A 112058-nucleotide genomic window follows, 5' to 3' on the forward strand; every position below is an offset into this window, starting at 1 on the left:
CCATCAGCCAGAATTTTTTTTCCTTATGTATGTAGAAAGTGAATGGGGTCATTCAATGTTCAGGGACTTTTTTTCTTATGTGCTTTGCCACACACAGCAATTACTAATCTACATTTAGACCACGCTCACAGAAGATTTAGTAATTTAATATTAAAGTGGCACTTCAGTTTAAAGGGGCACAAATACTATTTAAATGTGGTAAATACTGATCACATAATTACACGGTAATTAATTTTCATGTGGTATCTGTGTGATTATGAGATGATTATATGACTTTTCTGTCTTCTGAACAGAATTGCAGTTTACTAGTTAATTACTTTTAGATCTGCTTAGTGTAATTAAACTGCAATCCACAAAAGTCTGTATATATTCTGCCATTACCTGATGTTTACTACTAAAATCACCAAATTACCTTAGATCAAATCTTTTCCATTCCTCTTTAGGATCCTGACACTTTGGCATAGGTGCGTTTCTGTTACAGAGGAAAAGGAGCGTAGGAATTTAGGGGGATTCCTCAGAGGCTCCACATCGCATATGAAATGTACAAGGTACTTCTGTTCTACTGAGATTTATTGCGCGACAATGTGATAAGATCTCCAAGCTCATTGTCAGAATTTGAATTCCCTAACTTTGAATGTAAGATGAGGAGAGAGGCTGAATAGTTTTGCACCCATCCAAATATGGTTTTTGTCTGAGTAGCTTATATTTAAAAAGAGCAATATTTAACTTTCTTTGTACTTCCTCCAGTCTTTACGTATCCCCAGTTCATGAAAGTATCTCAGTGACTCAGACAAAGAAGTAGTTAAGTTGAAGAAATAGAATAGACATCTCATCAGGCAACATCTCAGTATCCAAGAGAAAGATCCTCCCACCTGCAGCTGGAGGAAGAGGAGTGAGGGAAGGGCAAGAATGTGCATTTGGTTGTTCTCTGTTCTCTCTGGCGTTTAAATTTAGCAGGCCGCTGTTCTAGTAGGAGATGTGACAATGACGGGCATTATTCCACATATGATCTAAATGAAGAAAAGACATAATAAAACCATAGTAACTGCATATAACTCTTGTGCCCTGTGGTTTGAATAGTTGCTTTGGACTCTCTCAGTGTGTATTGTTCTGATCCTGTAAATGTAACTTTTGGAGGGGAAAATACTGCAAGGCATTTACATTTGTATTTGTTTACTGGATCCTCTACTTAGCATTCCTGGTTAGATATACAACTTAAGCTTCTCTCAGTTATCTAAGTGTTTTTGTGTGCCCATATTTTGCTAAGATTCCTTAAGCATAGTGTGAAAAAAAATGGGCCAAAAGAAAGCATACTTAACCCCTTTATGTTTACATCAACAGCAAAACAAAAACTTTTTATTAAATCAAGGCAGGAGGATTTAGGAAGTTCTAGATCAAAACTTTGAAGGCCACTGAGATACCCTTTCTGATGAAAGCAAACATTGAGGAATCTGACTTACAGCAAGCTGTGTGAGAGAAATGATTTCCTCTAGAATCATGGTTCATAAATCATCTTCAAGGCAAATTATTGTGACTTGTCTGTGATGGCAGTTTCAGCATCATAAACCATACATCATTCTAAAACAAATGGCAGTTTGCGATGCCATTGTTAATGGAGGACTAATACTAGATTTTTTTCTGAGATAATGAATTTTCAGCTTATCCAAACTTATGGCATCAGATTTCAGCAAATCCTTGTTATTATGTTTCACTTGCTCAAGTCAACAGTGTTTTTAAAATCCTTTTAAAATGTTAATTTATGCACTGGAAGTAAGGTATGATTCACCACCTGTCACAGAAGGTCACTGACTATATTTGGATCCATTAATAAATTCACAGGTTGCAAATGAGTGGAGGTGAGCCACCACTGTAACAGAAGAACCTGACCCAAATCTTTGCCTTGTGTCTGGGCCAAACTCATAAAGTTCATTCTGACTCAGATAAAATATACAAGGATGGTAAAGATAAGTTAGTCACTTTGCCTGCAAAACAACCCACCAGGATGGGTCATTGTCTCATTTCACGTCAGATAGAGACATGCCAAGTAAGCACGAATAACACCTGACCTCAGTCTGCAAAGTTTATCATGATTTTCAGAAGTACTGCAGAATTTAAAACCCTCTGAGGGCCATTGTGTGTGTCTCTTTGCTTTCTAAGTTTTAAGTCTCAGCTAAAAGGTTCAAAGATGATAGCAGTTCCAATCTTTAGGAAGGAACAGAGACCATTTACGTCTCTCCTTGCTATTACTTGATTGCACAGTTGCTGAGAAGTTGTTTCCTTCTGTGATTTCTAATTGGTTTGCCTGGTGGAGATACTTGCACTGAAGGGAACTGCTTTTCAGCCTGGCTTTGTCTGGGCAGTACAAGTTGTTTCCGAGATTGCATTAGTATTTTTTAAGCATCAGCCTTCTTATGCTTTCTATGGCATTTCTGAGGTTGAAGAATGGAGGCAATCTGGAGATAACAGAAACTACAGAAACTGCTAAAAGCCTTATCAGTTCCTTTCAATGAGAAAATTGTCACAGATAAAACTCTTGTGGGGGAAGGTTAAAGACAAGCTTTTGGTTGTCTACATTTGCATTTTAGTTTATATCAGTACCTTTTTGAAGCACGTCTCTAGATTGCCCCCATTTAACCACTGCGAACCCTCTAGTTCATATCACAAAGTAGACTTAAAATACAGGAGCTGGACTTCTTTGAGATGAAATTAAACCAGAAGATGAGCTCCATGAGTGCGGAAAACGTGCTCTAGCCAGTTATGGAGCATCAGTCTACATCATCAGACTACAGTTAGTTTGATGTGCAGTCCCTACTACACAAACAGTTTGGACATTGGGTCCTTTACAGATCTGGTCCTGAAGGCTACACAGTCTTCTAATATAGACTCAGAGGAAGTATATGCTTATTCCTCACAGCCAGAAGCAATGGGTGCAAGTGAGCTCTGCACTGCCTTTACCTTTGAACTATCACGAAAGTGTTGCCAGAGGGAGCTTTGTCCGCACAAACCGCTTTACCAAACCGCTAGGATGATGCTTAAGAAACACAACAATAGGAATACTGTTTTTAGGAGTAATGAGATCCCAGATGGAGAAAGAGGTTTTATTACTGCGCAGAGCTCCTTTTCAAACAGATTCTGTTCAAGACTTCTACAGACTCCCATTTCAGCCCAGCCCGAGTCTGTCAGTCCCTGCCCTACAACGCTGCAGCAGTGCCAGGCACCAGCCCTGTCTCTGGCCCTGCCTTCTGGATGGATCTTAGACCCACACTGTAGCCACATCTCCAGCTCTGTCTCTGGCCCCATCTCCTCTCATTCCTGAGACTCCTGAGAGGATTTAGATTTCAAGTAATGTTTTTTCCCTCTTGGAACAGAAAGTTCACAATTCAGTGCAATCAGGAATAGACCCTCAGCTTTGGAGTTGTGTATCATTTGGGAAGAATCATGCTCCAAAGCTCAGGAGCCTGGGAGACAGAGTCCATTAGGGAACCCCTCGTTGTGCCAGGCCAGCAAACTGGAAAAACTTTGGCAAATTTCCAGCAGAAAGCTATCCATCAAAAAGGATTCATTAGGTCTATACCTCAGTTTCATCAGAACTTCAACCAAAAGAAAAAACCTATTTCTGAGAAACATTTAGATTTCACCGAACCAGGATGTATTGTCAAAAAAAATTTCCATCTGGTCCATATATTGAATCAGCTCTTTTTTCTTTTACTGTTTACCACAAAGAGAAGAGGCCAGCATCACAGTAAAGCCATCCTCTGGCAGTAAAGCACAGTTTCTGGATCAGAATTGGAAAGAAGAGAGACAGAGTTAGATGCCAAAGAGGAATGAGCTATTTGGTTGAGGCATAAAGGAAAGAAGAACACGGAGAAAGGAGGAGCGAGACAGCCTCCAGATAATGCTAACATTTCCATATGAAGCACATCATGAACTAAGCTTTTATGAAAGACATGTTAAGTGCAACTTTCTAGTTTATACTAAACTACCACATTACAAAGCCTATAAAACTTGACTTTTCTGTCCCTGAAGTTACAGATACTCATCTGTTTAAACATCTGGAAAGCTGTTTTCAAAAAAACTTAAACAGAAACCAGATGAAGACATATAACTTGAGATGAATATATTAGGAATAAAGATTCATCTCACTGTTCACAATTCTGCTTCTTCTGATCATGAATGGCAAATCAAATTTGCTTCTTCAAAGCTGATTTCTCATGGCTAGATGTAGATTACAAAATCATAATCTTTAGTTCATACCATGCTTGATACTTTAGTGAGAATATCACTAGAATATATTATTAAATATCTACCTTAATGCTATACAGAATTTAGTGTTATTTGCAACGACAAATTCAATAAAAGATTAACTGAAAATCTGCAAAACATCAAACACTTTAGCTTCAAAGAGAATGAGACAACATGTTCTTTGTTGCTGTTAATCATCATTTTGCCTTGTCAATCTCTAATGGCAATCTGTCACTGGCAATATTTGGCATAGAAAAGCACACCACACGTTTGCATGCAAGTCTGACTGTGCATATGCATGTATCAGCATGTGGGCCTGTGCCCCTTCCCTCCACCCCAACACACACACATATCATACACATACACAGTAAATCTGAAGTGGTCTGAGAAGGCTGTAAATCAAGAAAAAAGCATTTTCACCTTCTTCCCAGGAAAAAGAGAGTCAATCTCAACAGAGTCTCTCCCGCTGTGTTTTCACTCAGCTGTGAAAATATTCCGGGGAATGAGGGGAATTACACTTTCACATACCTCTCATTTGCCTTTATCTCAGAACATGCTTTGAAACCTGGACTAGCCCATCCTCATATTTCTTCTCTTTAGGCAGGTACTATCAGTTCCTTCCTGTCCAAGTTATCCTGTTAATCATTAAATTGCTATTAGGATTATACTAGTCCTAATGATCAGCCTCACAGAGTGGCTTTTCCTTTGAACCAAGACACATTCATTTTTAGCTTGGTTTCCTGATGAAAAAAGGCTCATGTGATCTTGTCTATGTGTTTGTTGCTGTATATTTGTGCTGATCTATATGTCTGTCCTTGAAAGTATTAGAAGTCAGAGGCCAGTTTCTACCAAACTCGATATAAAGGTAAAAGCCCAAAGATACTCACTTCTGACACGATGAGGCCGGGGGTGGGGGAGAAGCCAGGTAGAGGACACATCTCCCATTTGTGTCTTCACTGCAATGAAGTTCATCCCTTATTAGACACCAAAAGACCCTTATGAATTCTTAAGAAACATCCATAGGAAATCATGACTCTGCTCTCATGAGTGATGCTTCTGTCAGTAGCAGAACAGAATTAATTTTCTTCACTACAGAGCAGGGCCCGGGACAATTTAGCACTGAGTACATAACAAAAGTATTTTTTCTCTTCATGGTAATAAAATATTTGTTTACATTTGCCAGTCTATGCAACAGGAACCTCTTGTATCACAGAATTCAGAACATGTACTCTGCAAAAAATGAGGGCCCTGCAATAAAATTCAAGGCGAGCTTGCTGCAGAGTAGGCAGGGCTTTGTTTTGTGAAGGTACAGAAGACAAAATAAAGAAGTGGCTAGAAGATTTACAAGCGAGGTCACTGCTGATGCCTTTGAGAGCTAACTTATTTCCTGGCTACCTGTTAGTACTAGTTAAACAATGCAAAAAAAGCATATTTGTGAGTAATATAAAAAAGCAATAAAATTGTATATTGTATTGTATTACAATTTGTTTCTGTACGTAGACAAGGTCAAGGTCAGCTGGACGCAGAAAGGTCAGAGGCAGCTGGAGAAATAGGAGACCTATTCCATTCTCTGTACCAGAGTCTACAATGACAGTTTGTAAGAAATACTATGACAGGCTTTACATTATGTGCCAGCTTCCCTGTCTGCTTAATATTTACTGGTGGCAAAATCTTATTGTTCAGACTGACATACAACTGAATTTGACTTTAAAGTATTAGGGCATTGTATCTGAGTGCAGTTCTAGCCAATTTAAGTCAGGGAGTTGCAGCACCCCTCATTCCCCTAACCGTGTTGTTTCCCCCACGCTTACACTGACATTTATGAAACCAAGCAGCCAGATCAGGGAACAGATCTGGCTAGGAACTCAGGCTATATTTATATCTGTATATATTGTGGAGGCAAACCAGCTATATAGTCAGTTTTCTGTACAGTTCCCCAAGCATAAGTGGCACAGGACGGGGAAGTGGGAACTACATGACTGGCAGGAGAAGATGGGACTATGGCATCCTTACTATGACTAGTTTAAATCATGGTGGGAGCACGTCCTGAAAGCATGTTCCAGCATAGCTAGACTGAACAGAGGAAAAGAATTTAGCACACAAGGGCAATATTCAGGTACACAGGCAAGTATGATAAACAGAGTTCATGTCCACACATCATGCTTAGAGAATAATTGCTTTCCATCACAGGCTTCTTTGAAGGGTATCTTATCCTTTGTTGTCATTAACATCAGCCATGTTCCTGGTTGTGCTACTGAGCTCCTTCCCTAAGAAGAAAGCCCATGCAATAGACATGCTTGCTCTTTTGTGCTTTCTTTGCATAGTGAAAATGTCTGCAGAAGAGAAAAACAGTGGTGCTCTCTGAATGCCAGTAACACTCAAAAGTCTGAGAAAAAAAGTTTTTTCTTATGTTTAAATAAGATTTCTTGTATTTCAGCTTGTGCCTATTGCCTTTTGTCCTGTCACCGGGCACCACTGAGAAAAGTTTGTCCTGTCTTCTTTATATGCCCACCTGTTAGGTATTTATACACATTAATAAGTATGTCTCCCTGAGCCTTTTCTTCTTCCACCTAAACAGTCCCACCTCTCTCACCCTCTCCTGTTATGAGAGATGCTCCAGTCCTTTAGTCATCTTCATGGTCCTTCACTGGACTCGCTCCAGTATGTCCTTCTCTCTCTTGTGCTAAGGCATCCAGAATTGGACCCAGGACTCCAAATGTGGCCTCACCAGTGCTGAGTAAAGGGGAAGGATCACCTTCCCCTACCTACTGGCAGTTCTCGCTGCCCACCATTGGCCCAAGGGCACGTGGCTGACTCGTGGTCACGTTGTCCGCCAGGAACACCAGGTCCTTTTCTGCCAAGCTGCTTTCCAGATGGTTGGCCCCCAGCATGTACTCATGCGTGGGGTTATTCCTCCACAGGTGCAGGACTTTGCATTTCCCTTTAAGGTATTAACATGTAAAAGGATATTAGACATGAAAATCACTCATAAAGCTGCATCATACAGAATCTTAGGTGCTTGAGAGGTCTGACCATATGGATAGAGTTTTCTGACTAAATAAACATAGAGTTAAGCCTCTTTATGTGTCAGGACCTCATTGGCAAGAGCAAAGAACTGGTAGACTCTGCAAATATCTTCTCTCCTCTTGTCTTGCATAAAAGGAAGGAACTCTAGGACTATAAATAAAGCCAAGAAGTAGAAGAAGTCAGAAGAAAATTGTAAAAAAAGTGGTAAAATATTGCCTGTCCAGACTGTAAACAAATTCAGAGCGCTATCGCTACCTCAATGCAAACCTGAAGTGGGGAAAAAAAATAAGAAGAATGTGCTGTGTGCCAAAATCCCAGTGTAATTTCACAGCAGAAAAATGTGAGAATAGTTGAAAATTAAGGAAAAAATCAAATTCTATTGATTGAGAATTTCACTTTTCAGGGTTTCCCTTTTAATGGAGCTAAATGAAAGGATGAAATCATTTTCCTTCCTCGGGGAAAATGCAGAAGGAGAATCAAACACCTATTCACTGAGACGGTGCGAGTTCTCAACCCTCCCTAAAATGAGTTTCTTACTGCATAGTGCCCTAACTGTTTTACATAAAATACCAGAGAGCGAAGCTTAATGCACTTGCTTTCCATATGGGAAGGCACAGATGGGACACAGGAAGAATGTGATATGCAAGAATTCATGTACTTTTGTTAGAAAAAAGGATATGCTCTATCACTCTCTGTGGCTAGGATCTGCAGACAGTTGCATTTGCTGGAGCGGGACTTTAGTTTCATCTCTGTTTGCATTTATGGTGCTTGATACAGAAACGATAGACCCACATCTCAATTCCATAGAGATATGTGGTACATAAAGACAAAAGATAAGAGAAAATAGATGGGATAAAACACCATGAAGGCTTTTCACTTCTATTTTGATGCTTTTATGTTAAGCCTCAAAAACTCTTAACTCTCGGAGGCTGGTGCAGGCACAGGGAGTGCCAGAGACACCAGTTGCTGAGCAACCACCATCCTCTCGGGCAGCTGGTGTAAAAGAAATCAACTGGTGCCAAATAGACTTTCACCTCCCTCTTTACAGTAGAATTAATGTGAAAGAATCACCAAGAAGAGGTTAAAAGTCACTGAGCTTAATCAATCTTTTCAAATGACAAGCATGAGAAATTTTTTTATAATCATGGGGGCCCTTTACAGAGTGGTGTTATTGCTGCAATGACTCATTCCTCTTTCCCTCTCTGCTTCCCAAGGTAATGTCCAGTCACTGGTCAGGACACACTGGGAAATACTTCCTGCCTCCCTGCTCAGCTTTGCAGCACAGTGGAAAAGAAAATAGGATAGCTTTATACATCAAGTTTCTAGTTCTGTCCTGGAAGTCTGAGTCTGACTTCTCCTGAGTAGAGTCTGTTCCCTAGCTCTTTTCATGTGATGGATCTATTTAATGGCACAATGAGTAGATCTGAGTAAGGTTAAAATCATGGCACCTAGTCTCCCGCAACTCTGCGCCCTGTTCTTGAATGAGCCAACGTTTACTGAAAATGTGAATTTTGGTAAAAGCTTTTCCTGTAGTTAATTTCTACATCCTTCTCCCATGTAGACCTTTGGTGCCTTTAATGTAGTTCACCTTTGGCTAGTTCACCTTTCCTTCAGTGGAGAACTACCCTGGTTTAGTTTCTTCTTAGCTTTCTATTTCATGACATTTGTAGGAAATTAATATCTTTCAGACCTTTACCAGTCTGTCAAATTTACTTAAAATTGACCACAGGAATTACAAAGCTTTTGCTGGAGATGCTGTATAGCATCTGGAGAAAACCTTTAAAAAATACATAATACTCTCAGGAACTCTAAAGCACTACATATGCAAGATGATGGAATCAGCTAATGTCTGATATTTTAAATGACATAAGGAAAAAACCCTGCTCCAAATTCCTTAAGAAAATATCATTTCATTTATTTGATGCCTGAAACTTTGGAGTGAAACCACAATGGCAGGTTCATTTTTTCCCTTTCTTAACCCAAATCATAAAAAACCTGTCAGGAACCTTTATTCTTTTAATTTTTGACTGGCAGTCATAACTGAGAATTGCAGTTTGGGTGCAAAAAATAGAACTGTAGTCTGTACATCTTCTGGTGCAAGTGTTAAGCATTTTAATCTTTGTAGTGCATTATTCTAGTTCTTGTTACTATTCATTAAACAGGAGCTGTTAATGTTATTTGTTGACAGCAATAGTTATCACTTTTTGACAGTCATTATCCTGAAGCAAGGCTCCTCAGACCTTTTTTGGACCCTTTCTCTGTGATTATGCTGTACTAAATTTTTTCCACTACAGTAGCTGATTTTTCATTTCAGTTGGGAATTACCAAAGAGGCCCAATTTCCCAATAACAGTTGTTGGTTATGAAGCAAAGGGGAAGTAGCAGTTTTGAACGAAGTTTAGTCCTTCATATCTTGCAAATAGGAAAAATATGATAGTCTCCATCCAGACTGGTAACTTCCCTTAACAGTGTTTCAGCGGTGGCTGCATTGCTTTCAAGGTGTGCCAATCAAATGTTTTTTGGCATGGGGGGAGAAGGAAAGAAAGACAGGCATGACTCCTGACACCTGCAAAATTAATCACCTGAGTAGCAGGGCAAAGACAACACAGGAATGATTTACTGAGATGATGGAGAAGGAGGGAATAAGGTGAACTAAGAATCTATAAGTCAGGCTGCCCTTTGAGTAGGATTTTGTAACCCTTAGGGTATCACATTATACTGCCAAAATACTTTGAGAATTTCTAATCCATGGAAATGCATCTTTTCATTTCAAATCATTGTCATAATATTGAGTATTTTGCTCATCAGAAAGTTCAGAAAAAGCTCTGATTCAGAAATAGCTAAATATTTTGTTATGAGTCAGTCTGACATTAAATTGGATTATCTGCCATCCCACATAGTCTCACAGGAGCTGTAGCATCACCAGCTCGTAATCTACTTCTTCATAAGCAGCGCTCAGTGTCAGAACTTCATCTATCACAATGCACTGACATTTATGAATCTTCACATGTTTCAGTCAAATGGCTACTCTATGGCATCATGAGAGTTATAATCCAGCTGGGGAACATAGATTTTAGGCAGAGTGGAGGCAGGAGGCACCTAATCTACAGATGTTATGAGACTTCAGTCACAGAAGGAGATTCAGGTTAATCCTGAACTGAAGCTAGCATTTCAAGTTTGGGAAAAGAAGCATTTATGTATTTATTCCTAATGGAATTTTTTTTTTAAATCAGCAAGAAATAAAACATGTTGTTATAGAAAATTTCTATAGCTTAGAAGTTGGTCTTCTCTATTAAAAATAAATAAAACAAAAATGTCCTGTCCAGCTCTAGGTGTGATGCCAGTTGATGATTTTATAATATGCAGGAAAATGAGTGATAGTCATGAAGAATGAAATAACTTTATTCCCTTTGATTCTGGCAGCAAATAATTGTGCAGAGCCTCTATCTGAGGATCTGCCTCAGAAAGGTAATACAAAGTTGGAGTTAGTAGCTGGAGCATTAGTAAGTCCTGGTGGCAGGATGTAAAGCAACATGGCTAAAGTATTCTGATACTTGATAACTTTGTGTAACCGGCATTACCAATTTCATGTTGGATTGTTGGCTGACTTAAAGCAGCCTACCTCAGTCAATTTATCTGAGCTACATTGAATCACATCTAGCAAAGAATTTTATGCATCAAAGCACAATAAAACTGAGTGTATGTTGAGAACGAAGAGTCACTAAGGTGTTGCTTTACACTTTGTCCTCGGTTAACAAAAAAAAAGGCTAGGAAAGATAATCTTCTAATCAGTCCAATGTGAAAATTGGAGATGAGAGCTCTTCTTATGCTCTTTGATACATCTCCTGTGTATTTTCTTTTTCAACAGAAATCAAGATGATTCCTGGAAAACTTTCATCAATGCTCTGATTATAAAAGGTATACTTAACACAATAATTTTCTTGCTTATGTTTTTTTATTTGTGTTTTGGAAAACATTTGGAAGACAGAACATGAAAGAGTCATGTCTCTTTTGTCACAGTACATTTTCTTCTAAAGAATGTCATCCTCTCCTGCATCGTGTTTCCAATCTGATGTAAAAAAGTAACTCAGCATTTCTTAATCATCACCCTTGCCTCTGCTGTTATGGAAAGGTCAGAATAAGATGCAGCTAATAAAGAATTAAAGGATAAGAGTACAATTAACATTGGTCGGTGTCGTTTGAAGGAAAATAGGTCTTGTGAAACACATAAGATTTCATTTTGGCTGAGACTACAGTTGATAAAGGTAACTGCAGAGGTGTTACAGAATTTTGGTAAGTATTGACTTATAGAGCTCTGATTTAAAAATTAAGAGTATGCATGATTAATGAATTAAGAATCTACGAACTGACAGACCCCAGAAAGTCTTCATCAGTGGAGGCATTCACTTAATGTTTCCTTTGGCATGGAGTAGAAAATGGCCCTCCTGTCCCTGAAAATTGAGATGTTAAAATGTTCTCATTCTGTATCAGAAACTGTTACAAAAGTAGAGAGAACTTCCCACAGAGAGGACTTTCTGCTTCTTACCCAATGAATATTTAACTAGATATATAAAGCAAACAAAAGGTATTTAGACTCATATGAAAATAACTGAAGTATGTAACCGATTTCATTTGGGATGTAGGCAATCCAAATTCAAGTCCAATCCTTAGGCTGAATGAAGAAAAACAGTAAACTGAACTTGGACTTCTCAGATCCCTAAGACCGGGAATTTTGATTATTCTAGAAAAGAGTTCTGTTGTCTTTATTTTCCATTAGACATTCCTGGATCTGAGAAATCTCTTGTGGTAAAATTCTCATCAAAACTGGCACAATCCTATGAAAAAATATTAATTCCAACATATTGATATATTGCAGTGGAAAAGACCTTTAAAAATTGCTGCCTGGCCCTTCTTTCTTTGGAAATTCTGCAAGGGTTGACAATGCAGCTGACACTAACCAAGATCTTCTTCAGTGATATGGAAATAATACAAAACTACTGCTGATAAGATCACATAAGTGAAATGCTAAGTAACGATGAAGAAAGACCACTGCAGCTGGTAAATGGCTCAGTAAACTGAGTTCATTCAGGCAGGTTACATTTTAATACACAAAAATTATTAGAAATTGCAATATATATAATACAGAAGGAAGGACTGTCTCCTGGACAGACCTGCTCTGAACAGGACTTAGGATTCTCACTGTGAGTCAACTACTAAGTTCTGTCTGAATATAAGAAAAGATGTTTTTACTGTGAATCACAGAATGGTTTAGGTTGGAAGGGACCTCTGGAGATCATCTAGTCCAACCTCCCTGCTCAAGCAGGGTCACCTGGAGCATATTGCCCAGGATCACATCCAGACGGGTTTTGAATATCTCCAGCGAAAGAGACTCCACTACCTCTCTGGGCGAAACAGGCTGCTCAGATAGGTTGTAGAGACTTCATCCTTGGCAATATTTAAAAGCTGTCTGGACAGGGTCCTGGGCAACATGCTCTTGGTGACTCTGCTTGAGCAGGAGGGTTGGACTAGATGATCTGCAGAGGTCCCTTCCAACCTGAACCATTCTGTGATTCTGTGATACTACAGTAGAAGGTAGACATAGACCCTATCCAGAGGGCCATCCAAGGAGTGGCAGTCACACATTATCCTGGGCTGGCGATAATAGGGATGCACATTTTTTTTCACCTATCACACTCCCTCAGATAAATCTTTTCTTAAAGGCAGCAAAGAAGAAACGTGATCTTGGATACACAGGGTGATAACAAGGTTAACAAGTAGGATTTTACCTCACTGTACAACCTCTGTGTACACAGACATTATTATACCACTCATGTTCTGGTATCTACAATTTAAACAGAATAGTGAAAAATTGGACAGATCGCCAAGAAAAATCACCAATGACCCTTGCGTTGAGAGATTTACAGAGCTCAGTCTAGTTTTTGCTTTCTACATTTTTTTATTCAAATAGACAACTATCAGGCTATATGTATGTTTCTGAATAATATTGATTACTAAACATCTCTGAAATCTAACAGAAAAAGCTATTCAAATTCAAATTGAGAAAAAAAGTTTTACATTTAGTAACCTTTTAAACATCAGGGAAATGGCAAATTTATCTTCCCTCACTGTCTTCAAGTAAAGACTGGATGTCTTCATGGGAAATAATGTTTCATTCCAACAGTTCCAGAAGTTTTCTTAGGTAACCTTGTTTTTGTATTTATGATCTCATCTTGGATTGCAGTCCCATAGCATGGGAACCACTGATATAGCTATTAGTTATTAGCCTTCAACATATCTGTCAAGATTAAATGTACTGATTTGTAAAATACAAAAGGTTTGATGAGGTTAAATTCTTTGAAGTGTATCAGACATTTCAGGTATATTATGTAGTTGAACAGACAGTTGAAGTGACATATGTAGCAGCTCAAATTGCTACAAAGGCTATATACTTTCAGATTACTGACCTGCGTAATATGTCTGTGGTAACTACGTGATGGGTCATAGACCTACAATGAAGTGAAAAGTCACCCCAAAACAAGCATGCAGTGCCAAAGGTCCCAAGATTAAGGAAGGATTGATTTCCCATGGATTTTTGCCTGCTTCATAGACTTTGGCATGTAAAAAAATGCTAACTCCAGCCAAAAATCTAGTCTTCTTCCTACATGGATTGTCCAGGGGTTCTATTCGGTGAGCTCCCAAAGATGCTTTTTCCTCAAGCATTGCATATGCAAGGTACTTTCCCTTTATTCATTCACCTATTTTCATGAAACTCGAGGAGTCTTAGCATATGGTTTATTCAACCTAACTCAAGTCTGTAATCTGGCCCTCAGTTTTAGGCACCTCGTGATTCTGTTCTCTCAGAGCCTTAGCACAATATGCAGTGAATGGAAAGAGGTACCTGTCTATCAAGACTTCTAGAATTATTTTTTGTCCATCTAATTTTCATGCCTAAACGAAGGTCATTAAGATCTCCCCTTGCAGAGATCTTTAAAGGCACCTACTCCTCCGCCTTAACACTATTGGGTATTTACCCATTTGCTTTAAGATCACTTGTTTATCAGGAGTCAAAAAGATAAAAACATTAGCTGGTTTTATTTGAGGAGACTTGGATCTGAATGCTAATCACCATCAATTGTATAAAAAATTAAGAGGGAAGCACAGACCGCCAAAGCCATACCAACACACAGATCTATGTGTAAATCTCATGCCTTTTTTTCTCTAAAAAAAGCTCCACTTATTTTAAGGCAGCTAACACTTTTTGAAGACTTAAATTTTTTGAAAATTTTTTGTTTTGAGATATCAGAAATATCTCTTGGAAAATTTTTGAATAAAAACTTTTTCCCAGACTCTAGCAGATTTTTTACATGAGCTTCTTATTGATATCTTTCTTTGTCCATGGCATGCTGTTTTATAAATAGCAGCACCACTGTATCATATTTTTCTAAGCTGACATTACCACTTGTCATCATTGCTGAGATGATGTTACAGCTGGCTGAACCATCTAAAAAATCTAAGTGATTACTAGGCTTATGGTCCAATCTTAAATATGTCAGTAGAATTGCTAGCAGCAAAGTCTGTGCACTGAGAACCTATAGATCTGCTAGACACACACTTTTGTTTATCATAAAGCTCTGCATTTTCAGTTAGTGTACATTGCTACTTATTTATCCTTGGGCTACCTGCAGTTTGAGATCGAATTTGGATTTGCTTACTACACCCCCTATACGATAGCCCAAAGGATAATCCTTTTTTTCCTGAATTTTTGTTGCTCTTTCCAACACAGTAGCCTATGAGGTTTATTTTCTCCGTTATTCTTTCTTGGTCTTATTTCCTGTCTTCCTTTAGCCTAATATACTCCTTCTAAACTGACGGCTGTTCTATTTTAACAGAGTCCCTGAAAAATTCAATAGGAGACATCTTTATAGAGATACAGCTGCTCATCTCATAATCTCCCTAGTAAGCTGGATTTACACTCCACAAAAGATTCAGCCTTTGACTAGGGATTCCTTTCTCCAAAACTATATGGGAATGAAAAACTTCTTAACTAGGTAAGTAAGTTTTTAGAATGTTTTTTGATCTGCAGTATTTGTCTGAAGTCATAGAAGTTCACCAGATTACTCTTTCCTGTGTTCAGACACCGTTTCTAACAACAGGGTCCCATTTATTTGGGTTTTTTTTTCCTCTTGCATCAAAACAGTTAAAAGGTATTTTCTACTTTTTTTTTCGTCTTCATTTCTCGTGAGAAGCTCCGTTTACAGACTCATCTCTTGCATCCGTTACTTTCATGCACAGATCTTTGGTGGTTCGCCCTGAAGCTGTTTGATCTGTTTCTCAGGACTGTAGCATTCACCTGTTCATCACAGTCTTCCTTGACGTGAGTCTCACCAAATTGACTACTGCTACCGCATTTCTTGCACCATATGCTAAGCACCATACAAGAAAACTCACTTTTTTTGGATGGCTCACCGTCTGTTTATTAAGACTTAGATTCTACAGCTGTAGCTAGTAATCTAGCCACAGGCTGGCTTAGTCTCCCTTTCAAAAGCATGCTTCTACAAGGTGGATAATTTCTCTATGAATTTTCCAGACTGATAACTCTTCATTCATGCAAAATTTTACCAAAGGGTAAAAGCAAAGAATAAACAAATTGGAAAATTCCTTTCAAATAAATCAATTTTTCAAGGTTTTCTCGTTGGGGAGCAGAGTTGGCGACTTTTACTGGCTATGGTTACCCTGATGGACCAACAATTTAGTATATGTCATCTTCTACATAACTACTACACAATCTTCCCTCTGCAATAGCAACTGAATAACAGCTGAAAGGGAAAATGTCTGTTGAACTTTCCTAGAAATGCCACAAACCTGTCTGGAACTGTGAATCTCTGTACTAAGATGTCCACAAAATTTATGAACGTGAGGGCCTACCAAAAAAATCAGTCTCTCATTACCAGTTAGTGGAATTACATCTTCTATCTCTGCATTTGAGGCACAGATATTATGGAATAAATGACTGATCTCATAAAACAACTCTACACTGCAAAACTAGAAGACATGAGAGTACAATAATATCTGATTGCAGCGAACACTTGTGAAGTTGTTATGTGCCAATTAATTACTGTACGAGCGTCTGAAACTGCCAGCACTTTGCAAGTTCACTATGTGTAGCATTAACTAATCATTTTAAAATGCTTCAAGGCACTACAGATAAATGCAAAGCCTCTTCACTACTTTCTCAGTCCCTGTCCCAAACTGACAAAACAGAACATATCTCAAATACTTGAAGAACATAAATAGAAAGCACAAATGATTAGTAGTATAAAAATCTAGCAGTACCACAGAGGAATGAGAAAAGGTAAAATACTGGGCACCTAAGATTTGCCTAGGAATAGAGTGTTAATTTTTTTGCAGAAGTAGGATCTAAGCTGAGCTCAGAAAATTGTGCTCGGTTACGAGAAATGTGAAGCTCCCGTTGGCAAAAGATCTTTCAAGGAATGCAACAAGCAGTTGCACATGCAAATCACTGGTTCAGCATGTCATTATCCTTTTTCAGGCTGATGCTGCCCATTTGGGTGTACAGTTGTGAGACATGCATATTTCCTCATAAAATACACATCTTTAAATTACTTACCAAACTTTGAAAACAGTAATGCAGTAAATCAGCACCTCAGCTGGCAGAAGCTACTGAAGCTCCTTCTCTGAGAAACTGAGATGCGGGTTTCAAACAAGTGTTCGAAAGCCCTGAAAGTCCTTCACGTCCAGAAGTTGCAAAATGTTGTGCTTCTTTTCCATACTTCAGCTTCATACACTTTTTTGTTTGAAGGTGGGCAGAGTGGAGGGAGTGGTAAAACCTTGCCCTACCTCTTTTCGTTCTGTCTCTGTTCTCTTTTGTTTCGCTTGACAATGATATCTTTTGTTCTGCAAGTAAAATCATTACAATGACCTTTGTTTGACAATGCCCATCAGACTTGCTAGAATTTGTGACGGAAACAGAGTCTGAGACATAGGCTTCAGAAAACAGTCAGGATGCATTATTTGTTCTGTTTCTCTTCATTCTGTTTTTATCATAAAATTGTCATATCATATGTCTTTCCTTAAAAATATTGCTTTTTGCCTCCAGCAACCCACAAATCACAACACAGATTGCTCATGATAATTCTGTCTTCCTTTCTTCCTCTCAGAAGTAAACTTTTTATGCCTGATATCCTCTCCCCGAGAGAAATGATCTTTTAACAACCATGGTTCATATTTAATCTCATAACTCCAAGACAGTCTAGTCATGTCATGCACCTCTCCCATGACTGATTCTCCATTTTGTTGACTTTGTTTTTTCTGTCTTTTAGGACATCTGAAAGCTTACGGTAGGCAGCAGGACTGGCATGAGCATAGCGGATTCAGATGGCACAAATTACATTTAAGTCCTCAAGCCTAGCATTTCCTGTTCCCTGATGCTAGGTCTTCAGAGCTGAATGGCTAATAGGAAGCTCTGTACAATGAGATTGAAGTGAAATTCAGGTTCTCAGAAACTGCATTGTTATCCTTACAAACTTGAAATCTCAAGGACACTCTTTCTTCTGTCAGAACTGAGAGGGCTTTGTATTGATATATAATAGCTAGCACCCTTCCTATCTAGAGCTAGCTCTAAATGAGTTAGTAATCTTTATTACGCTATTCTCCTTTCAGGTTTCTCAGGGCAAATTAGCAAGGATGCTAGATAGTAGTATGCTAGATCAGTATTGCTTAACTAGCTTCTGTATCTTAATTAACTCATTAAAGGCCACTTCTCTTACCACCACCTAATCCAGTGTGGAGCATGCTGAACTTTTGTCAAGAAGACATTTTGCATGCATCCATTTAGCAATGTAAAATGTAAGTGTAGCGCAAGTAAGCCAGGAGTAAGAATTTTTGTTTAGGGATCCTGTGCTCCTGGTTAGAATTACCCTGACTTACACAATTCAGATCATGAATCCAGCCACATTTTGGGCACAAATCATCTCTAGCAGTTGGACAACTCATTTTCTGCAAGGGTTTTCAGCAAATCAGTTTGACCTTTAAATAGAGTTTGAAGGATATGAGACTCGCCACAGCTGCTAGACACTGATCTGGATGGAATTTGCAGCTCAGGAAGCTTCTAGAAGTAGTAGGTGATAGAAGGCAGGAAGAGGGAACAGTTTCTGATAATTTTTGTCTTTAGGCATAGACCACTACATAATGGAAACAGGATCTCCAGCTGTCTGGTCCTTTGGTTTGGCCAGTATTTCCATTTTTCTGTGAGTGACGTCACCACTTGGGTATTGTTTCAGCTGCTTAAAACTTTCAACATATGCACAATGATAAAGATACACCGGTGTGAACTGGTTTAGTCAGGTTACTGACTATTATATGAATTATCTAAGTAGGGTTAAGAAAGAAGAGAAGGAAGGGGCAAATCTTGATAGAAGAGTGCTGCTTCTATCAACTGGGAATGATTACACGGTGGGTGGTTGAATTTATTTTTAATAGAAATCAGGTGACTTATTGTTGGGTTTTTCACTTTTCCTTCCTTGGTTGGTAAAACAGAAGAGAGTAAACAGAAGACTTTCAATTAATTACAGGACACAGCATGAATGAACACTTGTGGTAAAATTCATAAAATCTGTGGGATCTAATATCAAACCTAACATTTTATTCTTTGAATTATTTTTGACTTTCTTTATTTAATTTACTAATAGATGCCGTAGTAGTCATTTTTAATATTTAAAAAGCTATGTTCAAACTGATGACAGTTTTGAACTCCGGGAGCTCAGCTCTTCCTTCAAATATCAGAGAAGCACATGCCCTGTTCTGTTACAGGAATTCTAGCATGTGTATTTATCATTTCCAGGTAGAAATCTGTTCTAACTCTTCTGAAGCCCCATCCTCAGCAACGCCAGTCCAGCTTACTGCCCCTACTGAATAATACAAGCAGTGAATAAAGTCCTTATGTTTTCTCCATGGAATATAAAGTGTTAGACGCTTAAATCTTCTTATAAGTAAGGACGCACCAAGGAAAAACAGCTCATCAGTGGTCATTAAAAGTGAATTAATCTTCTTTATTATCATCCATAAATATTGTTAATGCATTCATGTTTCACACATTGAACTCAGAGATGAGAAAACATAAATCAGGAATACATCCAGCAAACTCATAGCACAGGAATCTGGTGTGTCTGTACAGTATATTGGAAAAACTGTGAGATACTGCACATTCTATAGGACTGAGACCTATGTAAGGTTATTTGCAGACAGGCAGCTGATTGTAGGACTTCTTAGTAAACTAAGTTCACAAAAGGACATATTCTTAAGTGTTTGTAAGCCAGCTAGCATCAAAAGTAGGCCTGTTTGCTTATTCTGTACGTGCTATGAATCTGAGAAGTATTCTCAGGCATGGTATTACACAGGTGTGGAGAGTAGTTGTACTGTGCTTAAGGGGGCCACATTTCTCAGTCCTCCAGCAATGCCATGCCACGGTTATGTGGTTTTTTCTTCCATCTGAAGCCTCGTTCTGCTTGTGCTTATTGTAACCCTTTGCTTTTCATCCTATTCTCTTCCGTACGCCTTTCCATAAAATATGTCCTAGTGGAGAACTGCTCTCTCCCTGGGAATTCTCTGCTGCTCCTTTTGAGTGGCCTTCTGCCGGCTTTTGCAGCTGATGGATGAGACAGATTCAGCAGTCAAAGATCTAACTCTCTGCTTTGCCTATAAGCAGAAGGTCTGGAATTTATAAGAAATGAAACTTTAGAAACAGCTGCATGTATGTCATATCCATAGTAACAGAGCTCACAGCAGACTTTTTCACTTGGTCAGATACCCTGATGGTTGTTGCTATGGATGTTTTGATGGTTTCTCTCTGACTACTTGGCAATTAAAAGGTTTTGTAGAAACTGATTTCTTTGACAATATATAATTTCCCTGAGGTGAATTTACCATTTGACTACATGCTATTCTGGCATTCCCGTAAGTACCACAGTAATCATTACACATACACACATATCTAGGCACAAATCAAATAGTGGAAGATGCTTATTTCAGTTAGATGTTTCCAGCAAGTAGCTAATGAAAACACTCCACATGCAGAAAACAACCGAAAGTGAATATGGGTAGTCTAGTTCAATGTAATTGCCACCCATCTTCTCTATAATCACTGTCTGCATGGCAACAAGGCATCACACAGCCCTGTAGCAGGTCAGAACCAAAACCATGCCTCTAGAAATGAAAAAAAGAAAATATGAAAATGTTTATAGCATCTAAAATCATTTTCACATTATTGTATAGCACATCAGGACATTTTGTGGCTTTTCATTCCGGTACAGGAATTAAATTGAAGTACCAAGTGATGTGTTGCAGATTTGGAGCACATGCAGATGAAAAATAGCCTATATGGCTTTTGGATCTAATGCATAACGCCTAAGCTGCAGAAGACTATCGTGAAAAGGTTGGTACACTGAAAGATTAATTATAATCTGACTTTACAGGACAGATACCTTTTCTTAGTTCAAATCTCACATGATTCGATTCACCCTTTTCTATGTATCTAATTAAAATAATATGAGCAATTAATATTAATCAGATAAAAGATTTGAATAATTCAATCAAATAAATCTTCCACAGTTTTTCTCCTCCTAATAAGTTCTTTATTTTGTAGGTGTTCCATCTGAATAGCACAAGAACCATTTTGCATTCAACCTTTGTCTCATTTAAATGTCAGGAAAAAATGGTTTTTTTAATAATAAATAAAAAATCATTAGCATTCACAGATATCCAGAAAATAACTATCAGTCATTCATGTTATTATGCAAATCAAATTATTTCCTTCCCATTTTTATTATAATCATCCAGAAATAATTATAAACATACAGCACACTGAATACTCTGGGCACAGAAGAGATTTGTATGCAGCTAAAAATAGCAATTTCATCATCATTTGTGGTCATAAACTAAAAATGAAGATAACAAATTCATGCTTGATAACTGCTATTGTTGGCTTTATTATTTCCATTCATTTTACTGGCTGGCTAGAGTGCAAATAGGTATTTGTAAACTAGCTACAGAAGCCAGAGCATATATAAATTGCTCAGTAATGAAACTGAAATGTACTCTATACTGTCCACAGCTCATATTAGAAGACTGATTTAAAGGCATGATGCTGATTTTCAGCAGACAGGTATGGAAGAGCAGGCTTCATTCATACTTGGAAATGAGCAGGAATATGGGAAAAAGAGTTAAATGGAAATTGCTTTGAGAAATAATTCAAATGGGATAGAGCAGAAATGGCTATCATGTGGGTTAGCAGAGCCGAAACAGATGCAAAAGGAAATAGCCTACTGATTGGCTTTGGAGATCCGTTAGCTCTGGTTTCAGTCAGCTCTTCAGGGATGATCAGGTAGATAGAGCGAACAGGACAGTAATTTGAAAATGGTCCCATTCAATGGAGCTGTGAAAAGCAATGAGTTAGATGATGTGACACAAATAGACCTAGAGAGATTAGAGACCAGAGTCGAAAGGATCAAAATGAGTTTCCTCTTCAAAAAAATGCAACCTAACATATCTGGGGAAAACCAATTAAAAACACAGACAAAAATGTTCAGTCTACTGGAGAGGTCTGAGCAGGATTAATGATATAGAAGGCCCAAGGGTGAAAGCTAAAGGTGCATGAGACAGGCGTTGGCAATGCGATATGGCTGCAAAATAGATTTATACAATTTAGGGTTGTATTCATGAATGCAGCACATCATGGAACAAGAAGGCACGGGCCCTTCTCTCTGCTGGTCTGCTTTGACAGCACGTGGTGTACTCCGTGTTCATTTCCCAAGACAACATTACTAGAAAAAGAGATATTGACAAATCTGAAGGAGTTCATAGAAAAGCAAGAGCACTTCCAAGTAAATTAAAGCTTTAAAGAGCATAACGTATGCTGTTTTGGAAACGTAAAACTGCAAAGATCCTTTACAGGCCGGGGTTTAAAGGGAAATAGTGGTAATTCTTTCATATTAAAGGAGTAGTAACTTAACCCAGGATAATTACATGCAGAACTTATCACCACTAGGAGACAATGTGAATAGCACAGGTTCTTTTTATGACAGTGCTGGGGTCAGCTGTAGTAGCATAAGTAATTCATGAACTTTTCCTGAGAAATAACTTGATAAGTAACAGAAAAGAACACTATCATGGCTCGAATTTATGTATGTCTATATGTACCTCATACAAACATACAATACATACCTCTTGTGTAACAGAAGATAAGAATTTTCAGCAATGTCTTGTGACAAAAAAATGCTCTGCACACATTCTTTGCAAACATAGCCTGTAAAGGGGCAGTATACTTTTAACAGATACACGGGTTTTATTGTACTTCCATTATCTGAAACTATTTAAGAATTCATGTCATAGTATATCTGAATTGTACTAACAAGATCTAACTAGTATTCCATGTCATGAGAAACTAAAATCACAGCATATATTACTGTATGATAATTAGTGCAATAATTATTCCCCATATTATATATTAAGAATTTACATCAATTTTGATTACTAACCCTTTAATATTAAGAGAAGTGACAGAATATAGGTAATTCAGTTGTATAAGATTGATCTTTAGGAAAAGTTCAGGATCAAAACTGAACGTAAAAAAGTCAGGAAACCATTTTTGCCACTTTTCTTATAATTATAATAGTAATATGTACAAAAAGCATTTCACAAACATTGTCCAATACATTAAAATAAAGAAAACTTTTCTGCATGCAATCATTGTTAATAAAAAGCAGCTTAAATTTTATTCTGCAGGCAATTCATGTAATACATATTGTAAATCTTTGCTATCAAGTGAATAAATGTGCCACAGTGATATTGAATATTAATAAAAATGTTGAAATATTTTATAAGCTGAAACAAAATACAGTTGTAGTTTGCTTCCATGAATGATGATTCAATACATAGCGAGTTTTCACTGTTATATCTGTTTTGTGATGAAATCACAACATTTAATACATCATTTCAAAAAAGCTATGAAGGCTTCATATCATCTTGCTTGTTTCTCAAGTGCTTGATCTAGCTTATAAATAAAGAAAATCTTTGAGACAAGCAAGGACATAGGTAGCTGGTAAGTTAGCTTTCATTTTCATTTGAGAATCCTTAAATAGGATGATTTGGAAATGTAGTGTAGAGGAAAGACAATAAGCATTCCCAGCTTCCAATGATAATAGTCCAGGTTTCTCTTGTCAGCCTGAACTAGCTTTCTTCAGCTAAACAATGAAGTATTTTTCTTTCTTTTCCTGTACCTGCCAGCAAGGCAAAATCAACTCTCTCTCATCATAGGTGAGAATTTACACACTGTGTATAGTATTTGCAAGGGCCTATGTAATTCAGAAAACTCTACTTGCTCAAAATAATAACTCCTACAGGAAGTTAACACCTCCTAGGAGGAATAACACGCATGAAAATATGCAGGCATCTGAAAAAGTTACCCAGGCCTAGGCATAGGTGAAATGACAAAGAATTTACCACTTAGAAGGAACCTCACTGTGGCTGAAATCCTGACGTCCCTAAGATTCTGGCAGTGGGCTACTGCAGCTGCCGATAGGAGGATTATATTTTGAAGAAATCGGAATGGATGGCAAAAGAGATGGGGAAAGGGAGGCAGAAAAGGGGATAATATTATTTTTAATTGTCTATATTCTCACAAAAAATTTGAACAAAAGTCCTACTGACGCTACTAAAGTGTTCTCTACCTAGGGATTCAAATATCCAGATAGATTCAATTAATCAAATATTCCCACCGGCAAACCAGTCCTCCCTTACCTACTAATATAGTTAGTCTTTCTTAGTCTCCCTGCATGTTGAGGTTCCCTAATTGTATTTCTCCCTTCACACTAGTCAAATCTTCAAACAACAATTGCAGGGCAGCTGCAACAGTCTTGCCTGTGCCCACCAGGAGAGAACAAGTAGGGGCAAAGATCCTTCCCACCTGGGAAGGGGCTAGACATGAGTATGTCCATTCAGTCACCTTCCTACCTGCACCATTTGCTGCGGAGAAGGAGCAGCACAAAGAAAACTCCTTCACGGGCTTTGCTCTATGCCTGGTACCCAAAATCTCCATAGCTCCTGCTGTGTCACACTTGGCCTGCCCTGAGCTGGACGTGAGTTTGCAACACACAGCTGAGTCCTGACCCCTTCTCCTGGGAACACCAAATTTTCCAGACACTTATAACCTTGCCACTTTATTAATCTTGTTTCAGCAGAGATTCTTTCTAGTTTGTTTTGTTTAAATGTGTGCATATCATTCATAGGTCTCATTTTGTAAATTTGCTTCACACTTTGGAATCTCATGAAATTCGGTGCGAGTGAGTCAATAGTCTCTAACATAAATAAACCTAAACCCTTCCTTCGGTAAAATTTTAATAGAATTTTTTCCCAGCCATTGATTTTATCTAATGGTTGACAGAGAAAGATTATTTACATATGCCATATAGCACTGCCAGCAGCCACTGTCCAACCCATAATTCTCTCATAAGCTTCATAATACTCAAGACACTTAAACAAAATATGACATTATAGTTAGTTATGTAGAAAAAGAATAAAAATTTAATGCGATACTATTAAGGAGGTGCTTAAACACAGCAAAATATTTTGTACAGCATTTTTTCTAAGAAATTCAGAAGGAAATAAAATATTTGTGTCATTCTTACTCCGTCAAAAACTCATCCCAAGTCAAATTGAAAATATCATAGATTCAGATTTATGAATACTTGAAATGGTTCTGTACTGACAGCACTAGAGGTTTGGACTTTCCTAGAGATGCGAAGCTAAATGTGAATTTAACTTTCTGGGAGTTAAATGAGAAGTGCCATTGACTAGTAATTTGGCAATGGAGAATCATTCATAAGCAGATAATGAAACAAAAAGAAAAGAACAGGTGTTTCATTGTAAGAAAAATTATTTTGCACACCTCTCTACCCATATATCAAGATAGTAAGAAGTATTTATATTATTCAGAAATTGGTATCACTGTCAACATCTCAGATGTTGATGCTGATGTGTCAGAGCACACACATTGGCTATGTGGTAGGGTAGATTAACAAATAGGTACATATAAAAGATAAAGACAAAACATAAAGCTCCAATTGAAATGGTCTAGAAAGAGCTGCCAAAGGAAAGTGTGGTGTCTGAAGACATCTCTATACTGAGAAATTTTTGTCTGGGCAAAGGTTGGACTTCCCCGCCATAAGCTCCATTTATTTTTAGGGTTATGGTTGGGGTTGAGACAAAGAGAAAGCTTAAGGCTATATTCGTAAGAAAATGATCTTCCAAAGGAAGAGCTGAGGCTGAATGGACAGAACAGTCTTCAGATGAATATAGCACCTGTGATGGGACTGGTATCCTTTGCCATAAAAGTAAGCCTTAGCTATAAGGCAACGGCTGAGGTTACGCTTAGGAAAAAAGAAAGGGAATCCTCAGAGGTATAGTTTTAAGAACTCTGGAAAAGTGAAACAGAATGAAGCAAAGTGAAGGACAGGTTGACACAAGAATTCCGATACGGAAATAGTTGGGTCTGGGATGGGAGTGGAAACGATGGCAAAAAGATCAGAATATGGTAAGGTTATGACTTCAGAGAAAGCTGACACCACCAACGCAGTGCTGGGGCTAAGATTATGGTTAGGTCTAAGAAAGACAGAAAACCTAGAGCTCTACCTGGAGTGGGGCTGCTAGAACAAAGGAGGGGCTGGGTTAAAAGAATCGTCCCCAAAAAATTTTCTCAGCTGGGCCTTGTCTGGGAGGTTGGGTATAAAGCATAGCACATGCTTATGGCTAGGAGTAGGGCTAGGGTTAGATTTAGGGAAAGAGGAAGTCTACAGCTCCAGCTGGACGAGAGCTGTAAACAGGCTGAAAAAAGGAAGGGAAAGCTGTAAAAGAATTCTCCTCTGAGAACTTCTTCATCTGGGCCAGAGCCCCAAGTCTTGAACAAAGGCTCAACTAAGGCCAAGACCACAGTCAAGGGTTAGGGTAATAGATAGGAAAGGAACAAAGCCAACAGATGCAATTGGAGTGGAATTGCAAAGGGGCTACAAAAGGAAGGCATGGGCTCCAAAAAGCATGGTTTGCTGAAAACTTGTTCATCTGGATTGTGGCACTGGGACTTGAGATAACACCGAGCTGAGGACAAGGTCTAGGCTTATCGTTAGGCTTAGGGTTAGGAAAGGGAGAAAGCCTAGAGTTGCAGTTGGAGTGGGGATGCAAAGAGACTGCCACAGCCAGGTGAAGGCTACCAAAAGAATTCTTCCTGAAAAACTTGTTCATCTTTGCCATAGCCTGGCAGATGTTGAGCCAAGCCTCAGCTGAAGCTAGGGTTAGGGTTAGGTTTAGAAAGAAAGCAAGCCAAGAACAGCAGTTGGAGTGGAGCCGCAAAGGAACTGTCAAAGCAAGGTGTAGGCTGCGAAAAGAATTGTCCCCCGAAGACTTGTTCACCTGGGCCATTGCCTGTGGGAACCTGGGCAAAGGCTCAGCAGGTGCTATGGCTAGGGTTAGGAAAGTGACAAACCCTAACTCTAACCTTAGCATCAAATGAACCTTCACCCAAGTTTCCCCAGGCTGTGGCCCACATTAACCTGTTCTCTGAGGACAATTATTTTAGGAGCCTAAAACCTTGATTTGGCAGCCCTTTTGCAGCCCTGCTCTGATGGATTTCTGTGGTTCTTTTTTCTTGAACCCTAAGAAACACTAGTGATAGGCTGACTTCCCTGGCCATGGTTCCTACTCCAATCAATATTCCTGGGAGGAAAATTCAAGTTTCAGCTCCTCCTTTTCTTAGAGGGTTTTCCAGACTCCTAACCACAGTCGTCCAATACTTTCTCTGTGTTTTTCTCTTAATTGTAACTTTACTCCTAAAGGTAATCCTAACCGTAGGCTAAATCTAGATGTTGTCCTCCTCCTTCTTACCCAGAAAAAACTTTACTCAAGGGGAAGATGTAGCCCACAGTTTTTCTGATAGCCCCTTTTCTGCACCATTCAAGCTGTAGCTCTAGGCTGTTTTTCTCAATCATTAAAGAGCTGTTAAAAGGAATCCGAGTGGTACAAAAATAATTGTTTCCTTAGGAATTTTTCATCTTCACTGGCTTGTTTTTTCTTAGGTTCATTTTAGGGTTTGAGCTAGGATTATTTTTGATTGAAAGAGAAAGAAAGCCCAGAGCTAAAGAGTCATTGCATCTGGACAGCAGTTGACAAGGAAACCCAAGGGCTGACTCTAATATTCCCTTCTGAAGAATACTGAATTTTTGGATAGAGCACTGTCTTTGGCATATATGTCAGACAAGCATTTGGGTTAGAGTAGGCTTAGAGCCCAGAGTTGAATTTGTAGTGGGGCTGAAATATATCCTCTACTGTTAAGTAAGAGCTGATGCTACAACTGCACCATATTTCTGAAAGCATGTTTAATGGATGGATAGGGTTTCCTCTCCTACGGGTCAGCTTAGGCTTAGGGTGCAGGGTTAGGGTTGGGCCTGCTGAGGAAAATAAGAAGCCCAGAGCTTCAGGTGGACTGGGAGTGGAAAAGGGCTGCCAAAGAGATTTGGGAGTTGCAAAAATAATTTTTTCCTGGGGAATTTTCAGCATGGGTAAAGTCTATCTGGCCTTTTGTGAAGTTTATCTCAAAATTAGGATTTGGTGTTAGGGTTTTGGTTACTGTTATGAGAAAGACAAATCCTAGAACAATATTTTGGAGGCATCTTTTAAAGTTAAGTGAAACATTAACCTTCTTTTCTTAGGAATATTGATTCCTTTGTTGAAACATGCTCCCTGTCCTAGGGTTATGCCTAGGGTTAAGGTTAGGAGAAAGAGAAATCTCAGAGTTGCACTTGTAAGGGGACAGGAAGTGGACTGCCAAAGGAAACAGAAAATTCTCCTGTGAGGAACTTTCTGTCATAACTGGACTGGGATGCGTTTTCCGATGCTCTCCTTAGCATTAGGGTTTGGGTTGAAAGAAACAAAACAATTTGCTTGAACATATAAGATTTTTCCATACATACATTTTTTTTACTAGCCTTAACACATTAATGTGCCTGCATAATAACCACCACTAAGGATTACTTGTGCTATCCACAGACTTGCAGAGCAGGCATGCATTAACTTAGGCTAAGTACAAAAACAGGTGTGGAGGAGAAAGTTACAAAGTCCTCTACAAAGGAATGGATGTTTTGTTTTGTTTTCAAACTTACAGTAGCTAATTTTTTTCCTCTTTTCAGGATTATTTTGGCAATGAAAACATATATAGCTCTTGGTTTATATGATATTCTTTCCTCTGTATGCCTGTTCACCCACACACACACACACATGCACACAAGTCTACTTCAGAATTTTGTGCTGAGATCTCTACTAGCTAAAAAGGACTAGAACTGCCGCTGGTGGTATCTAGTACAATCCCAAATTTCATCCTAATAGTGTTTCTACTAAATCTAGGACAGGAATAATGATTGACAATGGACCAAGTTTTCAGCTGGAACTCTTGGGTGTAAGAGTGAAGGTAATAAAGTTCCAACAACTGCAAGTACAGCCCAGCGTATTGGCAACTTTGTGAACAACAGTAAGGGTTGAAAGGGGTTAGAAAACGAGAAAAACAGTTAAAACACCGTCTGAACTGCATTTGGGTTTTCTCTTCACTAGAAGCATGTTACAATACCTATTAGAAGTCATTGAAAGTGTTTTCAGTGATTTCCAAGGAAATATAAATATGATATTCTCTATAATTATTATTCTGTATAATTCTTTGATACTATAGTTTCTCCCATGCACATCGTACCAGCATCTGTGCGTCTGTGTGTGCTATTTGCCACAGCAGAGTATCAAACCGACAGCTTCAGGACTGTAAATCTAGCACATACACGACATAGTTTATATTTGAGAGAACATAAATATAACTTTTTTATTCCTCCTGGATAATCTTTCATAAACAAATTGAGGATGACTGAGCAATGTAAGCCTGAGTATGTCTATTTAGGAGGTCTTTAGTATAAAAACCTCTTCTCTCAGGAAGGGAGAGGCTTATGTCTTCAGCTCTCCTCAGTAAGAACTCGAATCCAATTTTCAAAACTTGAGGGAGTTCAGATTCTGGTTTATAGGTAGTTAATTAAAAGCAACAGAGACCCACATCCAAATGTAACCAAGGGGTTAGTGCACTCATACTGGAACTTGATCAAGACCTATCTCACCTTCTTGCTTAGGAATGAGCAAATTCGTGTAAGTGAAATAAGGAGCCTCTCTGTAAGGCTCTGACAGAAATAAGGATGTTTATGGGAATAACAGTTATGGGAATAATCTTAACAGTATTTCACTGACAGCTCCCATTTAGTTTGCTTCTTTGGACTAGCCTCTTCCCATGAATCTGACCCAGTTTATGCCTACACTGCTTACTGCTTCCTTGAGCGTGAGATCCATTTATCAAGTCAGAATTCAGACCACTGTTTTGCATTCTGCTGATCAGGCATCACTTGAAATCCTCTTCTAGCTTGTTCATGCCAATCTTTAGAGCTTGAAAGCAAAAAACATGTGAGTCTGTTACTTCTCAAGAAATGGCTGTTGTTAACTTTCCCATTTAATCATTTTTTCTATTATTTAAATATACATAGGTGTATATATGAACTATTTTACATCCTTATATTATCATATATATTCAAATGATAGTACCTATGTACAGACCATGCTAACAAAATTAATCGTATAAAATCCAAATATTCCATACCCACTGGGCATACCTCTAATGATTACAATGAAGCACTTGATGAACAGAACTAGCACAGAACTAGAACTAGATATGAACAGAATGAACAGAACTAGAAAATGTAATTCTGTAGCATGCTGCCAGATGATACTGAAGAGTTTTCCTGATTGTTTTATAAACACGCAACACATCCAATTGCATAAGTCAGTTCTAGGTTGTTAATTGCCTAGAGCAGAAGACTAAAACAAATGTAGGTACCTGCTGCGTTTTGTTGCTCTTCCTGCTTAGGAACAGTAAAGATTCTAGTCTGCAAATCTACAGATGTCCATTCATGTGCTAATGACTGAAGCAAGAGTATCACCAGGGAAAGCCTAAACAGAGGTTAATAGCTGGGAAAAAAAGCATCTGTGCCACCTCCAAATCCTTGCCTGTTTGGTAACAATAAGGACAGAGCTGAAAAAAATCACAGTTTTTAAGGACAAATGTGAATTTTAGCTTATTCTATATTTCATATTTTATAAGTTACACAAAGTAGCTTTCTATTTACGTAGATGTGGAGGTAGGTGAGCAAGAGTGTCAGCTGAGGATAATCAAAGTTAAACAGATTTTGTTCACATATCAAGTTCACTCCTTTCTCAGTGCCCACTCTGGAACATCAAGCAAGTAAATTTAATCAGTTGTTTTAAGTTAATGTATAGGCGTGCACACGGGTGTGGATAGGGCTTTGGACTGGCATCCCCGGCCACATAATTTTTTCCTGCCTTTTTTTTCTGAGTGTCAGTAGACCTACTACTGCTGCTGTGTAGCCATGTAACATCAAATTGTTACAGTAAAACTATTTTGGGGCTGTGCTCATTGCACGCATGGATCCGATTGTCTAAACCTAAGGGAATAAAATCAAAATCCCTACAAATGCTCTAAGAAAGTAATTTAATCACTGAAAAATATCACTGGAGCCAACAGTCCCAAAGAGATTTACCGGGGCAGTGAGAGTGGTCATATCTATACTATACCAGGGCACAGGCTTGTCCATGCATTTGCCATGTGGCAATAGGGTTAAAATCAGAGCTATAGCTGCTGGAGTAAGAGGTGCTGTTTACATTCAAATTCTTGTTATGGGCAAAAGGGAACGTACCATATCAATTGAGCTAAGAATTTATTGTTATTCCAGTTAAATATCTTAATATTTCAGTCCTCCTTAAGTGGAAGCGGGGTGTGTTATAACATTTTCAGCATCCTGAAGCCTTTGCTGGGAGGGCAGTGATGTTGATGGCTGAGGTGGGAGGCTCTTCTTCCCTCAGTCTTAGGTATGTGTGGGTTTACATTTAAACACTTTCTTAACAGTCCGCTTACTTCTTATTAGTTCCTGCCTGTAGTTTAGTGCATTAGCCTAGGACATTGCTAGGATAAAATGTATTTTATGGGATAAAAGTACAGACTAGAAAGAGCAGAAAAGGGAGTGCTTTTAAGCAAGACTAGTCTACAATGACTATCAACCCAGACATGTTTGAAATGAGTTAGTAGTTTAGCACAAACATCCAATATTCACTCACATATGCTGCCACCTAGAGTCCAACACTGTTGCATTATGGAAACAAGGGTAACTGACTTTCATGCAAAGTCATTGTATTTGTGTGGTTACTTTAAGAAGTACAGGAAGGTGGACTTTGATATTAGGAGAAGTATGTGGCAGGAAAAAGTGAAAGAGAAAACAAGCGAGGATGATGAACTGAATGAACTGAAAACAAGCAAGGATGATGAATAGATGAACTTGAATTTTGTAAATCTCTTGCTTACAAAACCTTTCACAGAATCACAGAATCACACAATCGTTTAGGTTGGATGGGACCTCTGGAGATCATCTAGTCCAACCTCCCTGCTCAAGCAGGGCCACCTAGAGCATATTGCCCAGGATCACATCCAGACGGGTTTTGAATATCTCCAGCGAAGGAGACTCCACTACCTCTCCGGGCAACCTGCTCCAGTGCTCTGTCACCCTCACAGTGAAGAAGTTTTTTCTCAGGTTTAGGTGGAACTTCCTGTGGTTAAGGTTCATGGACAAACAAATTCAGATCTTGCATTTAAAGGTTGAATTGTTGAATTGAGCATAGGAAAGCGAGTCAGAGATGCTGTTCCACACATTTATCAGAATATTTTAAAAATATGTGCATTCCAGTTCAATTTCCAGGTCTGCAAAATAATAGTCAGCAGATTAAGAGATGTTCTACTTTAGCAGCCTTGCCTTCATTTTTGATGAAAAAGCCTGCCAGTCTTCAGGAAGTCTTAAAGAAAGTACGTTTACACTTCTCTTCACCACTAGAATATTGTAGAAGACAAAATATCCCCATGAGTTAGCCTGGCTGGAAATTCAAGGCAGCCTGGGAAATGAGCTATCCTGCTACGTCTCAGAAATTGCAAACAGCAGCAACCTGGTTTCTCAGCTAACCTGAAGGAGCTAGCAACATTTGCTAAAAAATGCCTAATGCAGCACCCGGACCTTCACTCTGTGCTTAATTTGTTTAGAAATGAGATATGAACTTGGGTTTCAATTTGCACAGCAGAATATGGTTTGATTAAATGTGTCTGGATGCATCTGTAACAGGATTACAGATTTCAGTTAAGAGTAAGCAACAGTCATTACACGGTAATACTTTTTCATGCATGTCTTAACAGCCTGATTTGGGGTGAGAAATAGGAATGTGGTGGAAAAGTCTTTTGTCTCTTTCTCCCCTCCACATCTTTATTACTGCTTCCTCATCTCAAGTCCTTTTTTTCCAACTTAACCTTACAGGTCTTTCCTTTCCCTTTGCTGGACTGCTATCGAAGCAACAGTTTCTAGTTCTACTGAGTTCTGAATGCTGCCATGACCCCAGTCTAATCTGCAACTCTTCTGCCTGTTAATAAATGATAGTGACTAGATCTTTGCTGTATTTGATTGCTGAGCCAAGAGGATTAAGCCAATGTGTCCATACTGTCAGCAGGGGTAGTATTTGACTGTACTAGCCGCTCCTTTAACAGGGCTTGTGTCCATACTGCAAAGTGGAGAGCAGGCTTGAGAAGAAAGTCTATGTTCACTGAGCCCCACCGTGTTGGTGTTTCAATACTCACATCCAGTGGTAGCTCAAGCAGAGCTTACTCCAAATACCTCCTGCTCAGTGGGTGATTAAGCCCCACTTATAGCTACTCTGTCCCGACCACGTGTCAAAAAGTATGGGTCATATTGCTGAACCAAGCATACTCACATTCTCTCTTCACCAGGAAGCTCTAGAGCTTGGACCGGTCTGACTTCTTAACATACAACTGAGGCTTTACAGGGTAAGCTTCTCTTCTAGAGAGCAAGTTCAAACCTCTGTTTCCTGGACTAGAGAGAGAATACTCGGTCACAGAAGGTATGTGCTGAAGTACATCTTGCAACTGTGCAGCCAAATTTTATTTCCACCGAACAGGATGGCCTCACTCAAAATGCTTAGCGGAAACACTCCCTGGCCTCTGCTTTTCTCCAAATCATGTCCAGGAAGTCTAAAAAGATGTTATTTGACATGGGCCAAAACCATGCCAGAAAGCATGTTAACAGTGCTGGACATCATTGCTTGGATCTGTGCCCTGCTCCTATGTAGTTCTGTGTCCTCAGAGAGCACTAACTTAAGACAGTGGTGAAAGTAGATGTACATCTTCTTCTGACTAGGATGCTGGTCCTTTGCGTAAGAAATACCATTTGTTAACTATGCTTTAAGTGTCCTGATTCTTCCTGAGGAAAAATAGGAATGATGGATGGAGAAGGTGAGAACAGAGCAAAGCAGATTTTTCTGCATGTTTCCTTCTAGGGGCTTTATAAATAACCATTACTATAATAACCTCTTATGACCAGGCAGGAGAGTAAGTTGCTAGCATATGTTCAACAGCCACACTGTCAGGAAATCCATTCAGTCCTATCCAAAATCCTCTGCTGGCAGGGGTTGCCAGCAATGGGACAAGGAAAGTAGGTATATATGTTAATAAACTGTCAGCAACTTTCCTGATACATTCCCTGTGGGAACGGGGTGAAGATAGGATGTCACAGATAATATCCTTTACCCTTCTTCATCCCATCTAATCTCTTGAAATACCAAGCTCCTTAAAACTCCTAAATGTACTAAATCATTAAGGTTGATACAAGAACTTACACACCTAACAAAACCTACATTGCCACTACTTATTCCAGGCAGTACCATCATAAGCTTTGAGGTGGAACAAACGTGTCTGCCCAGTTATGTCACATACCTGAACGACTCTTCTCACCATCACCTAATGGTGAAAAGCACTGTAGCACACACTTTGCTTCCTCATGAAGTGTGTAAACGCACGCAAGGTATTTTACAGAATATGGCAGAGTCCTACTTTAGTGGACTTCTCATTCTAAATAACAGCTACCCAAGAAAATGGAGAGGAGACAAAGTTTGACTACGCAATGATTAATGCATATATCTGGGTGGAGTTATCTTTCTTCTTCATATATCATTGCGGTGGTTGGAGGTATTTATCATATAGACATCTGGCCTGGTCATAGCAGAATCAGTGAATGGACTGCACATGCGCAGACTCTATTTCAACGAAAAAGAACCAGTCCGTTGTCAGTTTAGACTGTACTGAAAAACTCAGTTTGTGTACACTGCCAACACACTGGCTCAGTTTGGAAACGACTCACAGGCAATGCACTAAACCTACGTTTTTTGCCAAATGAGGCAATAGATCTATAATTTTGCTACATAATGTTCAGGCCAGCTTTCTCTTCTGCAGAGGAAAGCAAACAATTTTCTAAACTAGCTGTATTTAAAAGGAAATATGGCATATTCCGCCCGTTCATTCCATTCTCATATTTCTATTCACTACTTACTGTATGTTCATCACTATTTTATTTATATCCTGCAGAGTTAAAGGAATAAGGGAACATCTGGTGCATCTTTGCACCAATGTTCTGGATAGCTATTGCTAGCACATGGAATGAAGCGGACTACTAAGATCAAACCCCTTTTCTATAAGAATAGCATCAAAATATGCAGTAACTCTGGCTGATCACCTAGACACTTGCTAATGATGAGGTCTCAGTCTGAGTGTGCATTTCAGTCTTTGAAATACACAGAAAAATGTTGGAAATAAGTTGGAGTTTAGAGCACAGACAGAGAAATGGAAAGGCCAGGCAGCGAAGAAGGACAAGAGGGAGTGAGAACACATGTGACATTTCCAAAGCCTCCTAGCAGATTCACACGTGGAATTATCTCTAACTATAGTGCGAAGGAATTAACCATATTCCAAAGACCTCTCTATTTCAGTAAATGAAAGGGTATGAGGACAAAGGGCTAAAGGTTTGCAGTGACAGGAGAGGGGTGAGATGAGCTTAGTCTGAAAATCAGCCTGCAAAGGAAAGATATTTTAAAAGATACAGGGTGTATTTCTGAAAAGCACCTGTATCCCATCTTCCAGAATCACAAAGCACATAAAGTAAGTAGTATTCTAGCCATGACTGTTAGAGGACATAAGCAAAACAAGAGTTATATATATATCTTAGGGTTACTAGACCAGATGATATTGGTGAAGAAAGGGTATTACTGCTGGTTATTTTCCTTACGTCTGAAACTGAGACGTGACCTACAGATTCTCCATTCTGCCCAACTTCCTAACCCTCACTCTATTGCTCTCTGCTTCCCACTGACCCTTCATTGAAACCCTCCAGAAGAAGGATATCAAAGACCCAAAGATCAGAGGCAAGCTTGAGTGTCTGTCACGTAGTGTGCCCAGTAAGAGGAACTCCAGCAACCGGCAGATTGACAAGGGATGCCTTAAATGGCACGTGTGATTCTTCCACTCAATTTACGCTAAACTGTTTGACTCAGCACTGACACACAACTAGGGAGAGATGGGAGGCAGCGGAGCTAATGAGACAGTTTTGACAGGGACAGCTCTTACCCTTCCCTTCGTCTTCTTCCACACACCAACCCTCCAAACTGATAGTTCCAACCTAGCATTTTCCTAAGGCTTCCACTTATATTGCAATACTGTTTATAATAGATGCTCTGTGCTCAATGCTTTTTTTCACTGAGTTAAAACTAGGAGACTAGGAAGTACGACTATGATGGGATTCATGCAGTGATGGGATTAACATGTAATATCCAAAAGGTAGCTGCCTGGGCGAATCAAATGCTAGCAGTCAAGAGCAGCGGTAAGTTCTCATCGCAATATGTAGAAAAGCTTTTTTAATGTTCTAAACTGGAGTATGTTCAAGTTTGAGAAGTAATATTTTTTAGGTTAGAGAAAATAGAATGAATTTAGAAGATCATATACTAAAACGAATATTCATTTTGCTTCATCTTACTCAACCGGAGAAGAGAATATTGGGTCTATGTTCCCAATAACCCTTACCTGCTTCCACCGAGCAATTCCAGTACTGCTGTATTCCATGTGACACTGCAATGAAATGAAGTTCCTCAGAAATTCAGATGGCCCGCATTTACTTCAGTGCACCGTTTCTTAGTGCTGTTCTAGATAACAGTTTTGATCCATAATTCCCTGTGTTGTTAAAAGCAGTTGCTGTTCTTAAGTTTTACTCCAGCAGTTTAAATCAGCTAAATAAACAGCCATTTAGGTGTGTTTGCCTGGACACAGAGCTGGGGCTTTTCAGCAGTCAGCCTCTGGAACTTACCCTTGATTCAATGAAGCTGAAAGAGGTTTGATCTTTCAGTTAATAGGGTGAGGCAGAGAGCATTTTTCATGGTATTGGAAGGCAATTTCAGTGGGGTTGCAGACACAGAAAACACTGCTGTGTTTTTTCTTGGGGAAGATAATTAACACATATATGTGAGCAAGGACATTTCAGCCACATACATTCCCTCTGCATCCTCACCTGAAGGAAAGGGCTCGGCAGCTACGTGGCTAGCAGAGCAGAGGCAAATTCTAGTGCGAGTTTACACAGTCATTAACTCCCCAGTAAGTCTACATCCACAAGACTGTGCTTACTGTGTCCACGCATAGGAATATTTAAACTGTACAAAAGGGCACAAAGTTAATAGATATTTTCTAAATTTGCACTTAATAAAGCATCTGAATTGCTCTTTAGCTTGCACGCTAGCTACTTCCAAAGGTTAAAAAATTTTATCACACTTATTCTTCATATTCATATTCTTCATATTCATCTTTGTTTTGATTCTTTACTCAGTGAAGGAATTGGAGAGCAGTAGAGAGCATTGTTAGTGCCCTTTGGGCCTGCTTTAAGGGAAATGGAGATGATCAGTTTAATATTCCTGATAAGCACCCTATCAAGAACTGAAATAAATAGAAAAAGATGACCAACTTTCTACTCCAAGCCAGCTATGCCTGTTCAACACTCACAGTTTTATGGTTACCGACAATGCTGTGTTAACACAAAACACACAGCGCTTACATGAGGAGCATTTCTTATGCATCTTGGGTAACTAGAGAAAGCATGATCTAAACCAATTCTCTCCCAGTGGGAACCATAGACAAAATACACTGCTACAGGACTTGGGAATTCTGCCTTCTGAGGCACAGGAACTTGGTTTACTCTATGACACATCTTGCATTTTAGATTTAAGAAAATATCCACCTGTTCCCTGGGGATGTAAATCATCCCATCATATTAAGGTATAATTTTGCCCAATGTCTTTGGTCTCAGATTTCCCTTTCTGTTCCTCTTATACAATGTCATTCTCTTTCATTTGACAGTCAAACTATCCAGGTCTTCTACGAGTCTACTAAAGCAGATAACTGGCCTAGTAAAACATAAGAAAAATAAAAACAACAAAAAGACAGAAGGAACTCTATTCCCTACCTTAGGCATCTTTCACTCTAAATATATAGGCAATATGATTTAGATTCACAGATGTAAGAATCCAAGCATTTTGGCTTCAGTTTACAGAGATTACTTCATCCAGAAGAGTGAATGTGTTTAAGAGGATAACTCCTTTGGTTACAGAATTAACTGCACAGGCAAATTATAAATTTATAAATAGTGTCAATTTTCTTCTACCTTTAAGCAGTCTTCTCTCTTGTGAATTAATTATATATATATGCTCTCTCTCTATACATACATACACACAATATTATATATATATATCTAATAAATATATGTGAGTTTCTTAACAATTTAGGGATGAAAAGTCATAATATAAGTGTTAAACTGCAGTTACTCAAATTCCTTGGCGTTTAAGTTACAGCCTTCTTCTGTGCAAAATCGAAGGGCAAAATAGGGGAACTTAATGTGCGTTCTTGCTATCACTTGGATGTGTATAAACCATGCCTTTGATTTCTGCGTATTTTGCTTTCCAGTCTATTAAAAGATTATTGCCTCAGCTACCTGCAAGCTGCATTCTTGTTATGTAACCTACAGACCTCATAGCCCATTTCAGAATAATCAGGGTTTTATAAAAGCATGTTGAACCCACTGGCACACACATTTTGCTTCATTAGGTATTACACACTTCATGCCATGAGGTTTTTTTTATTGTATGGAACTAGACTGCCCTTTATCTTAATAAATATGCATGTCCCTGAATTCATTAAACAACCTTTGTTACACAGAAATGAAAAAAGGTTTGAAGAAGTGACAGCTGATTTCTGAAATTTCAAAGGAGCAGTATACAGCCCTTGGTTTGCTAGATATATATGAACTGAAATATCAGATTTTGTTTCTACACGTAGGCTTCTGAGAAATTCACTTTTTTCTTCATTTCTTTAATTCTTTTCCCTAAGACTTCTGCTCAGGATAATTTTTCCTCCACATACATTTCCTTTCCCTACAGTAAAAGTGGCTATCAACATTACAGGCATAAGAATAAATCTTACAAATTCTCAATAAGCTTTTTCCTGTTACTAGGGAAGTGGCTGGGGATAAAGTGAGAACAGAAAACAGAAACCATGAGGATCTGGCTACATGACCTCATCCAATATGGCCTGTCCCAGATTGGACTTATGTAAGAGAAAAACGTAGCTATCAAGTTAAAACTCACAATTCTGGGGGCTAAGCTCAGCTTTTGCTGAACATTAGGGTCCACTTTTGCCCACCCCATTGTCAAGGAGGCTAACTGCCAAGTCCTTGTTTGCAGCTCCTGCTAACAGCTCTCCAGAAGTGCAGTGCCATGTCAGTAAGTAGCAAACAGAAGGTAGTCACAGGCATCTCCGACTTTTGTGTGACACTTCTCCTTGGCAGGTCCCTTCTCATGAGAATGTAACGGCCCCCATAGGCCTCCTGAGCACATATTACTTAGCTCCTGAACATCATTACCACCACACACTCCTTCTGCCCATCCTGCCCTCACAACATTCTCAAGTGAAATAATAAGGGATTTCAAAAGGATAGAGAGATTGTTTACAAATTAAACAGACACTTCTCATTTTTACCCAATGTGATACAGTCTCAGTGAGTGCCACATATATTCAAGCACAATAAAAATCTTTTCCTTTTTTTTTCCAGAAGACATTTAACTTGTTCTAAGTAGCTTGGTTACAGGTTCTCATGACAGAGTAATGGATAAACTTGAATCATTTCATGCGATACCTACTTTGGAGACTATACTAGAAGAAGAAATCTTCTTTTAGAAGATCTACCATCTGGAAGCTAAATCTGAGCATTCAGTGTCAATGCAGCTTTGATGAAAAGACTTAGATCTTGTTAGCACATCTCAGCTGCACACATTCCAATTACAAAAGGGAAGACTAATATCATCAAATTCAGTCACCTGAAACTTAGCTGACTACTTCAAAATGAGTAACCTTAAGCTTTTTTTATATTAAGGGAATGAATGAGGCACCTCCGGAGGGTAATTCATCTCATCCGAAAACTGGGTATTTTACACAAGAGGAATCTCTTTCTGCAGACACATTCATTTCACTGACTACAAAGCTCACAGTTTAAATTTAAACAATTGTCAAGATTCTAAGTAAAGTAGGATAAAGATTGCACAAAATATTTATTATCTGAACTCTGTTAAATCAGGCATTTTCTTTGGGAAAGAATGTCCAGAATTGCCTGGAAAAGTAGGTTCCTTAGCAATAGATAGTTTCTGGCTGTAAATCTTTCGGAATGCAGTACAGTTGGTATACAGCCAGTAGTTACTGATCTCTGAAGACATTATGTAATGCAATACAGTACATATAAGCCTTCCGTAAACAAGTCCAATTTTGCAGAATTCTGCTAACGGACTTTTCAGATATCCTATCTCAGACATTGCAAAAGGAGCAAGAAGTTTGCAGGAGAGGAACTGTTGACAAGGCTGCAGTAGTTACAGGAACTAAAAAAAGAACAAACTCTAAATTTTAAATGCCCAATTTATTTGTGTTTTTGCTATGTAAAATTACTTAGGAAATACCAGAGGAAATATCCCATAGAGCCTAAACGACACTAGGGGTCCACATATATGCAACTGAATCCTTCCATTAGGTAGGTGTCTGCAGGCATGCTACTTCTTTAAGCTTTCAGTATAACACACAAAGGTCTGATCAGTGTTATCAAAGGAGCCTAGCAAGCAACAGCTCACTGAGTAGGGATTGAGAGCTTGATTTAGTTGCTCACATGTAGGCACATAGTATTATTTGAGATGCCTGAGAGTACTCAAGAAACATGGCTGGCAAACATGACACAGGACATGAAGAAGACCTGTGCCCTTCTGAAGTGGTGGCTGGTGGCTCTTTAGCACCTCAAGTAACACTAAATGGTGTCTAAATGATGTCTAACACTAAATGGGGTGTGTGACCACCCCTCATGGCCGGTCAGCTGCATCTGACCTGTGAGATCACTTTAGTCTCCGCTAGTTATACTGACTAGAGTTCAGTTTAGTTGCCTAAGCGCTCATGACATTTGAGATGCCTAAAGGTATTTCATGTGACTTCCAGTTGTCAGTTCGATAGTGCTAAGGCCTCCCTTAGGCCTTCTGTCACACCTACGGGACCATGCAAATATTCTGGATCCTTTATAGCATCTCACATGGCTCTTGGTTCCCCTTACTTAGGCAGTTGAATCAAGCCCTAGCTCTCCATTGACTATAGAAGCAGCTTAGATACCTACTGTGCCTCCAGCTCCCTACACACAGATGGCAAATTTAGGTATACTAATCTCAGACCACATCCCATGCAAGGTTCCTTACCTAATACTTACAGTTAAGGACTTCAAAAGCTGTAATGAAGAGAAAATATGTATTAGGTTCTCAGGGACTTTCAGTTGGAGGGCATTATTCAAGGACAATACATTGTTACAGCAAGAAGAAAATTTGGGCTTGGGTTATGAGATACAATGATGTAATGCACAGAGCTACACTTGCACGTCTGTGTGTCTTTTGGCTCTTACTTAGACAACAGTGCAAACCTCCATTTCTAAAAAGTGAATAACACTGTTTTATTATTTCGCATCATCACAGCTACTAGGTACCCTTTTGCCAAACTGAGTCTCCATTTTGCTATGTGATATATGTAGCCAACAAAAGGATAAATCTCTGTCCAAGGAGCTTGCAATCAAATTATAAGACAAGACATAGCAGACAGAGATTGACTGGCGCACAAAGAAAGCACAGTGAAACCATGACACAGTATTGAACTTCAAGTGCTCTCAGCATACCAGCAGTCTAACTGTTAAGTCACTGTCAGGAAATATAATTTCTCTCAGAAGGCTATTAGCTCCTAAATGGATCCGAAAGCTTTTTCCTTAAAGGAAATTTTAAAGCCTACCTCAGAAACAAAGACATGGAGTCAAGCAGATTTAAACAAATTTTAAGCCCTAGATTGGTACCAGAAAGCACACAACTCTTGACATGATTCCTCACTCCAGAACAGAGGTATAGGGAACATGAAATCATGAACTCTAACATTCTTTTCTTTTATTTTTGCCTTTTTTTTTTTTTGGGGGGGGGGGGGGCTTTTAATCTTCCTGTCACCCTGCAGCAATAGTTTCCTCTGTGCTCTTTCTTTATTCTGATACTATACTAAACTAGGAAGATTGCTACAACAAAAGAGTTAATTGTGTAATATCCCCCATACTGGGAGGAAATGACATACAGCGAAAATAGAAGAAGAAAATCTTTATGACTTTCTGAGATTTAAATTTTATAACAGTGAGGTAACAGATATAATACCATACAGAAGGCCAAAATATAAGGGATATTTTTCCTACCTAAATATGTGATTCACTAGCTTAATTATTTAGTGCTTCAGCTCTTGGGAAGAATTTTTTTCTCAAATCTAATATTTGCAGATGCAAATTTAGCAGAAGGAGGTTGGAATTTATTTTTATTTTCTTTTCTGCTATGTTTGTTTCTAACAGAACGATGCATTTGCTTCTCAGCATGCAATGGCATTTCATACAGATCCATCCGAAAAATACTGAAGTTTTTTTATCCTAGCACATCTGTGCTATTTGCAGCGTGTGCAACATGAAGGCACCCTTTAACAAAATGATACAGAATGGAGTGGATTAAAATGTTGAGCTACAATAGAATGCAGTTGTTCTGCTTGAGCATTCCTATAATTTCAGAGATTTGGTGCAGAACTGAAATGTAACAAAAAACATATAAAATCCACATTAATCCTTTAAATGCTGCCTCCACAAACACACTTTTTCTGTGTCCATTTAACTAGTGACCTAGAAAGAAGTTAAGGTTAACATTTTTTTAAAAAAAAATACCGTTCAGTTCATAAAATAAAAGTAATCTTACGTTTTGGTTTATTTAGCTTACAAATATATGAGAAATTTTCCTAACAGCAGTCATGAATGACTGCACAAACAGTATGTAAGAACGTAGTGAGAGGCATTTGGGTTACTGCAGCTTGGTAAGTTACCACACATGAGCTGAGATGTGATGATTAACCATTGCAAGCTCTTAGCCTGTCCCATTTGTATCATAAGATATAGTTGCTCAAACCTTGAGTTTACTTTATTTCCGCACACAGTTGGAGAGGGTTGGAGGACAGCCATCCATAGACATTATCATGCTTTTTGACTGTGTCTCCATTCACAGAATCTGATTAAATATAGCATGAAACCACATAACATAGTAATGTCATTAGATTGATTTACTAGAGAATTTACACTTGCAGTACTTTTCAAATAACCATATTAGATTGGATCTTTAAATGTGCTCATCATCCTCAATTTCTTCTGCTCAGGTTTACAGAATAACCAGATCTCTGAATCATTTGAAATTTGAATCAGATCATTTTTCCTACAGAACCACCTAAACGTATATAAGACCGAGAGACATCTCTTAGAGTGATCCAGACCCTGGATATTTCAGACAACTGAATCTCATAATTCTCTATTAGAAAATCTCAACATAAAACCAGTTCAGTTGTTTGCCACATAACTCACATCTTGAAGTAGTTCCAGAACCATATTGTTCCCATTTTAGAAATGTTTTTTTTTTTCTCTAGCTTCAATCTAAATGTATTCATACCTAGTTCATATTAATTCATTTTTGGGTCAAATTTGTCTATAACTTAATTATAGCTTTTCCTTATATATCAGTTATTTACTTTCTCACTTAAGAATCAATCGTATTTCAGCCTTTTTTTTAAATAAAACAAACATTCATAAAACAGGCTCTCCATTCCCCCCTTTCTTCATAAATCATCCCTAAAGCTCTTTTCAGTTTTTTTCTTTCTAACTTGGTCACTTAGAATTGTACTCAATTCTGACAAAATCTAACCAGTGTCTTTTACACTGCCATTAACACTCCCCTGTGTGTTTATCAGAAATAACCTACCCTTAAATCATGTTGGTCTTTTTCACTAATATTACACATTTAAAGGTCATACCTACTGTTCGATTGACTAATAAACCCTCTCTTGTCTAGACAATAGTAAAATAATTCAACCAAAACACGAAGGTGACACAAACACAAATGCTCATGAATTAATTCAGGTTGGAAATTAGATGATTTGAAATCATCTGGATAAACTGAGTCTAGGGCAGTCTTCCACATGGAAAAGAGCACAGATGAACAACCCAACTACTATTCATATTATGAAACATATAATGTGGTCACCTGTGACATAAGAGAAGCTGTACAGATGATCCAGAAGTCCCTGTTCTGGTTCAGGGCTGAAACCAGCCCAAGGAGGATGGGAGCAAAACAGAGAAACAGGCAAAAGTCTGCTCCGTTGTAATGTGATGGAAACCACATGGGGTTCTAAGGGGCAACGGAGATGTGAGGAGGTGAGAGGAAGGCAGATAGGTTTAGGACCTGGCTCTTCCCTCCCCATTAAAATTCTTCGCTATATGAAATATAGAATGTTGTGTACTTAGGTTTTATCTTTTGCAAACCACAAATAAAAGAAAAACACACTCACACATAGGTGATCTCATACAATAAACATTGGATTTACAGTTGGGTGCCTAATTCCCTAAAATTGGATGGCAATAATCCCTTTAATCTATTCTTCCATTTTAAGATGATAGGCCTCTGGCACCTTTAATACTTAAACCCACACTGTGCCCTGAGCTCACACCTCTCCTGATAATTCAGCATGTCATGATTATGCAAAAACTCAGTCCACTGCTGCTCTAAGATAGGATTAACCACATTTCAACTGCACAATAAACTTAATACAGAAGAAATATCATGAAAAACTATATGAAAATATATCACTGTTGGAGAAGTATTCTAGGGATAAAAGTATCTGGTTTTCCTTGTATTTGCATGTTTGTTAGTAGAATTGCATTTTGAAATTATATCAGAAATAAATATGCACTTCCATTCTGTCTTTAAGTGGTTTTATTTTACTTCTTTGGTCTCAGATGCTGCTCAAGTCTCTGTTTGGCATTGGATTTTCATAATTTTGTTGACAAATCCCTTAAAAATTTGTTTGTTGCCTTCAATAGTATAAATGTATGTTTATGCAACAGCATATATTTTATAGTTTGCAATATTTTGCAAGTGCTTCTGCTTTATTATGAGTAAAAATTATACTACTTCAGTGGTGTGTTCCATGACAGCTCAGTATATCAGAGTAAGATGTATTTGATGTTTGCAGTATCTCACTATAATGACATGTTTTGCCATAAATGATGGACTGGTCTTCTCTTTAGCATTAGTCAAGATATTCAGTCGAATGGCAAAATATGGGTGGTTAAGACAACTTTTGTTCTTTTCAATTTGTTCTGGAAACACAGTAGTACATTTGATTTTGAACCGGGCATGTAGCTAAACACCTGCATAAGTATTTCTTTCTTCCTCTAAACAGTTTGTATTATATTCAAAGATTAGGTGAAACAAATGATTATTGTAAATTCTGTATATTATGTTAAAGCATTGCTCAAAAAAGTTCAAAGGAAATTTGCTTATTTATATGCTTCTGTACACTTAGTGTTCTAATTCAAATAGACAAAACAACCTTGTCAAACAAGGATATAAATTGGACTTAGTATCCTGAAGCAGAGAAGAATTCATTAGCTCTGTTACATACACCAACAAATACAGGTAAGTTACCTAAAACAATAAAAATGATATCTATGCAAATATAATTTGCTGAATACATCTGAATCACTTGTATAAAACATAGGAGCAATGCAGCTGCTCATACGTGTAATATTCATTTTTACTAGTAATATTATCCACATGCATGTGCTGTTTCATGCACTGTATATTTATTAGTATTTTACTCAGCAAAGGCTTTGTTATTGACATGAACATTCACTGCAAAGGAAAAAACAAATGAATACCAAATTCCTTCTGTCTATAGTTAGGCAGGCAATAGTGCAAATTAATTAAAAATATGGTGTTTCATAACCAAAGCAATTATGTTGAAAAGGCTGCCTGAGACTGAATGAAGCACATTTCCATTAGCACCCAGCACAAGCACTGTATGGTGAAAAAGTCAGGGCAGAAAAAGAGAAAAATGTACAGTGAAAAGCAAAATATTACATTATTTATAATTGTGCATTGAAGGAAGGCTGTGACAATGAAAGCAGCCAAAGCTTCTGACGGTAAACACAGCCAGGGAGCTGCTTCTTACGTGAATAACACAGCTTCTTAGGTGAAATAACTGTCCTAACATATGTCCAGTATCCAGTTACCATTTTTGAAAAATTTGTGCTTTATCTTGCTAGCTCTCTCTGATAAAGGAAGAGCCTGTTAGGCACCTGTTACTTTGTTAGGGTCACTCCTCTAAATCACCATATTAAAGTTATTACTTACATTTTTGTATACTGGCACAGTGGAAACCAAATGAGATGTGAGGTAATTTTTTCTACTGCTAAAATCAAAGCAAACACTTTAAAGAATAAAGCCCACTATCCATACCTTTCATACTCACAAATACAGATGTCAGGCAGGACAAGAAGACCAGCAGGTGATGAAGATAGTATCAGGATAAACACAGAACAAAAGGGCAAATAGGTAGTATAATTCTAATTTATACTCCAATTCATCTACTTTATTTACTATTTTTAGATTAAATATGTTTATATGTCCCATTTCCTGTTGGTAGGTATTTACTCATTACTACTTGCATCATTTCTACTTCACTATCATTACAATGGCTACACTGTTATTTCCTGACTTTGCAGGTAATTTAATAAAACACGTCATACCAAAAACATGTAGTCTGCACATGGTCCAGTCTACCAACAAATCATGTCTTTATGCTTTATTTCCCTGTTAATATCAGATCAATTTCCATTCCCAGATGAACAAGATAGTACACTGCCTTTTCTGGGTAGGAGGAAAATATACTGTGCATATCGTAACACCCCTAATTCATTTTTATGCCAATTATTCCTATTCTTTCCTGTTTTGTATTACTCATTCCTTTCTATGTATTTTCTATACATTGCTAAAAAATCTTTATATGCTCAAAAAAAACCCCACTATTATTGGCATTGTTTGTTTATATATCACATTTATCATATCCTTTACACATTAATTTGACATTGTAGCAGTGTCCTCTTGTCCTATGGATTGTCCTTCATCAATAGATTTATTTCCTAATCAATTCTGAGATGAACAGCAGCTACATAAAGTGACACAGAAGTCATTCAACATCTATTGCCTAGCTATTCAGATTTCAATGGCATTAATAACAGCGCTTTTTTTGTAATAGGTTCAGCATATGAGGCCTGACTACATCTTTATGTTCTCTTCTTTCCTGAATAATTACTAGCAATTTCAGAAAAGAATGGCAGGGCAGACTGAAATTGGTGGGTCTGCATGCGAGTCTGTATGGTTTAGTTATTGTGTGTAGGATCAGAACTGTTATTATCACTGTCTTCACAGTACGCGTTCTGCAAAGCAGGGTAAATACACTCATGGTTTTTCCTGCAAGATTCAGAATCTTGTCTCTTCAATATTTGACGAGTCTGATCTGCACTAAAGAAGGATGCACTGGGTGGCGTTCCTGCTAGACTCCTAATTACCTCAAGCAGGCATTGCATCAATGCCTTAATTAAGTTTTTATTAATTAAACCTTATTCCAGGATAATGCTAATAAAGCAACAAACAAATACCATAAAACATTCAACCAGAGAATGTTTGAACACAGAAAAGAGAATGGAAAACAGAAGAACACAGATTTCTTGCAGCTCTGCTTCCCTCCAGACAGCTACCAGGATGGTGATTGGTGAGTTCTCAAAAATTAAAGGACACCCCTACTTGGCCTTACGAGCCAATGTGCCAGAATGTATAAACACAGGTGTCCTGAGTCACAGCTCTGAAGTAGAAGTAGATGTTTCTACACACAGAATGTAGAAATGTGTGTACCTGACTGTCGTACCTCACTGTCCCTGTCTCTTGTTCTAAACGTTGTAATGACTGTATTTTCTGGTCTTTTAGCTAAATGACAGTATCTTCACCTGGCTAGGATGGGGGATCACTAGTTATAACTTTTTGTAATACGTAGCAGCCAACAGTGACTCTGTCCAGTTCCTTCAGTCTTGTTCTTTTGGTGGCTAATGCATTGCATCTGCAAGGAGGAGCAACTGCAGAATTGACAACCTGTTCCTTTAATTCTTGCTCTTTCAACGGACTGGGAGAAATTTCAAGTCCCCTGAGAAGACAGTTCAGAATAGTGGGTATGAACTTATTTAGGTATTACAACATGAACTTTTATAATGCATTTCATGTCATACATACAGCATTGATTCATTTTGACAGGATTAATATCCTCAGCATTTTCTTTTATTGTGCCTAATTAAGACAGGGGAATCGATACTCCCAGAGTGTATCACTGCAATATTGTGCATGGCCTTCATAAGGCATTATCGCATTTCTTTTGTTTTGTGTTAATGAAATGTGACCATCAATCCATATGATCATCTCTATGGAAAGATTCATTTAATCATTTGCCACACTAAAACTACAGAAAACTTCACACTTAGTTTATATACCTGAAACGATGAAACAAGAACATTTCTGTTACCATCATGGCTCTGGAATGAGTAAAATCCAGAGCACTCTAGTAAAAAAATCCTAAGAACTTTATTTTTAAGCAACACAGCCACTGCAAAAAACCTAAATCTCAAATTAGATAACTGCAAAAGATTTGTGCGTATATAGTAAAAATTAATCAGTTACTGTATTTTTAACAACGGAAGATTTAACTTATTTAAAGTTAATAAATAAATATAAATTTAACTTAATTTATAAACCTTCTAAATAAAACCTTGATTTCTACAGCAAAAAACATCTGAATTCTTCCTTGAATAAGAATTAGGCATAGAAAATCTTAAGTGACATGTTGTACACATGTACATAAATCTGGAAAGAGGTTTTCATAGTCTCTTTGATTGCAGACTCAAAGTTAAATGTACAGTTTAGAAGTACCAAAACACTTCTGTTGTGTGTTTATACACTCCTCTCCCCTCTGCATGCTGGAAAAACATGAGAACCTTAAACTTAAAAAGCAAACAAACAAATAAACAAACATATTTACAGATAACTAATTCCACAGATTTTGCAGCTGTGGCTTGAATTCAAGTCACATATACACAAGTCAAGGTCCAATTCATTGCACTTAACTTTAGGATCTTAACTATGATGCCTAAAATGGCCAGACAAGAGAGACACTCCCATTTTAGGTAGGATTCTCCATAGACTGTAGACCTTGCTTGCAATTAAAGTACTTCAGATGTGCGTTTAAAGTTAGGTAGGAGGAATCCAGTGATAAGTTTCTAGTTCTTTTTCCAGACGCTCCACATGACAGTCTATGTTTCTATGTAATCTTCATAAAAGTTGCTCCCATGGTTACTACCTTTTTTTCCTACCCTCCCAATACCCTGTTAACTCCACCTAAAGATTGATATCTAAATCAAGGATCTGTCCCTAATGAAATATCCTTGCTGACTTCTTTTGCAACGGAGAAAAACAGGCATCTCCAGGGAGCAATTAATCTAATTTATTTTAGATGTAGATTTTATGAAGAGCTCAATGACCCTGTGAGGTGCCTGTTTCACTGTCTATGAAGGACTCCTAGACTATTTAGACTTTGAAAGCTAAGTTTAGATGCCAAAGCTGAATGAATGCCCCTAGCTTCTCATCAAAAAGACAATGACCAGTAACATTGAAGCCACATACTTATCCCAGTACAAACAGGCGATCATAACTGACTGTGACAGTGCCGTCTTACAAAGTATTTTCTCCATACTAATAAAAACTGCACTTGGCCTGACACCAGCTCTGCCAAATACACACTCTTCTGTAACTTTCAGAATGCAAACAGAGCAACCAGGGTCAAGTAGTGGCCGTGCCTGTGATTCATTTTCACACAGACAAGTTTAGCAGCGACAAATACAGAAAGATAACTGTACAGCCTCAGCAGCGTGCATCAGGTTCCCCGTGGGGGGAAGCTCACAGTCCCCTATCACTGTTTCACACTGAAGGCAGAGGGCTTGGATGACTGATGCTTTCTCCTCTCAGTCTGAAACAGGAGTATGCCCGTGTTCAGTACTCTCAGTCGCTACCATTGACAAGTCAATCGTATCTAACAGCGGATAAAGGCCTTTAACATGGTGTGACTGACCTCTGGTTTGACAGCTAAATAAATTCAGCTTGCTCTTCACTGCAGTCTAACGGCGCCATTCGATGGCTATACTGACTACGTACCTCATACCCTGGGTTTAGTCTCCCTGAGTTTCATTTCATTTTTCAGTAAGAAAGCTGAAGCTTAAGCTTTAAGCTTACATTTTGGCTAAAGTTTCGCCTTCCCATTTGCAGAGAAGACTACTAAAATCTTCACCCTCCATGCTCAAAGAGCAGAAAGCACGCACGGGAATTATATGGCAGTCTCCTGACTTCTAAAACAGCGCAATCTGAGAGGCCTGAACTCACAAAGTCCTTAGCATTTGTATTAGCACAAGTGAGACATTTCAAAAACACTGCGTTTTGTTTGTTTTGTTCGGCTTTGCCGCAGGCAACGCAGTTTCATCTGTTCTCACAACCACCTTTTCTGTTCCTACTAGGTTCCAGCTGCTGGAATCGGGGCTCAATGGGCAATCCTGGCTTTCCTTTATTTTAATTATAATAGTCGCAAAGAAACACCTAAAACTTCAAGGGATTTTATTGCATTGAAACCATAAAATAGAACGTATCTTTTATATCTCCTAGTTTATAAGCAAACCTCAGTCCGGGGAGAAACGAGGATCAGGATGTATTTCTTTTTTAGGGCAAGGCTGACAAGTCAAGCTTTACAGAAGAGATGCTATCTTATAAAACAGATGGCAGATCAAGGGGGGAAAAAAAAAAAATCAAGCCAGCAAGCAAGCGAGTTGTGGCCACAGGGGCTTGCGGACATAAAACAAGGTAGGGTGATCAGCTACTCTCCCAGAGGAAATAACCCTTCCACCACCGGGGCAAGGCCTGGAGCTCCAGCACGGACCGCACCGGCTCTCCCGCGCACCAACCAACACCCCTTGCCCCGCTGCCGCCGTAACATGGCGACTCCCCGACCCGCCCGCAGGCGCGAAGCCGCCTTAACCGCCGGCCGGGGGGGACGTTGCCTGGCGACGGGCCCCGCCGAGTCCCGCCCTCTATGGGCGGGGCCACGGTGAGCGAGGGTGCGGCGGCGGCGCCCAGGCGGCTCCTGCCCTGCAGGTGGCGCTGCGGGGAAGCGGGCGAGGGCGGGCGCCGCGAGGAGGTTTGTCCCCGCTCAGCGCCCGTTGCTGGCCCGGTGGGGCTGACGTGTAGCGCGCCGCGGCGATGGCGGCCGCCTGGGAGGAGATTCGGCGCCTGGCGGCCGATTTCCAGCGGGCGCAGTTCGCCGAGGTGGCCCAGAGGTGAGCGGCGCGGCGCCGACACCCGCCCGGGGGCGCTGGGTACCCCGGGCCCGGGCTGCGGGCTGCCTCGCTGCGCCCCCCGGCCGGCAGCCAGCCCATCCCCCGCCCAACGGCAGCGGCGAGGCGGGCGCTGTTGCGCAGCGCCGAGCCCGGCGGGCCTTCCCCCACCGCCGGCACAGTCCCCGTGGGGCCCCGGCGTAGGGCAGGGGGGACGGGGCGCGACAGCGGCTGCTTTCCAACCTGGCAGTGCTCCTGTGATTGATGCTGGCCCGCGAGTCGTTGCTGGTGAGCCCGAAAGGGCAGTTAGGGCCCCAGAAGAGTTTTGCAGTCCACAAAAGCACATATAATTTCTGTTAAATTCAGTAGTGTCCAAGTTGCTAAATATTTGTGAGGCTTTGCTGCTCTGTTTCTTTGTTTGTGTTGTTGAGTAATTGAGGTTAGTGCCCATGTTAGCATCTAAAGCTGAAAATTTCTAAGCGCAACTTTTCTTAAATTGACAGGCAGGTGCAGTCCTGCTGCAGAAAGGGCTGACAGCTGTTCGGGAAAAGAGTAGAAATTGTTTTAGAGCGATGACTTGCGTAAATGGAGGTATATGGATCGTGTGTTTTGCAATGAGAAAAGCAGGATCTTGAAATGAATTTTTTGTCACTAAAAGCTATTTGCACACAACAGCAAGTAATCTTCATTGTGTTTCCTGTGTTTAGTATTTTAAAGCATCAGTTTTAAGATGAAGTTAGCAAACCCTTATATGCTGTAACTGATTATCCTTTACGCTATTGGTAGATTGTCAGAACGGAACTGTATAGAGATTGTCACTAAACTCATTGCTGAAAAGCAGTTGGAAGTAGTGCACACGCTTGATGGAAAAGAGTATATCACTCCAGCGCAAATTAGTAGGGAGATCCGGGATGAGCTTCATGTTTGTGGTGGTAAGTGTGGCATTTACTTTCTTCTGGATTCAAAAATCAATTTCAAAGACTATAGAAAGAACTTGAAAGTTATCTTCAATAACTTTAATGTTCCAAAAATGACCGTAGTCCTATTGCTTCATCTGCAGATGAATCTGCCTGCTATAATTTTATTTTAACTTCGTGTCTATATTAAGTTTTCACATAAGTATAGCAAGATATGTTACTTAATTCCTTTTTTCCCATGCAGAATTTCTGATGTAGAAATGGCCTAAGAAACTTTTGAAAGGAATTTAACATTGAAATGTTTTTGAGAATCTGGGCCCAAATGTTCAGCCTTAACTCAGGATTTCGAAATTGTTCTCCTTTCATGCTATTAATAATAATCATATTTTAAAATTGTCATTGATAGATTGTAACATCTTTTATTATACCACAAAGTGAGCAGCCGTCTACTTCACCAGCTATGACTTAGATAACAAAGCAAATATGCTTTAAACTACCTTATCAATGGTTTAAATTAGAAGGCAGAAACTTTCAGTTACATTTATGGGTAATTATGGGTACATTTATGGGAATTTCACAGCACTGTATGTCTTGGAAAGCAAATTTCCTTACTGTGTGCATACAGAGTTTTCTGTGTATGGAGTTTCTCACCACCCCAACTATTCCTCAGTTTGTGTCGTTCATTGTGTATCATACCATTATGATAGCTTGAACTGTATTTAAAGTTGTTGATAGTACGACTATCAACATTGATAGTTTAATGGTAGTTTCATGCAAAGATAGAAAGCTTTGGCAATCTCCATTTTGATACTCACGGGCTGCTGGTGAAATCCTGATTGGCATCAAAGTGAAGACCAGTTGGGAGGGAATTTAAACAGTGATTTTTACTGCCAGAGTTTCTGTATTGCATTGTCAACAAGGACACAGTTCGGCTTGATATGGGATATCTCACACTGACTGCCTGTGTGCTTTTCCTATCTTTTGACAATTTGACAATACTAGAGGTGAATTGGTGTAATTTAAAATGTTTATGAAAAAATAATAAAGTATTTCATACACAGTGAACTGTGCTGTATTCTAAATATGTTCAAACATACTTTAGTGTACTAAAAGTTTTTTTTTTTGGTTTTTTGAAGGTCGGGTAAACATTGTTGACTTACAACAGGTAGGTTTTGGGGAATAAAAAAGTATATTATTGTTTATTTTTCTTTACCGCATATATTGTAAATATGGAGCTCATCGGTTAAACTCTGGCTAAGTTTTTTTTTTTAAAAAAAGACGGCAGAGTTTATGAAAAGCTGGTAGCTCTTGTCAGAGTATCACAGATTACCGTGAACCATCCATTTATTGCTTTATTGATTTGAGAAATGTTGTGTATGTTAATGGTTGCTGTAATTTAAAAATAAATATAACTGTTCTATCCGAAAGCTCTTCTATGCTTAACGATATTTTGGGAGCTCTGAAATCACCACTAAAAAGCACAGTTTTTGTTGATGGACTTTTCCTTTGTTAGCTAAAGAGGGGGTGAGTGGATAAGAAATGTATGCTTCCCTTTTAAGTTTAAGGCTGCAGGAGCATGCATAATTAACTGTATATGCCTCTTTGGATCTTCCCTCTTCCTTCATTAATCGCTTGTCTCCAGTAACCTTTATCCTCCAGTAATCTTCTTCTGTGACTAATTTTCTCTTCTGGCTTTAGCAAAATTATTTGGAAACAGAAAACCTTTCTGCAAGGCAATTTAATATTTTTTGTTCGTAGCTTTCTCAAAATTTTTACTTAATAGGTTTCTTCTAACCTTGTCACAGTTGCAGACAGGTTTTTTTTTCCTCCTAAAGCACTGATGTTTTATTCCAAATCATTAAATTTACTGTATATGTATGCAATAGTAGAAAAAATAAACAATTTTTCTTGAGATATGTGAATCTGTAGGTATAATATCTCAGTATTTGAGAATTAATTTCAGTTTAAAGTTGTGATAAGGTTATAGGCTTTCTCTTTCTTTTTCTTGGATGTATGGTTTTTTTGCTTTTGATTTGTTTGTTTTTTAGGTAATAAACGTGGACCTTTTGCACATTGAAAACAGAGCTAACGACATTGTTAAATCAGACAAAACAGTTCAGCTTGTTCTGGGACAGCTTATAGACGAGTGAGTACATTCAGAAGCAACATGTATAATTCACGCTTTTTCTATTTTTTAAAATGCAGACTAATAGTGATGGCCAGCCTTTGTGACCTCTGGGCCTTCTGTGGCTTTTTCTTGATTGACACGAGGGCTGCTTGGTTCTCAGTGCTGCTTTTCTGCATGGCCAATGAGGCCTATCTCAGCAAAACATCATGGAGCAAAGGCATTATTTGGTGTCTCTGCCCAGTATCCTGCACTTAAGAAGCTTCCTGTCCTTACCCAGTGTCTGTGTGTGCCACACCTCAATCTTATCTGCTCTGAAGCCTCAGCGTCTCAGCTACAGGCAAACCCTCTCATTTTTACCCACCTCTTGCTTCACCTCATAAGCCAGAAATGTACGAACAAGTTATTTCATGACAGTCAGTGCACTGACAACCACAGAAATAATACTGTTGTGGGGTTGCCTCTGTAACTGACCATGTTGCAGAATATATTATTGGAAAAGAAGGTGAAGTTCCTGGCTATTTTAAGATAACTAACACCTTCCTTACTCACTAAAGCCTTTTTCTGAGTCTCATTGACATGTTTTTCTGTTCTTATTTTTTGACTCTTTCATAAAAGCAAGTAAATGACCAATTTTAATATTAGCTACCTGGTTAGCAGGCTTTTAAAAATGCACATTTGCACTGACATTGTTTTCCTTTATTCATGTAAAATAACTTTTAGTATATTACTGAAAATGTGCGATAGGAACAAGTGTAGTATCAGATCAATTAATAGTGCTGCATGTGGATGAATGCAGGTTGATTTTGAATTTCATGCTTAAACTTTTTTTTTTCCCTTGATTTTAAATAAGGAGTTACCTAGATCAATTAGCAGAAGAAGTAAATGATAAACTACAGGAAACTGGCCAGGTGACAATATCGGAACTGTGTAAGGCATACGACCTTCCAGGAGACTTCTTGATACAGGTGATGCAGACCACTAACCCAGCAAATGTCAAAAAAAGTGAACACTTCTTCACAATCAATTCTACATCTTTGTGATAGCCACAGTTTCCATTATGATGGACTAGTTGTTTTTCTAAGCAGAGCAGTATTAGATACATAAAGGCAGCAGTGTAACAGCATTTAACAGATTGAGGTTGATATTTACCTTTTAATTGTTGGGCAAAATTTCTTCAGTGTCTTTATGACTGCTGGGAACAGGATGAAGCATTAGATAAGTGTAAGATCTAAAAATGTCTCTGTTTTATATATTAGAGAGAAGATGTATGGTTAACCTCATCAGTCTCTTGTTAGCTATCCAGGAAGTAGAAATACAATGGTAGAGACTCTTTCAGATTATCCAGAAAAGTTTCTAGAAGCTGGAGCCAGATACTCAGAATAGAAACAAAAAACTACTTAGCTCTGTGAGTAGCTAGTATAAGTGTTTAAAAGGATTATGGAGAATTCTGATCTTATTCATGACTTTCAGTCAAAGCTGGATGTTTCTTTGGAAGATAACATTTTTCAAATGGAAATCTTGTGGCCTGTGTTAGGTGAGCAGTCATATTTGGAATCACAGTCGGTCCTCTTGGCTCTCTGGATTTATGAACAGAATTACTGTATTTGTTGCGTAATCAGCTTCTGAAAAAACTTTTCTAGAATATAAAAATTGTTATACAGTTTCTTTCTCTTTCCTGGGTAACCTTGATGTTTTAGTTCACTTTGTTAGGATGCACATTTGTAAACTATTTGCACCTTTTTCTCTTTCATGTTTATCATTTCATAATTTTCATCTGTACTGTTTGAAAAAAAAATGGGTAGTGAATTTCCCTGCTTCTGGTTCAAATAAAATTAATACAAAAATTACCTAATTTTGATTGTGCATCTCCAAACCATATCAGTTTCTTTGACAAAGTTTTCTTTCTTCATTAGACACACGTATTACAATCCCTTTAAGACTGATAGAAGAGAGTGTTATTAGGGAAGCCGAATTCCCTGGAGTTCAGAGTGTGGGTCTTAATGGCATGCATGCACATGTAGTAAGACACATTCTCAATATACCTAACTAATAGTTTTCAATTTAATCCTCATTTCTGAGTATATTATCTTATTATAAGTTAGTGAAACTAATTTACTGATCAGTTAATACAGATTTTTGTATTATTTTTTTATAATACAATTTTAGCTACCGTCCCAGCTTTTATTTACAGGCATTATCCAGGCGTCTGGGTAAAATTGTTCATGGACGACTAGACCAGGACAATCGTGGGGTGATTTATACAGAAGCCTTTGTTTCCCGACATCGAGCACGCATACGTGGTCTCTTCTCTGCAATTACTCGGTAAATTGAAACACCTGTAACTACATAGTAAAATATATTTCCCACAGGTCTTTATGGACCAAATTCACTTGTGATTGAAAAAGAAAACAAAACAAAGACCTGCGGATAGGATTTCTTCAAATATAGTTCAACTTATGGGGGGAAAGAATCGTGTACACCTTTGAATGTGCTCACCAAAACATTTAGTTACGTTAGACTCACTTTTTTTGAAATGTTAGCCAGGTGAACAAGGAAAATATAACTGACACACATTTAAGGTTTTTTTTGACTGAGGAGGATGTTACTCAGTAGTTCTTTCATTTGTTTGGAGAGTATCTGTCTTAACTGTCATTCCTCTGCTCCCCAGTCAATTCTTGACTGGCATCTACCCACCACTCTTGATTCTAAAGAAGTCTGTGTTACCAGATCAGTAACCTTCTTTGTCAGCAAAAGTTTTTTGAGGTGAGAGCAAAAGTTCATGTATGATGATTTTTGGTAGCTGTGTTCTACGATTATGTATAACTTCATCATGACTTAAAACTTTGTAGGTTGTGTTAAAATTCAGTGTAACACCTTGGGGCTAAAATGTGAGATGTTGCTCCTGATGGACAAAACTACATCATATCTAGATTGTCCACATCAGTTCTAGTTTATTAACTTATCTCATTTTGTTTTTGTTCTTTCCTAGGCCCACCCCTGTAAGTAACTTGATCACTCGTTATGGATTTCAGGAACATTTACTTTACTGTGAGTTTCATTCGGACTATTTTGTATTTTTGTTAGTTAATTAATGGATTCTTCATTACGGGAAGTACGCTTTCAAAGAAGCATTTCAGTATATAGCACCAATTTTGAAATAAAGATCAGTATATTTCTCTCTAGCTTAAACCGTGTTACACCTTTTGTGCAATCCACTGCTGAAGAGATTCTTCTGTGTGTGTAAAGCACTGAAAGCATGCATTGATGAAATGCCTCTGGGGACAGAATGATCCAAGAAGTATAGTACTTGTTTTTCTCATCTGTTTTCTTATTTGCCCTTAGCTACTGGCAGTTTTATCAGTGAAGCACACAAAAAGGGAGAGATTTCATGTAGCTAAATGGCATTAACTGCTCTGGATTTTGTTTATTGACTTTGTTCTGTGATAGCGGAGGCAGAGCTTTTGTTACGCTCTTAGTTAAATGTCTTATGTGCTGAGAGATAAAGCATACTCTTAAACTGTGTACTTTTATTTTCTGCAACTCTCTTTTAATAGAAATCCATAATGATTCCCAATCCAACTGCTGAAACTTTAGGCAGGACTTAATTGTTTCTCACTTCTATTATTGCAGCTTTTTTCTGTCTACCAGGAACCTTCTGTCTGTCCAAAATGTTGCTTCAGGCATCGTTAGTCTTGTGTGCTGACTGACCAAGTACTGCTGCTCCTCAGAATCTTTTAATGGCTTTGCATCTCTTCCCATGAAAGTTAATATCTCTCTTTTTTTTTTTTTTGGTTGGCTTTTTACCTTCAAGGCATTGCACACTTTAGCTCTGCTGTAATATCTCTCTGCTTACCGTCTTGTTCTTTATGTCAAGCTTATCCATTAAGATTGAAAATCTGAGCATTTAAATCATATCAACACTCTACTTTCACATAACCAATGTAAGGTTTGGGTTTTTTCTAGATGTGTATCATCCAAGTACTCATAGGTTAAAAAGAAAATTTGTTAAACTGCATTGTAGTAATGTTGCATTAGCCAACAAATTTCAACATGCAGTTACAGTCTTTTTTAATCTGTTCCTACAAGAACATGATTGTGCATTGCTCATGTATAGCTATAGCCTGAATTGAAGTTTTAGTGTTAGTGATGGTGTTTTTCTATCACTAACAATCTGCACAATGGCTAAGTGAGTTTTTAGTACTTTCTTGTTTTTTGAATAAGTATTCCTTCTTTTTCTATAATTTTTTCTTATTATATTTCATTCCTTTTACAGTTTCTTTAATTTCAAAGAGCTTTTTGTTCACTTTCAGTGCATTTTTTTTATTCTATCCATTTTCTGAGATACCTTTTTAATTCCACAAATGTTGCAATACTTAAAAATACCTTTTTAATGACCCCTCCCTAATGGGGGTTTACTACAGGCCACCTATCAGGAAGAAGTAGTCGATGAGGCCTTCTACAGACAGCCGGAAGTAGCCTCACGTTCACAGGCCCTGGTTCTCATGGGAGACTTCAACTACCCTGACATCTGCTGGGAAGAGAGCACAGCTAGGCACAAACAGTCAAGGAGGTTCCTGCAGAGCACTGAGGATAACTTTTTGACACAGGTGGTGGAGATGCCAACAAGGTGCTGCTGGACCTTGTGCTAACAAACAAAGAAGGTCTAGTTGGAGAGGTGAAGGTTGGGGGCAGCCTTGGCTGCAGTGACCATGAGAGGGTGGAGTTCAGGATCCTCCGAGGAGGGAGCAGGGCAATAAATAAGATCACAACCCTGGACTTGAGGAGAGCTAACTTTGGCCTCTTCAGGGACCTACTTAGGGGAATCTCATGGGGTAGGGCCCTAGAAGGAAGAGGGGTCCAAGAAAGCTGGTTAACATTCAAGCATCACTTCCTCCAGGCTCAAGAGCAGTGCATCCCTCTGAGGAAGAGGTCGAGCAAAGCGGGCAGGAGACCTGCATGGATGAGCAAGGAACACCTGACAAATCTCCAACAGAAGCAGGAAGTGTACAGAATGTGGAAAAGGGGACAGGCCACTTGGGAGGAATATAGGGACATTGTCAGAGTGTGCAGGGATGCAACAAGGAAGGCTGAGGCCCATTTGGAATTAAATCTGGCAAGGGAAGTCAAGGACAACAAGAAGGGCTTCTTCAAATACATCAAGAGCAAAAGGAAGACTAGGGAAAATGTGGGCCCGCTGCTGAATGGGACAGGTGCCCTGATAACAAAGGAGGCATAACAGAGAAGGCAGAGCTGCTGAATGCCTTCTTTGCTTCAGTCTTCACTGCTAAGGCCAGCCCTCAGGAATTCCAGACCCTGGGGACAAGAGAGAAAGTCTGGAGAAAGGAAGACTCCCTTGGTTGAGGAGGATCAGGTTAGAGATCTTTTGTCCAAACTTGACATCCATAAATCCATGGGCCCCGATGAGATGCACCCACGAGTGCTGAGGGAGCTGGCGGATGTTATCGCTAGGCCACTCTCCATCCTCTTGGAAAGGTCCTGGAGATCAGGAGAGGTGCCTGAGGACTGGAAGAAAGCCAGTGTCACTCCAGCCTTCCAAAAGGGCAAGAAAGAGGAGCCAGGAAACTACAGGCCTGTCAGCCTCACCTCCATCCCTGGAAAGGTGATGGACCAACCCGTCCTGGAGGTCCTCACTAAGCATCTGGAGGACAAGAAGGTGATCAGGAGTAGTCAGCATGGATTCACCAAAGGGAAATCATGCTTGACCAATCTGATAGCCTTCTCTGATGGAAGGACTGGCTGGGTAGAGGAGGGGAGAGCAGTGGCTGTTGTCTGCCTGGACTTCAGCAAGGCTTTGGACACTGTCTCCCATCACATCCTCCTAGGCAAGCTCAGGAAGTGTGGGCTAGATGAGTGGACGGTGAGGTGGATTGAGAACTGGCTGGATGGCCGAGCTCAGAGGGTTGTGGTGAATGGCGCAGAGGTCTAGCTGGAGGCCTGTAGTTAGTGGTGTCCCCCAGGGGTCAGTGCTGGGTCCAGTCTTGTTCAACGTAGTCATCCATGACCTTGAGGAAGGGACAGAGTGCACTCTCAGCAAGTTTGCTGATGATTCGAAACTGGGAGGAGTGGCTGACACACCAGAGGGCTGTGCTGCCATTCAGAGGGACCTGGACAGGCTGGAGAGGTGGGCAGAGAGGAGCCTCCTGCAGTTCAACACAGGCAAGTGCAGGGTCCTGCCCCTGGGGAGGAAGAACCCCAGGCACCAGTCCCGGCTGGGCGCTGACCTGCTGGAGAGCAGCTCTGCCGAGAAGGACCTGGGAGTGCTGGTGGACAACAAGTTAAGCATGAGGCAGCAATGCGCCCTTGTGGCCAAGGAGGCCGACGGTCTCCTGGGGTGCACTAGGCAGAGTGTGGCCAGCAGGTGGAGGGAGGTGATCCTGCCCCTCTGCTCAGCCCTGGTGAGCCCCCACTTGGAGTACTGTGTCCATTTGTGGGCTCCCCAGGACAAGAGAGACATGGCGCTACTGGAGGGAGTCCAGCGGAGGGCTACCAAGATGATGAGGGGACTGGAGCATCTCTCCTATGAGGAAAGGCTGAGGGAGCTGGCACCGTTTAGCTTGGAGAAGAGAAGACTGAGCGGGGATCTTATCAATGTGTACAAGTATCTGAAGGGAGAGTGTTAAGAGGATTGGCCCCGTCTCTTCTCCGTGGTGCCCAGCGACAGGACAAGAGACAACGGACACAAAAAGAAACACAGGCAGTTCTATCTGAGCATGAGGAAAAACGTCTTTGCCTTGAGGGTGACAGAGCACTGGAACAGGTTGCCCGGAGAGGTTGTGGAGTTTCCTTCCCTGAAGATATTGAAAACCCGCCTGGACGTGATCCTGTGCAATGTGCTCTAGACGACCCTTCTTGAGTAGGGAGGGTGGACTAGATGATCTCCAGAGGTCCTTTCCAACCTCAAACGTTCTGTGATTCTGTAATGATGTTATTTTAAGTTTTCACTTTTTATGTTCATGATTATGAGCAGTGTCAGGTTTGTTCCTCTTCCAGAAAAAATTCTGAGAGTGTTTTATTTGTAAGTTGTAACAGCTAATTTCTTAATCGGCACTTAGTGTTAGATGAGACAAACAACTATCTTTGGGTCTATTATGTAGCCGTGCTGTTGTTCCTATTAAAATGACCTCAAGTTATGATAGGCAATAACTAATTTTATAAAGGAGAAACCATTCAAGTTAAAACACTAATTACTAAGCATAATGAAAGCACACATTTTCCTCGTTCCCAGGTATTGTATTCCTGACCTAGGACAGGCATGGAAGGATGCTTATTTTCTTTTTCAGACTTTGAAGGAGAGCTAACAGGACTCTACAAACTACTCGGTCACCTTTTAAGTACAAGTATGAGATTACCGTAGTTCTGCAAGTGTTCTATTGCTTCATTTTAAAACCAAAGACTGCCTAGACCTGATTGCAGTATAGGCTGTGAAATCTCTTGTGAAAGCAATTTTTCTGTCCTGGGATTTTAGAATTGGTACTTAAAATGGTACAAAAATTAATTAGCACCTTCATTTCTTTACTTTTTGCTGAAGACTCGGTTCGTTGCTAGTGTTCTACAAAATGATTTGAGATACCTATTTAAAATTTACTTTTTTGCCAAAAACTTTGCATTAAAAACAAGTTGAAAGTGCCAACAGATTACCATAGTGTATTGTCTGGGTATTGTTTAAGTCAGATAGGCATGTTTTCCAGTGTAATTAAACTATTAGTAAGTATAAAAATCTAATTTTATTTTCAGAAGCTGCTTTATAAGCTACATTTTATACTCGGTAACTGAAACATGGCAGAATAAGATTTCTAGCAGTAGTCTTAGATTAGCTAAAACTATCTTGTTTAAATCAGTTCTTTCACTTACCTTTTTTGAGTGTAACTACTGCTCAGCTTCATTAGTGGCAATCATGTCCAATAGCTGCTAGAGTGCAGAGGTTTATCTATACTGGGCATGTCTGATTTAAAAAGTGTAATGATACAGAATGCAGTGTTTGTTCTGGAACCAGGTTTTCAGGTAAATCTTCCGGAGCTGAACTTTCATGTTCTGTACTAACCATGTTGAAATGTTCATCGCTACTTGTATGAGTAAGGAGCCATACCATTTGATGTCTTTTCATGGTCTGTTACAGGGTAACAGGATCAACACATTCCCTCCAATTAAACTGAGGGCAAAAGGCCACTAAGTTGCAGAAAGTAGCAGAGTGTGGCAGTTGATGTCACTGTTTGGGGGGGGGGTTTGGTTTAGTTTGGTTTTTGTTTGTTTTCATTATATCTGATGGTATATAAAAAGACAGAAACAGAACATAGGAGACAAATCAGACATTCCCGTGGACCTTTAGTGGATTGAAAATATCTTATTTAGCATCAAGATAACCTTAGTACTTTGGTAGTTAGTTACTCACATGTTCTCTGCCAGGAATATTTGTGCGTTATCAGGCGGTTACTATTGGTAACAGTTGACTGTTGAAAACCATGAAGATAGTGATCACTGGATGATGTGCTCACATTTATGTGAGTTAAGTAGCAGTTTTTCACGTCTTCTAGTGTGTTCAAGTCTGTTTTTCATCATGGTTCACGTCCCTCCAGGCAGTTGAAAGAGAACGTTATTAGTAAAACGCTCATGTATTTGACTGTCTGGCCAGAGAAGGATACTTTTATGGCTGTGTTATTATAAATTAAAAGCTAAAACTTTCTGGGTAAGTATTGAATAAAAAGTAATTTGATCCTGCCATTGTAGTTCACTCTTTTGGAACATGTACAGTTGCAGAGCTTTTATCAAGACATTCTCACAAGTGTTAAAATAATTGATAGAGCTCGTAAATGCTTTGCTGGAAAAAGCACTTTTAGTTTGGCTTTTGGTTTTCTTTAGGTAGTAGTAAAAAGAGAAACAACTGATGAAGGAGAACAGAAAGGAAAAAAGAGGGGAAAATAATTGCTATATTTTGAATGATGGTTATGTCTTAAGTGAAAAAAATGTTGCTTCATACATTTTATTGTTTTAGCTGTGCTAGAAGAACTTGTTGACACTGGTCGTCTAAAAGGCACTGTGGTTGGTGGGAGACAGGATAAAGCTGTGTTTGTTCCAGACATCTATGCTAGAACACAGAGCAACTGGGTGGATTCCTTTTTCAAGCAGAATGGTTACTTAGGTAATTGATCTTGATTCTTATGGATAAAATATCCTTAAAACTGCTTTAGGTAATTAGTCTTACCCTAGTATAGCTCTTGCCTAGAGTGAAGTCTCACAGGAATAAGTGGAAATCAATAAAGTAGTTGATATTCCTATGATTGATCCTAGATTTCATATTCCTAGTTGATTACCTATGACAGGTAAAAGACTGTCTTGCTTTAGTCAAGCATGTTATTTCAGCACAAAGAACTATATTTCAGCAGAAGGAACTATAGTGCTAAACAGTAGCTTTGTTTCTCAGAAGGGGAGGTAAAATGCTGCTTGTGTTGTGCTGAAAACATTTGTTAAGTAGACTGATCATTGTGGACTTTTCAGATAGTCGTGTTTGACCCAGGTGGTTAAAGTTTCAGGTCAGTTGTCCGGATTACAATGAAACAAACTGTTAGTAGTCCCATTAGCCAAGCATGCAGTGCACAGGAAGAACCTTTTCGAAAATAAGATTTTGCAGAACTGGAGTGGGCACAGCTCTTGTGCTGTGCCGTGATTTGAGTCCAAACAAGTCTATGTGATTTAAAGCTGAGCAATGCTGGATGCTGGTGTTTTAAAACAGTAGCTATGGGAAAATACAGACCTGTGTAAACACGGGGATGTACTCTTATGGTCCCAAAGGGCCAGTCCCTAAATAACAGGCAGGCTCACATTCTGAAAAGTCTCAGCATACTTTAATGTAGTACTAGTAAGTGTTTCCATAATGTTGCTTGACTGATAGAGTATCTGTCAAAGACTCTGAATGTTTTCAGAGTGTCTAAGTATAAACTACCAAATATTTGAGAAGCTTTGCTTGTGAGGTATTGCATGATCCTGCAAGTGTATCTGAGTAGCTTTAGAAAACAAAATGTTTTGACATTGTAGGTGTTGTAAATATTGTTTTCGAAGATATTAGAATACCTTGGAAAGATGTTATTGCAAAAGCAAATTTAATGTGGTAAGAATCTGACAAAAGCAGATTTTTCCAAAATTTAGGCCAAAGTCACGACCATAAACTAATCTTCATAATTCTGTTAACTGTATCTTAACCACCTCTGTAACTTGTACTGAACCAAGTTTTAGGTCATCATCAGTTTGAAGTTGTGCTTACTTGTACTGTTCATAAAACCTGTTTATAATACTCCTTTTCTTGCTTTCAAGAAAGTTTGTCAGTTAGGATACCGTATGTATTTGAAGATACTTAAATTTAACAGACTTCTAACTATTTTACAGAATTTGATGCATTGTACAGACTTGGCATCCCAGATCCAGCAGGCTACATTAAAAAAAGATACAAGTCTACGCAACTCTTATTTCTGAGAGCAGCATGTGTTGGTCAGGAAATTGTGGATCAAGTGGAAGCTTCTGTAGAGGAAGCCATCAGCTCTGGAAATTGGATAGATGTAGCAGTAAGCTATCTGATTTATTTATTTCGCCAAATTTTTGTATCAAATGATATCTTATTGGCAATACATGTATATGTAAGATAATTCCCATGTTGTCAAAGAAGAATATTCAGCTTGAAGAAGGTATCATAACAACAAATAAAAAGACTTTCTTTGCTTTTAACTTGGTCTGAACAAGAACAGGGGAAGGCCATGTCACTATTTGGTTGGTAAAATACCTGAGAAAAATTTTCATTTTAAAATTAATCCTAATGTGTTCTACCAGAGCAATAAATTTCTATGGCATTTTTCAGGAAAAAAAAATTTAAACCGAACACTTAAGATAGTTTCAGTAAGTAGAGGGATATTGGCCATTTCATCCTAGATGAATCCTAATTTTAGGCCTCAGAAGCTTGCTGTTGTTTTACAGAATTTCTGAATCTGTTGAGTTGCGTTTTGAAGGTGTTCCTGTGTTTTGTCCCAGAAATAGCCCTGATATTTCTGAGCAGTGTTGATCACTTGGCGTGAACCCATTTGGGATGTTAGAAGATTTAAAATAGCATTTACTTTTAAGTTGTTAATTTAATTTTAGAGAGGCAATATATTTCGAATAGTTAACAGATATTGAATGGGATATCTGTGGAGCCTATTTATCCACATACAAGTATCTCTCTCCATTCTAGAATAGTTATTGGATGTAACTGATTTTAGTTTTCTTTACCATAGACTCTTCTGCCCAGTTCATTGTCAGTAGAAGATGCTGGTATTTTACTTCAGCAAGTGATGAGATCTTTCAACAAGCATTCTTCAGGTTTAGTCTTCAGTGACACCATTGTGGTCAGTGAGAAATTTCTAAGCAGCTGTATTGATCTATTTTCTGATTTGATGCAACAGAAAGCTGAAAAGGTATTTTTTTTAATTGAATTGTGTATGATATATGTTGAATGTTGGAGTACAGTTTATCTGGCTTTATTTGCTGTTACCAACTCTTTACACCTCATCTGAAGCGCAGCTCCAGAAGAAGGACAAAAATGAAGGAAGAGATATGTGTATGTAATGTATGGAATTTAATGTATATTAAATTGTTGCTCATGGAACACCATCACACTACTAGTATGATCAGATGTTGAATTTGGAAGACAAAAAAGAAATATCTCTTCCTGTTGCACTTGGAAAACAGTGTATTAGATTAGTGTACTTCAAAATGGCCAAATGGCATGAATGTTCGTGCAGGTATCTTTTTGCTATTAAATGAATGATCTTCATTTTAGGAAATGAAAAGTAACCCTGTTAATTTAATCACTGAGGAGGATTTAAAACAGGCATCTGTTTTAGAAAATTCGTATGCTAATAAAAAAGACAAAAAGGATGAAAGAAGAAAGAAAGCAACAGGTAAGGTATCAATACTTAGTTTGATTCATGGCGGGGGGGAGGAAATGGATTGTTTAGTGTTGGAAAATTGAAACACAGAGTGAATCTATTTTAAAGTCCATTAGTTTCCTTCAATCCATTGCTAAAGATAGGTAGGAAATAATCAGACTACTTCTCATGATTATATTGTGGGTGTTGGTATATCTGAGCTATGTCCATGAGAACTAACTTCAGATCGAGAAGTGCAAAGGAAGTAGCACAAAGATATTTCGAATTAGTCCAACACAAGCCAGCTGGCTCTAGAAGCAGGGAATCTATGTTCATTTTGTACTGTGAGTACAGCAGCGACGTTTATGTGGTCTTAGTGTGCCTGGATTTGGTGTGATGTGTTCACGTTCTGTTGAGTTGTGCCACATGGACTGCCTGAGGCAACATTAGCTCAGGGACCTCTTCACTTCTGCACTTTTTTTCTTACAGATGGTAGATATGCTCTTATTCTCTCCACTTTTCAAAGGTCCAGGAAAATTAGAAGACTTCATAATAGCCTTAAAGTTATTTTCCAAGTCATTGAGTCTGGATTGAAAAATAAGCTATGATGATAACTTTTTTTCTGGAAACATTGTATCTGTCTTCTGAGAACCCTATGCCAGACAGTTTTCTGTTGTTTGCATGCATAACAGTAATATGGAGATTCATACAGTTTTTTTGAAGTATATTTTGGTCCAGATTCATCCCTTGCCCTGTTTCGTTTGCGTAGCAGCTATTTGGAATAACTTTTAATTGGAGACAGAATGTGAATTTGTATTTTTAACTGTTTCAAATCTGTCCAGTTTAAAAATATTATTCAGCCTAAATATTATTCGGACTAAGTATTTCAGTCCCAAAGAAGACTTTATGTGGCTATTGTCTTGCTAGAGCACAACTGGGCGATCTATGTTGAATCCACATGCAGAATTTTGTGTGCTATTGAAAGTAGTGGAATTAGAGCACTGATACATCTAGCTTAATTGAATATACTCATCTGAAAAATAAAACATTAGATTCTACCCTTAAAAAGGCCATGACTGAGTTGGCATGGAAACTGAACTTGTTCTTGCCACGCGAGATAGCAGGCTTTTCTAGACCGTAGCTGAAGCAGAGAAGCTTGAACTTTAATTGAACTGTCAGAAATAGAATGGCTTCAGTTTCCAGCCTTCTGCAGAGTAAGACTTTATTAAGCATATAGCATCTATCTATAGATACATTATCTATGGGTGTGAATGTATGTTGTGCCATCAGCAAATGCTATCCTGATGTATTTTCTGTACTAGTTGTTAGGTGCCTTACCTGAAAATGATGTACATCGTGATTAGGTGTCATTATTGCAGACTGGCAAAAAGTGGCAGGTGTCACATTGCCCATCTTAAGGTATGCAGGTTGCTGCGCACGTATCTTCTGTTCAAGTGTAACCTGACATCAGATAGTGTTGTTAATGCTGTTGACTTATTAAAAACAACAGCAAAAAAACCCTCTTATAATCAAGTATATGCAGAGGCATAATTCCTGAAATGATCCTTCCTGTGGGCTACAGTGCATATATCTTCTTGTCATAAATTAAGGCTTTTCTGACACTAGTGTCTCTTGCTTGATTTCTCTGTGGATGAGATCTTGAGCGCTGCAGATTGCAGCTTGTCCTGGAGCTTGTTCAGGTGAAGTTCAGAATAAAAAGAGCTTGTTTTCAAATTAGCTAATACATTGCCCAGTTAAAGAAGAGCTCGTATTTGCTCAACTGAGTGCAGTCGTGTTTCAAATAAGCTTGTGAAAAACACCAGCTTTTTTCTGGAGAGGTCACAAACTCAGATCTCACGAATACACAATCTGCGGCGAACTGCAGCTGAAGTTTGCTGTTGCTGCAGAGTGGCACTTAGAAGTCCATCTATAGCGCATGACAGGTAGTTAGCTTTGCACGTAGTAGCATCTTGCCTTCGTTTGCTTTTCTTAAATGATGACAGTAGTGTTGCACAAGGTAGTTACTTGAAACCTTGGGCCTTATATTTAAATGTAAAAATAATTACTTTTTCAAGATGTAATGTTTGTGTAGATCCAATTATTCTTGAGTTTGAATATCTTCCAAGTGGAAAAAGAAGGGAACAAGCAGCAGAGCATCTACCTTGTGGAGATGAACTGTACTGTAAATTGAGATGCTGTTGGCAGTGTTAATACATTGTACATGGATTACTGCATCTAGGGACTGAATAATTTGTTATGTTTGTCACAACTGGATCACATCATTGCTTTACAGTCATTTAGGAGTAGCTGAACAGGAATTAGTGTTTTAGTTAATTAAATGCACACTCGCAAGAGTATTTTTTGGTAAATGTTTACTATGTATGATTGCTTCCCTTAACCCTTATGCTGCGCCAAATTATGTGGTCTGAAATATTTGCCTAGCTCAGTTATTCAGCATCACTGAACTACCTTATTAAAACGATCTTTTCAGCCAGCAGAAAAATATCCATTTACAATGTGGATGCTGATCTCTCGCTCTTTTTTTTTTTTTTTTTTTTCCTTCTTCCTGCTAGGAAGTATTTTACTTAATTCTTTTTTTTTTCCTTTTTTTTCTTCTTGATGACATGTACCTTTGATATGATTAGTGTTTGTGTTCGTTAATGACATTAGCTTAAATGAAGCTTTGACTCAGTGTGTGTTTTTTTTCTTCAGTACAAAACTTGTCATAAGTCTAGGACTCGGTATGTGTATTGTAGATGGGGGGGTTCAATTCACCTTTACTGTGTACTAACCAAATGGTTCTCCACTAGAGGGCAGTGGAAGCGTGAGAGGAGGAGGAGGTGGAAATGCTAGAGAGATCAAGATTAAGAAAACCAAAAAGAAAGGAAGAAGGGATGCCGACAGTGATGAAGAATCCCAAACAACTAGCACAAGTTTGTCATTTATTTGGAGTACTGTCTTCTCAGTGGCATGCTTTTATCAGCTGCTTTTGCACATCTCTGATCTCTGAAACATGACCACAGTTAGATTTTTTTGTATCATTTGATGGAATACCAAAAGAGTGTACTTCCATTTTTATCACTAAACTCTAATAATGACAGAAAAGTACTTTTAAATGAGATATTTGAAGTTATGAAGTATAGTATCTTAATTTTCTGTGGTGCTACTCTGATAGATCGGTGTAATTTGCATTTAAATGAAGTTATTTTTTCAAGATTGCTCAGCTACTACGTAACACATTTTTTTTTGGTATAGCTTTACATGATTTACAGTTGTTGCTAATATTGCTATTTTGTAACAACTAGACTGAGCTGAATAGTATTTGAAGAATGCTGTTTGACAAACTTTCCTTTTGAATTATTTCTTTGGCAGGAAAAAATACTTAGTTATCAGACTTATTAATCAAAAATCCCCAAATAAATCAGATATATCTATTCAAATATAAATGACACCCTTTCAAAACCTGATTTAAGTCCCCTCCACGCTTGCAAGCTAGTCTTGTAGTTCATTGCCACTGTGGCGCAACTGGGAACATCACTGATTTCCATTCATTCAGTTACCTTGTGTGTGGAACACTGCTTTCTTACGCTGCAGCTGGGGCGTGGAATGCCTGTCCTTTTCTGGTTCCCAGCTGTCATCCTGAACTCATTCCTGTATGTAAAAACTTCTTCTGCAATGTCTAGATAAACTTCACATTTAGCCAAAACCAAAACATAGATGCACCAATTCATATGCCTTTGTAAGCAGTGTATATGTTGATCTTATTGCTGGAACCTCTCATGAGGTTCGATATTCTTGCATTATCTCATCTTAAATTATACGTTGTCATCTGAAGTTGAGGACAGTCTTAAGTGACAGTGTACTTCACTGAATGGGGTAAAAAAAAAAAAAAGTGAAATGCCAGAGATAAACATTTTTTTTTAATGCTAAAACTGAACAGAAACTGATCGTCATCATTTCTGAGATAATGGATGGGGCCAGATAGTTTGAAATCCCTCACTCTCTCACCAAGCACCCATGTCCTAGTATGTTTCCTAAGTTATCTGCAACAAAAATAATTTTTAAATGAACAAAACAGAAACTATGTATAAAATTTAGCTATCTTTTAGATATAGTCTTCTTTTTTTGAGCTCTGTTTATGCATTTCTTTTATGGAGTTTTAGACTTTGAGGTATTTCAATATCTCGTGCCTCAGAGTAACTGCAATAATATTAAATATGATGTTTTTCAATGAATGTTGCTCATGGCCACTACAGGCCGGAATAAGCAGCCGGAATTCCCTTTCCTCTCACAAGAAGAAATTCAGGATGTTTTAAAAACCCACATAGAGGATTGCCCTGAGGAGCTTATTACAGAACTTGCTGGACATCTCATAAGGTAAGTGCAGTAATTAATCTAGACTAAAGTTAGAGGGCCTGTGATTCATTTCAAATGCATCTTGTCTTAATTTTGGCTTCTTGCAAATATATACACACACACACACGTATATGTAGCTGATGGAGGTGAACTGTAATATTCTCTGTGTGTGCAACTGTGTATTATATATATCCTTATATATCAGAAAGCTGTGCTGGCACAGTATGAGAAATAATGCTCCTGTCTAACAGTAGGTGATTTCGTGCCTCTTATCAGCAAACATTTTCTGGTTCATGGGTGTATTTCCACTGAAACATGTGCTGATCGGTCTTAGAGTTTTCCCAGTCTCATCTTCTGTACAGTGCCTGGTACATGTTCATGTCCTCTGTCCTTTATGGCACCGCTGGCACCTGTGTGACTGGCTAGTAAGATAGGTCAGCAAACTAATCTAACCCAAGATGAATAAAAGACTTTTCATGCAAGACACAAGATGGGAATATGTGTTCAGGGCTAAAAGGATGCATGACAGGACCGTAATGGCCCCGGCTTAGATACACTTAGAGTATAATGGTAACTAAACCTTTAGAAGGACCTGAGTTATTTAAATGCATCTTAACTCTTCCTCTCTTCCAGCTTTCATTGATCTGAAATTTGTCCACACAGCTTTGAAAGAGTTTGTGAATAGCATCACTTATGAATGTTTATCTTTTATCTTGTTTACATTTAAGAGCTCTTATGAAATGAAAACCCTGGCAAGCACTTACACCATACACGGTGTAACGAATCGTTCTTTTGCAGTTACCCGAAGTATATTTTAATTTCCGAATGGTTTTGTTGTGGTTTTGATTTATTTTATCAATCTTTGGCATTCATGCCCCACTCATTTATTGTGTAATGAGGTAGCTTTCTCTAATACCGATGTATTTGGAAAAGCCTTGTACAGTTTTACACTTTAACATCTCCTCTTTTCTCCCTTCTTCTTCCCTGTTCTAAGACCGCTAACAAAAAGTTATCAGGAAGTTGTACGTTCTATTTTTACATCTTCAACATCATCTTCCTCTGGAGCTAGCAGAAGACAGACTATGAAGGACTTGCAGGAAGAATTCTCAAACTTGTACAATAACATTCGGTTATTTGAAAAGGGAACAAAGCATTTCACAGGTACAATAATATACTTTTAAAAAATGTGCCCCCTCAAGGATGTTGAATTTATTCCAGAATCAACATTCAAGGTCAAAGAGGAGCAACAGCTTATGAATAAGATGAAAAACTTAGGGATGTGTGCCTAACTGTAGCCAGTAGATATTGCTGAAGTGCATGACTTTGCACCTTTACTGAATTACATTTTTTTTTTATTGCATACCCATAATCTTCATTCTGTCAAGATGATTGTGAGTTCTTGTCCTTTCTTCTAAAGTTTTTGCCTCCCCTCCCAGTTTTTATATTGCCTGTAAAATTAAGTAAACTTACTTCATTGTCACGTGTCTCAGTAATGAGAATATAGAATGTTACCCAGCCCCAAGAAGCTCCACTCCAAACTCTCTTTCAGTTTCATAGTGAAACATTAGTAACTGCTCTTTGAGGGTAGTTTCTCAAAGAGGTGTAGACTTACTTTAGTAGTGGGTTACTCTTTTGGGAGGTTCTCTTCAGCTATGTACATTTTGTAACCAAAAAAGTAGTATTAGGAAAACATTAGGTAGATATTTCCAAGATTCAGTGCTGTATTCAGCTTTTTTCTAGAATTTTGACTATGGAAAATGTATAGCAAAGGAAATATTAACCAGAAATATGTTCCGATGTTTTGGAATAAGTGGAATTATTTTCCATTAGCCTCTGTTCTTGTACATGTGTTCTGCCACCTCTTTTTTCTAAAAATCTCCTATCTAGGTCTTAAGTGAACTGCCCACTCTTTTATTTAACTGCTTATCCTTTAGGCTCTTTTCCTTTAAGTACTTTTTACTTGTTGATGGATGGCAGTGTTTGTTCGTTAGTGGAGTGTACAGGGACTACTTTACTGCTTATACAAATGCTTCTGTGAAGTACTAACCATGTGTTCAAATGCAGTTACAGACCTGAAAGCTCTTATTTTCACTGAAGAATGCTCTATAAGCAACATAAACGAGGGATGTTAGCTTCGTGCATCCAGATGACTTTCTTGTACTACCCATGGTTTATAGTCCGCGTTTTGGGAAACACTATGTTCCTTCCTGTGAAATCAGATAACTGTAAGAAGTTACCTTCCTGCTTTTAATCACAGATTTTTTTTTTAAGCAGATGAGACTCAGACTAACCTTGCCAAACACCTGTTGAAGACTGTCTGTACAGACATTACAAATCTTATTTTCAACTTCCTAGCATCTGATTCAATGATGACAACAGAAAATTCTTCTGCCATCACAAGTGAGGTACGCAGATAACGGTTCCTTTTAATAATCCCAAGTAGATCAATGATGTTCATCAAATGTATTTAATTATCTTCTGTTTAAATATTCTTATAGATGAGATATTACAGATTATTTCTACTCCTTCCCCACAATAGGTCAGGACCAAGATTTTAGGTAAATTACCAGAAGACACCAAAGGTCCTTTAACTAAACTGCATGTTTCCCTGAATGGCAAGGTAAAGTATTTCAGAATCTTTGAGTTCAGGTTTTGCGTTCTGCCAATGCAGTATTAATAAACAGCTGAATTGTAGAGTGTAGTGGAAAACTGCTGCTGCTGTGAAGGCTGAACCCAAAGTCATCATTTGAATTGGTGTAAGCATATTTTCATATCCACAAATTTTAAAAGGCAGAAGGCTGATCTTATGTTTGATATTGATAGGCACATAGTGTTTTGCTTCCAGATGGATCCAGTGCATCTTTTATGTGTAAATGAGAATAAACTGCAGATTATCAGCTTTTATTTAAATGACTTGTATTTTCTTGCTGAAACTCCTGATCGTTCTCCCATGTATTCAGTAACTGGTAAAATCCTGGGTATTTAAAAACAAAAACAAAAACCCAGACCATAACTGTGTACATACAAAGGAAAGCAGTCTACTTTTTTTTGCAAAAGCTGTATTCATGTGTTTCATAAGAAAAAATATTTCTAAAGAACTTGTAGAACATATATTCCTCTTTTGGTATTTAATTTTTAAGACTTACGAATCACAGCATGTTTCAAAAGTGTGAATTACTGAAAGATGAACAAAGTTAATTTTTATTAAATACTTTTTTCTCTCTCCTTTTCTCTAGTTAATTCCAAATGTATTCGCAGTCATCTGTTTGGGTGATAAATTGTGGACTATTTTCTGGGTATTTTTTAAACCTGCTAACACAGATCAGATATTTATATCTGAGTCTATTTTTTATAGAGTTTAGAAGATTTTCTTTCCTACCTTGATTCTGCAGCAGATGTGTGTGATATTATGGTGAAAAAAGGAGACAAAAAGAAGGAAAGGTACCTTTTAGTTTTATTTACTCTCTGTACAGTATGTGAACTGTAGCACTGTTGCTGCACAAATGTCAGATGGTTTAGTTTGGTAGCAGTTGCACAGAATGTATTCGTGCGTGTTTGTGAGAAGGGTTTATCTTTCTTCCCAAAATGGTTAATTGGAAAATACAAAGGCAGGTAGTCCTAATTTGGTGGGAAAAGAGGGAGGGTTCGTTCTTAGCTGATTTGCTTAACGGACTGGATACTGCAGCGTGTTGCCTCAAAAGTTCTGAAAGGGCTTTTCAAAATCTGAGCTACACCAGGGCTAGCATTTTTTTTTTAAACTTTGACTGGTTCTTGATGTGAAATTCCATCAGAGGCAAAAATTAACATTAAAAGCTAAATAAATAAAGATATGTTTTAGAGCCTGTTGTGAATTATTATAGGACAGAATGAGAAATGCATTTTTACATAATAAACTCTTTTTCCTTAGGCAAATCCTGTTCCAGCATAGACAAGCTCTGATTGAACAGCTAAAAGTCACAGAGGACCCAGCTCTTGTTCTGCACCTGACATCTGTCCTGTTATTTCAGTTTTCAACCCACTGTATGCTTCATGCACCAGGGAGATCCGTACCACAGATCATTAATTTCCTAAGTAGCAAGATCCCAGAGGTATTCCTTTTTGGCTTTTTAAGGGAAGACTACCTCCCCCCTCCCCCCACATCCTCCCCACCCTGGTGACAGAATATAAGAATAGTGCCTTATATTGACTGTTTCTGCTGCGTAAGGCTGACATCTTTGTGTTTTGTATCTAACCATTACTTTATGTGTAGAATATACGAGTTCTCTGATCTGTATTGTATTTCAAACCAGTCATTTCAGGGATCTGTTTTCAATATACTTTTAGCTATTTTACATCTGTCATTAGTACTATAGCTTTTGCCTTTATCCGTGGAGTCAGCTGTGCGTTATCGGATGTTACAAACCACTGAAAATTCTTATACCTCTTTTCTCCCAGCTAGAGAGTGGTTGCATTTCAAGTTTTCTAGCTCAGTATTAAAGGCAGACGTACCTCTTCAAAAACAAAAAGGCTCAAGTTCTATATTCTAATGTGCTAAAAGAGATACTGGTTATCTTGCTCAGAATTTAGATTGTAAAATTTCTTGATACAATTATATTTATATATCATTAATCCTGCTTAGACAAGAATATAAGGGCTTTTTTAACTTAACTTGAAATCTTTAATTTGTCTGTGTACCTCTTCTGTAACATTGACACTTCTTTGCTTTGCTCTGCTTTTCCCCTTAGGATCAGCATTCTCTTTTAGTCAAATACCAGGGATTAGTGGTGAAACAATTGATCAGTCAGAGTAAGAAAACTGAACAGGGAGATGGTGACACAACAGATAACCTAGAAGAAGAGGAACAAGCAGATACCATTCGAAAAGAGCTCCAGGAAATCACTACGTCCATCAAAGATCTCGTTCTCAGACCTAGAAAATCTTCTGTAACGGAGGATTAAAATTGTAGTTCAATGTATCTATGTCCATGACACAATCAGAATTTTGTTTGTTTGTTTATTTTTTAAATCCTGAAGGGAAGGATAACAGAAAATGCTTGACAAAAATTTGGCTTTTTTACAATTGCAAATTACAGCCAGGGAACATAGTTATTAGGTAATGGTGATAAATGGAGTTTGGCTTAATACTACTCTAACATATATAGAACACACGTTGCAATGCATTAAATGTAAATGTGGCAGAGCACAGCTGTGAACACTTTGGGTATGAAATCAGTGGTTTTAAATGGGCATCTTTATATGAGGCCTCAAGGAATGGTTATTATCCAAGTAACAATGTATTCTTTTACATAGAGGCAGAGGCTTATAGTTTTGCTTTTCTGGTGTAGATTTGTAAGGGTTGCAGCACTGTATATAAGCATGTGTATCTCAGTTTCAAAGACCAGTTTTGAAACTATAAGACTAGTATCTAATAGTGTACAAATGAAAGGCCATCTTTACTTTTCTATACAAGTAGTTGATATTTTCAGCTTTTGTATGAACAACAGAGAAATTCAAAATTGTTCACTAGACCACAACAGTAAAAACAATAAGTACAAATAAAAATCTGTAAATCTAAGAGAGGAGACTCCGTACTACTGTGATTTTCTAAATGTACTGTAATCTTATGAAAATCTCTGCACACCCATGCTACTGAAATATCCTGATAATATCCATAATAGCAGCTCATTTAAAAATTGGTAATGGAGACAGAGGAGGTGATATCCTTTAGCATGGATATTTTGGGAGTGGAGAAATACTATTATCCCTGCCAAATTTAACATACACTATGTTCATTCAGTGGACTGATTGAGTTCTCAGTCCGGTTCCTATAGTGGTTAGAAGTATGTGCTTGCCTTCTGTGAGCTGCCTTATCTGAGAGAACTTGTGATGTATTATCCTGAGTTTCTTGAAAATAACTTAAATGTTAACTGTTCAGATCTTTTTTCATAAACTTTATATGCTGAAATCTGTTTGTCTAACCTGAAGAAGCTAAATACTGTTACAGTGTTTCCCTCAAGTTTTTACTAGCTTCATTTTGCATGAATTATATTAAAGGTAAAGTACATCAGAGTTCTGAAAGTATTAATGACATAATTCTCATATGTCAATTATTTCTAACTTATTTTTAAGAGCAGGTCACTTTCAAACACAAACTATCTTAGTATTACGTAACCTTGTATTACTTCCATAACGTCCAATGACTGTTTCTGTAATTTCAGGTTTTTGCATAAAACTAAGTTTGAGTAGTAAAACAAGAAATATAGCTGCTTACTGAAAATCATTCACCCATTATACCAGAATTCTTTGATACCAAAAGCAAATAAATAGTTTGGATTCTCTGTAAGTTGTACTCTGTTTAAATATTCGTCTTTTCCAGCACTGTACATATTCTATAAACTTAAATTCTTAAACAAGCCTGAAATTGCAACAAACAAGTTGACAAGGCCAAATATGGAAACTCAGCAATGGATTAACCAAGGCTAAGTTAATTTTGATAAGGTAAAAATCTGAATTATATACCTATATAAAAATCACTACTGTTCAACGATGTTTACATCAAAGCACTGATCTTTACCGATTATAAGGCAAAAGAGTGGTTTGAATTCCTTTCCTTTGGAGGCAGAAGCAAAGGTAGTAGCTCCTCTTTCCCTGGCTGGAGGCTGTCATAGCTGACAATGAAGGATATTGAGGAGTAAGAGGTGAAAAGTACTGTGGCTGTTTGTTTAAGAAATAAAATTTGCATATAGTGAAAAAGTTTGATTTCTCATTATTTAGCCACAGTAATTATAATGTTCCTATACTGAATGTAAATTGCTTTATACGACATTGATCTATTTTTAAAATAATAATATACCATGTGACGTTCTGTATACAAATATGACATGATTTTAATAATATTAAATGATGGCGTATTAAAATACCTTCTACTGACTTAACCAGTGATTGATGGTCTTGTACTTGCAGCTTTCAAATGGCATTTGGTAATATGCATCATTTGATTTAACATGACTCTTTGAGTATCCCTGTGTTTATTTTGATACTATTAGACAGAGTAATAACGAACATGTAGTGGATTTTGCTCTGTAATGCCTTAGACTTACTAAATTGTAGGTAATAAGTATGAATGATAAAAAATATAGGTTCTTCCAAGTTAAAAAGGAAGCACTAAGATCCAGAAGTGTCCTTTGTCTACTGACAGAATTCTAGGAGACATTGACTCCTGAACCTGCCTAGGTATTTTATTGTCTCTTAGATGTAGAAAGTCAGTCTTTATCAAATAAAGGGTTCTGAAAGAGAAAGAAAAGGAATATACATAATTTCCTGAACATGTTGCTAATTGGTATTTTTCCTCTCCCTAGAATGAATATATGTGGGAGGAAGAGTTTTGTTGACTTAGAAATTCACAAAGTAAAGCTGTCTTTTGTCATATCGAGGAAAATGCAATGCAATGCACAGTGTACAAGTCAACACTTTTGCCTTGGCTTTAAGTAGCAGTGTCAGCCTCTCCTTCTATCCTTTAGCCTGCAGCATTTTTATAGACTCATACTGCTGATATTGAGATACAGATATATATGGTACATATATATACACACAAATACTTATGAATATGCTTCTCATAGCCTTATTTGCTGCTACTCTCAAAAAATTGAAATTATCATCATAAGCACAGGTAGAAAGATGCCTTCCTCAGCAGCAGCCTTTCCTTTGCCTGTTTGTAGCTGGCAAAATGTAACTGTCATAATTTTGGTTATTTGGAAGTCTGCTGGAAATAAGAAAACTGCTGCTCTGTTAGAACTTGCAGCCTTCGTGGTAATTCTCTGCTTTTGCAGTTTCTTTAACAGTCTTTTGGCACAAGTTTCCAAGTAATAGCATTGGGGTTTGTTGTCGGGATAAATCCGTCCTACAGTTTATTCAGTTGCAGCTGCAGTACTTCCGTGCAGAGCACTTCTCTGCATAGACCCATGAGCACGCTACTCATGTATTTGTTGCTACTCGGCAAACACTTTTATATATAAATATATAAAGGATTTTATATTTTTATATATATGTATAAAAATGTGTGTGTATACAAATTGTGTGTGTATGTGTGTGTATAAAAATGTGTGTGTGTATACATATATATAAAAGTAACAGTTGTTTTCCTTAGATCAAGATCTACAAAACAGACTACTGGGTCGGGGTTTGGGGAGTGGTTGTTTGTTTAATAAGTTTAATACTGTTGCAGAAAACATAAGAGTGACTGTACTGGGTATGATCAAAGGTCTATCAAGCCCAGTATCCTGTCTCCAGCAGTGGCCAAAAGTGGACGCCTAGGGAGGAATATAAGAACAAGGCATGTTGTGATGTTTCCCTTGAGTGCTGTTCAAGCCTCGAAATATGTGCTGCTCAAACTTTTTGAATGATGATTGTGCTTTAAACATAAAAATGGCAATGATCTGAAGCTTTTGGATAAACAGAAGGCTTGAGAGCAGGATTCCTTCTCTCTGCTCACCCGAATAACTGAGAACATATTCAGTAAAAGCTGAACATGTTTTCTCAGAAAGAACGGTGATTTTTGTTTTTCTCTTTGAATTGCTGAGGAATGTCATTTTTTTATTTTTTCTTAAGTGGAAGTACCACTTTGAAAAGTTTAAAGAGAAATGCCGTGCTGGTTATTTGGTTGATGAACTCCTAAATTTTTCATGAGAAGCAGCAGCTTAGGTCAAGACAGTTCAGGTTTAGGGACAGATGAGATAGGCAGCCTTCTGTTTCAGGAAGTTCAGGAAGCGATGTGAGTTGTATGAGACATTTAACCGGTATTCTGAAGAAGCAGCAGTATTTATTTTCCTCCTCTTCAACTGTACTGTAATTTACGCCTGTTAGCAAAAATACTAACTTTCTTTTAAATAAACATAAATGTACATATATTCAGAGAAAAATTTGGAAAAGTCTTTGAAGTTTAAGGGTGATAATATACTCAAGGCATCTGTATCTTTTCTCCTGTCTCTGAAAAGAACATACTGTATTAGAAGTATTTCAAAATGTCATTAGCTCTTGACAGATCCATTTGGATAATATTTTTGGGTTGTTCTCACTTGTGAGCTTCAAAAGGTACTTGGTTAAGAGTTGTACTTTCAGATTGTTCTGTTTGGAAGTAAAGGCAAGAAGATGCTATTCACGATCCTCATTCTGGATTCAAAGTCAGATATGAGTGTTGTCCCCTCTTCTCGATCTACAAAAATCTCAGGATTGAGGAATCACCAAAATGCTTGGTCTAAATAAAGCTAATAGTTCAATAGGAGGAAAAAATTCCATCTAGTTTGTGCAGATGAAAATAAGTTTCTGCAGAAATTTAATAAACCAATTAGCCACAAATAGAGATGATGAATTCTCAGCAATAACAATCAAATGATTACAGTCTTAATTGTAAGACATTACGTAGACACAGATAACCTTCAGAAAATGTTTTCCAGGTTTGTCAATTTTATCAAAGGCTTCACACGACATGATACTTGTTTGAACTGTTTAAATGTTTCTTCCTTCTAACTGTGACCAAAAACAGTTCCTACCCACTTGACATTATAGACTAAATTTTTCAGGTCTATTGGCTCTTGGTGGTGGAAAAATCTGCCTGGAGGTCAGCAGTGGTTTAAACCACAACCAGCCATCCTTCTTTTCAGTCTGCTTAACTTCAGCCTGCAAATTTTTCAGCTAAAATGGGTTAAAGGTCTTCACAGAATCCTATACAAAGTATGAGCTCTTCTGTATGCTCTGTGCATGCCATAGGCTGTATGCAGAAGCTGGCTGGCCCCTCTTCTGTCCAAACACGCAGTAGGAGATGACTGCAATTCAGTCTTAGCCAGAACTGAGAAAAACTGAGGAAGACCTACAAGAGGCCAGTAGTACTTACACAGGTGATAATACAATAGGAACAGCTTCCTATGTACTGCGAGACTGGCAAACCTTCCAGCCCAGAAACTGTGTTAGTGGCATCAGAGAAGCTCCCCTGGGTCCCCAAAAATCTTTCCTTAAATTTAAGGAAAGCTTCTCCCTATGCCCCTCTCCCATCTCCGGTATCTTGACACTCAGACATTAGTCATCAGGATTTTTGTTTTTTCCTAAATTACAACTCTAAATCAGGTCTTTCGGATACATTTTAGTCCATGCACAATCAATCTGAGGGTGAATGATAATCCATCTTCCCCTGCCACCCTGCCCCTGTACTAAACAGCTTGGGGTGGGAGGGTTGATTCTTTAATTGCTGGTTTATTTTGTTTTATTTTATGTTATTTTATTTCATTTTATTTCTAAACAGAAGTGCCTTTTTCCTTTTGACAACTATCTGAAATATGCTCCTTTAAGAACCTCCTACGTGGTATGTATTTGTAATTTGTAAACACAAGATGTCAAAGAATGATTTGATTCAGTGGTGAGGCAGCCAGCTATTTGCATGTCATGAGGTCTAAGGGAAACAAACTGACCCTCAGCCTTCTTCCAGGCAGCCAAATTCTAATGGGACCCTCAAATAGCTCTGGCAAAGTATTCTGTTTCTTTTGGACTTACTGAATGCTTGTTTCTGCGAAGAAGTCCAATTATTTCTTCCTTTTATTTTGTTACACAAGTTACCAGGAGAAGCAGCTTGAAACCAGATGTGAGTATTAAGTATTTCCATTTCTCCTTTATGCGATAACGTTTAATTGTGGTAGTGTAACAGGTAACTAATTGAATATTTTAAGCGCTTAAGGAGGAGCTTTTTTCTTCAGATACAAATTACTCATTCCTATGGCTACAGTTTCTTTAAACTATGTGCAGAATTCCACAGTTACATTAAAAATGTTTTAGTTTTGTGTACCAAAACAAGATTCCACATTTTTTCAAATGCACTTGTTTTCTTTTTATTCATTGACTCACTAATTAATCTAGGGGAAGATTGCTCGTTTTTTTTTTTTTCTTCTTTGTAATGATATAAGGATGAATATTATTTACTCTAAAACATCAAAAATGTATATGCTATTTCCTGTGACATTTGAATCATCGTTTTTTTCTCATGGCAAGCTATCATAGCTATTTGGTGTTGTAAGAAAACTCTTTAAATAGTGTATTTTCTGATACGGTAAGTCACTGGTTTCTAGTACAGTTAATTTCACTGTCTAGTATGGATTGTTCTTACTTTTTCTTTGAAGTAAAACCAGTTACCAAGCTGGTGTTTACAGCAAAATTTAGCCGTGTTATCAAATCAAGTATCATTTCAACATTCTCCTTCTGTAAGATATTTTGTTGTGTCTTTTATTTACCACCTTTTTAGGATCATCATCTTGGTCTGGGATTTGAAAGCATGAGAGTAGGACTGAAAGGATGAACCTCTGTTCACTAAAATTGTTCTAGAAATGTCTACCTATATGGCAGAAGTTAAAAAGTGGAAATATTCCATAATTTAAAGTCTCTATATATTAATTGCACTGATACCTGGTTTCTTAAAGGTAATCTTTTTGATAATAAGGATTAAATCAAACTTGGGTTGAACTATCAAATACAATTTATATTTCAATAACATAATTAGTTTTAAATACCGTTTTTTTCTTAACTTTCCCTAATGTCAAAAGATCTTTTTGTGTACTGGAACTTGACATAAAATCTCTTATATTTAAAATACAAGTTTCAGGTGTCTTTCTTGTTTGTGTCTAATATTTTCACCCATATTTTTCTTCTGTTTGTGTCATGAGTTGACATTTCTAGAGTATTTTAACAGAATAGGCTTTAACAGACTTAATATACTGATGTTATAACAGATTGCTGATGGTCTTGTCATGTAATTTTATTACAGTGGCACAAAAGTCACTTCAATTTGAAGTTGCATAATTGGTAGGTGCTTAAAATAACATATTAACCTTCTCGTAATATAAGAGCAAAATCATGAAAGCAAAAGCTATTTGAAAGAAATTCTGATCAATTGTAGGGTATTTCAAGGTTATTTGCAGGCAGTCATTTTCTAGCAAATGAATATTTTTGGTTGACATGGTAAGATATAAGTTTTATGAGCCATATACAAATAAGCCCAGCTTTCTTTTCATCCTTCTTTTTCCTTGTCTGAGTTGTACTTATCCAAAAAAAAAAAAAAAAAAAAGAAGAGTTGAAATCTATTAGTATTGCTTAACCGTGGAAAGACAGGCAGAAATGCAAAGTCTCGACCAGCAGGCTTCTAAATGTCAAGCCTAAAATCAGAGGGTGAAATTCTAACCCCTTTTCAAGGAGGGGTGAAAACCCCTCCTGTGGACTAAACAAGACCTGGATTCTGCTCAAGTCTTTAGATCACCTAAAGCGTAGAACTGACCTTAATTTTTTCTGTACATTTTCCTGTCAGTTAACTGTAGGATGATGTCTTATGTCTAATTCCAGGATATTCTTAAAATTAATGATTTCGGTTCAACGTTCCTATTAAAATTTCTAGAGCCCCAAAGTTTGGAAATGGGAATGACGAAAAGCTGCTCATATTCCATGTTTGCTCCTACAGTAGAATTCATTTTGCTGAGAGCAGGGCGTGTGGTTCTGTTTAGGAAGCTGTGAACTCATTTCATAGGTTTATATTTTCCTATAAAATGTAAGAGGGATGAAATGGGTACAGTTTCATAGAATTACGTAGACATTTCTCCAGAAACACTAAACTGATACAGTGCAAATAAGCTACTATTATTAAAACCTCAAGACATTAAATTTTGTAGCAGAGTTACTGTGAGAGGCAGGACTTTACAACAGCTAGCTAATGTCTCTTTGTTCTCTCTTTAGTAATGGCTTCGTTTCTGCTATGAATCACCCTCAAGAGGAATTTCTCTCTCTCCTTTAACTATAAAGAGCACATTAGTGAATTAGCCTCTGCAGACTTAAGTTAGCTTTTGTGAATAGCACGCGTTCGTCTCTGATATTGCATAGTATACATCAGCTACTATCTCTTCTCCTGGTTTCCTTTTCTTAGACTAAAAGTTTTCTTTGATTCTGCTTCATTACCTCCACGCTAGTAGGTCACTTATCTTCTTAACCAGGCTTGTCTTGAATCTGAATTTGTTCTAGGTCCATATATAAAGACTAGCAAATTCTGCACATCTCAAAATATTATGAGTAGTGGATCTGAAAGGGCTTCTCTTGCTCACTGCTGGCCTTACACTTAATCATTTTTGTAAACCAGAAAAATATTCATTTTTCAATAACCTGTCTTGGTGCATAGATAGTAGAATTGATAGAAAGAATGATTTAGAGACAGAGCATAGCACAAATTAGTGACAGAATACACACAGAGGAGACCTGAATTTAGTTCAAAGTGACTGTCAGCCAGTTGTTCTGTGCTTCGGTCCCCCATCTGTAAAACTGGGTTTGTTATACTGAGGAAAAAAAAAATTAATTCAAAACCACATTATCCAAGGCTGACTGGAGGCAGCCCAGGTTCTCTGGAAAATCCTTAATGATTAGGAACTGTCTCAAATGCTGTGGCCTTAAGAAGTTTAACACAAAACTGGATAAATTTCCCTCAGAATGCCTTGCGTAAGTATTAGTCATATCTCCAGAGTCATTAGGGGCGATTGTAAAGTTCACAACTGGAGCATTTTATTGCCTCAGCTAACTTCAGTAGTGCTTTCTATCCAGCAGTGCTTCAGCTGGAAGTTCTCCACCAGGCAACCTCCACAACCTACAGTACTTGTAACTCTCCATTGCCAGGTCCATGACTGCAGTCTGACGAGCAAAATCCTCTAAAGGCAAAGGCATAACAAGTGTGTGCTTCTCTTCCCACTCCTCCAGGTTTGCTCTCTGACCGTGGGCGAATCAGTTATTTTATTTTGAAAGGCATTAACCTTTCCTGTAGACAAGTATCTCATAACTGTGTTTTAGGTTTGCTTTGTTATTGTTAGAAAAGTTATCTTGAGATCTTTGAAAGGAAGGCTGTATAAATATCTCAGAGTATTAAGCTACAAGTCTATTTATCAAGAGCCCAGTCTTCCTCAAGTGAGCTCCCCAAGCTACTAATTCAGCAACATCAATATTCATTTATGCATTATAACATGAAAAATTGTGCCATCATTAGAGTTCTTCGAATAGCTGGGTTTGTTTTCTATTTGCATGCAGAAAAAAAAAAAGATTAGAGAAAATCTTTCATGTTGAACAGATCTGATTGTGAAAGTTTGTTTAGTTTGGTGCTTGAAAATGGAAGAGCATTGAGAAACATTTCAAATTAAAAGCTCAAAGCATTTTCTTATTTAAAATGCAGTAGCAGAATTCTTAAATTTGTATTTAATCATTTACTTTTGTTTTTTCCCAAAAACATTTACCATATGTAACATAAATAAGCAAAAAGGACTTGAACTGTATTTTTACCTTAGCAGAGTTTCTGCTGCTGCTTACCACTCCCCTCCCACTCAGCCCAGTCTTAACATGCAGCTAATTAGAGTTATGGGCTCTGAGGGTCATCCTGCACCAAAAGTGGTTCGTTCCATTCTAGATTTGCAAAGGTAATTACTTTTCTGTTGCTGTGTCAGGGTTCATGTTATCACTTGAATAGATTCCGTTGTTACCCTATGTCCTTGAATTATATTATCTGATTTTAAAATGATCCTAACTATAAGAAAGGAATTTCTTCATTCCTGACAAATTTGCTCCACCATTCTAAGACTTAAGTGATGATTTTTAATCCTTACGATTTGTCAAAGTTAAATGTTGCCTATTCTGGATTTTCAGATAATCTTTAGCCTTAGTTTTCTGTCCATCAGAACTGGGTAATCCTACACTGGACCCAGCTTTTAGAGAGTATGTATTTATTATTGTAGAAAGAAATCCACTTTCAAACTAATATAGTCCCAAAAAGCAAAAAAGCAACCTTTTCGCATGCCAGGACTTTACAAAAATCCCAGCAGAGCAGTAATGGAAGGGTCAGTAACCTCACATCATAATAAAGTAAGACAGAATACTGAGATCTATTCATTTCAGTGTCTAATTTTAATTCATAGCCACTTTTAGGAAGACAGACTATGTTAAAATAGTAAGAAATATGTTTAAGGTCTGGTACAGAGGTTTTAGGACTTAAGGGAAATGTTAAGATACCCAGTCACATAATTTTTCTGAAGACCTTATCACCCAAGCAGGCCCAGCAGAAAAAGAGGAGAAGTAAAAGAGGCATGAACACTTCAAATGACCTGGCACAAGTCATATAGCAAGTCTCTGGCAGGATATGAGCAGAACTCAGAGCCGAGTCTAAGCACCACTCGATGTTTCTGCTCACACAACACGAGGAGTCAATGCAATGATATATTTTGTCTTGTGGGGAAAGAGGACTCACCTGTTTGAGTTAGGAAAAATCTTCAATTAAGATTTTTATTCAATGAAAATGTGGTGCACAAAACCATATGTTAAACAAACCAATTTTCTCTACACCCAATCCTAGCAACACTCCCTTATTTTCTCTCTCTGCTAAAGGAAGAGCAAAAAGTAAAAAGATCTCCACTCCTGCCTTTCTTCCCATCAACCTCTCCTAAATGGTTTCATGGCCTTCAAAAGTCATCTAGTGAGCTCTCTTCTAGAACTGAGTAAAAATTCAGAGTCAGATATCTATTTCCTGTGCTGGAATGAAACATGTGGATTACTATCAACAGTGAAAACAGGTCATCTGTCATAACTAAGTGTGTCTGTTTGAATATTTTACCCTTTTTTTCCCAGCTCAAAGAGCAGCAGCCTGCCCTTGATGCACCTGCGTAGTAAACTAGCAGGTGTTGCAGCCTTATAGTACATTTAAAACAAATGCAGGGCAAAGAATAAAAGCAAAATATCACCCTGCCATAATTCCATCTATTTAGCAAAATGCACATATGGCCAAATTGTACCAGTTTGTTTCTGCAGTCTTGGTGCAAGTGATGAGACTTGATAACTGAATTGTGCCTAGTGCTTTCCCGGTAAGTATGAGGACACCAACCCTAACATGCAGAGGTAAAGCCTAATCCAGCAGTTACTAAACCGCCTGATAAGACTTCCATGCGTTAAGTGATATTATTCACCTGCATTAATTTACATAGACATACGAGTGTTTCTGGCATCATGGTCCAAGAGAAGACAAAGTACATGTTCATGTAACACTTAGGAGGAAACAAAAGGAAGTTATATAAGACTACTTAAGAAAGTCCACAGTGTGTTTTCGTAGCGGCTGACTGTTTGGCATTCTCCTGAAAACCTTTTTTGCCCTCAGTCTCAGTTATATTCTATAAGCCATTCATTATCATAAAAGCAGGAGAATACAAAGAGCATGGCATCTTTTAGGATTTCTCCAATGGATTAGACCTTCACTGGTTTATCTGCCTACCAGATGCATATGTATGTATATGTATTTTAATAAGACTGTGTTATTATTGCATCTCTGTAGTCCAAAGAGACTGCAATTGTAGAGGACACTTCCTGCTAGTTCTCCTAGGAAAGCCTACTGAGTTAATTGTCAGTAGAAATCCAGAATACCTGGGCAGTCCTGGCTTTGGCATCAGTCTACTATGGGCTCTACTCAATGCTCTGCACAGCATTTCTTATACTATACGTAGCAGTGACTTTTCAGACTGTGATTCCTGTGGCCACAAATTGTCTGCAGAACTGTCATCTGTGTTTCCAATGTAAAGCTTGGTAAAAAGGTGGCAACCAGACGGATGGAGCCCTGCAAGCAACAGAGCTGCCTGTTTGTCAGGCCTAAAAGTCTAAATACCTGGGAACGGTGAAAACTAAGGTAGGGATCTTGCATACCAATACTTAACACTAGCCTTTGTTTTTCCGAGGCTGTAATGTTACCTAGCCAGTGACAAGCCTTGAACAGGGCTGCCATCAGAAACTTTCAGATTTGGTTCATTTTGATAAGATTTTGTATTTTTATTACAAAGTGCTGCAGCTGGGTTTATTTTTTTCCTCAGAAAACTAGGTCAGGTTGGCACAGTACAGTTGGGAGAGAAAAGTAAAAGGCTGCGCTGCTGCAGCAGATTCTGTATTACCACTTGGGGATATTATGTTTGGTTTGGTGTTGGGGGAGGAGGGTATTTTTAACTGGGTAATGAAAGTCCTTTCCAATTTTAGCTTGCTATAAAACATATATGCTGCTGCTGCTCATCTTTTTCTTACTGCTCATTTCATTTCTTAAAGCAGTTCTAAAGTAGGTCACAGGCTTTTAAAGAACCCAGCTAGAAAAAGTATTATGCAGTGGGTTGCTGTTATTTTTTAATAGGATTTTAATTCACGTAGAATACCCATTCTCAAGACACATGGTACTCTTCACCGTCCTTTCTCTCCCTGAAATAAAACGTAAGGGTGGGAGAAATCCATTCTCTGCAGCTGATGCATCTACAAGTAAAAGGCATGGCCTATTTTCTGTTAAAATCTTAAAGGTTGCAGTCAGCAGCAATGTTGCATGTTGAAGCTCTGTTACCTCTTGTTAGCAGTAAAGCTGTTTTGTTTCATGGCCCCTAAACATTTCAGTTCTCACCGTATCAGAGACATCATTTCCCATTGCTTTTGTTTTCCCCAAGAAAGCTTTCAGTCCCGAAGGCAAGCTTGTTTCTCTATCAGGTAGATGTATTCCTGCCCAGCAGTGTTAGTCTCTCACTAAGATGCTGCTATTTTCTTGGTGGACTTTTGCGCAGCTGTGCAAGCATGTTGGCCTCTCCTTAGGTCATTAGTGCCTTGAACAAAGGCAAATTGGGAGTAGGATTTTTGATGTGCAGATGCTGTCGTAGCAGAGATCTCTTAATCTAATCTGCATGCTGTGGACAAACTCGCTGGCAAAACTCTCAGATCAGGACTTCACCGTCTGTCTTCATTTATAACTTTGGCTTTCTTTTTTACTGAAGCACTTGAAGTATTTTCCACAATTAGAGGATTGTAGGTGAGGGTGGAGGCAGGAAAAGGGGCAAGAGGAAGCCAGGCAGAAAGGGAAGAAGTGGTGAGGAGGAGAATTTCTGTTCATGGCCAAAGTTCAGCTGTGACCTCAGAAATCAATTCTCATCGTGAACAATTCAGCCCAGAATTATTAATGTTTCTTTTCCTCTTTTGAAAACATTTAGAGCTTGCTAGGGCTTAGTTTGATAGTAGTAAAAAATACATTAATATTTCCATGCAAGTACAACTTTCCCAGCCTTCCCACCATTTTATTTATGAGGCAACTATATCCCAGCATAAACATCCTTTTGCTAATGAGTTTCTTGTCTCAAAATGAGACAGATTCTTTAACTTAGAACGCCATCTTTTTCCTAGGCTAAAATGTACAGCTAGTTAGAAAATTGCTCCTCTCAATGAACATGTTATCTTTATATCAAAAAATCACAATTTAAGATTTTACTAAAACAGTTTTCTGTCAAAAATTTAAGATTTATTTTTAGACCAAAATTATCTTTTGTTTCACTTTTGAGAGTCCTACTTTTCTGAAGCAAACTGACATTTTCCGTGGAGTTTTGTTTATTCAAAAACATCTGATTAAAATGCTTCAAAATTTAAAAAATAAAACTATTTAAGTAGTCTGGATCAAGCTTAGTGCAAAACTCCTTTTCTTCCAAGAATACCCTGATGCAGTAACAACTTTTAATTTATATTAGTTTTGGAAACTTATAAATCCTCATGTTTCAGAGCATGTATCTAACCCCCTAAATGGGATTAGGAAACTTTCCTCATGAGCAGGTTGTTGCCTAGACATCTTTTGTAGGGTTCCTTTCGCCTTCCTTAAGATGGTTTTGCCTGCTCAACTGAAAAAGATATATAAAACTATAGTCATTTTCTTTCACACATTCTTTAAATCATTGCTACATCATTTTTAGATCTGCTTTCCCTCCTGAGTTCTAGGCAGGAGCATATTTAGTGTAGGCTGTCAGTGCCCAAAACACTTCTTTATTCCTCATTGTTCCATATACAGCAATGCTGAGCAATGGAGCAGAGCGCTGCCTCCGCTTCCTTCGAAGCCAAGTCAGCAGAATAGTCAAGATTATTGAAGGCATCCAAACCTGCATATATGTTCTGTTGCCTGATCCGTAACAATTAACACCAGTTAACCCAGAAACCCTTTCCATCAAAAAGACCTCAGCTTTTAGGCAGTGGTCATGTCTAAATCAGGCTGGTTGACAAAGGACATGTAGATGATACTTCACCCTCCACGACAATGCAGAAAATATTGTCAGTGGAACTGGCATTCTCTCTTAATTTCACACATGACTGGGACTTGAGATTGCTGGAAGTGATTTTTCTCTGTGGAAAAGCTGACTCTACCGAAACTGGCCTTTTCTTTGACAGAAATTGGCTGAAATCACTAGTTTCCTTGGCCTTTTCCTCCTGTAACCAGTTTCGTGCACTTTCTCTGAATATAATTTCATTAAGGAGGATTTAGAGACCATATTTACCAGATACTACATATCAGGGAACATTAAAATTAATGGTAATGAATCTCCTAATTACTTGCATATTTTTGAACATCCCACCTCTTGCTCATCTGTCAAAATGTGTGCTTTGTTGGACTTGCTCCAGTAGCTCCATGTCTCTCTTGTACTGGGGAGCCCAGCACTGGACACAGTACTCCAGATGTGGCCTCACCAGGGCTGAGCAAAGGGGAAGGCTCACCTCCCTCAACCTGCTGGCAGTGCTTTTCCTAATGCAGTCCAAGAGGCTGTTGGCTTTCTTTGCTGCAAGGGCACATTGCTAGCTCATGGTCCACTCAGTGTCCACTGGGACCCCAAGGGCCTTTTCTGCCAAGCTGCTTTGCAGCTGGTCATCTTCCAACCTGTACTGGTGCATAAGGTTATTTCTGCCTAGGTGCAGAACCCTGCACTTGCCTTTGTTGCACTTCACGAGTTACCTCTCTGCCCATCTCTCCAGACTGCTCAGGTCCCCCTGAATGGCAGCACAGTCTTCTGGTGTGTCAGCCACTCCCCCCAGCATTGTATCATCAGCAAACTTGCTGAGGAGGCACTCTGTCCCTTCCTCCAGGTCATGGATGAATAAATTAGTCTTGGCCCCAGAACTGATCCCTGGGGGACATCATTGCCGACATTACTTTAAATTCCTTTAGGATTGTACCTAGCATTCACTAATGAGTTCCTATCCACATCTTAGGCCTACATCTGCTTTGCTTTCAGGACTCGATGCATTTTGAACTTGGGCACCTGAAACAAGTCAATTTTAAACAGTTTAAGTGTCTTTTAAGTATTTAACTTATCAGCTAGTTTGGTTGTTGTTTTTCACATGGGACTTTTGAGCCAGATGTAATCCTTAAACCTGTGAAATGCCTAAATGTATATAATATGACTTGCATATAATCACAGAATCACAGAATCGTTTAGGTTGGAAGGGACCTCTGGAGATCATCTAGTCCAACCTCCCTGCTCAAGCAGGGTCACCTAGAGCATATTGCCCAGGATCACATCCAGACGGCTTTTGAATATCTCCAGCGAAGGAAACTCCACCACCTCTCTGGGCAACCTGTTCCAGCGCTCTGTCACCCTCACAGTGAAGAAGTTTTTTCTCAGGTTCAGATGGAACTTCCTGTGGTTCAGTTTGTGCCCGTTGCCTCTTGTCCTGTTGCTGGGCACCACGGAGAAGAGGCTGGCCTCATCCTCTTGACAACCTCCCTTCAGATACTTGTACACATTTATGAGATCCTCTCTCAATCTTCTCTTGTCCAGCATGAACAGGCCCAGCTCTTGCAGTCTTTCTTCATAGGAGAGGTGCTCCAGCCCTCTAATCATCTTGGTAGCCCTCCGCTGGACTCTCTCCAGGAGTGCCATGTCTCTCTTGTACTGGGGAGCCCAGCACTGGACACAGTACTCCAGGTGAGGCCTCACCAGGGCTGAGGAGAGGGGCAGGATCACCTCCCTCCACCTGCTGGCAACACTCTGCCTAGTGCACCCCAGGAGACCGTCGGCCTTCTTGGCCACAAGGGCACACTGCTGGCTCATGTTTAACTTGTTGTCCACCAGCACTCCCAGGTCCTTCTCTGCAGAGCTGCTCTCCAGCAGGTCAACGCCCAGCCGGGACTGGTGCATGGGATTATTCCTGCCTAGGTGCAGGACCCTGCACTTGCCTTGGTTGAACTGCAGGAGGTTCCTCTCCGCCCACCTCTCCAGCCTGTCCAGGTCCCTCTGAATGGCAGCACAGTCTTCTGGTGTGTTAGCCTCTCCCCCCCAGTTTCGAATCATCAGCAAACTTGCTGAGGGTGCACTCTGTGCCTTCATCCAGGTCATTGATGAATACACTGAACAAGACTGGGCCCAGGACTGACCCCTGGGGGACACCACTAGCCACAGGCCTCCAACTTGACTCTGCGCCATTCACCACAACCCTCTGAGCTCGGCCATCCAGCCAGTTCTCAAGCCACCTCACTGTCCACTCATCTAGCCCACACTTCCTGAGCTTACCTAGGAGGATGTGATGGGAGACAGTGTCCAAAGCCTTGCTGAAGTCCAGGCAGACAACAGCCACTGCTCTCCCCTCCTCTACCCAGCCAGTCATTCCATCACAGAAGGCTATCAGATTGGTCCAGCATGATTTCCCTTTGGTGAATCCATGCTGACTACTCCTGATCACCTTCTTGTCCTCCACATGCTTAGTGAGGACCTCCAGGAGGAGCTGTTCCATCACCTTTCCAGGGATGGAGGTGAGGCTGACAGGCCTGTAGTTTCCTGGCTCCTCCTTCTTGCCCTTTTGGAAGACGGGGGTGACATTGGCTTTCTTCCAGTCCTCAGGCACCTCTCCTGATCTCCAGGACCTTTCCAAGAGGATGGAGAGTGGCCTAGCGATAACATCCGCCAGCTCCCTCAGCACTCGTGGGTGCATCCCATCGGGGCCCATGGATTTATGGATGTCGAGTTTGGACAAAAGATCTCTAACCTGATCCTCCTCCACCAAGGGAGAGTCTTCCTTTCTCCAGCCTTCCTCTCTTGTCTCCAAGGTCTGGAATTCCTCAGGACTGGCCTTAGCAGTGAGGATAATAATATGACAGAGGATACTGATAGGCTCATAATGTAATGCGCTCTATAATGAATATATTATGAGAATGTTCTGGCTGTTCCAGAATATTTGAAAAAATGTAAAAAAAAATTCAGGTAAGAATGACTTCAGAAAAATGAAAGCCATGATCTAAGCCTTAACATTACCCCTATTTTTTTTCTTGTACTGATGCTGTTGAAGATATTTACAGCACCTAGGAATCTGAATAGATGGAAAGGGTTTGTTTTCCTGGGTAATAAATAGCTTAAGAGAGACCTGAATCGATGCAGAACACTCCATGGACTGTTCACCTCTCCTACATACTCAGCAGCAATACCGATGATCAGCCAAGCTTTTTGTGTGCAGAACAACAGTGTTGATTCTGATTGGAACCCCTTGGCACCAGTGTAATATTTTTACTAAATAATGAATTGCAGTCCCTGACGCTCACACGCTGATTAGTTCGAAAAATTCCAGCAAGTCATCTGGGTTTAATTCTGTAATCAGTCAGTAACTTTTCTGGCTCCTTCTTCTGAAAAACAGCTTTCATCTGTTACATGTGTTGGGCTTATTTCTGACCTCTAATTTCTCTGTACAGTGGGTTTACTGTGATGGTAATTCTTGAGCTTCAATAGTAAAACTCCTGATATTCGTTAGGAGAGAGGCATACATTAATTTAAGTATTGCGAACTAAATCCCTCAGTATGACATGGGTAGCAAGCTCAAGTTGTATTGGACAAGCTAGATGCTGCTGGTGAAACTTGTATAGTTTAAAGGAAAACCCTAGATGGCCATAGAAGTAATGAGGCCAGGAGATTCCAGCCCACTCTGTAACTAGTAAGGAGCGTTTGAGGGACGTTGACTAGTCAGGTCTTGTCTGCAGCAAGATTTGTGTATATCGCACCACTGCAAACCCTTAGTACACATATTTTCATTAGTTTGAGGTTTAAGCAAGTGGCAAATTATGTTGCACTAGGATAAAGGAAGTGAGTTTAGATGATGACAACAATGTCTGAATTTACAGGAAGTAAACAAAGCTCACAGCAATACCAATTAAGGAGAAAGTTGCAGAATTCCTGGGATGCCAAACCCCCTTTTTAAGTCAGAGTTATTCCCCTCTTTGTTCATGGTTGTAGGGTATGTAAACATGGCACAAAGCAGCATGGTGCCGTTGATGGATCAACCACTATGTGAGCTGCTTTGCCTAGACAGTCCAGTAACATGGTGTCACTTTTGGACCTTGAAGCATTATAATCATACTTTTATAGCCCAGTTTCAGTTACCATGGCTGTCCTGGCTACTTAAGAGCAGAACTTAGTGACAGCTCTGTAGCAGCCCAAATGTTTGCAAGGATATTGCCAGTGTTTTGAAAATGCAGCAAACACTTAAATGCCCTGGTTTTCTTTCCCCCTTTACTAGGTCTAGTCACAGTAAAATATCAGATTTCTAGGGGATAGCAGGCCTCCAGAGAAAAAAAGAAGCTGTGATCTCTGAAATGAGAAAAATTTCCTTGCAGAGCATTCTTAGAAACTTTTATTTATAAAATAATGGTATTGCTAGATTTAGAACGCAGTTCTAACCTCGCGTCGCTAATGTATTTTGCAAATGTATTTGTGATGAATAGTTTAGCAGCTTTCACAAAAAAAACAGGGAAAATGAAATGACCAAATTCATGCAAATGAGCAAAACTATGTTCAGAGAAAAAAACATACTTAACTGAAAATAAATAACTGCCTGAGGTGGCTTACAGGGGTGTGTCCCTCATAATAGATCGATTCATTTTTCTTTTCCTTCAGTGTTACTGCAATGATTTATTTTGCCATCATTTTTCTTTCGTTATGCCTGTTTCAGAGTCTAATGGAGAGCCTTGTTCCATTTATCACATATTCTTAAGGCAAAAGATGAGGTAGTTCATGGCAGGCTTATTTAGATCAGGAAATAGTCCGTGAGAAGGCCATAAACCAAAAGATATATTTTTACATGTGCTTATAAATATATACAATGTGTGTACATAAATGTCTATTCACTTCCATCTAATAGAATCAATATTTCTGGGCTTTGTACATTCATATAATCATCATTCATATAGAGAATATCAAGGTAATTTATTAAAAGAGATATTAAAATGCCAGCATTCCTTTCCTGTTGGTTCCACATTCGTCAGGTTTGGATGGACTTCACAATCATTTTCTAATGGCTTTCGTCTCTGGAAGTCTTTTAGCCCTCTACATCTTACAGGAAAGAATTTGACTCTAGAGCAAGTCCCTCTCCTAGTTTGTGTTAGCTGTGCTCCGTCTTGCTCTGCTGGAACAGCAGGCAGAAAAAACAGCTCTGTGTTGCTTTATTTTCATCTGCTTCATAATTTGTACCATGAGACTGCTGCATTTGCGAATCTGACCCCAGGGACATCTGTGCAATGTCCGTACGTCCTCGGCAACATTCCTCTGCACCCTTTGGAGTATTCTGACACTACAGATCACATATCTGTGCCTACTATACACATTCAAATCAACTGTACTTTACTTTGCTCCAATTTAGACAACAAAATAATCTTTTCCCAAGGAATGCAGAAGTCTCAGTACTTCCCTTTGCCTAGGACACAAACTAGCAGCTGGGATGCTGGAGTCAGCGTTTCATTCCATGAGAGTGAATAGCTGCAGCTCCCCAGAGATTTCCTAACTGACCTCCAAAACACGAAGTCCAGCTTCCAGAAAACTCAAAGTAAACATATTTCTCTAGAGATTAGGATCAAAGCACAAGAAAAATATTCTACTTAACTGCGTGATGCTCGTAATATTATTTATTTATTGGGGCAAGGGTAAGCAGTGCTGGGGGAGACGTGATTCACTTACGCTTTTTTGTTATCTAACGGTAAAAGTACTTCACAAAGATTACCCAGATCTTTGCCAAGAAACCTGCAAAAATTAGTCTTTTTCATACCATCTCTGCTTCATAGCCGAACATGGTCTTATTTCATCATGGCCAAACTCTGAAATTTTTTTTGAAAAAAAAAGCCTTATAGAATCTGAGTGCTTTACTAGGGGAGCAGCTTCAAGCGCCCCCCCCCCCCTCCTTGATTCTGGTCCTGTGGATCCTCATTTTAATGTTCTCCAGCAACTGGTCTCAGCTGTAAAACAAGAGTAATTAATAGCACTTTATTCCCATATAGGTTTTTAGGAGGACTATATTAAAGATTCTGAAGTTCTTGTGTATTGCAGTGGCATGTCTCATGTGAGCACATAACCCAGACTTTCTGGAACAGATTGGCCTAGGATAAAAAAAATAAAAGTGAGCCACTTTTTGAAGAAAAATGTTGGGAATGCACAATTTTCTTTTCAATAGTGTAATAGCTTATTGCCATTCACTAGAATAAACAAACAGAGATGCACCTGCAGACACCTGAAGCCATTTTCTGGTGAGCTTTGTGCTATAAAAAGCACTGTAAGTATACACAAATAAGTTCTTCATGCATGCTCTGTTAGTATTTTTCAATTGCTGCTGTTGGACTGTGATGGAACTTTTGGGGGAAGCTGAGGTTCGGGTTCAGCAGGGAGGAAATCGGAAAGGTAGTCTGATCAGGGTGATCCTCAGAGGGTGTTTAAAACTATAATTCCCACAAAGAGAGGAATGAAAATTCCTCTGAAATCCAGTTTCAAGCCTGTCCCATGACCTTGAATATGGAGCCCAGTCAACCACAAACATTCCTTCTTGACTGTCTCCCTAACCACCAATTTATACTGCTTCCTCACTGTATAAGAAAATGAACAAAAGTTGTTAACGTTGAAATTAGGGATGACTATGTAGTACTCCTGCCCTGAATTCCTGTGCTATACAGATCTTTTTATATGTCGCATCATGTAAATATACACCCGGATGGATGTCATTTTCTGTTATACATGGGTTCATTCTTCACACATTCAAGTCTCCAACACTAAGGAGATGGAAGTCCAGATTCAAGCACTATTATTCCAAGGACAGGACATAAAAAGCATCTGTAATATTTTTAAGTAAACAGATATTTCCAATGATCTGAGTTGCATACTATTTGACTTCTTTACTGCACCCTGTCTTGGCTAGCACAAAGATTTAGGGCAGTCAGAAAAATAGTAAATCAATTCAACCCAAAAGATTTTCAATTTACAGGAAAAAAAAAGTTTTACATAGCTTGTGCCAAATGATCATTACTTTTGGTCTAAGATAAGCATCCTAGCCTGTCTCCCTGCCCCTTTTTCACAGTGTTACTACAGCCCCTCCAGGAACATATTAAAAATTCCTGGCCTTAAGCATTTGCGCTAGTACCAATTGCAGTAGCGCAATTACCTGCAGTAATTATTCTTTCACACAGTTTAAACTATCCTTTGGAATTACATCTTGTGGTTCACAGAGCAGAAACCCAAAAAAGACAGAAATGCCTCTTTAAAGCTGAACTGCAGTTATGTGATAGGCAGTTAGTATATAAAAATAAGTAATAGAGTGAGTACTTTTCAATGGGCTAAATGGAAGCTCTGTGATGGTAAGTGCTCCCTCAAACCTTGCTCCTCATATGCTTCTCTTCCTTGTTCTCAGGCTTTGCATCTGGTTAAGATAAACTGACTTGCATCACTTTTCAAAGTGCAAAGATTTCAGCTGAAAGGTCACTGATCTGTAAATACCTTAAGAGACTTGCAGCACTTTTTCTTAAATCCTCTAAAATTTATGATTTCTGGCACTGATTGCAGTGATTAATTTGATGAGTTTAATGACGATTGCAATCCGATGAGTCCACCAGATGTTTTTGGGTTTGCTTCACTGGGAACTTTCTGGGTTTTTATTCCTCCATTCCCAGGAACTAAGACCCAATTTTAGCAAAGTGCTGATGAGCGAACGAGCAACAACAAGGCTGAAATAAGTCTCCATCTCCACAGTCCTTAAAATGTTCAGCATTGCAGACATATAAGCAGCTGAAGTCTGGATGCTTATCCAAGCCTCTTTAGCCTGGAAAAATGAAGGATGGGAAATACAGAATTGGCTCTCAATAGATTTGCGGTATTTCCTGCACTTGGCTGGCACAGAAATATCATCTAGCTCTCAGTATTTTGGCACTACCAAGATGGAACCTGGCAATACAGAGACATGTCAGAAAAAACAACCTTTTGCAGCGAAAACAAAAGAGAAACTTGCTTTGAGTTAGGATTCGGTTTGGATTTGACTGGTTTATTTCACTTTTCACTTTGCTCTTTTGCTATCCAGGGCTGTTGGAACGTGAAGACAACTTCATTTTCAGGTACGTGTACTATCAGTATAAGTAGCACTGGGCTAAGCTGAAGCAACTTGCTTGCTCCCCATTATGTAGTTAACACAATACCTAGTATATGTTGTTTAAGACTACCCATTATATGTTATACTATTATAAATTATACTACCATCATTAAGGACTACAATAATACATATATGTTAAAGACTACTATTATGTGTTAAGACTACCCTTTTATTATGGAACAGCCCTGCATTAGAAATTCAGTGTTCTGCAAGTATCAAGAAACACCTGTTCTAACTTTCATTAGCGAAGCAACATTATTTATTTTTGGCTCAGGCAAACTCTCATCCACTGAATTACATGTTTTTTCCATTTCTCCAGATCACAGGCAGCACCCCACCAGAATGACTAGTAATCACACAGACTGTCATTACTGCCTGCGGTCTCTTCGTGGGAGGAAATATGCATTAAGAGAGGAAAATGCTTATTGTGTTACATGTTACGACAGCTTATTTGCCAACTCCTGTGAAGAGTGCAAGCAACCTATTGAGTGTGATTCCAAGGTAAGGATTTAGCTTTGTCTTGCTGGTCCTTGTTAAATTACAGACAAATCCCATTTCTTTTATGATGGGTTCTGTATCATATCCCTGTGCTGGTGAAGAGACCCAAGCGCAGCTGTTGTGCATCCATGCACAGCACGGGGGAACATTCAGTGCTGACTCGGGATAGGAAAGCTCGGGGCCGAACACTAGGGAATGTACACTTACGTGCACCTGAAAAACGCAAATATAGGGTGAGAACCATATAGTGGTTTTGGTTTACACACTGGATTCCACCCTTCACCTCCACTTACTTCCTAGCTGAAAAGACTGCACAGTGCTTGAGGTGTAGCAGGGCTGCTGATGCACCATGGAAAAACTAGACTTATTTAATTTATATCAATAGTACTCCTAAGTATTTATGGTAGAAAATGGCACTTATCAAGTTTTATATACCTGGTTGGATGTGAGACAGAGGACTTCAAGCACATGCTTCCAGTATCTGGCATTCATTATAAACTCACCTGCTTGAGAATACAGAGATATTAGGAATTACCTAAATCCTGCGATTGTCAGATATCAGTAGTTTATGTTCAAGCCCTGGCAGGATTTCCATACAACATATTTCCTGGGCTAATTTACCTCAAAAGCCCCTGGGTTCTCTAAGTTTAACAAGTCCACCTCAGCAGATCTCCCATTTCCCAATTGCAAGATCAGGAAGTTTTCATTAAGCCTGTTACGTTCTTTGAATCTTATTCAGTGACATTCTTGCATGTATCTTTGAAGCCTGCCAATGTGTGTCTTCCTATCACATCAAAAAGCCTATCAGTCAGAGGAGTTTTCTGGCCTACAGAAAACCCACACTTGAATGCTTTACCTAAGTTCAACTAAGTGTTCCTACATGTTTGCAGGATACTCTAACTACTGGGCCGGAGAAGACTGTGAGTTGACTCTCATTCAGTCTCTCTGTGCACTGGCCTCTGCATTTTAATGTAGTTAAATACTCTTGAGTGAAAGCCAAGGAAGCAGACTGCGCTGTCCTGTGTTGAAGGCATGCATTTGCATGCAGGGGACCTGGATTCAAGGTCAGCTAGGTCCAGATTCAAGATTAGAAACATCACACCTCTTGGAGACATTAACTGGAATCCATATTCTTTCTTACTGTCTTTATTTTATGAAAGGATTGTCTTAGCACTGAACCTCAGGAGAGGATTTACTGTTGAAAATTATTAGTGGAAGTAAGCACCTTCCTGTGGCCCAGAGCTAGGTATTTAGATATTTCTAAAGTGTGGTGTTCAATTCGCCTCTCCACTATCACTCCCGATTTCTGGTTGCTGCATTGCGCAGCTCCCCTGGGGGGCAAGCACATGCTGTGGATCACACTCTGAACACCTGCTATTGAAAACTGATGTGTGGTGATTATGTCCTAACAAGACAATATATTTGAGGTCTCTGGCTGTAAGTATGGGGTTTCATATTGCCATTCTGGGTTTTTTGTTGCATTTTTTTTTCCTTTGGAGGGTGGTTCTTGCAACAGCAGAAAAGAAGTAAAAGAAAGTTTCGATTTGTTTAATTTTCTCTTTGCTATCCTGCATAGCTGCAACTTTTCTTTTCCCTTTTCTATTGATAATTCAGTGGATTAGGTTGAATGAAACTTTAGAATTTGAGAGAAAGCCACTGAAAATAATTTTAACTATATTGTATAATTTACTTCTACTATAATTTACTACTTCTATATGTATTCACATATAGATGTCAAGCGAAAAAGAAATCATGTTTATAATTTTATGTTATACCTTCTATTTTTTGGAAACAAAGTATATTTTAATTTTAACTTACTTCCCTGCTTACCTTCCTTGTCTCATAGGTGACAAGTTAGTGAGTCTTTCTGGGCTCTGCTTTCCTTTCACCTCTCCCCTTTTTTAAGAACATTAAATATTAATGAGTTCCCTTGTGCTCTTTGTCAGGAGTTTCCCCATCCTTTAATTCAATTTACAGCCTGCACGCTTGACTTTGAATTTTAGGTTCTGATGAATACTGTACAAACACCTTTGTTTTGCTGAGTTCAGTATGTACCTTCTCCCCATGCTTCCTTTGCCTATGTTCATTTGGAATAAAAGGTCATAAAGTTATTAAAATAAGCCTCTCAGGAAGTATGTCCAGCCAATGTACCTCATGGTCCTCTAAGGACAAGCTGTGAGTACAGTTCAGGACTGTAAAGGAATCTTCAAAGGAAAATGCTGATTTGGATGAAGATTGTCCTCAAACTCTGACCAGCCACTTCAACAGTAAACTTGTACAGGTAGCCTCAGTCAGGGTCACCTGGAGAACATATGCTCTGCGTTGGCTAATTCCACTTTAATATATAAAATTAACTAAATGACCAGCAATCATTAATAAAAAAATCAAGACTTTGGACTGAGTGGAAGGAAAAATTAGGAGAAAAATACAGCAGGAGGAACATGAAAGGGATGCAACAAGCCAGAGTCAGCTGGACAAATGGCCCAGAGAGTACCAGTACTGAGGTGCTAGAGCTTTGCTCTCTTCCTTCCCTTCCTCCCCTTTCTTTGCCTCAGGCTGCCCTGTGGTGATAGGCTGTTTTTTAAAAGGTACCGAGTATTAGGCTGTTTTTTAAAAGGTACCGAGTATTAACTAAAGCAACAAAATTGGTAAGTGCTCAGCACCTCCTAAAATGCAGCTTGGTATGTATTTCACTTCTTGTTTCAATATTTTAAAGGGAGGGGTACTGAAAAAGCAGAAAAAATAGATTGGATTTGTGCCCTTTTGTGCTTCATTCATTATTTATAAAGAAGACCTGGAAGGGTCCAGTTTATTTTTAAGGGTTTGTGAGTTTTTTTGGTGGTGGTGGTGTGCATTTTTCCACTGTTTTTTTTTAACTTTGGAAAAATAAAATCTGCTATTTGCTCTTTTTTTGAGTTCTTAGTGGAGGTCTCATATATACACTGTTAGCTTTCTTGGCCCTTAAGCCTGCTGAGTCTTAAACAAACAGCTTCCTGCCAACTTTTTATGAGGAGTTATATTAGGTGTAAACAAAAGCAATGTTTTTATAAATAATCTTCATAAGAATCATTTCTTTCTCAAATAATGAGGTTTTAAATGCTTATTCTCTGCAATAATATGACCTTCCTTTAGTCCTCTGGAAGAAAGTGGTGTTAAAAAATACATGAAGTTCTATTTAGAAGTCTATGGAGAATGCACTTCTTTTCAGGTGGTCTGTGCACATTAAAAAAAGTTAACTATTTGTTTCCCCTTGAAGGCAAACTTTGAAATATAAAACGGTTCTTACAATAAAAACGTATCTCTGATGTTAAATACAAAAGGGCAGCTGCTTGTGCCAAAGCAGGTCTTAATGGCTTATACAAGAGATCTACAAAATATCCAGACACAGTGACTTTCAGTACTTACCTTTGACTGCACTGCCAGATACTCATGTTAATGCTTTAGTTGCAATTCAAGTGCTTTTCATTTTGCACTTTTTTTCCTAGGAGGAGCTGGGGGAAAGAACACTATAAAGAAATGCCTTCACTAACATGGACTTACTTTTTCCAAGGACTTGGCCTACAAAGGCCGCCACTGGCATGAAGCATGCTTCAAGTGTGCCAAATGCAGTCGCTCTCTGGTGGAGAAGCCATTTGCTGCCAAGGATGAGCTCTTGCTGTGTACTGAATGCTACTCGGATGAGTACTCATCTAAGTGTTTCCACTGCCAGAAGACTATTATGCCAGGTAAGACACCAAGCACCATTTAATGAAAAACGAAATCGCACTTTTAACTAAAAGCTCCTCCTTGAATAAACAAGCTACAAAGTCCCTGACGTTCAGACCAGCTTTCAGGCGACTACGTCTCCTCCAGGTAGTACCCTTCCAGTACCAGTGAATGGAGGGAAGACAGATATCTCTGGTCCAGCAGTGATGGGGTTTATAAATCCTTATAAAGAACATTAGAATTTAAAAACCAATAAAATGTGCTCAGGTTGAATCCTTGATATTGCTTGCAATTTTTAGGAAGCATATCCCACTGTCAGTGTAGGTAGACAAACAGAGCTATCGTTAGTGGGAGTGTGAGACTAGACAAGACATCTGCATTTTGTCTGTCACGTTGTCCAGACTTTGAGTATCAAACCTGGCTCATGTTCTTTATAAACTATTTATTTTGCTCAAAAATATTTTTTGCTTAAATTGTCAAAACACGACATTCTGTGTTCAAATCATTATCAACATTTTTGCTAAAAAGAACACATATACAGATGTGTTTATGATAGGATTATTTCCTGCCATAAGCAGCTTTGAAAATTCCACACTTTTCACTAAACTACTTCTCAGTTTTTGATCATGCCTGTTTAGGGCATCCTCTAGTGCTTTCATTGTTTCCACATCAGTAAAGCTAATGCAGCAGAGAGATCGCCTAAAAGCTGCCTCTTCCAAGCCATCTAAGGGAAGTAAGAGCAGCCAAATGCGCAAAATGAAGTAGCTCATCCCCGGGGGTCCCAGACATTTGAAACACTGAACTAGTCTCAGTGCTTAAACTTTTTTACAGATTACCAGCACATCCTTAAGGAGCTAACCAATTCATAAAGTAAAGAGTAGAGCATAGTTCCAAATACCAGCTGCAAACTATCTGCTATGGCCTCATAACGACTAGTTTGGGAACCTCTAGCCAAGGACATCAGTAAACGGAGCAGCAGCATAGGAAGTTTATTTTTCAGTAGATCTTCATGCCAAACAATAAAGTCTGGTCTGCGCAGAATTATTGTCTTAATATAAATACTAGGTTACTGATGTACTGATTCAACCCATAACATTGGTGCAATTATGAACTTTCACAGTTTATTTCCTTTTCATTATATCATATCCATTTCATTATATCATCATATGTTGTTGCAATACTGTTTTGTTCAGTTCAGGAGTGATATACTGCTTAATTTTGACAGAGTTAAAGCAATGTTATCTAATAGATACATCTTACTAGATGTGACAAGAATACCACCAGAATACAGTGGTTTTTGCATGATTGTCCACAAACCTTCTCTAATCCACCGATTCTGGAAGCAGGTGTTCCTGGTTTAGTCAGTTGTATCAACAATTCTCTTTTTCCTGTGGAAAGGATTGTATAGCGCCTGTCTCCTCTCTCTGCAGTCTGATGCTACCAAAGGGGAAAGAAGCTGTAGAGAGTCACTGAAAGAATCATTCTCAGACATATGTGCCTATATCTTAGAAGTATACAACTCCATTAAGGTACACAGCGCACCTGCACACAAAGTAAGGAGCTCTGAACCTCCTCTCACAGACGTTTAACTGAGTGACATTTAACTGAGTGACATTCTTTTGCATCTGACCTTACAATGGAACAGAACATCCAGTTGAATAGGATGAAAAAGAACTGTTTATCTAGAATGGAAATGATGAACTGTAAGAAGAGGCAGTGTAGTCTGCTTTTTCACAGAAGATATTTACTTTAAAAAAAAAAAAAAAACCACTGCCAGCTTAAGATAAATAAGAAATAATGCATTTATAAATGACGGAGACTTAGTTTAAGGAAGGCAAGGGACAGCAGATTAGTAGATGTACTAAACAGCTAAGCAAATTCATCCTTAATTTATAGGAGTGTTGTGTACCTGAATATTATCACTGAGTTGACTGGCCTGAGAGAAACTCTGAGCTATTGAAGCATATCACAGAGAATTTATCCTAAAACATTCATATAATTAAGTATTCTAAGATCACAGCTTAGGCAAATTAGCATGACTTTTACCAGATGAGCACACAACAATACATGTGTTCTTGCAGTTAAGCACATGCTTGTCAACTCTACTAAATAGAGGTTAAAAGTGCTTTCTTGGTTAATACAGCTAATATTGAGATAGAAGATCAAAGACAAGATCTTCTTACTTTGTAGAACACATTCTACGGCTATATTTGGGGGCGCTGTTTGCTTGGTTTCTGCAGGTTCCCGTAAAATGGAATTTAAAGGAAGCTCCTGGCATGAATCCTGTTTTGTTTGCCAGTATTGCCGGCAACCATTGGGAACAAAACCGTTGATCACTAAAGACAATGAGAATTACTGCGTTCCCTGTTTTGAGAAGCAATTTGCTCACCACTGCTACTCTTGCAAAAAGGTAATTAAGTGTACAACAGAAAAATTAAAGCATTTCAATGTACTACCATGTTATTTTTAGTCAAGTCAAAGCCAGGTTGTTCACCAGCAAAAATTGAGCCAGTGAGGACTGCTCCTGTAATCTTCAGAGTGCATGCCTAAAATAACCTCTGCAAATCCACACTTCCATTCTCATCCAGAGGTTTAAAATCTAGGTCTCCATCAAGGAACAGGGAACAAAGAGAATATCGACAGAGCACATGAATTCTTCCATTCATTCTTTTCAGATATTCTGTAAAAAGGCCATAGATAAACGATACAGTTACGTGTTAGAGCTTATGAGGCCAGATTACAAAACTGAACAAAAGTTCAGACTATGCTTAACAGGCTTAGTTTGTGACTTATTTTACTGTTAACCTTTTTTCATTGTCAGTAGACAACATTTTTAGCAGCTTAAAATGTTTTTCTAAAAGCAGGTAAGGAGCAGGAGAAAATGATCTTGCAATGAACAGAACTCACCTGTTGCCTAAATCTATAGCACCTATTTGTAATTGCTGATTTGCTGCAGCTTTATGGGAGTGCCTGGACTTTGCTTCTCTCTGATAGGTATTCACACTACCTATTTTAAAGTATTTAATATAGATGCTTAAATTAGAAGCCTACAGTCTCTCTTTTGTCAGTGGAGCTCTCAAGATGTTTGAGAGAGCACCTGGGGGATATAGGGAACTTAAACTCCCCAGTCTGACCCCTAAGTCATATGACTAAAAGTGGAGACACAAAGTGACTTGTTCAGTTACCTGGGATATCTGTAAAATCTGAGAGAGAGTCCAAGTCTGCTGGGAACAGTACTGTATTTGCAACTAATAGCCACCTTTATGGAAGACAGCAACCTTTTTTCTCAGAGCAAAGCTAGATCAAAATGGTAGGTTTACTGACACTAAAGACAGGATACAATGAGGGAAAGTCACACTATCTAACTTTAGATACCTAACCTAGCTGTCTTTTCTCCCTAACTACACAATATTACTCCTGAAGTGGGGGTGGATCATCTAAATTGCCTGGTGAAATAACAGTAAAAGCAGGAAGGATAACTTTCCTTTTGGCATCTAAGTTAGACACCAAAAGCTAAGAGTGACAATGCTTACTGTTCCCTTCTAATTAATAGTGATATAAGTTTGATTACGTTTGAAATAAATTTATTGATCAAAACAAATACTTAAGGATTCTTTTGTTGTCGATTAGGATTTTTAACAAAGGTTAACTTTTACACCTGCAGGTTGTGAAAAAGCCTCCTGTCCTGGTAACAGCTTATCTACTCAGATAAGCATCACTCTTGTAAACATTTATCAGGTATATTCACATGCACAATCAAACCATCTAAGCTGAGGAAAGCATTCACATTCTTACTTGTTTTTCTCTTGAAATGTATCAGGCAATAATCAGAGTAAGTAATATTCAATTGTGATAATAAAAGTCTAATAGTATCCCACTGGTTCAATATATGATGCTTCTCCTGTGGGTACCAGAGAATTTGTTTTCAGATCTGTTTTCTTTTTTTTCCCCATATACAGACAAATCAATTCAGACCTCCCTCAGTTTCTCATGTTTTAAAACTGCCTCTGATTGATTGATGAAAACTCTTAGAGCCTCCCACTATTCTAGCTTAGGAAGATGTTTTAAGCTGCTATCTGTGGCAGAATTTCACTTATTCTTTAGTGCCTCTATCATTTTGGAAGTAAAAGTGATATTTTTTAACTTCATCAAATAATTTATAATTTGTTAAATTATTTAATATTTAGCTGTAAACCTCTACCTTTACTTCTGCTTGTTATTTTTTTCCTTCAATAGTTAGCCTTTAGAAAGTACCTCTAAATATTCCTGTATCACTACATCCAGTCTTTAATTTGCACTAAATGATCACATAACAAAACGTAGTCATTCTGCTCTATATTGATTAAAGGAATGGAAATCAGCAACATTTATGTGAAATAATCAGGATATGCTTCTTAAAAATTCTAGGATGGAAATAGGATGCACATACTTAACAAATAGAACCAATTTTGTTACTTAAACTTCCATCAGCTCCCATAAATAAGAATTGAGTCTGAAAAGATTAAACTGGAGTCTTGAATTTGGTGCCAGACAAAGACATTTCAGTTTTTGAGATGTTATTGTAAAGGCAAGTAAGAGTTAGAAGTAGCCCAGTACTCCCCAAGGGGAGTGGGAATCTTTTAAGTTTTTTATCGGCTGGCATCATCCAGTATTATTCATTCTTTATTTCTCCCAAACCATCTCCCAGGGAAACTTTATGTTGTCTCTATTTTTACCTATACAAGCTCCTCCAACTTTACCTCCTCCTATTCCATTTATGTATTGATTCAAATGCTGTCATACATGACTTGACGGTGGAAACGCCATGTTACAGCTCATCTTTATTTCCAGATAAAATTCTCTATATAGTCTCTCACGACCTCTGTGAAACCTACTTTTCACCACATACAGATGCCACAGAGCAACTGGAAATTTCACTCTTCAGAAATAACCAGTGCAGAGCTCTGAGTGAGTTGCAGGGAATGAGCAGTTTGATGACATCATTGATAAATATCTTTTCTTCTTCTAACAGAATAGATCTCTTTCCTGTCTTACTTCAGATTCTCTCCTGGCTCTTTCCTCATTCTTAAAATAGAATTCAGTTTCAGTTTTGAGACAACATGTTGCCAGTTCCAATATGAGATTAGCCATAATCTCAAGATCCCTTCTATCACCGATCGTTCATCACTGAGAATTCTTCTTCTGAGAGCATGCCTGATGCTAAGCCTTTCTATGCACGTGTAATAGAAGAATTTCATAACAAGCTAATTTATTTACTACAAATAGTGAAGTTATTCTGTGATGGAAAATCAAGAACAACAAAACAGTGGCACATACAGCTCAGCTGGAGTTAGCCAAAGTTGATATTCCAGATGAAGAAAAAAATGAGATGACCACACTCTCTCTCTTTGCTTGTGCACATTGGAAAAAGAGAAAACAAGGAGGATTTATGAAAGCCTGAATAATCCTTCATTTAGACTGCAGTTTAACAGCTACCAGAACTGCTGAAACAATGTTGGGTTCAATAGCTCATGATTCATGCCTTTGTTTCATAGCAGTTTGCTTTTTGTTAATGCATTAGGTGATAACTTCTGGGGGAGTGACCTACCATGACCAGCCTTGGCATAAAGAATGTTTTTTGTGTGCTGGATGTAAAACTCAGCTGTCTGGACAAAGGTTTATTTCCAAAGACGAGTATCCATACTGTGAAGATTGTTTCAGCAAACTATATGCAAAGAAGTGCACTGCTTGCAAGAAACCTATTACAGGTGAGTCTAAACTTTTAGAATGGGCTAGACACTGAAGTGTTATCAGCCTCCTACCAAATCAGATCTTTACTTTAGAAAACAGCCTGAAAAACAGCCCCCTCATAACAAAAGATTGAAGGAGTTAACTATTAGAGAGATCCCCTGTTACATCTTGCTAGGACATACCGATCACACGGGTCTCCTTGCTACTAAGGAATTGTTTTATGTACTGAAAGGAATTCTGCCATGATTTGTTTTAGTGTCTTGTACAGTTTTAAGTGGAAGACCTTCGGATGACATTAAAAATCATCCCTAAGAGTACAGGAGAAGGCACTTCTCGGCTCCCCCCCTGAACAGTGCACACAAGCCCCTCTTGTGCCTGTAATTGGTTTGGCTTTGTTTTTAAATACAAAAGTGGTAAGATCAGAGCTGAATTTGATTAACTGCCTATTGGTAAAGCATGTATATTAAATTAGAGAACTTGACAAGATAATGATGAATACCCAATTAAATTTGCATAATTTTACCAAAATATATAAAAAAAGCAGTGTTTTATTTCAGATACTTATGCTAGGAATTCCATGATCTGGTAATTTTCCAAATCCCCCACCTTGAAGAAACTTAATTGAAATAATTAAATTTCACTTGGTGCTGTACAGAAACTATATGTTTCTACACTTTGCAAATGACTTTCATGAGAGTTTTTTGGGAAATCTGCAAACCTTAACGAACATGCTGATAAACCTGCTCTGTTCAGAGTTCATAATGGGATATGAAAACAGGCAAGTGACTTGTGGCTTTACTTAAAATATTTCTCACCATCTTAAATTTTAACTTTTTTTTCTACTCTGCTGATAAGCAAAGGTTATTTTAACCTATAGATTTTTGTTTATTTGTTTGTTTGCTATATGAATACCAACATGATCACGCATTAGAAAATAATCTGTTTCTTTTCTGAACCAGATCCAGAAATACTGAATTCACATCTTCTATCTCATTTCTCTTTCAGCTCTTGGAGGTGCCAAATTTATTTCATTTGAAGAGCATCAGTGGCACAGGGAATGCTTTAACTGTGTGAGATGCTCTGTCTCGCTGGTGGGCCAAGGATTCCTCACTCAGCAGGATGATGTCCTTTGCGATAGATGTGGCTCTGCTACATAGTTCTGTAGAGAGCTATACAGCTGCTTTATTCTCACTGTATAACCATGTACTTCATTACCATGCAGTAAGAAAATCAGCTATAATGCATAATAGTTATTTAGTCATCCAAGTAACTTTCCAATAGCAGTTTAATTCTATCATAGTTCTCAGCTGCTTGTAGAAATAAATAAATAAATAAATAAATAAATAAAAGCTCCATACTGGCTAAGAAAACAATTCAGAAGAGATTAGTAAATATTTTAAATCTAACTACAGTATGCTTCTGAAATCTAACTACGGCATGCTTCTGCTTGTAACACACTGCACTCTGCTGTTAGAAGCTTAAAAATTTACATTTCATCCCCCACGAACCAAAGAGGAGTATGAAGTCTATGTGGCATATGACTGGTGGTGAGGCATTAGCACTACTCCACTGATACAGATTTTGGTGTGGAAAGCCAAGCATATGCATTTTTCTGTTAGACCACAACATTTATCAGAACAATGTCTCATCTCCTTCCACACTTCAGACAAAGAACCTGCTGGCAAGCAGTTCTTCTAGTATGAGCAGAAGGTAGGAGAAGGGGATACTGGTACACAACAGGAAATCACAGGATTTCTTTCATGTCAGAGGAAGTCCATTCCAGGACTAGATGAAGGGATAAAAGGTCATTTTCCTCTCATTACTAAGATTATGCCTCAGGAAAAAAAAGTTTCTCATGGTTCTAGTCATCCAAAAGACTGAGTGGCAAGCCCTTTCCCAAAATCAGTTAGCTGCACTTAATTTTTCTTTGAGGCATAATTGTTTTAGAACATAAATACGTAAACCTATTCTTTGATCTACTGTAAAAGGAGAGGATCACCTGAGATTGGATAGCGCTAATGTAGTTTCCTTTAGCTAATATGCCTACAGACTCCAACTCCATTGTCTTCACAAGACCCTCAATACCTGCTAAAATATACTTTTTTATGAGCAGAGGCAAGAGCTGCCTTACTCTAGTCCCTTTAACTTTGCACCTTTCCTCCCCTCAAAACCCATTTGCCAGCAATCAAGCCACTGTTAACGACCTTACCATTTCTTCAACTCACAGTTTATTCCCTTTCTCATAAATATGTGCTTATCCACAGCAGGCTATAAGCTCTTTAGAACCAATACATGATTCATTTTGTCATGTGCCATACGCATTTGCCAGTATTATGTTGCAAATTTGTACTGTTGTCACTGCAAGCTAGGCAATCCTCACTTGTAATAGTAGTAAAAGGTGTTAGTTTCCAGGTAGTTGGCTTTGACAGGATTATATCTGCTTTCTAAGCTTTGGAGCTCAAGAGCTGTTATTAAAGATCATCTAGAGTAGAGTAACCAGCACTTAGTTTCTCTTTCTTGGTCCATGCCTCTTACACTTGTATTAGGCCACTGTGAATGGTGCAGAGTCTGCACCACACAGCACTATTTTAGTTCTCATCTTGCGTGACTTGAAATCATACATTCTCTTTTAAACTTTGACTGTAAGTGCATAGAGTTATTTTGCAGACCTGAATGGGCTTTATTTGTAATAAAGACAGCCATTGCATTAAGTAGAAAAGTGGAGGAAAAAAAAAATTAGAGCTTAGCTAAGCCAGAGCTGAACTGCTGCAGCATAAAATCAATATGGATAATGACTGACCAACAAGAATATAGCACTCTGTTTTCCAGTCAATAAAATATTGATCTTTTGCTCTATGTGGTGTTCATTTTTGTTTTTCAGCCTCTTCTGTCACGGCAGCTTTTATTGGAGTTTGGAGTTTGATTAGTTTATGCCTTTTCCTTTTATCCCAGCTGCTTCCTTTTCTATTCTTACATCTCACATGGCTGATACAGGCTCTTACTAAGACTTGGATTCCCATAAATAGCATTAGGTTGAACTACCCAAAAAAAAAAAAGAGAGAGAATTTTGAGGTCCATAGTTATACACGTTGTTCTAAAAGTGTGCACTGAGTTACCAGAAAGCAGCCCATTATTAAATGTCAATTAACTTTGATATTTAAAATGAAAATGATGAACCATTAGAAGCAGCCATGGCTGTGGGGTGTACCTTTCTCTTTTTGGGAATGAAACAACATTTAGCAAGTTGCAAGAATGTAGTCTGGGCCCTTTTTTCAATTTTGTCCTAATAATGTTCTAGCTTAATTACAAACTGATGCAAGAATTAGAGGGCAGAATCCTAAGACATGACATAGCCCCAGATCAGACTCTGATCACAATAATCCCATCCTTCCAGCCTTAACATTTAGGAAAATGAAATTCTGCTCTGACTCATCAACTAATTTTATTTTTAGAAATACCAACTGAATTATTTACTTCTGCATTCAACACACTACAGTCAAATCTGAAACTGAGCATTTTCACTTCAGAATAATAGTGTGAAACAAATGTGTTTGCTATAAATAGTTTGAATAAAAAATTGTATCAGACATCAGGTTGTGATTTACTTGTCCCTATCACCAGCTACTGATGTTTAAACATAAACACAGTAATAATCTGTACCATTTGGGTCACCTTTGCTCGTAACAGATGAAATCCAAATTTAATAGGTGCAGAGAAGGGCTATAAGGAATTAAGTGGAAGAATGTAGATCATGGAGAGGGTAAGACGACTGCTATAAACTAAGAGACTATGTTTGGTTTAAGAACAAAGGAAAATAAATTTCTCATGAATAGAAATTGGAAATTAGAAGGCTGCTTCTACAGTATAATGAGGTTGCAGGGCAGCCTCTCTGCAGAACTGAGAGGGGAGCAACTCTGTGGTCAGTCTCAAAGTGATGCTCAATCAGTTTATTAAATGGAATATATAACATGATTGCCTGTGATGGCAAAGCACTGGGCAAAATGAACCAGATGGTTAGTTTCAGTCCTGGTTGTTAACATTAAATTTACTGTAGGATAATTAGGGTACAGACTCCAATGCAATTCAATTTTGTCTAATAAGTTTCAGAGGATGGAAGTTTGACGGATTTATTTTTTGATAAGCCAATTTTTTAAATGTCATGTGCTTTTCTTCAACATAGTATTGTTTTATTTTCAAATTTTTCTATTTCTATTCCATTCTATGAGCTGCCCAACTCTAAGACCATTGCATTTTTTTTTGTTATGATGAAGCTAAATGCAGGGATCCCTCTAATGCCCTGATCACTCCTCTGTTGTACTTTTATTTATCCCAGTGGACTGGGAGAAAGGCTGCCGTCTGGGACTA

General features: G+C 38.5%; 2 protein-coding genes across 5 annotated transcripts; both read left to right on the forward strand.

Moving 5' to 3' along the window:
• Window positions 1-50985: 50985 nt before the first annotated feature.
• On the forward strand, window positions 50986-77433 carry UFL1 (UFM1 specific ligase 1). 2 transcript variants are annotated; one of them, XM_068937831.1, is made up of 19 exons: window positions 50986-51229; window positions 52013-52158; window positions 53280-53308; window positions 54192-54289; window positions 55122-55236; window positions 56463-56593; window positions 57261-57319; window positions 63282-63428; window positions 64670-64845; window positions 65548-65727; window positions 66093-66213; window positions 68991-69113; window positions 70437-70557; window positions 71531-71697; window positions 72811-72941; window positions 73076-73156; window positions 73892-73977; window positions 74444-74624; window positions 75261-77433. In XM_068937831.1, the coding sequence occupies exons 1-19, from the start codon at window positions 51153-51155 to the stop codon at window positions 75471-75473; spliced, it is 2382 nt and encodes a 793-aa protein (XP_068793932.1). In that variant the 5' UTR covers window positions 50986-51152; the 3' UTR covers window positions 75474-77433. The 2 variants fall into 2 exon arrangements, 1 of the variants encoding a protein (XP_068793932.1); XR_011140140.1 differs by lacking the exon at window positions 75261-77433 and having other exon boundaries at window positions 73773-73977; window positions 74444-74506.
• Window positions 77434-80926: 3493 nt separating this feature from the next.
• Window positions 80927-111279, forward strand: FHL5 (four and a half LIM domains 5). Of its 3 annotated transcripts, none has more exons than XM_009682263.2 (7): window positions 80934-81144; window positions 97692-97725; window positions 98080-98261; window positions 101809-101983; window positions 104204-104373; window positions 107524-107710; window positions 108699-111279. In XM_009682263.2, exons 3-7 carry the CDS (start codon window positions 98103-98105, stop codon window positions 108848-108850), a joined length of 843 nt encoding a protein of 280 aa, XP_009680558.2. In that variant the 5' UTR covers window positions 80934-81144; window positions 97692-97725; window positions 98080-98102; the 3' UTR covers window positions 108851-111279. The 3 variants fall into 3 exon arrangements, with proteins under 3 accessions (XP_009680557.2, XP_009680558.2, XP_068793933.1); XM_068937832.1 differs by lacking the exon at window positions 80934-81144 and adding an exon at window positions 87130-87234; XM_009682262.2 differs by lacking the exon at window positions 97692-97725 and having other exon boundaries at window positions 80927-81144; window positions 108699-110552.
• The last annotated feature ends 779 nt before the right edge of the window (window positions 111280-112058 follow it).

The sequence above is a fragment of the Struthio camelus genome, chromosome 3 (genome assembly GCF_040807025.1).
Source record: "Struthio camelus isolate bStrCam1 chromosome 3, bStrCam1.hap1, whole genome shotgun sequence".
Lineage (NCBI taxonomy): Eukaryota > Metazoa > Chordata > Aves > Struthioniformes > Struthionidae > Struthio > Struthio camelus.

Excerpts from the sequence above, each read along its gene's own strand:
- UFL1 (XM_068937831.1), top strand. The coding sequence starts at position 51,153 with ATGGCGGCCGCCTGGGAGGAGATTCGGCGCCTGGCGGCCGATTTCCAG. Across the intron at positions 69,114-70,436 it reads ATCCCAAACAACTAGCACAA|GCCGGAATAAGCAGCCGGAA; the intron begins GTTTGTCATTTA and ends TGGCCACTACAG. Across the intron at positions 71,698-72,810 it reads GGGAACAAAGCATTTCACAG|ATGAGACTCAGACTAACCTT; the intron begins GTACAATAATAT and ends TTTTTTAAGCAG.
- FHL5 (XM_009682262.2), top strand. The coding sequence starts at position 81,060 with ATGCTTGTTTCTGCGAAGAAGTCCAATTATTTCTTCCTTTTATTTTGT. Across the intron at positions 98,262-101,808 it reads CTATTGAGTGTGATTCCAAG|GACTTGGCCTACAAAGGCCG; the intron begins GTAAGGATTTAG and ends ACTTTTTCCAAG. Across the intron at positions 104,374-107,523 it reads ACTGCTACTCTTGCAAAAAG|GTGATAACTTCTGGGGGAGT; the intron begins GTAATTAAGTGT and ends TTAATGCATTAG.